Source organism: Hydra viridissima, unplaced genomic scaffold, assembly GCF_058129835.1.
Source record: "Hydra viridissima isolate aposymbiotic clone 2 unplaced genomic scaffold, HvirCarnegie_v1 scaffold_3, whole genome shotgun sequence".
In the NCBI taxonomy this organism is placed as follows: domain Eukaryota; kingdom Metazoa; phylum Cnidaria; class Hydrozoa; order Anthoathecata; family Hydridae; genus Hydra; species Hydra viridissima.
The window spans coordinates 17,825,015-17,959,074 of NW_028324302.1; the positions used below are offsets into that span (position 1 = coordinate 17,825,015).

General features: G+C 30.0%; 7 protein-coding genes, 1 long non-coding RNA gene, 2 other non-coding genes and 4 pseudogenes across 21 annotated transcripts; 7 read left to right on the plus strand and 7 right to left on the minus strand.

Moving 5' to 3' along the window:
* Positions 1-2,792: 2,792 nt before the first annotated feature.
* On the plus strand, positions 2,793-2,864 carry Trnae-cuc (transfer RNA glutamic acid (anticodon CUC)). Its single transcript has one exon. It is a non-coding gene; the product is annotated as a tRNA-Glu (tRNA).
* Positions 2,865-6,476: 3,612 nt separating this feature from the next.
* Positions 6,477-15,338, plus strand: LOC145202451 (uncharacterized). Its single transcript, XM_090081478.1, has 32 exons — positions 6,477-6,643; positions 6,781-6,829; positions 7,510-7,562; positions 7,761-7,834; positions 8,225-8,294; positions 8,698-8,781; positions 8,884-8,931; positions 9,075-9,135; positions 9,271-9,323; positions 9,485-9,558; positions 9,644-9,713; positions 10,150-10,236; positions 10,453-10,515; positions 10,699-10,759; positions 10,922-10,974; positions 11,090-11,163; positions 11,251-11,320; positions 11,459-11,545; positions 11,899-12,025; positions 12,168-12,220; positions 12,302-12,375; positions 12,540-12,612; positions 12,735-13,063; positions 13,216-13,285; positions 13,373-13,459; positions 13,534-13,602; positions 13,762-13,879; positions 14,002-14,054; positions 14,394-14,467; positions 14,559-14,631; positions 14,759-14,845; positions 15,060-15,338. The coding sequence occupies exons 1-32, from the start codon at positions 6,580-6,582 to the stop codon at positions 15,170-15,172; spliced, it is 2,595 nt and encodes an 864-aa protein (XP_089937604.1). The 5' UTR covers positions 6,477-6,579; the 3' UTR covers positions 15,173-15,338.
* On the minus strand, positions 7,398-7,479 carry Trnas-uga (transfer RNA serine (anticodon UGA)). The gene has a single exon. It is a non-coding gene; the product is annotated as a tRNA-Ser (tRNA).
* Positions 15,339-18,674: 3,336 nt separating the features above from the next.
* LOC145202455 (uncharacterized) lies at positions 18,675-40,643 on the minus strand. The gene is made up of 11 exons (XM_090082059.1): positions 40,533-40,643; positions 33,566-33,617; positions 33,354-33,464; positions 33,015-33,158; positions 30,392-30,613; positions 29,020-29,043; positions 28,715-28,872; positions 26,776-26,837; positions 19,390-19,580; positions 19,165-19,299; positions 18,675-18,781 (listed from the first exon to the last, which is right to left on the minus strand). Exons 2-11 carry the CDS (start codon positions 33,609-33,611, stop codon positions 18,675-18,677), a joined length of 1,200 nt encoding a protein of 399 aa, XP_089938185.1. The 5' UTR covers positions 33,612-33,617; positions 40,533-40,643.
* LOC149891254 (uncharacterized) lies at positions 21,244-23,603 on the plus strand. 7 transcript variants are annotated; one of them, XM_090083057.1, is made up of 6 exons: positions 21,244-21,701; positions 21,983-22,147; positions 22,297-22,545; positions 22,703-22,780; positions 23,010-23,311; positions 23,438-23,603. In XM_090083057.1, exons 1-6 carry the CDS (start codon positions 21,626-21,628, stop codon positions 23,456-23,458), a joined length of 891 nt encoding a protein of 296 aa, XP_089939183.1. In that variant the 5' UTR covers positions 21,244-21,625; the 3' UTR covers positions 23,459-23,603. The 7 variants fall into 7 exon arrangements, 6 of the variants coding, with proteins under 6 accessions (XP_089939183.1, XP_089939186.1, XP_089939184.1 ...); XM_090083058.1 differs by having other exon boundaries at positions 21,245-21,701; positions 22,739-22,780; XM_090083059.1 differs by having other exon boundaries at positions 21,245-21,701; positions 22,297-22,479.
* An 8,922-nt stretch (positions 40,644-49,565) lies between the features above and the next one.
* Positions 49,566-53,846, minus strand: LOC149891255 (52 kDa repressor of the inhibitor of the protein kinase-like). The gene has a single exon (XM_090082983.1). The coding sequence runs from the start codon at positions 52,489-52,491 to the stop codon at positions 49,891-49,893; it is 2,601 nt and encodes an 866-aa protein (XP_089939109.1). The 5' UTR covers positions 52,492-53,846; the 3' UTR covers positions 49,566-49,890.
* A 3,462-nt stretch (positions 53,847-57,308) lies between these two features.
* Positions 57,309-64,015, minus strand: LOC145199773 (uncharacterized; annotated as a pseudogene).
* On the plus strand, positions 58,769-63,018 carry LOC149891256 (uncharacterized; annotated as a pseudogene).
* A 394-nt stretch (positions 64,016-64,409) lies between the features above and the next one.
* Positions 64,410-67,144, minus strand: LOC149891257 (uncharacterized; annotated as a pseudogene).
* Positions 67,145-67,783: 639 nt separating this feature from the next.
* On the plus strand, positions 67,784-68,555 carry LOC149891258 (uncharacterized). Its single transcript, XM_090082060.1, has 2 exons — positions 67,784-67,996; positions 68,139-68,555. Exons 1-2 carry the CDS (start codon positions 67,784-67,786, stop codon positions 68,553-68,555), a joined length of 630 nt encoding a protein of 209 aa, XP_089938186.1.
* Positions 68,556-74,500: 5,945 nt separating this feature from the next.
* Positions 74,501-80,277, minus strand: LOC145202506 (cap-specific mRNA (nucleoside-2'-O-)-methyltransferase 1-like). Of its 2 annotated transcripts, none has more exons than XM_090082966.1 (5): positions 79,768-80,277; positions 79,377-79,532; positions 78,910-79,010; positions 78,655-78,709; positions 74,501-76,975 (listed from the first exon to the last, which is right to left on the minus strand). In XM_090082966.1, the coding sequence occupies exon 5, from the start codon at positions 76,849-76,851 to the stop codon at positions 74,581-74,583; it is 2,271 nt and encodes a 756-aa protein (XP_089939092.1). In that variant the 5' UTR covers positions 76,852-76,975; positions 78,655-78,709; positions 78,910-79,010; positions 79,377-79,532; positions 79,768-80,277; the 3' UTR covers positions 74,501-74,580. The 2 variants fall into 2 exon arrangements, 1 of the variants encoding a protein (XP_089939092.1); XR_016451077.1 differs by lacking the exon at positions 74,501-76,975 and adding an exon at positions 78,179-78,499 and having other exon boundaries at positions 79,768-80,271.
* A 14,625-nt stretch (positions 80,278-94,902) lies between these two features.
* LOC149891259 (uncharacterized) lies at positions 94,903-99,040 on the plus strand. Its single transcript, XR_016450833.1, has 3 exons — positions 94,903-94,959; positions 98,750-98,815; positions 98,899-99,040. It is a non-coding gene; the product is annotated as an uncharacterized LOC149891259 (long non-coding RNA).
* An 822-nt stretch (positions 99,041-99,862) lies between these two features.
* Positions 99,863-123,051, minus strand: LOC145202450 (prominin-1-A-like). Of its 5 annotated transcripts, none has more exons than XR_016450831.1 (22): positions 122,213-123,051; positions 120,983-121,023; positions 119,285-119,493; positions 117,434-117,554; positions 117,117-117,279; positions 114,892-115,178; positions 114,738-114,801; positions 110,807-110,883; positions 110,630-110,718; positions 110,403-110,555; positions 110,047-110,314; positions 109,748-109,894; positions 108,284-108,370; positions 105,824-105,907; positions 105,610-105,663; positions 104,810-104,890; positions 104,565-104,633; positions 104,337-104,429; positions 102,090-102,184; positions 100,662-100,731; positions 100,325-100,372; positions 99,863-100,153 (listed from the first exon to the last, which is right to left on the minus strand). XR_016450831.1 is itself a non-coding variant. In XM_090082281.1 (22 exons), exons 1-22 carry the CDS (start codon positions 122,457-122,459, stop codon positions 100,066-100,068), a joined length of 2,613 nt encoding a protein of 870 aa, XP_089938407.1. In that variant the 5' UTR covers positions 122,460-123,051; the 3' UTR covers positions 99,863-100,065. The 5 variants fall into 5 exon arrangements, 2 of the variants coding, with proteins under 2 accessions (XP_089938407.1, XP_089938406.1); XR_016450830.1 differs by having other exon boundaries at positions 102,078-102,184; XR_016450832.1 differs by having other exon boundaries at positions 100,684-100,731; positions 102,078-102,184; positions 108,284-108,918.
* Positions 123,052-129,794: 6,743 nt separating this feature from the next.
* On the plus strand, positions 129,795-131,357 carry LOC149891260 (uncharacterized; annotated as a pseudogene).
* The last annotated feature ends 2,703 nt before the right edge of the window (positions 131,358-134,060 follow it).

The following is a 134,060-nucleotide window of genomic DNA, read 5'->3' on the forward strand; positions in this document are numbered from 1 at the left end:
GTCTTAACGTCCTTTCCAGCAATCATTAAAATATTCATTCAACCAGTTCCTTGTGATGTTGGTATAATGAGGATGGGCTGAATCTTGCTGGAAATGTAGTTTCTCACTTGTTGAACAAATTGTCAATAGTTCTTCTTGTTGGGGCAGGCAAATTAAAGTCTCTCTTCCATTGACGCTGGATTGAAACTGGATATTTCAACAAATATTTGTATTTTATTATCTCTTGTTACACATTGTATCTCAGTTCACTCATTTTACAAAAAAAGAATTATATTAAAATAAACTTCATTTATATACCAACACATTGACAAAATTTCATTGGTCAATTCAATTCGCCAATGGTTTTTTTTTTTTTAACAATTCATATCGTATGACAACTTTTGGCGCACTCTATATTTAGTAGTTCATTAGTGCTTAGCTTAACAAATGTTTTACGATGTTTTTGAACCACTTGCAATACATACTGTTTTCTTCATTGGCAAAATTATTTCAATTCTCAATCAGGGCAACGTCACTCTTAGGCACCACTGTTGGTCTGGGACAGACAGAAAACTATCATCAAGGCCAATTATATTGAGGAACATGCAAGAGAAATGTAAATCAACAATGCCAGAGGGCAGCTCTGTTAGCAGGTGTTCCTCACGTTCTATTGTCATGTTTTGAAGTATCTGCTTTTAATTGCATGATAGTTGTGTAGAGAATATGGCAAGAGTTTTTATTTCTGGTCTAATATACCAGGATTATATTTCGACAACTTGAACAAGTTGAAAGTGAACCAGGCATGTAGATGAGTTTGAATAAAAAATCTATAGAATTAATTAGTTATTTAATGGTTAGGAGCCAAAAAATTAGGAAAATTATTTTTTTGGGACACTCTAATAACCATTTTCAGTCCTGTCTATCGTCATATTCGTAACTGTTTATGACGCAAGAAAAAAGTGAATATAGGTATAATAAAGGTTTATCAAAGAAAATTTATTTTGCTTTTATATTAAAATTTTTTTTTTTTCGTCATAATCTAATTAGTATACTAGAATTCATTAAACACTTTGGGTTTAGTAAAAAACAAAATTATTCAGTTACTAAAAAATGTCCCGCATCAAAAAATTTTAAAGTTTACAAAAGTTGCTAAAATCAATATAAAAATAGTAAATAATAATATATTTATTATCAATTAACTACATTAAGCAAAATCAAAGTGTTTTATTTGGAAAACATTTAAGATGTTAATTTCAATTAATTGCAAAACTGATGAAGTTCACTCATTAAATGGAGCACATTTTCGGTACAAGTGTTCTTAGGATATCTGGAATGGATTTGTCCATATTTTAATACGTTGTAAAGCAACTTCAACTTCGTAGCTCCAAAGAAAATTGACTTTTGGTTAAGCTCTTGAAACGTTTGGTTTGAAAACCAGGCCGACCTGCCATGCAATTGAGATAAAAAAAAACAAAAAAACATGATGATTCCAATCACATTCTTCATTTAAAAACTATGAAGTTAGAAATAACAGCATATATTACCTGTAAATACCATCTAGCATTGGAGATGGTAACTTTCTCCATTTACTAAGTATATATGTTGCATTTCCTTTAAAAAAATAAATTGTTCAACATAATTCAAGAAGAAATTAAATTTTTTTTTTCACCAACCTGGATTTTCAACAATTTTCATTTTAGTTTCAGGTTTTTTAAGACTGGAAATTAATAGTTGAAATTATACTTGGGAGTGGGTTTTGTTGAGGAGATTGGATTGAAAAAATCCAATAAAAAATGCTTTATAATTCTATCAAGAGTATAATTCTACCGAGAGTATGATTCTATCAAGAGTATGATTTTGAGAGCCAATATTTATCGAAACCCCGGCTGTTGTATCAAATATGATAATTTTAAAATTTTCCCAAACATCACATTTGTTCAACGAGCTTTCTAGTTCATTGAAAATATCATGTGCTGAGCTGCTTTTACATTTTAATGTACCCAATTCAAATTCTCTTTATGAAATCTTAAAGCTCGAATTCTCTCTGTGAACTCTTCAAACTTAAAACTGACGATCGGCATTTTTTTACCATTAAAACTATGGTAGAAAATTTTGAAGAATTAAATATGATTGTTCTTCTTATAATTGTTCTTCTTATAATTGTTCATCAAACACCTGAATGTGATGGTTTTGGAACATTGATCCTATTTTAGGTACACACAAAATGCAGCTTTGTTAGTTGAAAGAGACTTTTTTATAACAACCTTTTGTTGCATGCGATGTAAAAAAAAAAAAACGCAATACTGATTTTTGTTTTGTAGTGCCAATATATTCACAGACTTTGCGCCAATATCTGTTGTATATCTGATGTTATCTGTTGTATATCTGTTGGTATCTGTTGTATATCTGATGATGATGTGCCATTCTCCAGGTTAGGAATGATACTGTATGAAGCCCCATCTGCTCACGAAGTACATGACTTTCGCACTCTCTTTGAGGACTGATTGAGGATTATGGAGCAATTTTATTGTCTACATAGCCGATTTTACCCTGGAATTCAACTTGTACATTATAAAGTTTTTTGCCTTCTTGGCTCAGTCCTCTGTATTGGTTATCTAAAATAGGTTTTCTATTTCAACTTCTTTCTTATCCTATGTGTGTTTGTGTGTTCCAAAGGTGTATGATATTGGTCAATAGTATCTTCTTTTCGGGGAAATCGAGTATAATTGGCAAGTGTTTCAATTATCAGAACATTTTCACTTTTTATTGTATAATTATTTTTAATATAAAACGTATAAAAGGAAATCAATATGTCCCGTGTGGTCTAGTGGCTAGGATCCGGCGCTCTCACCGCCGTGGCCGGGGTTCGATTCCCCGCACGGGAGCATAAACAAATCTTTTGTCCTATCATAATAACTTTTCACATAATTTATTGCTGATGCTGCGGTATTTTTTTCTGCGTTGGGTAAAAAATTATTATCGAAAACCAATTTTCATAAGGACCATCTTTTTAGATTACCCATATTTTCCAAAAAAATATTTTTAAGGAGAGTTAGTACAAATTATGAAGAAAGACCAAAACACTTTAAGATTTCGATACCAGAATACCAAAAAGTTGTTAATCGTTAACATGAAAATTGTAAACGGTCAACACTCTTACTGGGCACATGAAGAACATTATAGTTGAAAAGAAAAAATATTTATTTGGTATTTAATATTATTAGAAAGATTATTTGCAAGGTACAAGGAAAAAATCCCAGAAGGAAACGTCAAGACGACTGTGCCTTCCAAATCAAAACTTTAATCTTAATGGGCAGACTTTAAGAAGTGTGTGAATGTAAGGACATAAAAAATAATCCAAAAGAAAAAAACAGAAATTTTTTTATGGTGAATTTTCACCCTATGCATGGGGTGAAAATTCACCATAAAATAATTTTTTCACGAAAGTAGACTTTTTTATCATATATGATGTCTACTTTCATGCAAAAAACGTTGGAAATAGAAAAAAAAATTTTTTGGGCTCATATTTAGACCACTCCAGGATACCATCAGAGTCCATAACAACCTTTTTTTGGTTACCATAAACTGAAGTTTATTCCTTACTTACTTCTCATCGTGTGCTTTATTTTTACTCTTTTTATTAAATTATTTATCTAGATATACCCATCTGCACCGGTCTAAATATCAAATTTTAAAGCCAAAAACGTAACTCGAAAAGATAAATTAGCTAATAAGTTGTTATGGTGCTGATATGGTGTTGTATCGTTGAACTTGCAAAAGACGTTATTCCTAAATTTTCAAAAATTGTTTTTTGAAAACATCATTGGTTAATCCTATAAAGTTGAAAATGCGTTACTTACGCAAAAAAAAAAAACAAAAACAGATTGCAGTTTACAAAAATTGTAAACTGCAATCTGGTGTCATTTGTGTATGCATCTTTTGGCGCTTACATAAATTGATTATTAATTTAATACTAATTTTCTATCCGAAATCGAATTTCCCAATAAGTTTTTAACATTTTGAGTACATCAATATTTTTGCTCTCCAGTAAAATTTACTCAATTGAAATTCCGTCTTTTGCAAGTTAAGCCGACGAATGTAATTTTTATTATTTACTAAACTGTATTCTGCAGAGAATTAGTCTTTGAAGGTTATAATTGTTGCAATAATTCAATTGAAGCTCATGAAGATGATAGTAAAAAAAAAGAAGGCAAAGAAAAATTCAAAAAGTAACAAAAAAAACCAAAAACCTTTCCTCTTGTGCGATGATGTCTTCTCGAGCTGTTCAAATTTTCAACCGGATTGTTAATTGCAATCTTATTTACAAAAAATATCTTGGAGACGCCGATACTTCAACTTTTAATGATGTTGTCATGTCTGAACGTAAAACACTGCGTAACGCCAATAAAGTTCGAACGCACTAAACATGTGCAGAAACGCTATGGAACCCGATTATGCAACCTTCTTAAGAAAACTCTTAAGAAACCAACAGTTGGTGCAAGATCCAAGGGCCTAAAGGATTACAAATTCTCCAACACAAATCCACTTTGGCAAAAGAGTCTACTTCAACCCATTTCCAAGGATTTAATAGCTTAGGCTTTATTAAATAAATGTTGAAAAACCAAGAACGCAAATGAGACTCATCATCAATGTTACTAAAAACCGTACGAACTTAATGAATTCATATGATCAAGGTTATTAAAAACTTTATCGTCAAGGAAACCCTAGAAGCGGGTGTTAATTCGGATATTCTTTTTAATGATGAGAATGGAAAAGAAGTCCGCAGATGCAGAGAAAAAGCGTAGAAAAGAATCTCGCGAGTGAGAAAAAAAAAAAAAAGATTTTGTGATAAATTGAAAGAAAAAGAAATTGTAGATTCGTATCAAACGATAACTTATTTTTTGACCTTTTTATTTTTGTTTTTCATTTCTCTGTTTTCATTTTGGACAATCCCTCAAAAGTCAGAGTAACTCGAGAGTTGAGCAATTATCTTAAAACTTTAAAACTGTGTTTATGCTAATGTAATCATTATTATACATCAGTATACATCGGATGACCGATAATTTTACTTAAAACACTGAATACTTGATGAAAATCCATTTGGGGTGTAAATATCACTGTTTATTGAAAAAAATAATGATTTTGTAAAAATTGCTTTAACTCTTCGGGTAAAACGGATTAATGCTAATCCCATCGATCAAAAGAAACATTTCCCATCCTTCAAAAATATCCTACACATTCGTGCTAAAATATCATACACATACGTGCTAAAATATCATACACATACGTGCTAAAATATCATACACATACGTGCTTAAAGCATTTTTAATTTTGCTTTTGTATCAAATATTATTTGTACCGGTCAAAATTCACACAATTTCCACCATTATGGCTTTTATGTTCAAAAAAGAAAAAAATGTTTTTTTTTTTTTTTAAAGAATTTGCGTCATTTATTTTAAAAAACAGTTTTGATAAACTACCAAGGATTACAATTAACATTTTCAGAGAATAATTCTTTTATACCCCTTAAGTCCAATCCAAACATACCTCGTTGAGATAATAATTTTTTTCTGAATTTCACATTTACCATGTTATTGGTTTTTAACTAAAAATATAAAAAATAATAACATGCTAATCTTTTACACAAAAAGATGTTTCTAGTTTTTATCTTTAACTATATTTTATATAAAAGATTTAATGCAAAATTAAGTTTTGCACGAAGCATTTAATGCAAAATTATGACTTGTATGAAGATACAAAAATATGACTTCTATGAAGCATCAAAAATTAAGTTTGTATGAAAAAGTCTTTTATGCAAAATTTAGTTCTTCCAGAGGCTAAACAAATACCTTTTTGATTTATTCTTGCTTTAAAACATGAGGAAACATTGAAATTAAAACCATGATATTTTAAAAAAGCTTTTTATTGGAAAAGGCATTTTAGCTAAAATCAGTTACCTAGCGTTAATGTTGTAAAACATACGCTTTCGTAACACTACGAATTTTGTGAAAACGTAAAAATTATGATGCTACGAAGATGCCTCCGTGATTAAATAAACTAAGATTTTACAGAAACTGATGAATCTAAAACGATATCATTATTAATCAGTATGAATCTAAAACGATATCGTCGGCGATCAGTATAAATTTATAATGATTAATCGGTAATCAACATCTTTGTTTAGCGTCTTAGCCCATAATTCTGTTTAATTTTAAAAATATACTACAATCTTCATTATAAGCTGAACGTTTTTTCAATGATAGTTACTTTCGACTAATCGAATTCTAAGCTTAATGGTATCGTTAGGGTTACGACAGAAGAGTAACCATAATTTTAATAGTTACAAACAAATTTGAAACATTGTGGTTCAGTTGAACCATTGTTTAAACGATCGTTTGTTTACATGATCGATAGAAAGTTCTGTCCAGAACGATGAATAAAAAGCGATCAAAAGAGCGGTTGTAATACCAGAGTGCGCATTTATGCTTCGTCTCTTCTTTTGTTCGTTTCATTTACCGCATAAAACGACGACCCACTTCAGCGGGTACTTTTTCACTTTTAAAGGATTTTCTTTTCAGTCTTTGTAAATCTTCCTGACGAATGGAGACACTGCGATTCACGATGAAAATCTTCTTCTTCGTAACATCTTTACTCGCTGTCAACGGTGAATTATTTTTAAGCCAACGTTTTGATTTTAAATGATAATTATGCAAATTCGTGTTTTTTCTAAAAATGTACATTTCCTTGTAGTTAAAAATTTTAATAATTTTTATGTTTAAAATTTTATGATAATTTTTTTAGCAATTCAATGGCTGAATATTGAAGATGCTATTAAAGTCGCAAAACAAGAGTAAGTTGTTAGTTTAGTTAGATTTTTATTTAAGCTACGTCTAAACGGAAACTGTTAGCAATTTAACATCTTTCAACAGTTGGGTTGAACACCGTTGCTAGTTTGGGCATAGTACACTTTGATATTACATGATGTTTGATGTAGCTGCACAAAATTTACAACCGTTCAGTTCGACAAACTCCTTAAAATGAGTTTGTGACGACTTACGCAAATTCTTTGTTTCACTAAAACATGTTTAAGTCTAGCGGCAAATAAATTAATAATGTTAATAAAAAGATTTGAATAAACTTCTGGTCAACTACGCTGCTCTTATCAATTATACGACTGAACAGCGTTTGGCTGTTTAAAGTATTATGAAGCACCGTACAATAACTTCGCATAATTATTTTTAAATTTTCATTTGAAGAATGTTTTTGACAAAAGATCTATGCTGTTTAATTGAAAAGAGATATTTCTTTCCATTACAAATTTGATAAATAGGTATAGGAAGAAAATGATTTTTCATTAGAGAGATTTCTTACAGTATTACAATAACTACTTTGTGAGGCTTGAAAAAATGGATTGACCTCGCTGCTAGTAGGGTTCGAACTTACGCGGGAAGATCCCATTAGATTTCAAGTCTAACGCCTTAACCACTCGGCCATCGCAGCTTGTTAGAATTCTAATTTATTATTTTATAGACAAAAACTGGTACTATTCTACATGCATAAAGATGCTTGCAAACCCTGTAAAAGTAAGATTTGTATTTTTTAAAGCGAAATATGTAATAAATACAACTAATATTGCGGATGTCTCTGTTATTTTTTAGTCATACCATGTAACAATTCAAATCATTTACGATTACAAACGATATTCCACCAGCTTTTTAAGTTTGTCGAATATTTATGTATTTTTTTAAAACTCTAAAAAAAAAACCCATTTTATTTTATAGAATTAAGTGATTCTCTTGAAAGTTCAAATGAGTTTTCTGAACTTAGTTCCAAATTTGTTCTCGCTTCAGCTGTTGTAAGTTCATTTTCTTTTAAAATGCTTTTTTTAAACCTCTTTTCCTGGTATGAATTCTTTACCCATTTAATAGATTAGTTGAAACGAAGTGCATTTAATTGTGGTATTTATGTTTAAGCATGTTTCGTTAAGGTTTTAGTTGCTACTATGAAAATCTGTTTCTTGGAATATTCAAAATGTTTACTTTTATTCTAATTTATGAGCATTAGGCTGTTATTCATCAATCAATCCTTAACTTACCTTAGCAACAATAATTTGTTTAGTGCTGCTAGTGTATCTACGGTATTGTTTGCGCATTTTTGCGGAGTGATTTATTTGCAAGTGATGTTTTTCGTGTCAAAATTTTAAAAATATTCTAGTTTAATCTGTAAGATTTTTTTAAATAAATAGGATGGCGAGCTTCCAAAAGACCAGAAGTATGATTTGGATGGAAAATATGTTCCAAAAGTAATTTTTCTAAGTAAGTATTCAGCATAGCATCTTGTTAACTTATCAGGCTAGAGCTTGTTTTGTATGTATGTATGTATGTATGTATGTATGTATGTATGTATGTATGTATGTATGTATGTATGTATGTATGTATGTATGTATGTATGTATGTATGTATGTATGTATGTATGTATGTATGTATGTATGTATGTATGTATGTATGTATGTATGTATGTATGTATGTATGTATGTATGTATGTATGTATGTATGTATGTATGTATGTATGTATGTATGTATGTATGTATGTATGTATGTATGTATGTATGTATGTATGTATGTATGTATGTATGTATGTATGTATGTATGTATGTATGTATGTATGTATGTATGTATGTATGTATGTGTCACAATGTTACAATGTTACAATATTTAGATAATGGAGTGGTTTTAAGTGATATTGTTAACGAAGATGCCAAAAGTCAAAAAGCAAAATATTTCTACAAAAAAGCTGAACATGGTTTGTTGGTTTATTTTCCAGATTAAAAATTTCATTTTTAAAATTTTTGATTGTATAGTTTGCATGTTTTTGCTATGCTAACATGTAAATATTTAAATATAGTTATCAAGAGCATGAACAAAGCATTAGACAAAAGGGAATTAAGCAATGGTAAGATGGTTTTTCTTTTAAACTATATTAGGCATGGCAAAGTTTTTAAATATTAGCTGTAAATACTTTTGCTTTAAATATCTGTGGCTTTGTTCTACAAAATTACCAGTTATTTTTTTATAATAATTTTAATGAATTCACAGGTTTTGGAAATGATTATGTTTGGTATAATTGGGAGAGTGGTTTAAAAGCTGCAAAGGAATTGTAAGCTTTTCTTTATTAATTAATAAGAGTTTTATTGATAAACTATAAACTTGTATTTATCTTTTTGTCTGATAAAATTAAAGAAAGTAAAAACCTCATCAATCTGTTTTTGATATACTTTGCCTATCATTTTAGCTCCAAGCCTATACTTGTCATTTTTCATCAAGACTGGTGCAGCTCATGCCAGCGTAAGTGCTTTTAATGTTTTTTCAGCATAGTACAAGATTGAAAAGTCATTGCTTGTTCACCTCTTCTCTTGTGTGCATCATGATCTTCAACATTTTATGTAGACAGATTTTTTAAATTTGAATGTAATTTGTGAAGTAAAAAGATATCCATAAACTTTTAGGCCTGAAACCAAAGTTTGCAGAATCTGCAGAAATCAAACAGTTGGCTGGAGAATTTATAATGATAAACACTGATGTAAGTTGTGGTGGAGTTTATCCTAGAAAATTTTTTTAATTTCTTAAAAATCTTTTACATGCAATTAAAATAATGAATGTTTTAGGCAGAAGAAATAGTAAAAGGAGAAAAATATAAAGCTGATGGCGAATATTATCCAAAAATTCTTTTTTTAGGTAAGCACATTTTGTTGGAAATAATATGCTAGTGTAAAAAATTTTTTTTGGTTAAAGAAGAATCTGGTTTGAATAAATTTGAGTTAGTCTACTTTGTCTTTTAATAGAAAGTCAAGATTTTTTTAAACTAAAAAGAAAACGATAAACTGAAAAAGAAAAAAAAAAAAATTTCAATCGAGCTACTAAAAACTTAAAAATAAAAAAAATTAAAGAACAATTCCTTCTTATTAATTATTAACTAATCAACAGGTAATGCATGAATCCTAGTAATAATGAACTTAAATCAATCTTATATAACTTTTTGCTAATGATACTGTAAAAAGTTTTTATCTTTAGATTAAAATATTTTTAGATTGAAGTACTAATATGTTAGATAAACTAGTTCAAGAATGTTACAAGTATGCATAATTATTTTTTAAGCTATTTTTATTTTTAGATGAAGAAGGAGAACATTATAGTCAGGAAATTAATCATGGAACAAAGCATACCCATGTTTTGCACTACTATGGAGAAGGTGTTGAGGGTAAGTAAGTTTATTAATAATGATTTATCTTGAAGTGCATTTCATAAAAATTTTTGGTTGAAAGTTTGTAAGAGAAATTTTGGAGATTTTGAAATTTAGGAAAAATGTTAGTTTCAGACAAAGCTTTGAGCATGCATGAAAGAATTTTAAGGTGTATATGTTTTAAAAAGTTTGATGTCTAGTTTTAAATTTTAATTAACTATTAAAATTTTTTAGTTGCTGCTTCAATGTCACGTGTTTTGGCAAATCGATCGGAGCTTAACAAAATTGAAGATCATGGTAATTTTTTAAAATCATTTTTGCTATATCCTGAATTTAAAAATTTTTTGTGCTACACTTAACATTAATTTATGAAAAATTCTAAATAATGTCTTTAAAAAGTTATATATTCATAGTTAGCAAGGAGATGAAACAAATAGCTTTTTTGTGCAGGGATCATTCCTATAAATTTATATTTTTTAGGTTTTGGTAAACACTTAAGGTTTGTGAAGTATGAAGAGGGAAAAAAAATTGCAAAAGAGCAGTAAGATGTTGTTTTTTTCTCTAAATTTATACTTAAATGTTTAAACATTTTTAAATTTATTTTTCTGAAATATTTAAATATCTATTTAAATTATAGTTTTGTTAGAATTTTTTTTTACAGAAGAAAGAACTCAATTAAAATATAGTTCATAAATTTCTTTAGGGGCAAACCAATAATGCTAATAATTCATAAATCTTACTGTGGAGCTTGTCAAGGTAAATTAAATGTATTTTTTTGAAGAAGGCTTTAATTAATTTTTTTCTTTCTTCATTTTCTCCAAGCACTTTTTTTCTAGCAATTCTTTTTTTTCTAGCAATTCTTTTCTTTTAGCACTAAAACCAAAAATTCGAACTGATGCTGAAATTAAGGAACTTAGCAAACAATTTGTAATGATAAACTGCAATGTGAGTATTTCATATTTAAATAAGATTTGTGTTTAAATGTGAAAGTTATGTCAAATTATGCAATATAAAAATGCAATTTAAATGTAGGATGACGAAGAGCCAAATGAAGATCAGTTTGATTTGGATGGAGCTTACATTCCGCGAATATTCTTTCTTGGTTAGATTTTAGTTATCTCACTTTAAGCCTCTTTAAATATTTATTTAGTTTTAAATGATTATTAGAATTTTTAGTTTAGTTTATTTAATAGTTATTACAGTTTTATTAAATTTTAATGCACTTATCCATCGTTTTCAGATAATTTGGGTCATGTTGAACCTACCATTTTTAATGATGATCAAGAGTATCAGAAAGCAAAATATGCTTATGGTTCAGCTAGTGGAAGTATGTTTTCTTTTTTTTAAAATAAAAGTAAAAAATAAACCATTGCATAATATTAATTAAAGATTGATACATTCTTCTTACAGCAGACTGCTTTCACTATTTAGTAGTGACACATAATTAATCATAGTTGGTTAATTATGTGTCATGTTTTGCATTTTTCTGTATGCAAATGTTTAGCAATTTGAAACCATGACCTATTTTAGAATCTTTTATTGTTCTTTTAGACACCATGATCTTTACTTTTTATTCTTAGTACTCTTAAATATGTATTAAATCTTCTATTCTTTATCTCTTTACAGATTGGTGTAGTTTACATTACTAGAATTCAAATAACAAAAGTTTTTTTTCTTTAGTTGTTAAATCTATGAAAAAAGCACTAGAAATGAATATTGGTAAAAGGGAAGAGGTAGTAAAGAAGGGCTTTGGAACAAATATAAACTGGATGCCCTATGAGGAAGGTTTGATACAAGCTAAAAAAATGTATGTATCTTATTTTGTATTGTATAAGTACAAAGTTATTTTATATTTTTGAATTTTATCATATAAATTTTTGATATTTTAAACTTCTCAACTTTTTTTTATCTTACTTTATTATCAATAGTAAATTTTGTTCCTTTGTTAGGCACAAACCTGTTATGCTGGTGATGTATAATGATTATTGTGAATTTTCTGCCTGTGAGTTATTTCTCTTGATGGTTGTTTTTTTTTTCTTAAGTTCTGTTTAATAGATGAAATTATTACGTTTTTTTCTTTCAGTTATGATAAAGCAGTTTAGGGAGTCAAATGAAATTGCAGAAGTTTCAAAGAAGTTTGTTATGATTAATGTTGGAGTATGTAATAGTAAAACTTATTTATATTGGCTATCTGTTTTAATAAAAATCTTCTTTTGTAATGGATACTTCTTTTATACTGTGTTTTTAACAAAAATCTTTTTGCTTCTAGTGAATATTTAACATTTACTTTATATTCATTTAATATTTTTGTATTTTTTAAGGAAGAGGAAGGAAAAGCTTTGGGAGAAAAATTTGATGTTGATGGAACATACACACCTAGAATCTTTTTTATGGGTAAGTTTAAAATTTGTTTTATTTTTTCTTTTTTTTTTTTCTTTTTAAATTTCTTTGTCAATGTTTTAATTATGTAATGCTTTTGCAAGTAAAAAATAAAAAATTGAATGTGCATATTCTAGATCCTGATCAAAATTTACGCGCTGATATTAACAATACTGACTCTCCTTACAAATCAACCTTGTTTTATTATGGTAAAACAGAAGATATCTTGAATGCTATGAACCTGGCATTAGAGAAAATAAACTTAACTCTTGGGCGTGGTTTTGGTGAATATATTGAATGGAAAAGATTTGATAATGCATTAGAGCTTTCTAAAGAGTCAAAGATGCCAATCATGCTAATTATTCATAAGTCATGGTGTGGGGCATGTAGTGCTTTAAAACCAAAGATTGCTAATTCAAGACCTATTTGGAAACTGTCATACTATTTCAATATGGTCAATGTTGAGGTTTCTTTTTTCACCTTTTGTTGTAATAAAACGTTGTTTTTTTTTTAAGAAATTTTGGATTAGGTTTTGATGCATTCAAATGCAAAAATGGTTTAATTTTTTTTATTGAATAAATGTTGAAACCAGTTACAAGAAGCTGATATTCTTTATAGGATGAAGAAGAGCCATTAGACAATCAATTCTTTATTGATGGTGGTTATTACCCAAGAATCTACTTTTTAGGTAAATTAAGTAAGACTATAAAAAGATCAATTTTGAAAATGTACTTTATACAAACAATAACCATAATTTAATTTGTAAATATTTCAGACTATACTGGCAAGGTACATCACGATTTGCATAACAGAGATCCTGCATTTTTGAAATACAAATATTCTTATCAAGAAGAAGAGCAAAGTATTATTTTATTTTTATAATTTCTTTCAACTTTCATCTCCATAAAAAACCTAATTGTATTTATGTGTTTTTAGTTATAAACTCAATGCGATTTGCCATTGCAAAACTTTCAAGCTATTCTCTTCCAACTGAAGACCAAAAAGGTAAATATATTCTCATTGAATTTCTAAGTTTCTTTACCCTTCAAGATTTTTACTTACTTTTGATTTAATTGTCATTAGATATTAAATTACACAATTGGTCATGATAAGCAATATATTTAAAACAGGTATCTATTTTTGTGTTGTTTTCATTCCTTTCAGTTATAACTGAAGGTCATTCAATTGACACTACAAATTTAACAATGGGAAAAAGAATCTTGGTTGAAGGAGGATTAACTTCATTGACAATTGATGAAGCACTTGAGAAGTCAAAAGAAACGTCAGTTTCTCTTATAAAAAAATGTTTGAAGATTTGAAAAAAAACAACAGTTGTTTGAATAGTTTTGATTCAAACTGAAAATATAGTGCAAAACTAAAATAAATTCATTCTATTTAATTCAGGAAGAAGCCAATCATGTTTATTATACATAGAACTACATGTCCCTCATGCAAAGGTCTGATTGCTGTTTTTCAATTTTTAAGCATTTCTTGTTTATAGCATGCAGTTTGTATGTATGAAAGGTATTATATATATATATATATATATATATATATATATATATATATATATATATATATATATATATATATACATATATTTATATACACACACACACACACCTATGTATGTGTGTGTGTATTTATGTATGTATGTATGTATGTATGTATGTATGTATGTATGTATGTATGTATGTATGTATGTATGTATGTATGTATGTATGTATGTATGTATGTATGTATGTATGTATGTATGCATGTATGTATGTATGTAATGTATGAACTTAAAATTTTAGCTGTCTTGAAAATGATCACTCGAGATGAAGAATTTAAAGGAAAGTTAGAGAATTTTATCTTAGCTGATATTGAGGTAACTACAATTATCTTAAATATTTTAATGTAAATATAATTTGGAAGTTACAAACATGCAATAAGTTTTATAAATGCGAAACTTTTTAAAGGACGACATAGATGATGCAAAAGCTGACTCTTACGATGTTGATGGAGGTTATGTTCCAAGAATTTATTTTTTAGGTAAAATTTTCCCTTTTACAACAGTACGGTATTTGTTTTAAGTCCAAATTGTCAATTTTTTCTGATCTTTATTTAGATCTATAATTTAGATCTATATATTATATATCTATATATATCTATAATTTAGATCCACAGGGGAAAATATTTAAAGACATTTGGAATCTAGGAACAAATTATATGGAGAACAAGTTTTATTACTATGAAATGATTAGCAGTGAGTAATATGGCTTTCAGTTATTTTCAACTTGAAAAGTTAATATTAGAGCGAAAAGCTTTTTGAAACTTATGCAACGTTTTAAAAGTAAATACAGAATAATCAGAATACCACAGCAAAATTTTGTATGCAAAGACATACGTAATTTTTGTCATATTTTTTTCAACAAGTTAAACGTAGGATCTTTCTTATTCCATTTTTGTTATATTTTTAGTCAACCGTGCCATGGATAAGGCATTAAAAAAAATGGAAACCTGGGAACCAAGTACAGAAGAGACAGTATCACAATCAACGAAAGAACAATCTGAAAAGAAGGATGAATTGTAATGTTTGAACGTGTTTAATGTGTTATCGTAACTCCGTTTGTCTTATGTTTACAATTTATATTTACATTATTTAATAGGTATTATAATTTTATTTATATTTAATACAATTTAAAAACGCATTCTAATTTTTAATAAAATTCGTAGTTGTTAGCACTACTTTAATACAACTTTTCTTTTTTATTCCGTGAGAGGGTTTACATGGGGGTTTTTTCTTGAGAGGAATTTACATGGGTTTTTTTTTTCTTGAGAGAGTCTGCCAGTAGGATTGGAATTTAAAAATAACTGTTTTAAAACTCAAGTCTGCAAATCTTACATTTAAAATGGGTATCCTTACATTGAAGATGGTTACAACTTCAAGTAAATGTCGCATACGTTTAAATAACACCACTAACGCTTAGAGAAGGTATAACTCAGTAACCATAATGTCGTAACATACATACAGAATAAAAGATTCAAATAAAATAGTAGCCACACGAGATATAAATTAACAATTCGTTTCTAGAGCATAACAAGAACCTGAGATAAATAGCTATCTTATGCGGCTTTAATAAAATCATCTTCTTTTTAATCCTGCACTATTAAACATTTTAATATTTATTATCATCGCGTTTTGAAGAACTTTAATAGGCTGCGAATTTTTCTTTTTCTACAATTTACCGAAAAAGTCTTTGTTTTAGAAGTGATCTCAAGATAAATGATAAATCTCGAAATTTAATGATGGAGTGCTATGATTAAAGTAGAATATCTAGGCACAGCTTAGAGAATGACGCTTCCTATTATTTTTTGGAGTTTTTTTTATCAAAAAGTTTAACGAATGTGTTCAACATTGAATCCGAATTGTTTTTTATTAAGTTTTTTCTTGAAAAGCTTCGTTTCGGATCAATCAGATAGAATCCTAGTCTGTCCTTTGGAGAAATGATATTATGCACGTTTAGTTGGTTTTTATAAAATGATACTTTGCACGTTCATCTTGGTTTTTAAATTGTGCCGAAAATTGTGTGTGTTCACCTCTTGATCATTGGTCTTCTTGAGTATAACACTTTTACTCAAAAGCGAGATAAAGGTGCTGCATGAGGTGAAATGCTCTTTAGGGACAGTTACTTAACGATAGATAATAATAGTAGTGAAAACGACTAATATTACTTTGTTAGTTATCTTTTAAAAATTAACAAATAATTGTTAATTTTGGTTCAAATCATAGTTGCATTTATCGTAAAACTTATAGCAAATAATGCTGAATAGTATAAGTGCTTTTTTTCCGACTAATTCTTCTTTCATAATATGCTGACTTTTACTCATTTTATTCCTGACTCAGGAATTAATTCTCATTAAAAAAAAAACAATATTATATGCTTTTTAATTACTAATATTGTTTGTAATTATTGAGGTTTAATCTACAGGAAAATTGAAGACTTTGTTCTATATAAATTAAAAAAAAAATTTTCTTAACAATTTTAAGAGTTTAAAACAAAATTTTTTTTTAATAAAAAAAGTTTTGTACTTCAATTATCGGTCTTTGTTTGCGTTAAGAGTTCTTTATTTTTTGAACTAATCAAATTCATTAACAAGATTTGGTTTAATTTGTAAATACTTGTTTTTATTATAAATATTTGTTTTCTGATTAAATACCAAAGCACAGATATTTAATCTAAATTTACTGAATTTACAATGATTAATGCCTGATTAAAATAGTATCATGGTCAAGATTCTTTATCCACTACTTAACATCAGATTGCTTTTGTGTTTTTTTTTTACTCCGGTAATCCCTAACTGATTGCTTCGCTGGCAGTAGGTGGTAAAGTGTGGGTAGATGACTGGGTAAAAGGAGAGAATATTTAGAAATAGCACCTTTTAATGACGTAAATTTCGCTGTAAAATGGATGCAATCAATAAAGACCTGTGGAGTATTTTAATTTAACTTGAAATGAATGTATTTTTTGGATCAATGAAAAACTGGGGGTTTTTAAAACTTAAATTCGAGCTTTGAAGTAGTTTTTATTTTTTTCAAAGGACGTTTATTTGTAAAAGTTCAAGACTTTTTAATTTATGTGAAAGGTATGGAGAAGAAAACAAAAAGTCCTGCAAACCTTTACTTCTAAAATTCTGGACCCAAATATAACAAATATTGCAACCTAGTGTGGATGTTCGGCACTGTCGTGTTGTAAGCTCTGCATCCCCTAGGGAATAAAAACTATTTCCTTAAAAGTAACTTTAGAATAATAAATTTCAAATATAGAGTTGCCTAAGTTTTAAAAAACTACTATATCTTACGATGAATTTGTTAAATTCCTTTGGCGTATTGAGGAGTGATAAGGGTGTATCGCTTAGGATTTAATAAAAGTTTTTTTTTTCTATAAAATATGCATATTTAACTGAAAAACACCTCATTGGAAAAATACACCAACATCTTTCTAAATAAAATTAGCAATCATCTTTTGGCTGAGTTCCAGATCTTTGTTTTAACAAGATTATTAAGAAAAACAATTCATAAGAACAGATTTTAAACAAAACTTTATCATTCGTAAGATGTTCAGTATAAAGTTTTTTTTTTAGTTAAAAAGTTGAAAGATTTAACACTAAAATGTTGAAATCAAAGACAGTGGCATTGTGGGATTGTGGAATTTTCCCCTTTAATTTAATAGCATAAGGTTCAGTACAGTGCACATATCTGGTTATCAATTACATATTTAACACAGATTCCTCTGCGAGCGTAGAGTAACATTATAGACAATGTGATAGTCACTTTTGATCATTCTTGGTCATTTTTTGCGTGGTCATTTGTTCATATATTTTATAGTTAAAGATTATTCTAGTTCATACTTATATGCTGGTTTAGTAATAATTTCAGCATGATTTACCATCTTCGTTTTCCCTTTGTTCGTGTTCCAACATATAATCCCTCCATCATAGCATTGAACTTTTTTTAGTCGCTGCGTGTAGAAGTCACCGGCACATTTGTATTTTAATCGAAGTTTTGTCCGAATTCACCTCAATATCCATAATACCCACCCCCACCCCCCATCCCATTCGACGGTACTTTAAGTAGTGCTATTGAAAAAAAAAAGATTTCAAGAAAAACGGTTTTTTTTTCTCTAACAACGTCAACAAAAGGTAAAAAAATAAAATAAAAGATGAGGTACTTTTTTTACAAATCAGTTGCTAATATATTATTTACTGTAAATGCTATGCAATTCTTTTTGTACTTTTTAATTCAACGCAAGAAACTCACGAAAAGTCAAATATGCTTTTGATGAATCCAAATAAAGCTCTGGAAGACTTCATGAGGAAAATGTTCCTCGGTTGCTATTTCGTGGAAAGAACCAGCAATTGTTATCTGTAATTATCAAAACATGCTTATCTAAATTATTCTAGATGCTCTTAACTTTCGGGGAAACGGTGGCCAAGGAGAAGCTCGTAATTCCTGGAACAACAAATCCATTAAAAAAATTTTTTTATCCTTTTTTTTTCTTCTAATAGTTAAAAAATGGTTTCAGAACTTTTACTTACTTCTTATGAGGAACTCTGTGAGCAAGTATGAATAACAGACAATATACAAAAGCAACGAAAACCATGACACTAACAACAATGGGAACAGCAATTGATCCTCTGCCTAAATGATTTAAAATAAATTTTTATAGGACTTTAAAGGACCCTTTTATTGCTATTAACTTTATCTGGTGAGGTTATTGAGAATTGTAGTGGTGAAGGTAGTGGGTGGAAAAAGAGGCCAGATATTTCTTTAGTTTTTTTTTTTGTGTGTGAACACCCAAAAAGCGAATGTAAAATTTGTAATTATGTACTTAGTGTGAATCTCAGTTTAGAAACCAATAAAATTATGATTGGTGTTAACAATCTAAGGAACTTTTTTTCTGTTGATAGATTTTATATAGTAAAAAACCTCGTGTAAAGTACACAATTAGTAAGAAATGTAACACCACATAAGACCCATTTAAAACATACGCCTATGATACACCGAGAAAAATTGACACTTACTTGAAATATAGTAAGCGCAAGTGAACCCATCGCCTATGTAATTGGTTATACACTCACATGTGTAGCTGTTTAAAGTGTTGATACATATTGCTTTATCGTTACATTGATCAATTTGAAGCAAACATTCGTCTACATCTTTTAGTAAAGTAAGGTATTAGTTAAAAATTTGTTTGACAATTTAGAAACATTCATAGTTTTATTTAAAAGAAAAAATAAGATGCTGACCTTGCAAAACCTTTACCTCCAGCGGTTCAATGCTTACTTTAAAATCTGCATTTTCTGAAGTGTAGTTAGAAGATTGAAAAGATTGAGTAAGTCCATTTACAAGTTGATTATCATCAACTGTATAGGAGCTCCCAAAACTTATCAAATATTTTACCTTTGCAGCCTTAAGGGTGCCATTGGATGCAGATACGCTGTAAAAAGAAAAAAAAGAAAAAACTTAAAATTACTTCACTAAATAAGCATAAAATTCCCTTTATCTATGTCTCAGATAGATATTTTATGCTAAATCCTAAAAAGGAGGTCAACAACAACAGGACGACTACAGGACGACAACAGGACGACTACAGGATGTTATATGATTGACTAGTAAAGCTTAGGATTAAAATTTTAGTTAAGCTTCGAAAATCCTGAACGGAAACAAAAAAAGGCATGAAAAAATTTAGTTATCAAGAAGACATTTTAAAACAAAGAAATAAAGTTTAAATAACATTAAACTTTAAACTCTTTATATAAAATTAAACATTCCACTGTGGAAGTTTTAACCATTTACTTTCAATATGCTCCTAAGGTAAAAAAAAAAGAAGAAACAAGATTTAAACCTCCTCCGCCCGAGCTCCCTAGAAGAATTCCTTTAAAACTTTATTTAAATCTTTCGGGTTCATATAGGCAAAACTTCGTCAACAACTGAGAATTATAACTAACACGATCAAGTCATTGATTGAAACGTCACCGAAGGTAATGGTTTTCTTTTTTAAAAACAAATTGTGATAAAAAGGCACAAGAAATTTGTTTTAATAGTGTTTTTTGAACTAGTGACGCATTTTTCCGTTCACACTGCTTTTAAAAACCTTGTTTCAAATAAACGAGTTTAAAAAACGGTAGCTAAATAAGACATCGCGAGGTTATTTTATTAGTAAACTTTTGTTTGGAAGCCGAGAGAGTTTATAAATCTCCATGAAAAAAAAGATGTAATGAAAAATTGATGATTAATAGTAATAATAGTAATAATAATAGTAATAATAATAATAATAATAATAATAATAATAATAATAATAATAATAATAATAATAATAATAATAATAATAATAATAATAATAATAATAATAATAATAATAATAATAATAATAATAATAATAATAATAATAATAATAATAATAATAATAATAATAATAATAATAATAATAATAATAATAATAATAATAATAATAATAATAATAATAATAGTAATAATAATAATAATAATAATAATAATAATAATAATAATAATAATAATAATAATAATAATAATAGTAATAATATGATAATAATTATATATATACATATATATAAAATCGAAAGAAGTTATTTATATACGTATTATATTAATATTCTCTCCTTTTATCTCTCTTACGTCATATATGATACAACTAAGCATATATTTATGTGTATTATAAGTATGACTTGTGTTTAAGCAAAAACTTTTTCTTCGACATCTTTGAAAATCGATTTCTCTTCATTTCCTAAATTTTCCTTTTTTCTTTATTTTTCAAAAATATTTCAAAGTAGACGTGACCGAAGTATTACATAAAAGAATACTTACTTGAGTTAGCACATTTAAGTTTCATTCGGTTTCATAAAAATAAACCTGATTTATTCTGGGGCCAATGCTATAAACATAAAAAACGAAGTTTTTTCCGTAAAACACGAAGTTTTTACCGTAAAAAGCGAAGAAAAAAAAAGTCCATTGCTATAAACATTCAAAAAATTCCGTTTTTAAGATAAAAACTTCGTTTTTAAATCCAATGCTATAAACGAACTAGGGAATCGCCTTTTCAGATAAAAAATGCGTTTTTTCGAAAAAAAACTTCAGATAGATTTTTGATCTCAATTTTAGATATTTTCTTCGTGATTTTTGGCGGCCATTGCTGGAACAACGTTAGCGCTTCAAAATCATTGAACATTCTTTGTTTGTGTTTTTATGTAGATATTTTATAGATAAAACTGAAAAGGATTTTAGTAACTCCATAATAAACTAATTACTTAAAATATGCATTTAATCGATTATTCAGTTCCTTGTTGTGGTTCGTTAAAACGTATTTAACATTCCATTTCCTATTTATGTAGGTTTTCGATAGTAATTTTGGTTAAACAAATTTTTCATAATGTTTGACTAAAGAAAAGTATAAATAGTCAACAAATATGCCATATAATACACAAATACACAACAAAATAATACACAAATACACAACAAAATAAAATGCTGTCTAAAGAACTTAAAATGATACTAGCAATAAAGATTAGAGAAAACAAAGAGGTTCTTCTTGGGAAGCTTGGTATGTTTTAATTAGCAAACTATTTAAATAAAAATATGTATAATTGCATTATATTATATAAATATATATATATATATATATATATATATATATATATATATATATATATATATATATATATATATATATATATATATATATATATATATATATATATATAGGTAAGCTTTTTTAGGTATGATTCCTATTATAAAATAATATATTATTATAGAATATTTAGTATTTTACTATATAAGACTATATTATACTATATATTGATTATTTATTTCATCTACTTTTAGGTCCATCTATTACTATGAGGCATAGAAATAGAATTTGGGAAGACATAATGTCACATTTAAATAGTTTAGGGGCAAAAATTGAAGATATCAACCAGCTACGTAGTAGAGAGTGGGATTATTTGCGAAGAGCTACAATGCAAAATTTTGCTAAGAGTCTAAAAACAGGTATAGTTTTGTTATATATATATATATTTATATATGTCTGTGTGTGTGTATATGTATATATATATATATATATATATATATATATAATTAAATATTTTTGTATATATATATTATATATACAAATATATATATAATTTTTTTTTTTTAAGGTGCTGCAGGGAGACAACTAACAGAATTAGATAATGTTGTTTTAGACATTATTGACAGGAAGTCAATAAATGTATCTGGAATCGATGTTCCTGATTTTAATATCTCTTTTTGTACAACAGATGATGCATTGTCATCCACTCCCAACCAACTTTCCACTCCCACTGCCACCCTTTCTTCATCAAGTAAAGAAGTAGACTTTACTTTGAAACAATCTTCTGATACAGCTTCTTTTATTTCGTCTATGTCTGGTATATTTTTCTTTGTTGGTTAAGACTAGTTGTGTTATAAAATACATATATATATATATATATATATGTATTTTATAAAATACATATATATATATATATATATATATATATATTTCTATTTCTATAGTTTATAGAGTTAATTGATTGTTTATATTAGATGCAAGATTTGATTGTATGTCCTCCCCTAATTTAGACAATACCACTCTTGTTAGTGACAGTTGTCAGATACTTCAAGGTAATGCAATTTATAAATTAATTTTTTTTAAATCTCAGTTGTTTAATTTAGTTAATTGTAGGTTTTAGACTTATAATTATATAACAGACAACATCAATTTGTGCTTAATTTTTACACAACTAGTATTTCCAAAACCATTAAAAACTTCTTATTTTTAAAGGAATCTAAACCACCTTTCTTATTATTTTAGTTAACTGATCTTGTTTTGACTCCTAGAATTAAATTTTAGATTCAATTCAAAATAAACCATCAAGGGGGGCATTAAAAAAATTAAAAAGAAAACAAGCTAGAGAAAGTCTCCTGGTAGATGGAAGTTTTAAAAAATTGAAAGTAAGTGTTTTACGGTTAGAAAAAGAAAGATTAAAAAAAGAACAAGAATTAAGAGTAAAACTTCTGAAATTGGACGTTGCTCTCAGACAACAGCAAATTCGAAAAGAAAAGGCTTTAACAATATGTTACACAACAGCAACAAAGCTAATGAATGAGAAATTGCAACCTTCAAACCAGCAACATTTTGTAAATACAGAAACGGTATTTTAAAATTAATTTGTAATAATATTTAGTATGACTTTATCATTAACAAATTTTTTGTATTTAGTATAACTTGTAGCTTGTATTTAGTATAACTTTATCATTAACAAATTTTTTTTGTTTTAGGAGGAAATTCTTGAGCATTAAGAGAAGAGCTACATCATAATTTTATGTTAAATTTCGAAAAATGTTGTATAACTATATTTAAACATTCACCTTGAAGGTATTTAACTGTAAAGCCATGACCAATTACATTTTTTAGTAACAATAAAAATATAACTTCAACCTGAAATTGTTCTTGTTATTTCATTTTTTTTATCACCATTACCTTACAGTAATAAGTTCTGTAAAACTTCACACAAACATTAAGACCAATGCTGTTGCGATGTGAAATAGATACAAGCATCACAACTATATATAACTATATATAAGGTATTGCATTGGCTAGTGGTTGATTTTAAAATTTAAACAAAACAATATCTTTCATATTTTAAATTTATTTTGTAATCTAGTTTAATATTAATACGATCATATCTTAATTTTATGCTATTAAGCATTTTTTACCTTTTTAAAATACTCTTAATAAGAATTGCTCCTAACAACAAAAGCTAACAAATCTCCTAATTTTTTTTTAAGCGTGTTCTATAAAAAAACAAAATACACATACTATATAAAAACAGATATAAACATATATTTTTATGGTCTAATATTTTATAAAAATTTCTTGCATTTATTAAAAAGTCATTGTGTGAATTTTTTTCCAATTTTAATTCAACTAATTTAGGCACAAATCTATGATCCATGTCCAAACTATTTTGATAGATCCTATGCTCTAGAGCAAATTGTATATGAATTTTTAAACAATACTTTTAAGTAAAGTAGTTAAGTAGCTGTAATCGTCTATTCAAAGCTCCATCATTCTGATTTTCTTGAGCTAGATTTTCATCAGCTTGTTCTTCTTCGCGTTCTTCAAAGTCATTACCGTTGTCTTCATGTTGAATACAAAAGTTATGGATAACAAATCCACACATGATAAGCTTAGAGGCATCTTCGACCTTATGCAAACGAATTCCAGTTTTCAAAGCATAAAACCTGTTTTTGACAATGCCAAAACATCGCTCAATTATGTTTCTAGTTTTTCTCTGTGCTTTGTTGAAACGTTTTTGAGCTCCGTCTGGATCACCAGGAAAAGGTGGAATTAACCATTCTCGACATGGGTACGCAGAGTCAGCCAAAATTACAGCTCCATTAAATGGAAGCTCTCCAATTTCAAACTTGTTCCATAGGTTACAATTTCTTAGAACCTAATAGTAGTAAAATCACAATATTTAAATTTACTGTAAGTTACATTATAATACATTATATTAGTTAGTCTAAGTTACATTTTAATTAGCAATCATAATAGTTCAAATAGTATGTTCAATATGAACATACCGAAGAATGTCACGTACTAGTTGAATACCCAGCATTAGTGAACTAACAATTGTAAAATATAACTTAGTGACAGGCTTACATGTGCATCATGCCACCTTCCTGGACTGTTGGTCGATGCATAAAATATGGACGTGTCGGGTCCACATACTGCCATTGCATTTATGCTATGGACATGATGGCGATTGATTAGAGAATCTTCATCTGCTTGAGGAGGGTTAGAAAGGAGTATATGAGACCCATCCAGAACACCACATACGCACGGAAAACCTCCGATTTCCATAAACTTTTGTGGAAGAGTGGAGCAATCATTCGGCCATTTTATGATCTCTTGTCGAATCTAATCTTATAAGATAACAATTTTTCTCTTTACTAAACTTAGTTTTTAATTTTCACACTAAAATAAAAATAATAAGCAACTTTATATGACAACGTAAAACTTTCAATAGTTTTATTAACTTAATACACTAACATTGAAAATAGCTTCTCCTACACTGTGTATAATACGATAAATTGTGTTGGTAGAGATTCCATGACAGTCTCTGAGAACATGAAAAAAAACATTTGTGCCAATAAAATGAAGAAATACCATTATCTGGAAACGTACTGAAATGCTTTTATTTCGCTTAGTATAATGTTGCAAATCATCTTTAAGCCTAGTTTCTAAAAAATCTAATACAGCTCTTGGTACTCGATACTGTTCTCGAAAAACGTTGTCAGAAACATCTTCGTTAAAAAAGCGACCATTAAACTAAAATGAAATTGAAAAACAAAACAAAAATATAATTTCTGCGCCTATTTAGTATGATTTCTGATTTTGTTCGATAAAAAATCATTAAAAAAAAACATCAAAATTTATTAATTTTAAGTAATGTTTTAAACACCAACCTCTCGAGGCAATCGGTGGCGAAGCTCATTTTCTGCAACTTCGAAATCTAAGTCTTCATCCGAAAAAATTAAATCCATGTTCCTATTTTAATTTTACACAGTTTTTTAAACACCAAATAATAGAATGTAAAAATATTTATAAAAATAGAATAGACAGCACAGCCTACTTTATAACTAATAAAATTTGTTAAGTAGGCCTACTTAATAAAAATAAAAAAAAAAATTTTTGTTATCAATGACGTAAACGGATAAAAAAAATTCGTGAACTTTAGTGACGTATACGTTTTATGCTTTATAGCAATGGCCGAAAAAAATACAAACAGCGATAAATTCCTCGAGATTACGAACTTTTTTTCGTACGTGAAAAATTGCGTTTTTACGAAAGATTTTTTTTCTCGAAAAAAACTTCGAATTGTTTATAGCATTGGCCCCTGGTGTAATAAGGATAATAGTTTAAAAAGGTTTAAACTGAACACCGTTTTAAAAGCGAGTGTTATTAAAACTCGGTGTTGTTAGTGTGAATGGGGTATACTGGTCATTTTTTTGATGAATCCTTAACTAGGCAAAGCCAACTAGGATTTATGAATTATTGCAGAGAGCTGCGTCAAATTTATATTATTCAGGGATTTTAAAACCACAAATCAACTGTGGTGTATTTAAGCACCTGCGAAGTTTGTTTAACTTCGCTAATCGAATATGAACGAATACCGACTATGAAAGAATAACGACTATGAACGAATACCGAATATTGGTTAAACTTCGGTACGAAGTTGGTTGAATTATCGGACATAAAACTTCGGTCATCAAACTTACTATTCCCTATTCATTTAACAAAATTCAGATTTGATTACATATTACACAAATATTATACTAATGCTAACATTTAGTATTATTCATTAGATTTTAATAAATCGTAGTCCATCCATCTTCAGTATTTGGTTTGATGTAAATTATAACTTTATAACTGCACTAAGGTCGTTGATGTTATTATAAGTAACTTCGGGGCCACTCAAAGTGGCCCCGAAGTTATTTATAATAACATCAACGACCTTAGTGCAGTATTCTTTCTGGAACATAAAATACAAAATGTAGTTGTTTTTTTTTTTTTAGACATTTTTTATTTGCCCATTTAAAAATAAACTCACCTTATATTTAAAACTTTGATTGTCAAAGCAGATTTTTCAAAACTTTGGAAGCCTTTCAATAACTAAAGCATATTAAAAGAACATATTAAAAAATAATTAGACACTAAGGTGTTTATTATATTATATATATTATATTATAAATTATATAATTATTTAAAATTTCTGAATTAAACTGTCTTGAAATAAATTTATTAGTCGATTAGTGAAATATAAAAATATATTTTTTGTTCCTGAGTAGTTAATTACGCATAATTTATATGAGTCATGAATTGTGTGGAGTCGGTGTGAAGCTTGACAACCCTTTTTTTTTAATGATTTGATTTGCTTTGAAAAATAATTTTAATCAGTTATAACTATGATAGACACCTTGGCAACCGATTTGAGAGAACTTTAGTTTTCAAAAAAAAACCGCGTCATTATACAATAATTACACAAAAAATGAAAACAGGTCAGTAAGACGCTTTTAAATCACTAACTTAATTGGAAGTTAGGTGTTCAAACCAATGCTAGACAGAGACATGCATGCTTCATTTTCAGCAGGGATAATTTGAAAGGAGGGAGAGTAATGTTTAGTGAAAAGGAGAGCATTAAAGTTAAAAACCGAACCTAACGCAGATCGCCTGCTAAAAAAGATAAGACACGTAAATATTAGAGGAAAACACACGAAGTTTAGTGCGGCCGCTACAAGACATTCACCACCGAACACTTCCACTGTAGGCCACTGAAAAAACCAAGAATATTAAAGTTTTAATCATTTCTTCTAATTATTCTAAGACCATTGCGACATTTATCTGAACATAGCGACATTTGTCTGATCATAGCGACATTTGTCTGAATATAGCGACATTTGTCTGAACATGGCGACATTTATCTAAACATAGCGACATTTGTCTGAATAATGTACATTGAAATATAAATCTCTTCTAACTCCACCTCATCAAGAAAAATTGAAAATCTTTCTCCGTTTAACTTTTTTTGCGGAAGAACTTGACCAATTTTTGTTTTCATTTAGTTTGCATAGTTCATAACAATTGCTTTTACAGTATGTCGATCGCCAGAGATTTTAAGGGTACAATCTACAGCTGTTAAACAACTAAGACCTCTTCAGTTTTATTACTCACTTTATTAAAGTAAGCAGCAGTACTTAGCTGTACAATTTTTGCCTTTTTTGAAATAACTTTTTGTTGGCAAACTTATGTTTGTGCTCTAAATAATACAAGAAACTTAAATCTAATGGAATGGAATTTAAGTTGTACTGAACTTTTTTTGAGATGACATTTTATACAAATAAAATGTCATCTCAAAATTGCCGCAATGAAAATGTATTATTTGTTTACATTTCTATGGGAAACCTGTTAAAAGTAAATAAAATCCCTGTTTGTTGTCAAAAAACGAAAAGTTTTTTAAATTTTTAAAACGGCAATATTAATTGATTAATCGTTTAGAAGTTAGCCAATTAACAATTTTTTTTTTAAAATTGATTAACCGCTAATTATTTACCTAGTAAACTTGCAAGACAGGAACTAGTCCAGAATTAGATATTTAATAATAAAAATGCTCATATTTTTTAAAAATTTTGAACTGATGAATTTGAAGTTCAGAAAACTAAAATATTTTTGTGAACCTGACTTTCTAATAATACATAATTACAAGACAAATAAGAGAAGATTAGTTATAATTATTTATTTTGTAATTATTTTTTTGTGTGTTTTTATTATTATTGTTTTTTATCTAAAATTTTTATTTTAGCTTAAAAATAAAAAAATAAAAATTTTTAAAATTTGTACTGCCGAAAAGAAACTATATCAGGAAATGGTCGAAGTTAGCCTTCAAGACATTTACTTGATCTTAAACTTTATTGCAAATCTTTGTGAAGTTTATAAATTTGTTAACTACTCTTGTGTTACAATAATTAGAAAAAATAAGCCTAGAATCTTACCACACTTTCCATCTGCTTTACAAAATAATTATAAAACGTTGATGAAGTATTGCTCAATTCTGAAACTTGTTCTGAGTCTATTTGTCTTTCATTCACAAAAGGATTGCTTACAGTAACAGAACTTTCCACTCGCTTTATACCTGGAATAAATCTCATTCCTTAAAATATCACGATTCATTGAATGTTTCTAGAATAGGATATATTTTTGCAGGTGTTATGTTAGAAATTTCTTAAATAAATATAATCTTGCTTATGCAAGACTCAACATACAAATTAAATTCAGGAAACTTTATGCAAAAATTTACCAGGGGGTTCTTGTTTTGATTCATCTAAAAAAAAAAAAAAAAAAAAGATGAAATAGTTAACAAGGGGGTAATTTAAAGAAAATCACTGAATACGTTATGTCATAGTTTCTTAGATTTTTTTTCATTTTTCTACATCTAAAGTAAAAAAGAAAATTTTGCTTTACTATTCTTTCCCTTTAGGTACTCAATGAAATGTTAAAAATTAAAACGTCAAATTTCTAAATTTTGGTATTGGAATTCATACCTATGCAGAATTTCTTGAACTCGTTTTTTAAATTTTTTCAAAACCTAAAAAAGAATTTGTTTCCTAAAGTCAGTAGAAAGGAGCCCCTAATTATGACAATTCTTTTCAAAGAATGATCTTTAAAGTAGCTAAAGAGCAATTTTTGCTTGAAGAAGGAAAATCGACGATCAATTTGAAATTGAAACATACAACTGCTTCGATTATCCAACAATGAATGATGCGAATAGTCAGAAGCCATTCTACCTCTTCTTTCTGTTATTGCTTAAATTTACCTTTTCATTCTTGTGATCTGTTCATCTACTAAAGTTATTAGTGATGAATTCTAAATATTTTAAAAAAATTTCAAATTAGAAAACAATTAAAATCTTTGGCCTAGTTAATATTTCCATTCAACATTGTTATGTTCTTGTAAATATTTCCATTCAGCATCGTTATGTTCTTGTAAATATTTCCATTCAACATCGTTATGTTCTTGTAAATATTTCCATTCAACATTGTTATGTTCTTGTAAATATTTCCATTCAACATCGTTATGTTCTTGTAGATCACAAAGGTTTAATTACCTTGAGAAAAATCTTGGGAAATTTAAACTTTTTAAATATCGGATTATTTCCATTTCCATTTCCGTTTGGTTACTTGTTTCCTAGTTATAGTAGCGTGCATAAGTTTATAAACAGTAAATTATAATAAGTAGTCATATTAGAGAAACAGTTGTTAACTTTCATTCATTTTCAATGAAAAGCCAAAAAGTTGTGACAAAAAACTTGAAAAATTTAGCTGTTTATAAACTTTTGCACGCCACTGAACATCAAATCGTTGATTGACAACATTTTTACTTCTCAATTATTTTGCGGTCTTTTGTAAGCCGAACCAGTTGTTGTATGAGAATCAGATTGTTGATGGTTACAAAATTTCAAATTAGTTTATTGTCTAGCTGTTATAACCCGCATAAATCATTATATCCTACTTACAGCAAGCAGTTATCTCAACTTGAGTGAAAAAAAAAAAAAACTTTTCAAAACATATTTAACTTTCAATTATTATTGCATTGAAAACTCCAACAAAAGTCGTGAAAAAAATACTTGATTAAATAATAAAATTAAACAAAGAAATAAAATTGAAAGTTACCCAAGCAGAGTGAGTACGGATTCCCAATGAAGCCTTCTGGGCATTTACAAGTATAAGAACCTATTGAATTTAAACATATTGCTTGAGGTGCACAGGAATTCAGAAGATTACATTCGTTATTGTCCACGCAATCTTCTCCAGAAATCTCATACCCAGGACGGCAGTAACACTCATATGACGTTGTATTGCAATAATGTGCACATTTTTTGTGGGAACAAGTTTCTAAAAAATGTTCTTTGGTTATTTACCATTAAAAAAATAAATAGAAAAATATTGAAATAACTAAAGTATCACAAAAGATTTTTTGACTCCTCAATTTGAAATTTTGTTGTAAAGCTAATCAAAACTATACTCTGAGTGAGGCAACTTCTGGACAGAAAAGGTCTCAAATTTTTCTTCTTCACTGTGCTCACTGTGTTCTTCTGAAACCTCCAGGGTAAATTTTTGTTTTAATTTAGTTTAAATTTTAAACTTTTAAGATTTAGGTAACTAAAACATCTTTACCATACTACGTCATTTTATGGTTACATCATTTATGCAAAAAACATTAAAACAATTTTTTTTTAAAATAACCATTCAACTAAAATTATTTTCAAAATGGCCGAAGCAAATTTTTAATTTGTGTTTGTTGTTTCATTGCGTTTAAAAAAGGTTCTCATAATCTTATCAAAGTAATTTCCTGGACAACCCTACTTCACTACTTCTAAACAAACTTTAATACATGGAGCAGGAGGGAAACAGTATAATTAAATGATTTGATAAGAATCTTTTCAAATATTAATGGAACATCGTATTCCTCCCCCCCCCCCCCCCCCCCCCCATCGTTACACATTTTGATTGGTATTTTATATTGTAAAGCATTACTTTTCTCTATGATCTAATTTTGATCCAGATTTTAAGTCAAACTATATCATGCTTAAAGGTACAGATTTAGATGGTAGCAATTCAAATACTTTCGGATAAAAAATGAAAATTTTCATTTTTATTGTTACTTTTTATTATACTATTAACAAACTGCATTTATTGCATTTAAAGTTATGCTTTTAACTCTTTTTGGTCACAGCCCTTTTTGCTTATGAATTTTTTGAGTTGTATAAACATTTTTATATAAAAAAATATACCTTTGTGTTATATTTATAAAGTAAAATTTTGAATGAATACAGGCTATTAAATATTTTTTAAAAAATTATCGTTATGATTTAAAAATCCTGGAGAACGACGTTTACGATTATTGAGAGTGATCGATCCGAAATAGGGAATGTCATCAGGTCCCAGTCGGCCGCCGAATGGTTACTTGAAAAATTTTTTCGAGCCCCAAATCCGTTTAATATACCCTATAGCCCGAGCACCCAAAATAATGACCGAACGTTTTAACCAGCAAAAACAGTTGAGGAACTAAAAACGATAAATTATCGGGTACCCGTTTGGGCATTTAATTTTTTAATACCCAAAAACCAGTACCGTTTGGTTTTTGGCTTCATTACTGTTCAGGTTCCGAAAATTGTTAAAAGATTTCTATAAATTGAAAAAATTCCCCGACAGTTGGTGTCGTGCACCTCCTTTCTCACTTCCTTGAGTACGGAAACGCTTCAGTTTTGGGCGGCCATCTAAGATGATAAATTGAATAAAAATTAGGCTAGATAATTAAACTTAATTTTGAACAAAACTTTAAAAGCCTCTTATTGTTTCTTGATTTTTTGCAACTTTTTCGCCTTCGCTTTCATGAGAAAGCGGATCTGGATCCGCTTTCATGAGAAAGCGGATCTGGATCAGAAGATAGTGTTGAGAATATCTTTTTCACGTTCACTTTCTTCTTAATTTTCAGTATTAGCATCACCTTTGACTCTGTGATGACTAAGCACTTGACTGGCTAACAAAAACAATTTTGAAAACACACATTGATGTTTTACGATTGCTTTTGCTGGTTTTGGCTAACTTTAGAAGTTTTCGCAACAACCAATCTGAGTAATTTTTCCAATCAAATTTCACAAATAGCATGAAAAAATATGTTAAATTTTGTTTAAGTGCCAAAATGCCAAGTGAAATTGGGATTATTGCAATTATTTTCCTCTCTAGGTAATTTTTTTAGAAATATCTATTTTTGAACAAAGTTGAACTTTTTCAATAGAATACTCAACAGCAGAACCGTTCAGGTAGTATTTTTTAACGGCTAATCGAGTTCGGGTACCAATAGATTCAATAAGTTTTGGGTACTAATAATTTACATTACCCAAAAGATTGCGTCGGGTCATTTATAAAAAATTTCAATAACCCGATCTTATCGGCGTTATTGGGTAATTCTCGACACAATTCTGTCGGATTTCTTTTAAACTTTTTTTAAAGACACTGGGTTCTTGTAAAAACTGCTTCGTGGGGTCAAAATTATTCCTTTCTCTCTGGGTAATTTTAGAAACTGCATCTTGGGGTTGAGATTATTCCTTTCTCTACTGTCCCATAGGCTCAAAAGTACGGATTTGTTGGTTAACCCCAATTTAGCAAATGATAAACAACATTTATCGTAAGTACCTTTTAATTGGAAAATTTTCAATTGCACACATTTAATTGGAAAATTTAAGATAAAGAAAAGTTAGGCTAATGTTTTTAAGAAACTGGCTCTACATACCTATGCAGCCATCAGTTCCGTGGCCGTCACCAACGTAACCAGGAGGACAAATACAGTTATAAATGAACTTTTTGTTAATTATCATGTTTGTATTAGAGCAGATAGACTTTTCGCTACAATCATCAAGACCACTTGCGCAGAAATCTTAAAAAAAAAAAAGATATTGAAATAAAAATATTTCCAAAATCAAATACAATTTTTAATTTAAATTGAAGATGTAGCCCCCCACCCTGACTAAGTTGACGTAAGCGTTAATCAAAGGAATTTCTTTCAACTGAAATTGAATTTTCTGACTTTGAAAAATTAGTCAGAAAAAAATAACTTGAAAAGTGATCATACCTTCAAGATAATCAGAGCTAACGACTCTGCTCGAAAACGTGGAAAACTGTATTGTTGATGTAGAAAATCCTTCGGCAGACTGGCCATTTGCAGAGTAAAAATTTATCAAGGCTAAACAAAATATAAAAAAGAAAATTGTTGTACATTTTAAAAGTGGAGGTAACTGTTAGTTAAATATAGCTGGTCTTTAGAACATATTGTCTTTTTCTTACCAACTCCCGTCATGGTTTTGAATAATTCTGTCAGTATTGTGTTCATTTTTATCTAAATATCAATTCAAAAATTTTTTTACTTGAGTCATAAACTCTGTGTTCATTTCCAAAAGATGAATATAATTCAAAAATTTATAAATTGCTATAAAGTATTTTAAAAAGTATCCAAATATTTATGTGAAAAACTGCGGCTGATATATAATTTCAGAAGACAAAATAATATGTTAAGTAATACTCTTAAAAAGCTGTGAAACTGATCAAATAGAAAATTATTAGAAAATACGATAAATTCACCCGTACCAAAATGTTTAATGGTCCATTCAGTGCAGTTGATAGACCAGTCGTAAATTTTTTTCATGTATTGAATAAAAAGTGGAATTATGCCCAGCAATTATAATTTTGAAAGCGTTCTAACATTGAATGATTGTTTTGTCAATTTATAAAAAGCAACCAAAAATAAATCATGAAAAATTTTCTAACTTGGCCTTGCTTTTCTTAAACACATTTTGACACTTTTACATGTTTGAAAGCATTTTTTTCCTTTAAATATATTCTTGGGCTGAAGACCAGTAAAAAATATTTTTACATTGCAAGGGTCATGTATAAAGGTTTAAACACAAGAAAATCAGTATACTGAGATTTTTCAAACTACAAAAATAAATAATTTTAGTTAAAATAATTATAGCAATTTTATACGAAAGCCTCAATTAAGAAGTTTGATTACGTTGATTTAAAATATATTGAGCTGCATTATCGTTGCAACTCTTTATAGTTGCATTACTTGCTCATACTTGTATGTGCTCAACCACTTCTACAAAGGTAAAAGATCATTGTCTCAACTCATTCCCCAAAAATCACTAATTGATTTGTTTTCTCCATAAACATTTAAACAATCTTCATTAATATTGTTTCTTCTTTCAATGATATTTGCTTCTTTCAATGATACTTGCTTCTTTATTGATATATTGATATTATTAGTGTTAAGCACTTTATGATTTTAAAATTTTTTTCTCAGTTTATTCTTACAATCTTTCTGTTTTTTTAGAGAGGTAATAGTTTTTTAACTTTTGCTGAAGTTGTTGATTTTTTCCTCCTCGGTTAAAATATTAGTTAGAATGTAAGAAGATGGCTTTTTGCGAGCACTTTTGCAATAGGATAAGGTTGTAAACTTTCTTTTATGGAAATGTTTGTATTATCTCTGAGTTCACATTTTGCTTTTATATCTAATGAAGCTAAATTTATGTTGAGTGCTTCATGTTGAAACGGTTAGTAAAATCTTCATCCTTTAATAAATATGGTTGAAATGGATTTATGCCAGATACTGGCATTGATGCTTGCGCCCAAGCTTTTCCAGAAACTTCTGTTATATAAGTTCAGACAGATTTAATATTAACAAGCTATCAATTTCCCAAATATAATAACGTTTGAAAGTTTCATAAGTTCTAATATATGTTGTTACAACTTGATACTTTTCTTCCAACTAAAATATTTTCTGACACTAGAACGGTAATTCTATTTTTTTCAACATTCCGAAGATCACGTGAAATAAATTTATATTTGCACTAAGAAAATTCAAAAGATAACAGCATTTTTGATTGATTAGAATTGAAATAAAATATACTGATTTAAACCTGAATGATTTCTTAAGGTGCCGGTAATTGTACCTTTTACTCATCTTAAGATACTTTACGTCATTTATTTTGAGTTTGTTGAAATTGATGCATTAACATTTGTTTTACATTTGACATGATGCAAATTTGAAAAAAGTATCAAAACGAGAAATAGTATTTACGGGGAAAAATTTAATGATAATTATTGAAAAATTTCTCTTTTTGCAGCCCTAAAGACCTTAAGTCCATACACCACTGATATAAGGTAGGTTAGAACATTTACTGATCTTTTTCAAGAAAAATTTACAGAGTGAAGTTATAGCTAAATTATAGATATGTTCATTTAGAGTTACATTTTCAGCAATAAAAAAATTTCAATAAATTTTATTGGAAAGTCTTTTTTATCATTTAAATGAACTATTTTTAACCTTTATCTTTAAATATTATTTCTTCTAAGTGTTGGCCGTAACTGCGGCTCCCATGTTTCATTCTAAATTTCCAATTTTTGATAATGCATTCCAGCATTTCCAGTGGTAATTGGCAAACGAATAATTCTGGCTTCCAACTCCTCAATCGTAGCCGGTTTATCCACGTAGATTTTGGACTTTATATAGCCCAAAAAGAAAAAGACTGGAGGTGTGATATCACAAAATCTGGATTGCAAATTCACCGACCATGGTTCACTGCCAGTGTGACAAATAGCGCCATATTGTTGGATCAAAATGTCGTCTAGTTCACAAGCTTTAATTTTAGGCAGCAAATGGTTTTTTAACATGGTTCAATATTGGGGACTATTGACGTTATGGAAGGCCCCCTTTTCAAAGAAATATGGACCGATAATTCCACTAGTCTATAAATCTCACGAAACCGTTGGTTTTCTGGATGTAATGATAGCTCTTGAGCATCTCAGATTGATTTTCAGTCTTAATTCTGCAATATTGTTTATTAACCTGCCTATTAAGTCAGAAATGTGCTTTATCGCTAATCAAAAGTGTAGTAGAAAACAGAGTCTTCTTCAAGGTTCTTAAGAGCCCAAAGAATAAAGCGAAAACAATTAAGGAGGTCGGCAGAGTTAAGTTTTGTATGCTTTTATCCTTACTTAAAATACGTCAAGTTATCACATTCGACAAGAAAAACTGTTGAGGACGTTGTCGAATGGATTCACTACTGTTATCACGTAACATTTCCATCGTTATACTTTCTTCACTGGAATTGACAAAAATAAAACAAAAAAAATTGGTATCAAGTCTGCATAATAATCTTGGACCATCTAATTCTGTGGAGAACAATATAATTAGTATGATGACATCTTTACAAGAAGAAATTGAATCTAAACGTAAAACAGAACAAGATAGCTATATTTGGAATGATAAAACTGTAACAAGAGATGTATCATTAATCCATGATACTTCTGAATTTATTCTTTGTATTTTAATGGAAAAAGGATTGGATCCTCTCTTGTTCGTAAATTGACGGCAGTCAAGGATTTCTCAAAGTAATTTTAAAGATCTTTGATAAAACCATAAAAATAAGATTTACTTTGACAGTGGAGTTAAAAAATGTTTTATTCTTGCTATTATTGAAGATGTTTTTGTCTTGTTATTGTTGAAACGATTATAAAGACAATAGAAATTTGCAAAAAATCTTGAATGGATTAAATCTGGATAATGCTACATTTGCATTTGACAAATATGCCAACATTTTTGAATTATCTCCGGTAAATATTCAAAAATATTAGGTTCTTTTGATAATTGGTTCATTTCATCTGTTGAAAATAATATTTGTCCTTTACTCGTTTTAGATAAAAATGCTGAAGATGACATTAAACTCCTAGTTTTATTCCAGAACTGCATCTTCTTATGAGGATTGTGAACTACTTGGTAGATTACTTTTAGATCATCGGCCTCTTTTTAAAAATTGGCTCAAAGAATATTATATCTTACTTCGAGCTTATCATGGGATAAGCTTTGATGGGAACAATGCCATTATAATTTGAGAAAGATAGATGTTTTAGAGAGAAATATGTTACCGTTTCCAACTAATTTGATAATTATAGTTTATTGTCTCAGAAAATTTTCAAAGGTTAAAGAGTGCACCTTTGAACAAGAATTAGGCATCAATGTTTCTCCAGTTATTGAAGAGTCCAAAATATAATTTTCTGACCTACAGCAGTATGCAAAAATACATTTAAATCCAGAGATGAAGGAGGCTTAATTTTGAGGGTTTTCTATTATCATAAAAAATATATTTGTTTCTTGATAATAAAAAATGTATTTAATCAAAGAAATTTCCATCGTTTGCAACAACCTTCTCCCACCGTTTTCGCAACATGAATTCCTTCTTAAAAAAATTTTTCTGCTTTTGAGCTTTCTAGCATTCAAACCAATTTTTGACTGCTTCAAAGCAATTAAAATGCAGCTCTCCAAGTGAATGCTGCATTGACCGAAACAAATGATAATCTGATGGAGCAATGTCTGGTGAATATGGCGGGTGGGGTAAAACATCCTACCTTAATTCTTCAAGAGTTTCTTTTACGCATTTTGCTGAAAATTTACGTTTGAAAATTTTTGCTATGAATATTTTGCTTTGGTGTAGATGTTAATGCTTGACCAGGGTCAAACTACGATTTTTTTTTTGCATAGGAATGTCAAAATAGATCCATTTTTCATTAACTGTAACAACTCAATTACCAATCATTTCACTCAATACCAATCTTCTTTCTAAAATCTCTTTCTTTTAATGCTTATGGCATCCATTTACCTTCTTTTTGGATCTTTCCCATTAAATGTAAACGCTTACTAAGTGCAGCTTCAGTGACTCCTAACGCGTCGGATAACTGTTTTAGAGATTGAGCTGGAATTCGTTCAATAGTTCTTGCAATTCCAGATCTTCAAACTTTTTTGGCTGACCAGGGCACTTTTTATCATTTAGATCAAAATCACCATTTTTAAATTGTCTAAACCAGTATTCGCATGTTTTAACAGCTGCAAATGATCTTTTGAAGGCTCAAAACTAGTCACTTTTTATTAAAAAAAATTAACTTTTCGTTCAAATTTACTAAATAAATCATGCTAAATTTTCAAGATTAATTGCTAAGTTATAATTTAAAATGCTAAGATCATACTTAAATCTAAAATTTTTGCTTACTTTTAAAATTTGAAAAAAACACTCTTAAACTTAACTTAATCTCCTAATAGTTGTCTTTCATTTTTATCCATTTGGTGAAATTTAGTTGTTCTCAGGAATCGTTGACTGGAAAAACTATTCACAGTGCTTTTAAAACAAGTTGTAATAGTATAAGCAAAGGGTCAGCGATTTGAAATTTGCCACTTTTTGCTTAGATAAGATCCAAATGTTTAATATAGATGTAGTTATAAAAGGGGTAAATAGGGTAAAAAATATAAAAAGAGTATGGAGAGTAAAAAAATTAGTTTTTATGCTACGTTAGATTCGTCCATTATAAAAAAATAACATATCTAACCAGTATTTATTTAAATATGAAAAAAAATAAGAGGCAGGGAAAAGTTGAACCTGGTGGTCATTACACTGTATAAGACCACCAGATCTGTTGCTAAGAAGATGCAATATATTATGTTTTATCATTCGTTTCGCGTATTGTTTTCTTTATGTTTGTTACGCGAAGTAAATGATAATTTATAAGTTTGTTAAGCAAACTAAATGCTAATTTATACCTGATGTTACCTGATTTCATTATAAAGATTCAAAATATAAAAAATGATCGCGATTCTTCAGATTTATTTTTGACAAATTAATATCTTTAAAAATTTTTACTGATGGTTTTTTACATTTGATTTTTAAAATACTAACCACAAGCTAGAATCTCTGCGAATAAAACTCTGGTGTAGGGGTATTTTGCAAAAAAAAAATTAAGATGCAACCCAAGCCATCATTCAATATTAAATTAACAAAACGTCATTTAATGTTCATCATCTAAGATGAATGATCATCGAAGATGAAAATGAAAAACAACTTAATTTGTTCTAAGAACTTCTTTTGGATTGAACTTTTAAAGCAGTTCAACAAAGTAACTAAAATTGTCCTAATCAACATTCAATTCATTAATTTGCTTAGGTTTTTTAAAGGCCATTATTTAAGATTGCAATCAGAGTGAAGAAAATTAAGATGAGAACTAAGATTTTCTATCCTATATATTAACAGAAGATTCCGCTTACAATGAATTGCAAAAAACAATAATGAGTAATCTGGAAGCTCCAAATAAATAGTATTTCAAAATTGATGTTACGGGAGCAGGAGCATTACAGGAGCAGGAGCATTACACGACCAGGAGCGTTACAGATGCAATATAATAGCAATCGTGGTAAAAATTGAACATAACGAAAAATTAAACCAAGCTCTGAGCTTAACCCTTTTAATGGACATTTATTTCTTAAATATTATTTTATGAAATGATATAAACTTTTTACTTTTCTTTTAAATATATAAATTTTTTACTTTACTTGCTACTCATTTGACCAACCACGGACTGCATGTACAAAAACGAACATTCATAAATTGAAAACACATTTTAAAACGGAAGAAAAATGTGTCCTTCAGAACATTAGTTGGAGAGCTTTTAACTTTAAATAATTCCATTCACCGTATGTTTAAATAGATCTGGATTGTAAAACACTTTAAATGCTACAAGTATTCGGTGACATATAGACGTTGAGATGGTGTCATCGAGACGGTGCTCACATCCATCTCCTTTTCTCAAAAAAAAAAAAAAAAAAAAAGTACGGAAAATTTTCCGACTTTAATCAAAAACTATTTGCTACCAAACTCTCGGGACCTTAACAATTTAGATGACTTTATTTGGGACGAACTTGTTTACCAAACAAACTGGGCTAAAGAGTGATTGAAGAAAACGTTAATTGACGAATTGAAGCTTACAGTGAAACGATTAGAATAAGTGTCAAAAAGTTGTGCGTGTTGGACAAATGGATTATTTCATAGGTCTAAGAATAACAGAAACTGTTTGCATTAATGAAAGTGAAATTTCTTGAAATTAACCGATACCACTAAAGTTGAGTACATAAAAAATAAAAACGCGCTATTCTTTTTTCGACAACCATTATAAAACTATTCAAGTCATCCAAAAACTTAGCAAATTTAATGATCTTAATTTACCATAGTGATTGCGCCAAAATGAAGGAGAACCATTTTACCTTAAGGGAAATTTTTAAAATTGATATCTGTCATTTGAAAAAATGTTAAAATTGTTTGATATACCAGTTTGATTGCACCAAAATGAAGGAGAACCATTTTACCTCTAGGTAACTTTTAAAAACTGGTATCTGTCATATAAAAAAAGTTAAAATCTTTTAGATACCACCTACCTTATTATTGCATAAAAACCGAATCGTAAGTCGAATCGTAAATCGAATAATGTTAAGAACTCAACAACTTATCTGAAATACTTTATAACTTAATAAATGGATTATTTAGTTGAATTATTGAGTTCAATTGGTGAACCTTTTAAACTTTTCTTTAAAACTTTCTTTCAGAAAAAAACATATTCAAGGTTTAGCTTCCTTTTTGAAACTTTTAAATAGATTAAGAAAAGCTTACTTGTGACATCATTAAAAGATTTAAGGGGAGGGAGAGGTAGCTGAGGTGATAGGTTCACGTTAACAGAAACCGCTTTGGAGGTCTAAATATTCATTTTTAAGCATTACTAAATGGCATTCTCAAGGATAAACTATCTTTCTGAAATCAAATCCGATTCTTATTGATCATGACGCTGTAATTGACACTTTAACTAGACAGCATTTTTGAAAGGACTTTGTTTTTTTGATAAATTTTGATGATTGCATAGCTTTTTACACTTATATCTAACATGATTTTTCAACTTAAGTTGAACAACCAGTAAAGTTTGTTATCAGGCAAATGAGGTTACAAATAAGCAAATTTATTTACATTATGTCATTTGTATTATAACATATTTTTTAAAACCTTTTCAAATTTTCTTTTTAAAAATTTCTAAGGGTATTTTTTTTACGGGAAACGGATTCTGCAGAGCACATTAGTAAAGCAGTATGAGGTTATTAACTTACACATTACATTACAAATTACACAAGATTTGGGCGATTGAACTTAGCAACATCATCAAAGAAACATTCGGGGCTAGAAAACTAACATTTCTGTTTTTAGAAAAAATAAATTGTATTAGCAGTTTAGGCAAGCACTCTGTGCCGGTCTACTTCATAAAGCATATATTTTTATTGAATTTTCCACACATACAAGATGCAAGGTGCATTATATAAGCATTTTTAAATTATATAAGCATTTTTAATTTATTCGATTATTTTGCAATGTTTTGTATTCGGCGCCTTTACAAAAGAATAATCAAAAGATTTATCATTTTGTGTTGTGTTATTAAGACTTTTACGTCATTTTAAACAGTTTTAATGTTCTTTAAGACAATAATAATTTTGAAGTTTAATTTTAATGCCGCCCTATTACCTAGCATTTTATTAGGTAAAGAGAAGTAGTAACTTTTGTAGGCCCTTTTCACATATTTAAACCATTCTGGATTTTGTGTACCACCACTATGAGATAGACGGACTTTGTGGATGAAGCACGTGTTGTGAAAGATAAGGTTTTTAAAATTTTGAGAGTCAAACGAACTAAAGAAAAGATTACCAAAGATCTTTCTAATTAAGTACGCTCAGTTTTAGACACATCTTGTAAGTCTAAGGCCGAATCCACATCATTTTTAACGTTTCTGAATCAATTTCTGCAGAGTAAATAACCTAAGTATATTATTGACAAGTAAATTTAATAAGACGTATTAATATCTACATGCAGTAGAATATCAATATAAAAGAATTTTTTAAGAAATTTTTTTGTTGATCATATAACAGATCATATTTCATTTTCTACCACGCTTCGTTATATCAAGATTTCATAGTATCACTAAAGAAAAACATATCCTCTATGTGACAAGTAAATCTTTTTCATTTCTTCTCGAAAAACAGTCATTTCGGGAAAAATGTTAAGAAGCAGTTATTAAGAAACATTTGGTTTACCAACAAATTAAGAAACAATATACTATTAGTTATATCGCTAAATAAGTTACCAATTAAATTGAGAACACCTCCGCCTCCCCTCCTTTATTTGAAGCTTATTTCAGTAATTTTTTTGCAAAAATAAACTAATTTATGCCCCTAGCAAAAGTTCCATAGCAACGGTGAATTAGCTTGTACCCCCTAGGAAATTTCTTGCGAGTGCTTATGTAAAGACACAAAATAAAGCTAATATACCGAACTTTGAAAAAAAGGAAAAAAATCAGTGGGCATCTAACAGCAAATTCAAACCATTGGCAGTTAAAATAACGTAAATCATTTATGATTTATATGTCATCATTTATGATTTATATATTATCATTTAAATAACCAATGAGACGCGAATACAAAACAACTAAACAAACAATGCACCTAAAGCTTCTTTTAAACTTATGTATCACGAATATAACTGGGACTGCAATAACTTTTCTATATGGATGGCTGTTCAAGCAAAACGTGTGCTTCGTGCTACTATTGATTGATACCTGTTGGACTGTTTTGTGTTTATCTTCTGTGCTAGTAGTTTCAGAATGCCTCCTTAGTACTATGCAACAATATAAAAAGAGACCACTACAAGAAACTTTCATTAATTTAACATTGGTTTTAGTATGGGTTGGCGCAGGGATATTGGCCATGATAATGTTTATGCTATTACAGAAATCTACAGATCAAAACCTTTGCTATATGTATCAGCATTACCGCCATGATTTGTATTCTGCATTTCTGTATTGTTTTGTGATTGCTCCCATGTTATCGTTTCTCGTAATTGAGTTTTTAATATTTAAGGCCAAAAGAAAACACAAGAAATCAATTGAAGTGGAACAATCCCCCGAAAGTATACTGATAGATCTAAGAAATAGTACAGGCGCATTTCGTTTATCTAATTTATTGTTGTTGAACTGGCTACCCTATACTATTTATGTGATTTTGTTAATGAATTGGGGAGTTCAACAGATTTATTTTAAAGAAATAACATACAAAATGCTGAAAACGCTCACTTTCTTTAGATGCATGTCCTGTTTACTGCAACCCCTAGTTATCATTTATTGTAACCATAATATCAACGAGGTTGCCAAGAGACTATGTAAAAGTATCAAAGTTGAACTTTTAGGCGAAGAAATTAAAACAAATAAGAAAAGGAGGAAAAGACAAAGAAGAAACACAACATTATCAAACACTGAATACATAATACAATCCAAACCCTCGCCTACTATAAGCTCTGTAGAAATTGATTCAGAAACGTAAATGTACATTAAGCATGAACATATTTAGAACTCTCTTAAATTTTTTTAATTAAATTATAAGTATTTTGTTAGCTGTATATAAGTAATATATTTATTTGTATTAACTTCATATGCAAATGATTTATACCAAAATTATGCATAATATTATGCACAAATAAAAAAGATAAATTGATGCTCATAGTTAACTACACTAATATAAAAACTTTTATTGTAATTTTCAAAAGCTGAATAAAAATTAAAAACCATTAAGGATATAAAAAAAAACCATTGCAGTGTTTGCACAAAATATAAACTTAGGGCCTGTTTATATGAAAAGCACGCTGGCTCGTTTGCCGAGCCAGCCCGTTTTCCGAGATATTGACGTCATCAATATTTTAACTTAATTTTATTTTGCGTTTGTATGAATAAACGAGCTAGCCCGGATAGCGAGATCTCACTGTTTTTTGCCGAGATCTCGGCAAACGGGCTGGTTAATTTCTTATATAAATTTGTACGCGTGCGTATAAACTTTTACATTTTTTAAATTTAAAAGCTTCCGCGTAAAATAATAAATTTAATAAAAAAACTGACAACTTCCGTGTACTTAAAATTTCAGTTGTTTTGCTTTTATAATTTACCAAAGATCCAGTATCTTTTAAAGTAATATAAAGTAATAGCTACTTTTTTATCTGCTGATAGAGCTCTAGAGTTAGGCGAAAAAGGGTCAGGAGATAAATAAGGGCTTAACTCTGAAACCAAATTCATGAAAAGAAACCGTGAAAGGCTAAAATTTGTTTTCCATACATCAATGCGAGCTACACAAGTTATTATATTAGGCCACCATAAATCATTTCTGCCAGTTTTAAACCAGCAACTACGATTTTTTTTTTTTAAGGTGCCTCTCTCCTGCTTGTTTCATCTTTTGAAGTGATTGTGATCGTTTTCGTAAAAGAATAATACTTAAAAAATTATCAAATTAAAATTTTTAAAGCTTATATAATACAATTAGGCTTTTAAGAAGCATTATTTGCGTTATAATACCAGTTAAACATATTGTTAAAATGCAATGTATTTTTTTGTCGCTAGCCGCCATCTTTAAAGTTATTATTTTACCGATAAAGTGGCCAGCCCTGCTAGAAAAAGCCAGGCTGACCTCGATATCATTTTTTATTTTTTTGGTAAAAATACATATAAACCCAATTTGAAAACTGGCTAGTTTTCCGGGCTAGCTCGGCAAACGGGCTAGCCCTTGTCCATATAAACAGGTCCTTAAAAGAAAACTTAAAATGCTGTTTGTTTCATACCGCACAACTCCAAAAAATACGTCTTATTAAGTTTACTTCTCATTAAGGTTGGGAATTGAAATTGGATTTCAATTAAATTCTTAAAAATTTTTGGTGCTTAGTCGCATTTATTCAAGTTTCTGACAATTTTTATCTCGAATAGACGTTATCTGTTAGTGACTATTTTATAGTACAAGTTTTAATAAAAAATAAAATTGCTGGTTATTTGAACATAAAATTTTCTAAAATTATAATGGCTTCTTACATGGAATATGACAAAAAATAAAGTAATTCTGCTGTTTGGAAACATTTCTTAAGAGAAGAAAAAGGGAAAACAGCAATGTGTAAGCCTATTGCCTGCAAAAAGATTTTAAAAATTGGAGGTGGTTCAACGAAAGGTCTCCATACGCACTTACTTTCCGTCCATAAAATTAACCTCAGACCAACTACTATTTCAGCAAACACACAAGATGAACCACCAATAAAAACAAAACAAAATATTAACCAATTATTTTCCGATATTGGAGAGAGAAGAAAAATCAATTCCTGCTACACTTGCACGATTAACAGCCCTTGATGGGATTTCGTACAACGTGATATGCCGTTCTAGTGATATACGTGCAGGTCTCATAGCTACCGGATTCAAAAGTTTACCCACAACAGTCACCACTGTGCGTAAAATGGTTGTAGATTATAGCAAAAAAAAAAGGAGTTTTTTAATCACTGAAATAGCAAGCAAAAAAAAACCTGAATTCGGTGTAGGAGAAAGATTTTCTTTATCTTTTGATGAATGGACATCACTGCGTAACCGTTGCTACATGAATATTAATTTGCATGCACGAAATTGTCAGTTCTGGAGCTGAGGCTTAATTCGTATAACGGGATCAATGTCTGCAGATAAGTGTATTGAGCTATTAGAACAAAAGCTTGCACAACATGGGCTTGATTTGAGAAAAGATATTGTTGGTATTATGACTGACGGAGCAAGTGTGATGAAAAAAGTTGGGAGAATATTACCTGTAAATTAATAGTTATGTTTTGCCCATGGTGTGCAACTGGCCGTTATTGAAGTGCTATATCAAAAGCAGGATATAGAAAGGGAAATAGATCAGCAATTCGACGAAGACGAACAATCAGATATAGAAGACGAGTTTTCAGAGAGTAACTCTTGCGAGGATGATGATTTTTCTGATCACAATAAATTGGTTGATCTCGATGCTAGTCATAATTGGCATCAAGGAAACCAATGTGATGTTACTGAGGTAAATTGTGGTCCAGTGATCAAAAAGGTACGAAAAGTAATAGTAATGTTCAGACGATCACCAAAAAAAAACGATATCTTGCTGAAGTATGTTGCGGCTGAATTTGGGAAACAAAAAACTCTAATAAAAGACTGCAAGACAAGATCGAACAGTTTTTTATCGATGCTTCAACGCGTCTATTTATTTAAAAATTGAATACAAAGGCATTAATAGACATAAGTCTACCGGAAGGTGAATCTTTGGCTTTATCTAATATTGAAATTAAAACTGTATCTGCTATCATTAATGCGCTAGCCCCAGTAAAAGCAACAGTTGAGGCCCTTTGTTGTCGGGATGCTAATTTGTTTACAGCCGATCATGGACCTATAAGAGATGGACGTGTAACCTATTGTTTTACATCGAAGAGGCCGCAGAAATCAGCGAGCCATGCGAGTTTCCGACAAACTCTAAATTTTCACCTGTTAACAAAAAAATCTATCAAAATGGTTGCCCACAGTTTTAAAACAGAAACTCTGATCACGTGGTATTAGTTTACACTTTTATAGCATTTGTTTAATAAGACTGTTCAGAATAAAATAACTAATTCACGCGTTGACAAATTACTAAACAAATTACACCAAGGTAAAGGAAATTAGTTGTCGGCACGAACAGATTTTCATCATTTTTCCAAGATACGGTTTGCCATAAATTGGCTTTGCTAAATTCTTTAAAACTGTGACAAATTATTTTTTTCTTTATTGTATTTACATTCATTTATGTAGAAGTTATTTATCCTTAACTGTATATATTTCTGTTGTTAGACATAAAAATTGAAAATTCTATAATATTCATAAACTAGAAGTCTACAGCAATATAGTAGATGGAGTAGTTCCCTGGGCATTAAACCAATAAGCTCTAGGTAGCTACAAAACTAGTTGATATTTTGTATTGTTTACTATATCTCTCGTTATACATGTACTAAAGTAGTTAAGTAAATGATCTCAATTTATATATTATCATCAACGTTATTTCTAAAAGTATTAAAAATATCTAGCTATATAAAATTAAGCTTAAAACCTGATTTTATTGCTGTTATCTTGAATAACTAAAAGGAAGCTGATGTTGCCATAACTTTTATGTTAAAAAAAATTAGAGATGCTAACAACGTTATAAGTCAAAAGTTGCATTCATCTCTCGTTCTTCGAATGCAATAAAGGCGTACCAATGTAAGTGGGATCCTTCAGTATCTGCACAATGGTAGAAATAACATTCAGTCCGAATCTGAAATAGAGCTAGTAACAATTCCGACTTCAATAAAATATTGCAAGTTAATAGTTGAGTTACTTGAAAGACTAGACGCTACAAATCCAGCTACATCATTAACAGCTTATGAGTCTGAATCAGAAGTTGAACTTTCTGTTTCAAATGAGGCACTACTCGTAACTGTTTCTGATTCTTCTGACTCTTCATCTGAATCTATTGCTTTTGCTCTTAAAAAGAGCAAAGGAATAACAGACGAACTTAATAAAGCTAAAAAAAAAAAAAACACATTTGCCCAGCATACCAACTCGATGTGAGACGTTATCGATGTAAATTCAAAAGGAAATGGTGTTGTTTGAAAATGGAGGAACACGTGGTGATTTTTTGCCAAGAGCGTATAATTTTTTAATGACTATTAAGTTTACCAGTGTGGAATCAGAACGTACTTTTTCTGCGGCCGGACTTTTTGCAACAAAAATAGGAAGTCGTCTGGGCGATGAAACTTTGGATGCTTTCTGCTTCCTCAAAACGTATTTTAAAAATAATCAAAAATAATGATATATGTATATTATATCTACGAAACAACGAACTCTTTATAATTTGATAATTAAGTATGTGTAATATTAATAAACCAAAGAATTTCCTTGTAATTTGATAAATAGTTTTTTCTAAACAAGCTTTAAATGTCTTATTGATTTCCTTAAAAACTCTTAAAGGAAACGATACTGATCAATTCAATGCAATGTGTGAAAAACTCGATCATTGTTTTAATTAAAAAAAAAAAATCACGTATGAACGATATATTTTTAAGAACATAACACAAAGTGAAGAGGAGAGTACTGTGAGCTTTGTTACTCGGTTAAGAAAACAAGCCGAATGTTGCGCGTTTTCAGATGTCGCTGAGGCAGTAAAGGATCAATATATATCAGAATGTCATTCTGTGAAACTGAAACAAAAACTTCTCAAGGATAGAGAAATAAACATTGATAAATATGTTGATATTGGTCGCAACATGGAAATATCAAAACAGCAAGCAAAAGAAATGTCAAATAAGAAAACAAATCAATGCACAGAGGAGATTGATGTGGTAGATCATTTTAAAAAATTAACTATTTCCAGAAGACAAAAACAAGCAACAGATTTAAAATTAGGAAGTAATAAAAGTGAAAATATAGGTAAAAGAGAAAATGACTTGTTATGTTTTCGATGTGGGGAAAAATATTTTGTTGGACACCAGAAAGAGTGCAAAGCTAATGGAAAAACATGCTATTAATGTCAAAAGAAAAATTTAGCCATTTGTTGCAGAAGTTTTTCAAAAACGCCTTGCAGGACAATGCACCAAGTTAAAGAGATAAATAATAAAAACAAAAGTGAAATCAGCTCAGATAATGAATTAGAGGAAGCGCTTGCCCTAACATTTAGTTCAAAACAAAGAGGGCAATCCTATAAAACAAAATCAATAAATGTACTGGTAGAAAATGTTGTAATAAAAATGATTATTGACTCAGGTTCTAGTGTGAATTTGATTGACAAAAACACTTTTGAAAGGATTAAAAACCACAATCCAAACTTATTACTAAAAAAATCATCAGCAGTAATATTTCCCTATGCTTCAACGCCTCTAAAGTTGATAGGTTGTTTAAAGGCTGAAATTGAAACAAAAAACAAAATAACTACCAACAAAATCTATTTTGTAAATAAAAATAATGCTGGAAATATCATGGGAATTGAAACTGCAAAGGAGCTGAATATTTTAAAAATTGATGAAAATGGAAACTTTGTGCTCAACAAAGATAATGGTGTAAATTCAGTGGCTAAATCAAATGAAACCAAGCAGCACTTTAATGTATGTAAAAATATTGATGATGACAGGGGCGTGTACAGGAATTTTTTTGGGTAAGTCGCAATTTTAACCCCTCCCCAAAAATGTTAAATTTTAGCATCCCCCCCCACCCCCCACTTCCTCATTGACAAACGCATATGAAGTAAGACGGCTTGGCAATCGCCCGATATTTTATCGCACATGATACTAACCATTATCAAGCATCATCGCTTCGCACGCTATCTATTTTTAGAAGAAAATGATGATAACCATAGTCAGCACCAACGCTTAACAATTACACACGACCTATTCTTATATGAAGCAAAAATAATTCTTAAAAATCTCTGATATCGCACTTTTTTAGACTTAGGGAGAGCACGCATGAAGTAATACACGCATCGACTTATTTAGGGAGAGCACGCAAGGAGGAAATGAGTCAACTTAGTTGATTCGTATACTACTCTTGGTGTGGGATATTTGCGACACTGTTCCTTATCTACTGTTTGCGAAATTAGGCTTTTTTAATACATTTGACGTAATATGAACTTTATTTTTCGAAACTATAACTTCGGCCCCCCTCCAAAAAAAAAAGTTGAAAACCAAATAGTAAATAAACTGCGGGCTATACTTACTGTACTGTTCAATGCCAAATAATGTTTTTACAAAGATGTGTGGCTATGAAAATAGCCGTTAAACAAAGATTTTTTTCTTTTTAAGATAATACTTTTATATTTTTTATATATTATATTTTTGTTATATATTTTTTTAATTATTTTATTTTATTATATTTTTATTAAAATTTTATTTAAAACACAACCTACGATTATTTATAGCAAACTTATTTATGACTTTTTCAACATCTATAGGTATCTCTGTGTGAATATTCATTAAAGCTAAACCATTTAGGCGGTCCTCTACCATTGTGCTTCTTTTATAATCTTTTAGACGTCGAAGTGAAGAAAACGTTCGCTCACATTCACATGAAGTTAAGGGTAAGGTAGCGAGTAACTTAAGACAAATCTTAATGTTTTCAAAGCCAGGAAAATTTATTGCTTTTAATGTTTCGGTAATATTAGACGGAAGCTCATTTTTAAAATTTACCCAATATACTTCCCACAGTTTAAGCTCACCTAATAAAGCGAGTGGATTTGGTAAGTCTGTTATATAAAAGTCACTGAAAGATATGACATGATCTTTCCAATTAGTATCACTAGAACACTGAACTTCTGCAATCATTTTTGAAGGAACTAAGACAAGTGCTTTATAACACTTTAAAGTTGTATCATTAAACCTTGTGTTTAACTCAGTACTCAGATGGTCTAACAAAGGAATAGTGATAACCAATTTAAAATAATGAGAGACAGATTCAAAAGGAGTATCAGCTCTGTTTTTTGAAATAAATGAAGTTCTAGGCTTTTCTTCTATAACATTTATCTTGGATGCAATTTTTAATGCTTGTTCATAGCATATTTGATGGTGTTCATCAACTATATTTCTAAGAGAAGACACAGCATCTTTTAATGCCTGGATAAGATTCAAACCATTATAAATATCATTACTTTTTGCCTGCAACAATCGTGTAACTGGAAGAGTTACATCAAAAACATTTCTTGTTATACAAAGTGCAACAATAAAATCAAAACCTGTTATTAACTTCAGTAAAGAGGAAGCAGAAGTAGATGTTGTATGATTAAATGTTTTATTGATATTTAAGGACATTTCTTCAAGACAGGAGACCACAGGTGTAAAAAGCTCTTGAAAAGTATCCATGCCATGAACTTTATCAATCCAACGTGTTCTACAAACATCTTTTAACTTTTTTTTGGAAGCTAATGGGGTAATTTTATCAATATGCTCTTCTAATTTTTGTTGCCTGGTTGGAGAAAGATTAAAAAAGTATGATACCTCTTTTACATGAGCTAAAAGGTTCCTGATAGACTGCACATTGCATGATGCACAAATAGCTAAATTAAGTCTGTGGCTGTAACAATGAGTAAAAATAGCTTTTTCATTCAAATTTAAAATACGAGCAGACAACCCTTTAGTATGTCCAGCCATTGCTCCAGCACCATCATAAGATTGTCCTCTACAATTTATAATATCCAAGTAAAGAACAGACAAACTTTTTAGTAAAACACTAAATAAACCTTCGCCAGTAACACCATTTGAACAATGTATAAATTTAACAAATTCTTCCTTTATGTCTAAATTAGAATCAACAAATCTAATAACCAAAGAAAGTTGCTCTTTATTTGAACTGTCTGAAGCTTCATCAGCAATAATAGAAAAATATTGAGACTTTTTGATTTCTTCTATTATTTTGTCGGTAACTACTTCTCCGCAACATTTTATCAGCTCATTTTGAGATGTATTTGATATGTAAGATGCATTTTTTTGATGATATTTTAAATGATCTTCAAGAATTTTATCGCCAGCTTTGACACGAAAATGAAGTAGTTTGATGAAATTTCCTGCAGTAGGACTAGGAGATTTGCTTCTACCAGGATGAAATTTTGAATTATCTCGATGACCTCTTAAAGGAAGACCAAGGCGGCCACATAGAATAATTGTTTCAATAATTGGTAACAACAATCTACGATTTTCAGAAATCTGTGATTGAATTATTTTTTGAGAGGTTATATCAATTGGCTCTGCTTTAAAAGACCAAAATGATGATAAAGAAAACAAAACTTCAGCAGTTTTAACATGCAATCCTTTGTTTCTGCAGGTTAGATTATTATTATTTTTTCCAAATACATGTTTCTTAAAGTGAGCAGAAGCATCATTCCAGTAGTTGAATGGTTTACTGAATAGCCTTTCTACTATAGTACATTCTGAAGGAAAGCTGTGACCAAAAAGTACACATGGCAAACAGAAAGCACCATCAAATATCTTTGAATAAGTAAGCCATGGAAATTTATTTATCCATGCAAGTTGAAAGCTACGTCCATTTGAATTTTTAGGAAAAGTAAATGTTTTACAAGGTACAAACACAGATTGAACTAAATGTTGAACTTCAGAATTACTTAAAGTTTTAGCAACACTGGAATAACTAGCATAATTAGAAACCAAATAACCAATATCATAATTATAGGAAGGGATAGAAAATGGTATAGATTGAGTTACTTTACTAAAACTAGGTATTGGTATTTGGTTGCAAAGATGCAAAGATTTATTTTTTAAATTAGATTCCATAAGGTCATCATGATCTTTGGATTTGTTATGAAAAGTAATTTTAGCCTGTAACATCCTGTTACTTTCATTGGAAGCTTTACGTTTCAAATTGTTTTTTAGTACTAATGGAACATAATGATTGTGTTGAAAAGGGACAGAAAAATCATTTGAAAAACTTTCACAACAAAAAAGAAGATATAAAGACTTGTAATTTTCAAAAGAGGTCATACGGGGATAAATAATTTGGCCAAATAATAGTTTGTACTTAGTAAGGCCATTATCTGGGTAAAGACATTCTATTTTTTTTCCACATATGCTTGATAATCCAAGAACACAAAGGAAAGAGGACCAGTTTTTATCGTTGCAATTATGAACAGCTTCTTCTTGTACTAACTCTCTGCCTTCCTTTCTTGTATCTAAAGAATTTTTTGATACTGACAACGACAGAATGTTTTTTAAACAAGGAAAAACATTTCTATTGTTACAAAAAACAGATTGAAAAGATGGATGGTTTGAGTAGAAGTCTGCATTTAAGAAAAGCTCGATTGATGTCAATAATCTTAAATCATTTACTACAGAATTATTCCCAGTGATGACTAATGAGATAGAACTGTACAGACAGTTTCCAGTTGATTGAGACCTGATATGCACATAAAAACATAGTTATACAATTACATTTTTCAATTGCAATGTTTTCAATAAAAAATATTTTTGTAAGAAAACTAGTTCATTATTGTTATTTTTACATTGGATTTAATATAAAGATAAATTTATAAATGTTCAATAAAAAAAGCTTAACAATAAATATAAGAAAGCTTAAAAATAATAAAAGAAAGCTTTACAATAAAAAAAAAATCACTGAAACGAAATCAATATTTCTACCTTAAACAAATGAAATTGCCACTATGTTTTTCTGAAAAAGTCTTTGGTAAAAAGGTGTCTAAACCTCTAATGTTTTCTACAACATTCATATTTGGATGTTTGTCTTTAAAACAAGAAATATTTTTTTCCAATCTTTCTTTCCAATGGACTAACTCCGATTGGCATTTTGTTTGGAGAGCTATTTGAACTTGAGAATTAGTCAACATTTTAAGCAAATAATTAAACTGTTTAAATTTTAAGTTTAAGAAATGTTTTATAAACACATACCAAACAGGGTGTATGTATCAAGGGAAGTCCGAATTTAATTTATAATGTTTAAAACCCTTTCTATCTTTTTATATTGATCAAAATGCAATTAATTAAAAAGATACACAGCTTTGTATAAAATAATTGGGGATGTCGATTGATATATTTTAATATATGCTTGTTGTTAATTATAGTATTCTCCTCCTAATAATAAATATCAATAGAATTTGATCAAAACTTTACTCAGGGTGTGATAGGAAGGGGAAGTCCAAAATTTGTTTTCTAAGAAATAATAACTTTTATTTTTTTTTAATTAATAAAAGAAAATATTTAAAAAATGAAGTACTTTGTAACTTAATAAAAAAAGGTATGTCCATTCAAGTTTCTTATTCATTTGTTTAACTCAAAAATTAAAATAACCTCCGTTTAAATATATAAATCGTTTTTTTTTAATAAACTTTAGACTGTTCTCGATTTGACAAGCACTATAATAAAATACCAAACCGTAAATCTAACTGTTATCCCGGATTAATAACTTCTTACCATCCGCTCGAACAATTTACCTTGTATAGTTTGCTTAATTATTGCTTTAGTTTGCTATAATTATTCGCTCTGTTTGCTTTTATCTACCGACGCATCATATTTATTCAACAAAATATTGAAGTTGTGAAAAAATATATATATATTCATATTTTGGGTATGTCCAGCGACGTAGCAGACATCCCCTAGACACGCCCCTGGATGAAACTAAATCTCCACTAAATCAAAAAGATAATAGCTTGCATTATTTTGATGCAAATTGTAAAGTGACTTTGAAATTCATTAATGATTTATTAAAATTGATTGAAGATTATGAAGATATATTCAAAGGACATGGTAAGCTAAAAAACTTTCAATGCAAACTGCATGAAGATGAAAACATACAACCAATTGCACAAATTTTACGCCGCTATCCTTCGAAAAGATATTCGAGCAGAACTAAGACATCTTGAAGAAGCTGACAATATTGAAAAGGTTGAAGGACCGCAAGAATGGATTAGTAAATTTGTAATTGTACCAAAAGCGAATAAAACAGTACGATTATGTCTTGATGCTAGAACCATCAACAAAGCAATTAAACGCGAAAGATACCCAATATCTACATTGGATTCCGTAATAGATAAAATGTACGGCTCAAAAATATTTGCTAAGTTAGACATGAAAGAAGCTTATACTTAGAGCTAGATGTTGAGTCCAGAAAGATCAAAAATTTTCAAACAGATGAGGGAGTTTATCGACACAAAAGATTAGTAGGGGAGAGCGGGGAGAAGTGGGACACGATTTTTTTTTTTCATTATAATTGCAATATCTTTTTTATTTGATGTATGAACTGAACCAAACTAGTCTTAACAAATAAAGCAATATTTGTGGCACCAAATGCATCCCCTAAGATTGACAGAATGTTTTAATAAAGTATATATTTTTTTAGTTTAAGAGGAACCCTGAGTAGATGATAAATGCGGGTTCTGGCTCATTGATAGTTTTCCCATACTTAAGGATGATACCTTTGCTGTGATGAGATAGCTTTCTGATACGGGTTTTAGCTCATTGATAGCGTTATATATTGTTGATTATCGAAGAAGTCGGGTTTTAAAAAATGATAAGAAGTATAAAAATAATCATGTTATTTCTGTACCCTTGAAGATGGCTAAAAATTCCATTGTTTCAAATAAATTTTTAAGAAGTTCAATTTTCTTACCTTGTTTTGTAGTGACCGATGGTTCTTATATGGGATGATAAAAATGAATTAAAATAAATTTCTTATTGAAAAAAAAAATGGATGAAATAAATGAGTTTAGTATTTATGAGATTCTTAGTGGTGAAGATTTAGGTTTTTGTTATGAAAAATCTTCAAAATTTCTTAAACTAGAGAAGAACATTCGAAAGCTTCCAAGATCTGTTAAAGATGCCTTTATGGAGATGATTCATATGTTACCATTCGAAAACGTTTTTAAAGAAAATACACCTTTATCATTCCTATTTCTCCTTCAGACGAAATCATTAACGTCTCTCCCACATACACATCCAACACGCTCGAAAAAGAAACGATTTTTGAAACACGATACAACTGATCAGACTTACGCACCAAATCCAATTTATTATCGTCGCTCTCTTCTCCAAACTTAAAACTCTCACTAATAACACCGCTTGTCTCCATTGAAAATATCAACACACCTTTCTCTAAACACACTCTAAATTCCGATGTCGGCTTTACCATCTTACACATTTCACTAAACCTACTAGCCGAAACTCTTCTCTTTGACCAAAAAGAATAGCGCTCACTCAAACTCACGTTTTGAACGCTTTCCGTCGCCACCTTAATATTATACGCAAACTGGTCTAAAGTTCTCACGGAGATTTCTAAACTTCCCGCACTCAAAATCGACAAAGTCAACTCGCTTCCATTTTTCACCGTTTTAAACACCTTGCTCACATAACTCTCAACACCTATTTGCAACGGTTCCTCAAATTCAAACACGTACTCATCAAAACGATCTGCAAAAAGATCCACTTCAAACATTAAATTTATCGTTGTTTTTGTTCTCACACTTATAACTTCTTTACTTATTCGCAAACACACCATCCTCATATTTTTGAACAAAAGATCAAACAACGCTTTCACTTCACCTGCATTCTTTGTTCTCGCTATAAACATTTTTTAAATAAGAAGAAATTTTTAAATCATTCTTCTTTTATTTTACTCATTTTGTAACATGCTCTCGTATTCTTAACAATATCCTCATTATATTCACGATAAATTCCCTTTACTGAACGAGGCTTTATCCTCCCACTATTATAACACTTTCGAATTTCAATAGATTGATGAGAAGCAATAGCAGATTTTAATCTTTCAAAAACTTCTTCAAATGGTAACATATGAATCATCTCCATAAAGGCATCTTTAACAGATCTTGGAAGCTTTCGAATGTTCTTCTCTAGTTTAAGAAATTTTGAAGATTTTTCATAACAAAAACCTAAATCTTCACCACTAAGAATCTCATAAATACTAAACTCATTTATTTCATCCATTTTTTTTTTCAATAAGAAATTTATTTTAATTCATTTTTATCATCCCATATAAGAACCATCGGTCACTACAAAACAAGGTAAGAAAATTGAACTTCTTAAAAATTTATTTGAAACAATGGAATTTTTAGCCATCTTCAAGGGTACAGAAATAACATGATTATTTTTATACTTCTTATCATTTTTTAAAACCCGACTTCTTCGATAATCAACAATATATAACGCTATCAATGAGCTAAAACCCGTATCAGAAAGCTATCTCATCACAGCAAAGGTATCATCCTTAAGTATGGGAAAACTATCAATGAGCCAGAACCCGCATTTATCATCTACTACCCTGCTATTGGGGTAAAGTGGGACAAGTATGGGAGAAGTGGGACAAGTGTGCGGGAGAAGCGGGACATTTGAGGGAGATGTGGGACTATGTAAAAACGAATCCAAATCTAGTTAAACATTAATTTGAGCGAATTTCGATTTTAAAGTTACGTTTACTTTAAATAAAACACGGGAGTGGTGTAGTGGTAGAGCACTTGGCTTATAAGCTAGAGGTTATGGAGTTCGACTCCCACCACGCCCCTGGAAGTGCCACGCTCAACTTAGTTTCTTCGCGCAGCGGGCCTTGTTTGTAAAGGTTCGTGTTTCCGAGCTAAAGGATTGAGAGAGGGTTGTAACCACAATAAAAAAAATATTTAAAAATGGAAAAAAAATGCGTAGCCTCCTCGCCTGAAGTGGCCCCCTTGGAGAGATAATTAATAGAAAGAAAAAAAGTAATCAAATTATAAATGTCTTTTTCAATCAAATTAAGACTACATTTTAAGAAATAAAATTTCTTTGTTAAAAAAAGAAAAAAGTTATTTTACATTTAAGATTCCAAAGTTCACTTGGAAAATAGTTTCAGCTTTTGTTCTTAATGTTGTTCCAGCAAGCGGTTGAGGCAGGACTGCTTTTATATTATTAATATTCACACTACGAATGTCATTAATTCTAGGTTTGACAAATTTAGAAGTTTCTTTATTCTGGCATTTCAGGAAGCTGGCCTCTACTTCAAAATTGTGTCTATTTCTTTCTGCACTATGCCTACATAATAAAAAATGGTGTTTTTACTACAAACCTTGCAAAGAACATAATCACTAACACTCACATTTTGAATAACGCTAAAAGAAACAGTTTCCAATTCTTTTTCAAACTCTAGTGAGTAACAATCAGCAGAAACATCATTTGTTATTTTCTTGAAATCTTCATCAAGGTCACTGTTTGATTTGCCTAATATGTTTTTCCTCACATTTTTGGATTTTAGAATGACAATTTTTTTACCTTTTATTTTGTTTAATACTTCATCTTTTATTCTTAAAATGTCTGGTGTTGATGTGGCTATCATACACTTTCCCTTTTTACGTCCACGTCTTAAAATCTTACGAGAAGGTGCCTGCAAAATATATATTATAGTATTATCGAATTATAGAATTTAAAGAAAACCTAAACTAAGAATATTTAGTTTAAATTACCTTTGGATAACCTCGTACAATCTCAGGAGAAAATACAGTTAAGTTTTTTTTACTGCTTCATGTTGCACACTCAAACCTGAGATATCTGAAAGAATAGCACTTATATTAGATTTCTCGCATGAGCCTTCGTTGCATGGTTTTTGAGACACATCTCTATCTATAATAACTGCTTCATTTTGCTCATGCAAATCTGAGATATCTGAAGGAGTAGCAGTTGTAATCGATTTCTCACATGAGCCTTCACTGCATGGTTTTTGAGGCACATCTCTATCTGTCACAACTGATGGTAAAAAAATATCATCCCCATATACATGTGTAGAAATATGACATTAACCATTTCTTGTTATAATCTTTATTATATTGTTGTTGTTTATATTTACTGTTATTTCATCTTTAGAAACTAACGTTGTTTAAGATAATATATATGATCTGGAACAACGACTAACTTTTGTTTATGTTAGTTTCTTCAGTATCCAAGTATCCAGTATTAACGTATGAACAAAAAAGCAGGACTTTGCTAACCTTTTCTCTTTCATAATTTGTCCACAATACGCTTACCTTGCCAGGCTCCAGGATGAAAAGTCATCATTGAAGGCCCTAGCGAAGCAATTGCTATTGCACTATTTAACAGCCACCAACTTCACCATCCTCCAAACTCAATTGACATTCATTCAGCCTTCTCAAAGCACAAGGCACCGAAAATGGATCGTCCTCACATTGGCCAGGACATATCTGAAGAAGAGTGGGCAAATTTTATTAGCCGCTAGACATTGTTCAAGAGATGTACAGACATTAGACAAGAGGAGATGACAGCACAGCTGTTTCAGTGCTGTGAAGACGACCTCGGCAACCAACTCCTGAAAAAAAATCCTAAGATAATCAACGAAAACGATGAGACATTTCTTAAAGCAATGAAGAGACTGGCTGTTATCCCAGTAGCCATTAGTGTCAGAAGGGCAGAACTCCTCCAAATGAGACAGGGACACAACGAAAATATTCGGTCATTCTACGCAAAAATGAAGGGTAAGGCTGCTACTTGCAACTACATTGTACAATGCCACTGCCACCCACAAACAACAGTTGATTTTACCGATGCTATTATACGAGATATTGTTGTTGCCGGACTATCAGATGTTGACATCCGTAAAGATGTACTTGGATGGGTCTCCCTTGACACAGCCTCAATCGCAGATATCATTGCTTTTATCGAGGGTAAGGAGATGGCACGAAATGCACTAGGCTGTAGTTCAACAACAGCAAGTGTATCAACTTTCAGGAAACAAAACAAGAGCAATACACACGGTATTAAAGATACTAATGTCACAGCCATATGCCCAGATTGCTCAAAATCTTATAGAATATTTACCGAATCATCTAGAGGATGGAATACAAAACCTCACAAGTTATGTCTAGACTGCTGGAAGAAGCTTAGATCTCGCAATTCTAAAATGAACAACAGAATCATCCCAAACGATATGAAATTAAATGCCTCTAAAGATGCTGAGGCCAGCGGACTTGTGTTAAAGTTGAGTGCAATGAAGCATTCAAAAACAAAATCTCTATTGATGCCCAACGTAATGCCACACTCCACAGAAATAACTCATCACATATTTACCCACGATGGATGGGCCGCAGCTCAATCATTGGTTCATCCTACAATTCAGCTGCGTATGACCACCAACAAATCAGACTATGATGCATTTGGTATCCCATTCCCTTCCATCACACCGAAATATCTACAAGTTATCACAGTACCGATGCACAGTCCTGCTTATGGTCCAGGAAAGGGTTTGAGAGTACAGGTTTTAAAGCACAAAATTTAATACCTGTGAAATATAGCATGTCTGCTGCTAACAAAACCCAATTCCGTATTGACGGTGCAATTCTTGTACGTCTTGAAGGACAACGACCTAATGGCAACAAAATCGAATGCGCTGTAATGGTTTATATCAGTCCAGATGCAAGCGGATTCTACTTATCTAAAGAGGCAATGACCCAACTGGGTATCATCTCTAAAGACTTTCCAGAGATTGGTAGTGCCCTCCATGGAGCTATTTACTCAGACCCTCAGACTAAAGTAACTAAAACATTGAGCGAAAACAGCCCAAACCATGCATGCGATTGCCCCAAAAGAAGCCTTCCACCAAGTGCACCCACTAAACTCCCTTTTGATTGCTCTCCGGGAAACAACGAACGGATGAAAACTTGGCTTCTTGAAAGATATGCTGCCTCAACATTTAACACATGCCCACACCAGATCTTACCTGACATGGAGGGACCTCCAATTAGTATTCTAATTCAGAAAAATGTCAAACCAGTTGCAGCATTCACTCCAGCCACCATACCAATTCATTGGCAAGATATCAGGTCGAGAAAGATTTACTTCGTGATGAATCTCTTGGTGTCATTGAAAAGGTACCCCTAGGAGAACCTACCACATGGTGCCACAGAATGGTCATCACACGAAAACTTGACGGCGGGCCTCGTCGCACTGTTGACCTATCCCCATTAAATAAATATTGCCACAGAGAAAACCAAGCAATGAAATCACCATTCCAACTAGCTCGTTCAGTACCAAGAAATTCATGGAAAACTGTAACCGATGCATGGAATGGTTATCATAGCGTCCCGATACGCATCGAAGATAGACATCTTACCACCTTCATTACACCTTATGGACTCTATAGATACATTCGAGCTCCTCAAGGTTTCGTCTCCAGCGGGGACGGCTACAACAGGCGTTTTGACGAAATCGTAGCAGGCTTTAATTGCAAACAAAGATGTGTAGATGACACCATCCATTACGACGATGAACTAGTTAAACATTGGTGGCGATCAATCGAATTCCTTGAGCTCGTTTGTAAAGCTGGAATTATTTTAAACCCCCAAAAATTCCAATTTGCTCAAAGAGTAGTGGACTTTGCATGTTTTAGAATATCTGAAGATGGAAATGAACCACTGCCTAAATATATTGACGCAATCAGATCATTCCCAACACCATCCTCAATAACTGATATCCGATCTTGGTTCGGTTTAGTTAACCAAGTATCACATAGGTTATTACCTGAGCCAAAAACATTGTAAATGTGAATTAGATTCGCCAGACTGCTGTATAGACGGATGGAAAATTACTCTTGCCGGGTCCAGATTCTTGTCATCTACGGAAAAACGATACGCACCAGTTGAAGGCGAAATGTTAGGCGTGGCTTGGAGTCTAGAGCAGACTAAATATTTCACACAAGGATGTGATAACCTCTTGGTAGTAACTGACCATAAACCGCTTGTTAAATTATTAGGAGATAGGACCCTAGATGAAATCGCTAACACACGACTCTTCCGACTAAAACAGAGAACCTTGCCATGGAAATTTATCATTCAGCACCAGCCAGGAAAAACAAATCTGGTAGCGGATGCTACTTCTCGTTACCCGACAGAGAACATGAATGAAGTTAATAATTCAGCCACCTGCGATCAAAATACCGATTTTGACAACATGGAATCTCTAATAATAGCCTCAATACAAAACAACATAGATAAAATGATTGCAGTGTCTTGGGAAAGCGTCAAAGTTGAAACAGAAAAGGACACTGACTTTAAAGCATTAGTATTAGCAATAGAAAATGGTTTCCCAGATGATAAAAAGAATATTGAAAAAAGCCTTTTACCATTCTGGGAATACCGCAAAGACTTAATGGTGTCAGATGGAGTTATAATATACAACGACAGAATTGTAATCCCACCAGCCTTACGAAATGATATTTTGGATGTACTGCATTCAGCCCACCAAGGAGTGTCAGGAATGATAGCCAGAGCTCAAGCTACCGTTTTCTGGCCGGGTATCACTTACAGCATACAAAGTAAACGCGACGGCTGTTGCAGCTGTAATCGAAATGCACCGTCTAATGCACGACTACCACCTATCCAACCTCACATCCCCGTGACGCCATTTGAATGCATATTCGCTGACTATTTTGAATTTCGTGGCTGGAATTATCTGATTATTGGGGATAGACTCTCCGGGTGGACCGAAGCCTACAGAATAAAATCAGGAACATCAGAAATAAGCGCAAAAGGACTAATCATGTGCCTTCGTAAACTATTTACAACGTTTGGAGTCCCAGAAGAATTATCTACCGATGGTGGTCCTCAATTTACTTCTGGTGAAACAAAAGAGTTTTTGCAACAATGGGGTATAACTCATCGCATTTCATCAGCCCATCACCCACAATCTAATGGAAGAGCGGAACTCGCAGTAAAATCGACGAAACGTCTCCTGGAAAACAATGTGGGACCGAATGGCGATCTCAATAATAACGCTTTTGTAAGGGCAATCCTCACAATTAGAAACACGCCGGACCCTATTTGTCAGTTGTCCCCTCCTCAAGTATTATTTGGCCATCCCATTCGCGATGCAATGCCCAGGATAAAAAACAGAATCCCTATATTTGATAATGATCAATTCCTAAAAACATGGAGACACGCATGGTCAGCAAAAGAAAAAGCATTACGAACAAGATATGCAAGGACCCTTGAATCACTTCAAGAACATACACGTTCCCTTGCACCACTACATGATGGAGATAGTGTTTTCATACAAAATCAAGTAGGGAACCACCCTAAAAAATGGGATTGCAGTGGGAAAGTTGTCGAGTGTAGAGAAAATGACCAATATGTCATTAAAGTTGAAGGAACAGGTAGACTATCTGTAAGAAACAGAAAATTTTTGCGAAAGTTTCTGAACCCACTAAAGTCACACGAAACTGAAGTCGCATTGACCAAACCACTAAAAACCAGCTTTCGCCAAGAAAATCCTACCGATTCACCACAAATCACAGAATGTGTCTCAGAATCTAACAAAGTTATACCACCTGAACCGATATCAGCACCATCCGTAGTACTGTCACCACCCCCGACATCCGCACAAACAGTAACTCCATCGCCTCTACCAATTGCATCAGTGCCCCAGCCGCCATCTACACCAACGTCTCCATCAACAAACACATCGCAATTAGCAATGCCACCTCTTGTGGATACCAAGGTCGGAGATCATAAATGAAAGCGTTCAACCAGAGTACGTATCCCGAGAAAATTATACCAACCTGAATCCGGTAAATCTCTGACGTTGGACGACTTCAAGAAATGAACCTGAAAACTATGTTTATATCGATTGACATTTAAAAACATGGAAGGGGATGTGGAAATATGACATTAACCATTTCTTGTTATAATCTTTATTATATTGTTGTTGTTTATATTTACTGTTATTTCATCTTTAGAAACTAACGTTGTTTAAGATAATATATATGATCTGGAACAACGACTAACTTTTGTTTAACATGTCTATCATAAGGCAAAATTCCTGTCACGCGAAATCCTGACATAATATTTGTTGGTGTGAAAGATTTTTCCCATGCTTGTCGAATGAGACTGGCCATTTCATAAATTGTAATGGCTTGTCCTGGATTGCTAAGCATCCAGCTATTGGCAGCTGTATTTTAAATATGTTTTCATTGGACCAAAAACAGACCTATCTAGAGGTTGTGTCTTATGTGAAGTATGTGATGGCAAAGTCATCATACAAACATGGTTCTCTTTAGCATATTCAAGTGACTGTAGTGAAAGGTGGCTTTCATGATTATCCATAATCAATAAAACTTTGTGATCGGCTGTTGGGCAAGCAAACTTAACAAAATGCTTTAAAACATCTAAAAATATTTCAGCATTCATCCATCCAGATTGATTGGCTAATCCAATAGAACCTTCTGGTGCTCCTCTCATTAGTGGGTTTCTAAATAATTTTCTTGGAAAAACAATAACAGGGGGTATTGCTACACCAGCTGCAGAGACAATGCAACACACTGTTACTAATTCACCTCTTTCTCTAGATGTTATTTGCCCAACTTGCTTTGTTCCCTTTGATGCAATGACACGAGGAGTTTTTTGCACAGTAGTAAAACCTGTCTCATCAAGATTAAAAATTTTAAATGATGTTGGTTTAGACTCTGATATACCTTCTTGTAATTTGTTAAAGAAAATATCAATAGTATACCGATTAAATGCTGATGCTCTCGCAATTGAAGTTGCCTCTGGTTTTCTAACAGATAATTTTGGGTTTCTTTTAAAAAATCCTGTTAACCAGCCTTTTTTTGCTCTATCCAACGCAAAGAACATTTTATTTTGTTTGCTTGAGTAATTTCAAAGGCTAGAGCTCTTACTTGAACTGGTGTAAGGCCATATAACATATCAGAACATGACTTTAAATAAGTGCTCAGTGTTTGTTCTTGTGCAATAGAGAAAATCATAGAATGTTGATAATTTGGTTGAAGATTAGCAGCTGGGTATTGACACTTTTTTTTTATAAACCTATGAAGTGCAGACTTAGAAATGCATTTTCCACTTCAGCTACATCCCATTAGCAACAGCATTATAATGCTGCTGCTTTTTCACTTAAGTGTATACACTATATGTGTCTAAAAGTTGATAATCACAAACTTCTGTTGGCAAGCATATTGACAAATTTTCATCTTCTATAACTCTGAATGCATGCAAGTGGTCATTATATTTGTCACAAATCAGCAACTTACCGCAAAATACCCAGTGTTGACGAAATTGAATAATGTGATAAATTTTGAAAAATAAAGGAATTTCTTCTGCATGTAGTAAAGCTAAAATAACTGTATCATGCACATGAAATTGAATTCTGTTTATAGTAATGGTATTACACTTCCAAACTGTTTCCTTTTTATCAATAATATCATTAAAAAAAAAAGACAACAATTTTTCCTGAAGATTTGTTGCTAAACTATCAAACGTAATTGAACATAGATTTGATGTTTCATACTTTTCATTGAAAAAATCAGAAGATGCCATCTCCCAACACTGTCTCAGCTGATGCCGCTTTGCAAGAGAATAACCTATATTTTTAAAACTTCTAATGGAAGAAGCTAACTTTTTGAAATATAGACGTTTAGCTTCAAAACGCATGCACCATAAATATCTTAGTGGTCCATTATCATTAACTAGACGAGCATAATGGAACATGAAATGAAACTTGGGTGTTAAATTATTGGGGAAAAGTTCAATAAAATTTTGCAGAAACTGTTCTATTAAAAATTGAAGATATGTCAAAACATTTTTTGAAATTTTTGGAGCAAATACATAATCTGCAATATCTCGCAGCTGTAAATAGAGTAACCAATACACATTAGATATTGGTATGCGATTGCCAATCATAAACGGTAGTAACCGAAACAAACAAAACTTCTGTGATGCAGAACCAGCAAAGTTAATAGATGCACCAGAACAGATAACAAATGGTACTGGTTTGCTTTTCCTGTCATTTCTGCCAATTTCAAAAATGTCAAGCTCTGCATTTATCTGTTCTACTGTAATTATATTTTGTGCATTGAATTTTAACAACATTAAACTTACTAATTGTGGAACTGTTCCTTCTAACATATCATGCATGATGTCTGGTGGAAAAGACTGTCAAACATTAAAGTATGGTAAATCCAATAAAGGACATCGTTTTTCAGCACCATACACACTAGAAGAAATGTGACCTGGACCCGAAATAGCAGCTAAATGATAATAATGCATTTCATAGGTACGAATTGTTGTATCACATTCAACCAAAATTTTATTTTTATCAACATAAGAAGTCATGCACTGACGACAAAAACGACCAGAATTAAAAAACGCGTTGAAAACCAGCTAGTGCATGGGAGGAAAGATTATCAGCAGATATAGTTGCAACCCCACCATACAATCGAACCATCATATTATCAACTGTAACTAAAATACCCTCATTCTGCAACGTCAGCAAATCCTGAGTTAAAGGTCTTAGCACTTGCTTATATGTTTTATATTTCTTAATGAACTTTTCTTTTACAAGAATACATAAATTTAAATTCTGAAGTTGTGAAATATATTGTTCTTCAATGTTTCCCAAGAAGAAATAAAATGCACAGAGTTTATGTACTGAACGATGAGCTCCAATTGGATTACACACTTCAAATTCATCACAATATAAATGGATTCTTAATGCATTCTTGTCTTTAAAAATGACATGTTGTTTACAATTTAAACCATCTGAATATGAATATAATAATTCATTATTAATAGACTCATCTTTTTCAAGTTTTCTTTTTATTGAATTCCAGATAAACTCATTTTCAACTAACTTTTTTAGTAATAGTAAAACTGGTACATACTGAAAAGTTTCACAGCTTGGTGTTTTTAAACCATATTCACATTGATTTTCATTCATGGAGTATAATTTTATTTCAACTGGCAAAATAAGACCTAAGTTTGACTTACAAAATGAAACAACCTTTTAGCAAGAGTTGACCCACAGATAAAAATTCATCTAAAAGTAAATCACTATTTAAAAGTTGATTCAAACCACAAAATTATATACAAAATTTTCCCCAAGTTGCTGCTTTATTAGATCACAAAAAATATGACTAAAATAAGTCAACAAAGATTGAACTTTGTTTGCTAAATCAATTTGAACAACAGACGGAATTAAATGTTTTTCTGCTATTGAAATTACAAACATAGCATAATGTTTCTGCAAACAACTGAGTGTCTAGTGAGGATAAAGATATGGTGCCTAAATGAGAATCCAAACTACTGGTTTCTAGACTACAGTTGTAATTGATAGAATCAATAAAAAAAACTCCGTTGTGGTGTTATTACCAACACTGTCTGCTAAAATTTGGTTTTCCATTGTTTCACTCATAAAATTATCAGACTCATTTGTTAATACTTGAGGTGTGCTAAAAATGAAACTATGCTTTTTGCGCATATGGTGACCTTCAAGTTTTTACAGATTTATATTTGGCAGGACAACCATCAATATTACACACTGAGAAAAAACCAGGGGTATGTTCATGCATGATATACAAATGTTTTAAATATTTTTGCACCGAATACTTCTGCATACCACATATACAACAAGTAAAACACAAGTTATTATTAGATGCAGCCATTTCCAAAAAAAAATTGTTTGCTAAATACAAAAATAAATTTAAATTTAACATCAGCATAACTATTACAAAACAATCAAACATTTAAAAACTCAAGATCTAACCAACAATTTTTTGTCTTAAATCACCAAGACCTTTCTGCTCTAAATGCAAACAAACTTCTTCAGTTGACCAATTTAAGTACTCTTCCATTCCAAACTTTAACTGAAAATTAAAAAATAATTGTAGTTTTGATCTAACTTATACGACAATATGATGCAAATGATTACTATTATTCTAAATTACGTTTTAAATATAATATTGGGATCATTGTGTAGAATCTGAAATTCATATTGTATCCTAAATTAATTTTACTCATTGATAAAATAAAATTGTATGGTAGCTATTAACCATTGGCAGTATATCACTTTTTTTTTTTCAAAATTCATGTTTAGTTAAGTTTATCAGATTCCACGTTATAATCAACTAACACGCTAAGTAAAAAAACAAAATGGCGTCTTAAAAAAGATGAGAAAAGTTTCTGAAGAACCTTTAGAAGAAACTTAAGATATTTACTCTAACAATTAATGCGAAGAACCTTAAAGGTTCTTCAAACTTGCATTATAATGCAAGTTTGAAGAACTTTTTTTATAAAAAAGTAGCCGGTTCTACAAAGAACCATTTAGGTACGTGAAGAACCCACGGGTTCTTTAAGTCGATTCTAAGAACCTTTAGGTTCTTTGAAGAACAGCCGTAGAACCTTCAAGAACCCTTTAGATTTGCAGTGTGCGTGAACTATTTTAAAAAAATACAAAAGTTTAGTGGGTCAAAAAACATAATGATGCTTTCAATATGCTTAAACATGAGTTATCAAGTGAATCGGTTTTGGCTTTTTATGATCCGCACAAAGAAGTACAGTTAATTACTGATGCAAGTAATCATGCTATAGGAGGAATACTCTTACAAAAAGTAGGTATTGGAATCAAACCAATCTGCTACATAAGTAGGTCACTGACAGCAGCTGAGTTAAAATATAGCATTACAGAAAAGGAAACTCTTGCTTTGGTATGGGGCAATTGAAAAATTACATTTGTATCTGTATGGAAAACACTTTAAAGTCGTAGTGGACCAAAAATCGCTTAAGTTTTTTTTTTCATCCAGTTCTAAAATAAATCCATTCATTGCAATATGGCAAATCAAATTGCAGGCATATGATTTTGACATAATATATAAGAAGGGAGAAGAGAACATTGCACAATTTATATCCAGAAACTGTATCCCAAATGAGGTACCCAATGAATCAGATCAAAATGAAGTGGCGGCTTATGTAAACTTTTTAGTGACAAAAATGGCACCTAAATCAATATCACTTGAAGATATAAAAATGGAGACAGCAATAGACATCAGTTTAATTGCAGTAAAGAATGCATTAGTGTCTTGTAAATGGCAAGACAACCTAATACTGGAACCATATCGTAGATTTCAAAATGAGTTAACTGATTATGAGGGGATTATATTAAGAGAAACAAGAATTGTCTTACCAAAGTCTCTTCAAAAAAGAGCTTTACAAATTGCACATGAAGGACATTTAAGTGTTGAAAAATGCAAAGGATTATTGCGTTAAAAAGTGTATTGGATCACGTATTGAAAAATGTCTTGGATGTCAGGCCAATTCACCCATGCCAGATCATGAACCAATTAAAATGTCAATTTTACCAGAACATGTTTGGGATGAATTAGCGATGGATTTATTTGGACCATTACCATCAGGAGAGTATTTATTTGTTATAGAAGATACATATTCCAGATACCCATTTATTGACATAATGAAAATCACAACAGCACTAAGTATTATAAATAAACTAGAAAGACTGTTTGCTATATTTGGTTATCCTAACAAAATAAGAAGTGACAACGGTCCACCATTTCAAAGTGAGGCTTTAAAATTGTATTTTTCTACTATAGCCACAAGCAAACGGTATAGTAGAAAGATTCATGCAAGTAATAGCAAAAACATTTAAAACAACTCACATTATGGGCAGAAACTGGAGAGTGGAACTTCAATGTATGCTTCGAAATTATAGATGTGCTCCTCATGCTATAACCGGAAAACCACCAGCCACATTGTTATTCAATAGAAACATCAAAAATAAACTTTCTTCAATAATAGTTGAGAAATCACCATACGATAAAGAAGTGAGAGAGAAAGTCAAAATAAAAAGTATGCAAAAGTAAAAAAGTACTTTGATGAGAAACACAACGCAAAGGAGAGATATGATGTTAAAGTAGGAGACCAGGTTCTCGTAAAACGTCATGAACGTGGAGGAAAACTAGATTCAAAATGTCTAAACAAGAAATACATAGTTAAAGAAAGAAGGCAAAGTTTAGTTATTGTAGTAGATGAAGAAGGAAACGAGTTGGCGCGTAATATATAATTTATAAAAAAGATTTTAAAACCTGATTAGTTTATACAAAAGGAAATACAAGTTAATGATAACGAAAGAGCAAAAGCTGATAGAAAATCGTATCCCAAGCGAAATCATAGACCTGTGAATATTTATCATTAAGAATCAAGATCTATTAATCTGATAAGAAAAGTTTTTCCCAAACATGGGGAACTGTTGAGAATGATAACTACGTAATTATGTAATACAAATTACGTAAGTGCGTTCATGTGGAATGCATTATAAAAATGTGCATAAAAATAGGAAATAGAGACATTAAAAGAGATTAGAATTCGCGTTACTTTAAAAGTTGTATAAAAATATCTTTATTGACTGATCTTAAAATAATATATATAATCAAACATATAAAAGGCTTAGGCGGATCACAACACTTGTCAATATTATACTTTGGTTATTTACCCTACAAACTTAACGTTACTTACAAGAGCACTTTTAAACGATGGCGCAAGTTTGGGTAAAAGAGGTAATAGCTGATCATAAGCATTTTCTACCATCAGCAATTGCATAAATTCATAAGCCAAAAAAGAGTAAGGGTGAGACGTTTCTTTTCAGCCCTGGAAAACAATCATTTTGGAATACTACAAGCAGTCAGAACAGAAAAATGTAAAATGAAAAGACATTAGAACGTAGAATAACTCAGATTGTGGTAAAAACTCAGAACAGAAATAAGTAAGAACACAAGTAAGTCATAATGTAAAAAATACATGAAAGGGAAAAAGTCAGAAAGGAATTATGTCAGAACAGACATAGCAATATAATAATAAAATCCGGAATTATGTGAGAATGGACATAAATCCAGTTGATTTAATGCAATCATGGTTACAACTTTACTTCGTAAAATCTTATCGATATTTAAAAAAATGTAAAAGTAACATTCATTACAATTTGTGAGAAACTTGTTGTTTTTGAAGAACGAAAATATTTAAGAACATGTTTGTCTAATGAAAGGTAAACTAGAATATCCATTAAAATTAATCATATGTTCAGCATTCATTCACAAGTTTCAATAAATTTGCAAATAGCAGACCAATTTTAAACCTTTATGTATTATTTGATAGAGCATGAAATGAAGTACAGAATTTGTTTTAATTGATAATTAAAATATTGTTGCAAAATTTCCGCACAGGATTTGGAAATAAAATCATGTGATTCATTGTTAAAAATTAATTATACAATTAAATTTGTGTGAAAAAATTTAAGATAAATGTACAGAATTTGTTTTGATTGATAACTGAAACATTTTTGCGAAATTTCCAAAAAAAATAGCGAAATCAACCAGCTTAATACTTATTTAAACAATAATCCTAAAACAACCATTAGAAAAGGAGCCGAAAACTTAAAGTTTTGACCACACTCACTTCTCATAGATTGTAGAAAAAATCAAACACCATCGTCCAGAATCATAAGTAAAACGGTCTGACCAGCAAATAGCTGTCACTCGCCTAAAATGCAAGCGCTTGTATAAAAAGTTAACAAAAGTTTTATTTGGATGATGGATCTTATTTTTGTTTGTCAAACTCCACAGTTGTTGGGGATGGTGAGTGCTACTTCAATGACCCCAAGAATGCTTCTGCAGACCTCAAGCTCACAATAAAAGTTAAATTTGAAAGAAAAATATTGGTGTAGCTTGCAATTAGTCCCAAAGCTATGACTTGATCATTAATCTGGGTATTCAGTTAACAAAAATACATATAAAAAAAATTACATTGAAAATATTTTGATTCTGTTCATGCTTTAACAATATCCTGATGACATTAACATCTTTTGGCCTGGCTGAGCTTTGGCTCATTATGCTAAAAATGCAATTTCTTTTCTGGACAGTAAAAGAATCCATTATGTTCTTAAGAAACATAACCCTAACAACTTTACTGAGATAAGGTCAATCAAAGACCTTTGGGGCTGTTTGAAAGGTTTAGTCTACAAGGGAAAGCGGGAAGCTAAAAATGTTAAGAAATTAATTGGAAGAATCAAGTGTTGTTTGAAAAATGTCACTCCAGAGGAAGTACAGCAGTTTATAAGTTTAACTAAAGGAAGAAAAAAAAGAATGCAGTTTTTTTTTAAAAAGAATCAATAGCAAAGAATTGATTAACATTATTAAATGTACAGCGAAAACAAACTCAATTTAATTAAAAATATATATATATATTTATGCTTGTTCTTTAATGTTTTTCCATTAACATTATTAAATGTACAGCGAAAACAAACTCAATTTAATTAAAAATATATATATATATATTTATGCTTGTTCTTTAATGTTTTTCCATTTCCATGAGGAAGCACTCGTTAATGTAAAACTGTAAAATGTTTTTTAAAATTACTTTTATTCTACTTTTTTTGAAAATTCTTATTGTTTATTTTTTAACTCTTTAATGCTATTTGTCAGTATTATTTGTCAATATTAGATAAAGTTATTTTCTAATAACACTGAAAAATTTTAATAACTTTTGTTTTTAATTTAATAAATGGTTTAATGACAAAATTAACTTAACATACTTTTAGAAATTGCACACTAAAGTTACAACTTTCTATTCTGACATTTTTTCCTTTTATCTTACCATACACAAGGTACAACTTTCCGTATTGTCATTTTCCATTTGAGTTATTTCTATTTTGACATTTTCTGTTCTGTGAATTTGCTATCCTTTAATTAGTAAAAGAATTGTCCAAATTAAGACCAGAAAAAATCTGCGCTGACATCATAAAGGATATTTATTTAACTATTGTATTTCGATATTGAATGTTATATATATTTTGAAAGTACATAAATTTCACTTAAGAAAGTTTGTGAAAGTTTGTGCGTGAGAAAGCGTGCACTTTGCGTTTTACACTCGACATCAGCTTTTGTACAATCTTCGACTGGATTTTCTTGGTAGCTCTAATCCATTTATTTTTGAAGCCTTTAATGTTTTTGGTTTCTTTTACACTGAATCTTAGCTTTCTTTTGACAAGAGCCCAATATCTTTCGATAGGACGTATTCGGGACGATTTGGTGGATTGCAGTGTTTTTCAACGAAATCTACTTTATGTTCTCTAAGCCAATTTCAAGTTGTCCCATAATATGCTAAATCGAGTCAAAAAACGGGTTACCCGTGTGTGTTCTTAAAAATGGCAAAAGACGTTTCTTGAGGCATTCTTTTATGTATATTTTGGTGTTAATTGTTTCCGTAGTCACAAAACAAGAGCTTTTTTCATCACATTCACAAATTGCTTTCCAAACTAAGAATTTTTTAACGAATTTTTGCATTCCAATGCATTTATATTTGGAATTCAGTTTCTTGAAATTAGTTGCTGAATAATATTGGTGTCCTGGAAGAGATAGGAAATATGCAGCACAATAAGTTTCATCGTCAATAATCAAACAAGATTTTTTAGCACATAATTTTTTATAGAGCAGCTTTGAACATTGAATTGCGACATTTTCTTGCTTTTCTTCACAAAGAGGAACTTTTTTCTTTTTATAAGATTTCTAGCCACAATTTCTCTTTACTCTTTGTATAGTGGAAGCACTTGTCTTAAATTTATTCGCTAAAGTTCGAACAGAAATCTCCGGTTTTCTGTCTAACGCATCTTCCACTTTTTTACCAAGATCTCGTCTAACAAAACATTTTTTTCTTCCACTTCCTGATTTTCTTATGATTGTACCAGTGTCCTTAAATCGTTTCACACAACGCTCTGCACTGTTCTCAAAGCAATCTGCAGCTCTTTAGAAATTGTTTTGTTTGATACACCAGGATTTTCAACGAGAAAATGCAAAATTTTTTCCCTCTTCTTTTTTTGATTTGACGACATTTCAATTAAAACTAATTGATTTAATAACAGAGTTGTTTAAACTTTGAATAACATTAATACAACGACATTTTAAAACGAAGAGCTATTTAAAATGATACGCGGTTTCCGTAAACACCGCATCAGAACACGCGCAGATTTTTTCTGGTACATGTCTTACATTATGTTAAAATTTTACTGACTTCTTGCCACACCCCAAATATCATAACGCTCAATTTTTTGTAAAACTTTATGAAAATTTATTCATCAATGAATCGTCAAACATTTTGGTTTTAAACAAACTATAAACAAAGCATAAATATTAAATTTGAATGGTGTTACAAAAATTTGCTAAAGGAAAGCCTTTAGAGATAAATACAACATTATTCTTTTCTTAAAACTTTTAGCAATTAAAATTTAATGACTTGGATCAGTAATCATTATTTAAAATTTGTAATTTAGAAAAGATAAACATAAATAAAACAACATAAATAAAACATCTTTTAAAATTATATTAACATCTTTTAAAATTATAATACAAATCCTAACTTTATTACCGGCAATGAAATAGCACCTCTAGCATAAGCTGAAGCGAATACTGAATTTATCTCCTCCTTATTAAACTGTAAAATAAAAAGAACTGTTTTAACAATTTATGGTGCTAGAAATTAAATTGTCTAAAAATGAGCAAACTTAAAATGATTAATGAAGCCAATATTAATATTCACAAATAAAATCTTACAGGGTCAACAGTTTTTGGATTCAAGTGATCAGAAATTTTTTGGGGCTGGTCACACTTTCCTAGCACTGGTTGTTTTGCTGAACATTTTTTTCTATTGGGTGATGCAAGCACAGTATTTGATGCCATTAACTATATTTCTATATAATACAGTTGACTGATACTCATCTATAAATCATCATCAATCACCATCAATCATCATCAATCATCATCAATGATAATAAACTCTCATCTTCAGAGAAAATCTAATATCTTAGATTGAGCTTCTACATTAATTTATGAATATTATTATCTACAAACTTTGCAATATTTATAGGACCACGATTATCAGAAGCTACTTCACAGGTTTTTTAAAAAAGTATATAAAAAACCATTTGCACCAACAAATGGAAGCATTTAGTTTTTGTGAAACAGACATTTTACTTCTTTTAAAAAAAGGATCATAATGTTTTTTTGTTTTTTTTTAATTAAAACAAATATTTGTGGAACAAAAATTAGCTATTTTATATAAATCAACAAAGGAAAACGTAAACAACATAACATGTAAACAGCAAATAATGAGTCGAAAAGCTTTTGTTTTATGCTAAAACACTAGGAGAACACATTTATATCATTTATATCATATTTATTACACATTTGTTACACTTATACCTGCAGTACATATTGTTTTAATTTTTTTGTTAAACAAAAAAAATTAAAAATGTTTTGTTTGATTTTTCTTTTATTTGATTTTTTTTTTTTTCATTAATAAAAGCAATAAAAGCTGCAATGGAAACTTCATCACCTTTAGTAGAAAGTAGATCTAAACCCATGTGAGTTTCCCACTTCCAAAACATTCTTTTAGAGATGCTATACATCACATCAGCAATAGAATCTTTTGTACCTTCAAAAACAGCTTCCTTTGTTTCCTCATTGTAAAAATATAACTTTTTTGAAGAATAACTGTATTGCAAATGCCAAGGTTGACGGACACGTTCAACTATATACAGACCTGTTGGAACAAAATACTTTTCTGAAAAAATGTCAGAAGAAAAAGTAATTCTTTTCTCATTGTGAGATTTCATTTGTTTAAGGTTCATACCTTTAAAAACATTTTCCAGTTCTGTTAGTTCGTAATATGATTTTACCTGGATAGTAACAATATTTCGACAAGGTTTGGAAAGTGCTTTTACAAATGCTTTACAAAGCTTCATTCTATCACTAAAAGACTTATCTCCAACATACTCATCACCAAGATAAATAGCATCTAAAATATGAACTGCAAACATCTTACGTTGTCCTTTCCCACTACCTTTTAGCTCATTCACAATTTCAGCATCAAGCAAAGTAAACCGTGGTAACTCAAAGTTCATTTTTTCTATTCTTTGCCAATTAGGATGGTGGTGAACAGCTGGATCCCACTTGAAAATAAAATGCCTGCCTAAACTAAATAGAAAAACACGCTCTCCTCCAGAAACAGCAAACTTGTAATCATAAATACTTTTTATCTTTTTTAACAACTTTAAATCAAAAACTTCACTTTTTTTGCTCATCCAATCTACTGAAGGAGACTTCTTAAGTTTATCAAACTGAACATCAGGATCATTTTTAGGTGGATTCAGCCGAGCATCAAGTGGAACTTTCCAAGCTTCTAAACATTGCTTTCTAACTTCTGCTTGATCAGGTCCTACTAAACTTGGATTTTGGACAAACCTGGCTAACTTTTGTAATCCAAGAATCTGTCTTGCACCAATTGAATTGTTGGAAGTAAACATATACTCAAAAAATGCTGCACTTTTTTTAATAATAGGTATTGGAACAACTTCTTGAACATCCTTCTTAGTACCTTTTAAATTGTTAATTTGATTATTGATATCAAACATATAATCATGAATGAAGTTAGAATTTTCACGTAAACCTTTACAAATTAAATAACGCTCTGATTTTTTAGGACAACTGGTAACAGGTTTGAAGATACAAATCTGATCAAAAGCTCTGTACATTAGATAAACAAGTCCAATACTAAATGGAGTAAACAAGTCAAGCAACTTGCAAATAAAATGGCCATCTATTCTCAAAACTGATAAAGCACATAAAAACTGACATAAGTAAAGCTGTTTTGATATTATCTCTTGAATGTTATCCTGACCTTCAACTGAAAAACCACCATCAGCCATAACAAAGTGTAATCCTTTGTTATCAGAATTTTCTAGAACATATTTTCTGAAAGCTGTGAGATTTTCTTCTTTGAAGATATCTCCGTCACCTTCATATCCACCTTTTCCATAATAACAGTCAAATGTTTCTGGTGTTCCTGCAATATAATCAGCAAGATTAAAATCATTTGCCCATTCAGCTTTAATGGTCATTCCAAAACCTTTTGCTCGCCATTTTGATCTCCAAAAAACATATTCTGAAAAACCCCCAGGACCAGCACAAATATCAGCAAAGTAAAGCAGATCTAAAGGATTATTTAAGTCTCTCTTATTGTGGTTGGTAAACATAAAATCAAATGAAGCATCAATCTCTGCCATTTTCATTGCAGCACGATTTTGGAAGATAGCACCTCTTATAGTTTCATATGGATTAGCTCGTGTATGAGCATGAAGAAATTCTTTTTGACCCAGTTTATCAAATACATTTTTACTTTTAATGATAGCATCTAAAATTTCTGGTTCACAAAAGTTATATTCATCTGCAATAAATTCTTTCCTATCAGATATAACAATCCAGTTCTTCATTTCAGAATAATAAGGCATATCTAATTCACAACTTGTCATCCAATCTGGATCTTGTCGGACCATAATTTTTTCCTCAATATCCGATGAAGCATTTGCTTTTGCTTCAAGCCCATCCAATTTAAGACCAAGACCTCTTCTACCTCGTTGATTTGAAGCCTCTACAATATCTACACGCCCAGTTTCATTTTTACCCAAACCTTTGCCTTTTGCATAACCCATTTTCGACATCATGTGTTGGGCAGCTGAGCTGTAATTTTGAGTAAAACTATCTTCAATTGATGAATCCTTTTTACTTGAATTATTATCTGAATCATCAGTATCAAATGCATGTTTTGTTTGCTGTCTAATAGGGAACCTTTAATAAGAAAAAAATTGGTATAAGTATACATAGAAACAAAATAATGACAAAGTGCGTCAAGAAAAAGAAATGACTAGAAAAAATTATTTTGGTATATGAAAACTGGATCACAACTACAGATTTAACTTTAAAATATTTTTTCTTTGTTGAAAAAATTTTATATAAAAAAAATCTTTAAATCTATTAAAGAATATAATCTTGATGGAAAGCTAATTGCAACAAAAGATTTTATTCTAAGTAAAAGCAAGTAAACATAATTCTTAAAAAGCCAATAAAAATAAAATGAACTAACCATGCATTTCAGATGATTATCACTCTGATAATTTCTCTCATGGGAGTTTTTTGCAAAACCCCCATGAGAGAAATTATCAGAGTGATAATCATCTGAACCATCGCTATAAAGGTATGTTTTCGTTTATAATCCATTTTTGTAATTTTTATATGAATCTTTAATGTGAAAATAAACAAACGGTATTTTTATTACATATAAACAAACAATAATAAAAATAATGATTTACATCTCAATTAAAATGAATTACATCTCAATTAAAATGAATTACATCTCAATTAAAATGAATTACATCTCAATTAAAAAAATACAAATTCAGTGCTACAAAACAAATACATTAAGTGTAAGCAAGGGAAGATAATGTAAATTTCTTTCAATTTTTATTAAACTTCAATTTTTATTAAACTTCAATTTTTATTAAACTTCAATTTTTATTAAACTTCAATTTTTCAGCTGAAACTATAACAAATGAGCAATTTTCCTAATATTGACTATAAATGTTTTATATATTTATAGTCAATATTAGGAAAATTGCTTAAATATAATATTGTCTTAATAATTAATAGTATTGTTTGAAAAAAGATTTGTTAAATATGATTGTCACATGAATTAAGCAGTTAAAAAATATGCCTAGTTTAAGAAATAATTACAAAAAAGTAACTGCAGCATTTTAAAAACTAAGAGAGAAAAACAAAACACAAAAAGAAAAAATAAGGATTTAATAGTAAATACTAAAAGTATTAGTGAATGAAAAAGACAAAAAAACCCAAGAAATCTTCGTGTTATTTCTTGAGCATTTAATTGGGATATAATACAATTTATATAAATGCTATTTATATAAATGGTTTGCAAATTTAAAAATTCAAATTCAAGTTTATAAATAATTAGACAAACAAGAATATCTGTAAAAATAATTAAACAAACCAACAAAAATATCAATAAAAATAAAATGAACCACAATACATTCTTGCGATAAATATAATTTTCTTTAACAGTGTTACATAGTGATTTGTTATTAGTAACATAACCACCATTTACAATTATAATAAAGAATAATTTAAGATATGAAAATATGCAAAAAAAATTGAATCTTTTAGTTTAAAAATAAAAAAAAGCAATATTATGCTTGGCTTATTGTTTCAATTCCAAATAAATTTAAAACTTTAAAATTATTCAGATGAGTTGAAAGAATAGTCCACTGTAGCTTTAACAAATGCTATAGCTGCTAATTCCTATAAAAATTTTTAATATAACAGTTGCTATAAAAAAATTAATAAAAAAGAAGCAATTAAAATTTATATGTATTAAAAAAGTATGTACATATTTAAAATAAATTTATAAAAAAGCAAAAAAAAAAAAAGATACTACTAACAAGTATAAATTATACCTTGCAGAATTCTTTAAAAACAATTACTCCTTCAAGAAAAAAATTTTCTGGAATACTAAAGAAAATTTATTTTTAATAATAGAAATCTACTGAAACATTAGCTATTCTACAATCCAATCTTAATCATATAGCTATAATTAAACAAAGACATTTACTGAAAATAAATAAAATTATTCACTTTTAATTTATTTTCTTGATCAAAATGGAAAAATGATGGCTCAGAAAAATGACAGATTCACCAATCATATCACTCACCTATCATATTCAAAATTTCCAGTTAATTTTCTGCGTATTGCAATTAAAGAGGCAGAAAGAATAGGTACGGACTGAGCTCGAGTTTTAAAATCTTGACAAACCTATAGAAAGAAAATGTTTTTATAAAGTTTACTTCTATATATTGATATATTGATATATTGATTTAATTTATTTATATTTCAATATTATTTATTTTAGTTTCTTTTCCAAATAGGGAGATTTTATAAAATTACAAAATGCTATGAAGGTGAGGAACCTCCCATGATCTTTCCTCATTAACTCAAACCAACTATTAGATTAAAAGTTTTGAATAGCAAAAAAAAAAAACGCCAACGCTTGTTTATATTGAACTTATAGCTTGTTTAGTGATACACATAATTATTTTATGACAATTATTGTTTAAAACTTTGTTTAGACAAGAATGAGTTTAAGTTTAGTTTATCTTTCTAATTTTTGTGATCTAATACCTATTTCCAAACAGATTTGTTAATCCATCCAGTGGATCTTTGACTGCTACTAAATTTTTTTCTTCATGCTACACTCTTTTGGCATGCTGTCAAGTTTTTTCTCCAAATACCAGTATTTTTTTCAACATTTTCCCTGCTCTTCATGCATGACATTTTCTATAAATATTTGTAAACATTGTACATATATATGGAATCTTGAATATTATTATAGAGTGAGCCAAATAATTTAAAGCTTAATTTATTGGTAGAAAAATATAATTATCAGGTATGTCAGTGCCAACTAATATGTGTGACAACATATTTGAATTTGTGTGAGAATATTCTTTGTTTTACTATGTAAAAACAAAAAAAATAATTCAATCTAACAAAAACAAAATAAATCATGACTTACTTTGTTTATGTTGAATTATAATGATAAGTAATTAATTTAGTCCGAAAATCATTTACTTTGAGTATACAATAACAGTTTACACATTTCTTGACTAGCGCTTCTATTGAAATATTTCTATCTGTGTCCTAGGGGTGCTTTTAAGTGTGTGTGTGTGTGTGTGTGTGTGTGTGTGTGTGTGTGTGTGTGTGTGTGTGTAATGTGTGTGTGTAATGTGTGTGTGCTGTTTTCTGGTATTGCTTGATTTAAATCATGTCTTTTGTAAAGTTATATTGTTTTAGGCTTTCTCAGCAAATGAAAATAAGATCAGAAATTCAGCTAAAGCCATAGAACCTTTGTCTTCATTTTGTAAAATGATTCAAAAGATAACTATATATTTCGCTTTTATCACTTTAAATAGACCTTAAACAAAATATTTATGGCGTTGGTTCAGTACTAATGCTTAGTTAATTTCAGCATTGGTTGGTTAATCTCTATGAAATCACTGCTAAAATAACGTTTGTTTACATTTTTACTTCCATTTCTGCGCGCGCATAAATTTTATCTCGGAACTGTGAAAAGTAAGGGTCTTCGTATCGTTATCGGTATATCGGTATGAACCGATATTTTGAACCGATAACGATAAGAAATGATAACGATATCAAACGATATGAGTTTGTCTATGAAACGATAACTTATCGTTTGAACCGATAAGTAAACGATATTTTATCGGTTGAAACGATAATATCGGTTTTTTTTATCGGTTTATCGGAATACATAAAAATAACGAGAATACCGATATTTATCGGTATAATAACGATATTTTTTACAATATTCAAATTTTTTTTTTTTAAAATGCCACATTTTAGTTCAAATATATTATAAATCTTCAAGTAGAGTCAAGATGTCGTTTCGCCTTTTTGATTAACGTTAATATCATTTGTGATACAAATGTATTTATATTATGGTTTTTTTGTAAATGAAATAAATAAATATAAATGGTTCATTTTGATTACCATAATGGCTGACTGTTAAAACTTTGGAAGAAAAAAAGCCAAAAATTATGCGTTTTAATTTTGAAAATATACATATTTAGCACTTAGTTCAGATTTTTCTGACAACATATATTGTGTTTACTAATGCATATGATTGATTAAATGTAAAAAAATCAGGAGTGGGGAGAGTTTCAACCTGGCGGTCTATTTGGAGAACAGTGTTGCTTCACTTTTTCAAGCGAGAGTAACCAATAAATACCGATATGAAACGATATGAAACAATACATTGTTCTATTTCATAATTTATTTAAATTAAGGAAATATAAATTCATAATAAATTTCTGAATTTTTGCTTCTGTTTAAAGTTCCAAACTAATAATTGTCTTCAACTGTCAGATCAACCACATTTGGAGTACTGGCACGAGAGGCAGCAGGAGACGGAGAGGCAGGTCCTTCAACGGCAGCAGCTTCATCGGCTTGTTCTTCAGCAGAAGTGAGCAACGATTTCTTGATCTTAACTTTGACATAGTTTTGCTGGATATACAGGAGTTTCTCTACTTGTTCTGGTTGCAACTTGGTGCGTTTGTAGGAGACAATAGCACCTCCAGCACTAAAAGCTCTCTCTGACGAAGCACTAGATGCAGGCACACAAAGCCATTTTCTTGCAGATTCTGCCAACAATGGAAACTTGTGTTTGTTGGTCCTCCAGAAGTCCAAGACATCCAATCCAGTTACTGCAGGTACCTTGAGGTACATTTCCCATTCAATAGTAATGGAAGACTGATCAGCTAGGGCGGAGGTAACTCTAACTAGGACGTCACTAGCCAAATCAAAGAAAGGGTTGTCATCAGGTTGGGAACCTTGAGATCTTGCCTCTTCTAGCTGCCTGGCTTCCATCTCTTGTGATGCCTGGATCCATTCTTGATGGTTCTGAGATTTTGTAATAAGAGCATCATAGGCCTCATCAAATCCACCAATCTTTTTCAAAGCCTGGCCCTTGTACAGAGGATTCAGTAAGTTGGCGACTGAATAGTGCAAGTTGGTTGCTCCAGATTCTGGAAACCGGAAATCAATGGCTTTAACTAGTTTTCGGTAAAACATCTCAGCAGTAGGAGACAGGCCACCACGAATAGCTTGCAGAAGTCGGTATTTCAATCCATACAGATGAGAGATAACTCTGTGAATGGAGACTTTCTTGTCAGCAGAGAAGCTTTCCGAAATGTCCGAGATTTTCCTTAAAATTGGCAAAATTTCGTCAAAGAGGTCAAACTCACCCTCACTGGGAATAGCGGGTGCAAATTTGTTAGGGTCAGAACCTGGATTATCCCTGATTGAGCTCAAAGGTCTTCTCATCCTTACAATACTGTCAATCATCATTAATGTGGAGTTCCAGCGGGTTTTGACAGGCGAGATAATTTTCACATACTTTAATTCCTTCTTGTCGACTGTGTCGTTGTCATCCAGCATGTTTCGAATCTCCTTCTTGATTCGCTGTTCTGACAAAAAGGGCTTGTGGCATAGAGAGGACAGTTCTGTGGCTTTTTTAATGGCTGACTCCAGATCCAAACCTTCAACTGACTTGGCTTCTTTAATTGCACCTTCCACAACTAAGTTCAAAAGGTGATCAGCACAGAGCAGAGACTCGTCAACAAACTTGCATTTAGGGATGGCTGCCCTCAGGTTGGAAGCTGAGTCATGAACACAAACAACATTTCTAAAAATAAAAAAAAAATTAATAAGTATAAATATTATGTAAATTAAAATTTACATATAACAATTTAATACCTTTAGTTATAATATTATATTATAAAATTATAGTTAAAGATATAAAAAAATATTACATGTAACGGGTAATATCGCTAATATGTTAAATTGTATAAAAATTTGTACAACAACAAATCAACAAGTACTACGTAATTAGCTTACTTAGTAATAGTAAGTTAAAGTATTAGTATAAGTACTACTATACTAAGTTAAAAAAACTTCTATAAAAAGTTATTTACTGATCCAGTCTGTTTGCAATAGCTTCTGCAGTATGGCGTCCAGAAAAGGGTGACACACCAATTACAAACATCCGGTGGTTGAAGTCTTCATTGATGAAGTGGAGGGTGATGGCTTGATAGGCGTCATTATTCCGATTTTGCCACATGTCAGAAGAAATGGCGAATCCAGGACTTTTTGGCAAATCTTTTTCCAGAACTTGATCCACTGCTGCTTTCACGTTTTTGTAAACTAATGGCAACCTAAAAGAAGAAAAAACAAATAAAAAAACTGTTGTTTATACTAATTTATGGTTATTTAAAAAAACAATAATGTAATAATGGCGTCATGGGACTTACGGCGTTATTTTCATTGCAATTAAGATTAAGGGGTTTGGAATTTTAAGTTTGATTTAAAACTCATACAAATTCTTTAAATTTGTTTCCCTCTTAAACCCAATGAAACCATCCCAAAATTATTTATTTAACCAAAAGTACAATAAACTATATATCTTACTTATAACGTGAGTATGTTGTGGCAGATTTGATCAGCATCTTTGGGTTGAAATAAGCAATCAGGTCCTGGAAGCCTTTATGCCCAACAAGACTAAATGCTAAGTTGCATCTGGCTAAGAACTTTGCAATTTCCAAATCACCTCGGAGTTGATCTCTATCTTGTGGTTTGTATTTTAACCAAGCATCAATCTTTTTGTTCTGATTGCCCTTTGATGGACTGCCCAGTTTTCTTGACTTAACTCTTCTGTCCATGACCAGAGGAACTTTGTCTCCATGATCCTTTTCATAGGACTCATCCTCGTCGTATATCTGTAAAATTAAAAAAAAGTTGTAAAATTTTTACATTACAATGTACACACTGTAAAGCGGCTAAAGCCTGCAATACATTGTAGTATTTCAACTTTGAACATTATAAATATAGAAACACTCAATTGAAAACTTTTTTTTCACAACTGTCATATAATACCTGTTCAAACTCATTAAAAGCAACATCAGCCTTCCTCTTCTTCTCTGACTTGTCAAGTTCAATCTGGGCAAATTTAAATGGATGCTTTCTAAAAAGATGGGACCTCATCCCAGAAGTGTTATGATCTGCAACCTTGACAACTGCCGGACAGAGCTTGCACTTTGCTTGGACGACTCTTTCACCAGCCTCACTTTGAGTCACCTCTTCTTCAAAGAAGTTCCAGATTTCCGTTCTTGGACGCGGCATGATGCTGGCAACTGACTTATAAGTTCAAACTTCTAAACTAAATAAGAAAAAGAATCTTTTACTTCACAAAAAAAACAATTTTATGTGGACAATAATGCTGTCCAACTAGTCACTTTGACTCCCTCTCGAAAACTAGCCTTTTCCCAAAAAATAGGAAAGCTTTTAACAATAAAATTTCTATCGGACATTTTAAATAACTGTTATTTCAAATTTTACAACAATATCAAGTTATTAAAATAATATTTCAAAAATTTATCTTTTCTTTTACTACTTTGAACAACCTGTAGCGATGATAATTTTTGTTATCTAAGTTTAACCATATTTCACTTAAAAAGTTTAATAACAAAGTAAAAATAGACATTTCATACATACTGCTATATTGTAACAAATAAAATAAAACAAAATTTATCATATCACCTTCAAAATTGATTAAGTTTCAATATTTTTTGTGACTTCCCTGAGACACTTTCGAGTCTCTGTTTTCTTTTTGAACTTGATATTATTTTCCCCATCTGACTGCGAATCATACAGTTTATAAACTACAATCCGTTTTTATTCAGTCTTTCAACCGCGCCATTTCGACACATTAAATACATTAAGACATTACATGCGTTTCGACACATTAAATACATTAAGACATTACATGCGACACACTTTGTTACCTTAAATACATTAACACCTTAATTGCATCTTGAAGACGATATTCCCGACATTTTTGACTTTAGTTGATCAACAAAGTTTTTACCTGACATCCTACTTAATTGGTCTGGAAGGATCAATGATATCTATTAACTAGATGTCTAACTTGCGCTTCCGCAGTGAAGCAAATTTTTTGCCAACCAGATTTGTTTTGCCAGACTGAAATGACCCAATGATAAATCAAAGCAAAACAAAACTGAAGTATTGCCAGTTTAAATAAAATGGATACTGGCGTTAAAAACTTTAAAAACTTGCTTCACTTTTTCTTACGGAATTTATGTGAAGTTAGACATCCAGATAATATATGCAATTGGGAAGGATTAACTTGTAAAACCGGTAAAGATAGGCAAAACGACATCTTGACTCGACTTGAAGATTTATAATATATTTGAACTAAAATGTGGCATTTTAAAAAAAAATAATTGAATATTGTAAAAAATATCGTTATTATACCGATAAATATCGGTATTCTCGTTACTTTTATGTATTCCGATAAACCGATAAAAAAAGCCGATATTATCGTTTCAACCGATAAAATATCGTTTATTTATCGGTTCAAACGATAACTAAACCGATATTATCGTTTCATTGACAAACTCATATCGTTTGATATCGTTATCGGTTCAAAATAATAACGATACGCAGACCCTTAGTGAAAAGGTGTATTATTGTTTAAAACTTTGTTTAGACAAGAATGAGTTTCATAGTTCAGTTTTAAATTTAGTTTATCTTTCTGATTTAACTTTTAAGATAAACTTATATAATGCACTCAAAGTTACAAAAAATACTGATTTCCAAATAGGTTAAGGCTGCTACCGCAAAACCTCATACAGGAAATTTTTTAATTCCTTCTGCTACCACTCAAGTAACCTACTGAAAGTTCAAAAAAAGAAACTGCTGACATGCAAAACTTACTACAAAATTGTATTATATCCATTTTAAAAGACATTAATAGACAAAACAATCAATTGAATACTATTTATGCTATTTATTGTCATTCAGCAAACCAACAATGATTAAGTCAACAAACAAGTTGTCAAGTGCCAGCGTTAACATTTATATCTTTTGGGAAAAAGTTAACATTTATATCTTTTGGGAAAAGTTGGTAAGAAAGTGAGTAGTAGCAAGTATTCTTCAATAGACACAAAACAATTTCATAAAATCTAACTTTACAATGTAATATAAAAAATATAGAAATTAACATGTAATATAAATAACAGAAATTTAATGCTATGTGAATTTCTATGTACATATTTACAGCCTCTATGAAGTTGTATATTCCAAGAACTCTTTATAAAAAGGTCTGCTCCAAAAATGAATAAACACATTTTCTAATAATTGTAAATTGGAAATCATACTTTTGTATCATGATTTCCTTCTTTTTTCTCCAGACTTCCCTTATCAGACCTGATATTCACAATGAAGTTAGTCAAAAAAACTGATACTTCTTGAAAAAGTAATCTTCAAGAGTGGTGTCTGGACAAGTATAGTAAACAACCTCTATCAATGTCTTACTTAACATTATATAAGATTTAATTGAGAAAACTCAGTTTGGGTAATCAATTAACTGAAGACACACTTTAGTTGACTGCTGGAAAATTGCATTAGCATCATTAACTGTATCCAGCTTTGGTAGCAGTGAGAGACAAATTAATCGGTAATGATCCATCTACTAATGCGACATTTTACAATTTTAACCAGGTATTTAAATGACTTCAAACACTTAGCTAGTAGGTGCCACAGGTCACCAACTTAATGTTAAAAAATTAGGAGCATAAAATAAGAAATGTGAAAACATGTGAAACTAACTCTATTTAAAAAGTAATGAAGGTGCCACTGCCTTTTAGAGCAAATAGGGATAGAGGGGAAACTGAATTTGCCAAACTTATACCTTTTTGATTTTGATATTTAATATTAAACTGTATTTTGAATTTATCATATGATTAGTTTAACATTAAAGCAACTATCAAAACTATTTACTAAAGCTCACTTCTTACAGCAATTAAACTTGAAAACCTTATAAAGTTGAAAAAAACAGGAGGACATATTACATTTATTAGACCTTCTCAGCAATAAGAAAAAAAATCAATTTTAATAAAACCACTATTGTATATTAAAAAGAATTTTTTTTTATAAAAATAATTTTTTTAATAAGAATTTTTTTAATTAGAATGTGTCTTGCTCACTTAAATGTTTTTTTTTTTCCAACAAAAATCTTAGCAAATTGTATACTATGGTGAGTTCAAAGAAATGGATCGAAATGCAGAAAGCCAAGCAACTAAGTAGCAGATAAAATGCAAAAATAACAATAGAAAGGTATAATTCTCATATATGTATAATTCTCTAACATCAATCAGTTGTTCAAGTTGTTAAAATAATGTAATCATTTTAAAAAATTAGGAAGCATGCTAAAATTCAGAAATGTTACCACCGTAACCTAAGTTACAATCGAAACATTTCCATTGTTATCGAAAATCTTGTTTATAATGTTAACTACAGTTTTTGTTTCCATATATTTTTTTACTTACAATCTCTGTAATAATCCTTTAGGAACATTACAGATTTATTAACTAAGCTCTCAGAGTAATCAAAAGTGTATTTAAATGTTATACTCAATGATATATATTAACTAGATGTCTAACATCACAAAAATTCCGTAAAAAAAAAGTGAAGCAAGTTTTTAAAGCTTTTAATGCCCGGTAGCCGCTTTGTTTAAACTGACAATACTTTATTTTAATTTTGCTTTGATTTGATTTTGCTTTGATTTGATTTTGCTTTGATTTGCTTTAATTGCGTCATTTTAGGCTGGCAAAACAAACTTGACTGGCGAAAAATTTGCTTCACTGCGGAATCGCGAGTTAGATATCTAGTTAATGTATATCATTGGTTATACTTAGAGTTTTTATTTGTCCAATATGTCTGAGACATTAAGTATAACCAGAGTTGTTACGGCATAATATGCTGGCAGATCTGTCGACATATTTTCAGACATATTTTACATCAAAATAAAGTATGTCGAAAACATTTTTCTGTCCACTTACTTTGACATAACTTTATGTCTGAGACATTTGCTGTTTCTTATTTTAGAAGAAAAAATCTTCCAACTTTATAGCGTATTTCAGATTTAACGAGTAAAATAAAAGTTTCGATTTCCCCTCGTAAAAACAACTGACAATTTCAAGCAGCGCACAGTGGGACGAAATCCCGATTTCGTGGCCAAAATTCCCAAATTACCTACACGAGGGTTTTCGAGGTCGCTGATTACGAATCTGAGGTCAGATTTAAGAAATTCAAAATGGAGGCTCCAATATGGAGGTCAAAACTGTTCATACGTTGAAAATATGAAATCTAATGTAGTTTGGTTTTCGAGGTCATTGCTTATGATTCAGGAGTTAAATTAGAGCAAAAACATTGTAAAATTATTTCCAAAATTACGCTATTGATAAAAAAACAGAAATTTGTAATTTTAGTTTTATTATTTTTTTTAAACTGGTAAAAGATGAAATCACATATATGTAAAAAAATTGTTTATTTTATCCTAGTAACAAAAACACGTATGTCATATTCATCAATGTTTGAATCATTCAATTCGGAATCTGATGTTGAACCACTTGTATCTAAATCGGAATCGTTCCTTGTCTCTTGTCTGGTGACTTCAGGTTTTTTTAACATTTGTAAAGTTTCTTGATGTAGAGATTTCACCGGTCTCTGGGGCAATTTCCTGATGCTCGAGAGGGGTTGTTAACGTGACATCTTTAACAACTTGAGCAAAATGTACTTGACCAGAAGTCCTTAAACTCATTTGAGCAGCATATGCCAATTCTTCTGTAGAAAAAGTAGAACGTAGTTCTTGAGTCTTTCGCCTCTTTGATCTATCACTAGATGAAGCAAAGAGTTGCGAAGGTCGCCCACATGTTCCTTTTTTATTATCATTTTTCACAATCTTCTAATTTGTTGGGCATTCAGTATTGGATAATTTTGAATATTGTACGGTGCCCTTCAATCATTCTTCATTTTTTTCAAAAAAAAAATCTTCCCATCTTCCTGCTGCTCTCCATCTCGATCGAAAATTTGCAAATAACCGTGATAATGACATTTCATCCTCGCCTACTTGTATCACATGTTCCGTTTTTTTGAAAATTGCATCTGTCAAAACATCAATGATGAATTAATATTCATTTTTTAAACTGTCTTTCACCTTAAAGAATATATCTTTTCTTGACAATTCCGTATTTGAAGATTTGGAAGACTCAGACAGTTATAACGGCTGAGAGTTCTTTGAGGACTATTTTATAAAATTTTGAGATTATCATAAAACAGAACGAGAAGTAACTTGTAAAGCATATATTTAAAATAATAAATTATTGTATTAAAATGCAATTAGTGCCATTAAATAATGTTAATTCACTAATTTCCATGTCCATTTTCAGATATTAATCTATTAACAAATTAATGTCGCACCACGCATTCCTCCATAAAAACTAGTCTCACTATTAAAATGGCACTCAATGGCAGCCAGTTTTTTTATATGTTATATTTAACACTATACGCTATCAATTCCTTGTCGAAAGAAGGTGGATAACCGCGGTTAAATTTTTAAAACGACATTAGAAAATCGATTTCAGATAAAAAAAAATTTACAGTTTTTTATGTTTACTTGTCGCGCGATTTAAATATTAAAAAAGTTACAATTAGCAATAACAGTGCATAACGATATATTCTACATGCCTCCAGAAAGTGATTCCATTTTGCCGAATTCTTGGAATGCCCGCTTCCACGTTTGAGAGATTAGCCCGGGTGAATAAAAATGAGCAACTGCTTTTACTCAGTAATTGGTCAGCTTTGCGTAAATAAAAACTAAATCAAAGTTGTTGAAGTTTTTATTCATGTAAAGCTGAACAGTTACTGAGTAAAAGCAATTGCTCATTTTTATTCACCCAGCCAATTAAGGGCCTGTTTACATGGACAAGGGCTAGCCCATTTGCCGAGCTAGCCCGGAAAACGAGCCAGTTTTCAAATTATTTTTATATGAATTTTTAAAATTTAAATTAAAAAAATAAAAAATGATATCGAGGTCAGCCTGGCTTTTTCTAGCAGGGCTAGCCTCTTTATCGGTAAAGTGACAACCACATTTCTTGACTCTTTATTCCCAGCATGCCAAGCAGCAATACTCAATTCAAGCTTTTCTACCAACGCATTAGGATCACCTGGAAGAATAATGACACCACGACCTTTTTTACCTTTTTCAATACGCATCATTTTTTCCCAAATAGGAGCAATAAGTTGCTGATACTTTGGCCTTCTTGATGATTTCGGTTTATGCGGTTGTGAATCAGATCTTATAGCATCACTATCCATTAAAATTTTTTCATAATTTTGCAAATCTTCATCGGTATAGCTCTTTGGTATTGTTAATTCAGTCATCAGTTCCCAAAGACCTTTTGTTCCATTATACTTTTCTTCACCGACAATGATATCATTTCCATCTATTTCAACCTCCATTTTTCCAATGTACATTTCATCTCCAACTTTGTTCACTTCGAAAGGTCTTTTCTTTTTTTGATCGACTGACAGGCTTTTGATCATCTTTTCATTGCTCTCGATGATCGGCTTGAACAGCTTGCTCACATCAGCTTGAAAATTCGTATCTGAAATTTTGTCGTTGATGCTGTTCTGATAAATCCTCTTTCGTCTATCATTAATTTCTTTCACAATTTCATCCCTTTTATTCAGGTCTTTTATTTTAAAGAAAAACATCTTTTTAAAATACGTGGAAAAAAAACATAAATTGGTTTTTACGACTACGTTGATCTGTGGAAAAAATACATAAATTGGTTTTACGACTACGTTGATCCTTTTTTAAACAAATTGTTAAACGTTTGAATCGCGTCTTCTCGTCCTTTTTGGATCAAGTTTTCTTTAGTAACTTCATCTATTCCCTTTTTGATTTTGGTTCGTATTTCATCCATCAAGGATTTAAATTTTTGAAGCTCATCAAGAATCAATTGAAACTCTGAATCGTTTATTTTTCCGTCTATCAACGCTTTGGAAATGTGCTCGCTAATCGTGTTCAATTTTGACTCGGCCAACACTTTGATCTTTTCATGCTTCTCCGCTTTTAATGCTAGTTTTTTGTTGACTTGTCCTCCTACAATGGATAAAAACCCCATTCCAATAGCCGCACCTTCACACGCAATTGCTATAGGACTAGCAATAATGGTTGAAAAAAGCCCAATTCCAGTCACACCCAAAGCAATGCATAAGGTTTGCATTGTATTATCCACATTTGAAATGATTCTAAACACGCGATGGTACTTTTTGCTTAGATGAACTCGCTTTGCTTTTTCACTCTCTATCTCTTTCTGAATCTCGCTTATTTTCTGAAGCCTATAAACATGCCCTCCTTCATCTGCAGGAGCTGATGGGAGAACTGGATAAAGTTTTTCATTCAATATTTCCATTTTTTATTAATAAAAATTATTTTAAATTAATGTAATTAATCTTACAAAGTTTTTCTCCTTTTTTAACAACCACGTCCTGTTTGCTGTTACTATTCACATCCATAATAACATCATCTACAGACTCTGAAATAATAACTTCGTTTTTTCTATAATTCAATTGATCAGTAATTTTATTCATTAATGTTATCACTGCAATACCTTTCTCCAAATTCAACCCAATGGATAAAGCTATCATTGTATGTGAGAGAGCAGCAAATTTAATGTCTTTCTGGGCAAAAATCTCATATTGTTCGTTAACGTTGAAATAAGGTGGATGATCTAACGTTTTCGTAGACACAATAATGTTGTTTGGTCTTCTTTCCTCCAACTCTCTAACTCTCTCTTCCAAAATTTTTAATTGCAAATCCAAACTGTGGACTTCTCCTGAGGTAACATTTCTAAAAAACTTGTGAGGAGCATGCATTTTACATATTAAAAATAAATTTTTAGATCATTTTTGCAAACTTAACAATTCTTTATTGTTCACCCAAGAGTTGAAAGTATCAGGATATCCTAACCATTTGACTAAGGATTTAACATTATCATCATTTGAATTATTTTACTAATTTTATTACAGTGTCTATGCAAATTATTCATGTATGTTTCCAATTTCATATTTCTACTATCCCATCGAAATTTCTGTTCCACTTCTAAAAAATCATCAACCAATTCACTTTCAAAATAAAACATCTTTTCAAGGATATCATTCATATTATCTAAATTCACTGCTTCATAACTTTAAAGATGGCGGCTAGCGACAAAAAAATACATTGCATTTTAACAATATGTTTAACTGGTATTATAACGCAAATAATGCTTCTTAAAAGCCTAATTGTATTATATAAGCTTTAAAAATTTAAATTTGATAATTTTTTAAGTATTATTCTTTTACGAAAACGATCACAATCACTTCAAAAGATGAAACAAGCAGGAGAGAGGCACCTTAAAAGAAAAAATCGTAGTTGCTGGTTTAAAACTGGCAGAACTGATTTATGGTGGCCTAATATAATAACTGGTGAAGCTCCCATTGATGTATGGAAAACAAATTTTAGCCTTTCACGGTTTCTTTTCATGAATTTGGTTTCAGAGTTAAGCCCTTATTTATCTCCTGACCCTTTTTCGCCTAACTCTAGAGCTCTACCAGCAGATAAAAAAGTAGCTATTACTTTATATTACTTAAAAGATACTGGATCTTTGGCAAATTATAAAAGCAAAACAACTGAAATTTTAAGTACACGGAAGTTGTCAGTTTTATTATTACATTTATTATTTTACTCGGAAGCTTTCAAGTTTAAAAAATGTAAAAGTTTATACGCATGCGTACAAATTTATATAAGAAATTAACCAGCCCGTTTGCCGAGATCTCGGCAAAAAACAGTGAGATCTCGCTATCCGGGCTAGCTCGTTTATTCATGTAAACGCGAAATAAAACTAAGTTAAAATATTGATGACCTCGATATCTCGGTAAACGGGCTGGCTCGTTTGCCGAGCCAGCCCGCTTTCCATATAAACAGGCCCTAAAACGATTTTCCTCGCCATATTAAAAAAACTCTCGATGCTGGAGCCTTTTGATCCAAATGCTTTTCAGTTGTAGATTTTTATTTCACAGCCATATTAATCATAGTTCTATTCTCTAAATTAACTTTGACTTTTTGTGCTAGAATTCTGTCAAATACTTACCTAACACAAAATCTAAAAGAATTTTACGACCTTATAAAAATTTTTTTTTATGTTTCAACTCTAAAAAGGTTTTCAGAATTCGATTCTTGCGCATTGGGCGCCAAAAAAAGTTGTTTGACTAAGAGAAAATGTGAAATATTCAGCTTTTTAAACAAATTTTATTTTATCAATTAAATCTGCATTATTTTTTACTACCATGGTAGAGTTTAAGAAATCATTTGAAATGCGAGTACGTAGATGGTTATAAACCAAAGCGAATCCAGAGAAATCACGTTCAACTTTTACGCTGGAGAACGCTGCACCGTAAACTACTTGCGAGATTTCATAGAGCCGATTCCATTTCGTTTTCTAGTTTTTCTTCCAGTACGCAAGAATATTGAATTTAACGTCTAATGAGATTCGTAGTTCATTAAAAGTCCATTTTAAAATAAATTGAAGAAAATTGACAATTAAACGGCGTACTTTTTCAGCATCAACTTCTTCTGAGTTCATCGGAATCATCTCTTCAGAAGTATTTGAGGAATATGACGCATTATTTGTATGGATTCTTCTGTTGATGAAGAACTTGATTGTTCTCGTTAAGTACAAAGTTTTGGATTTTGATCAGCTGAATAATTCCTTTATTCAAAATTTCTGTATTAAACAGTTGATGACCCGATGTAAAGCAAAATCTAGGATCCAGAACTAAAGCAGCAATAAATGCTTCACATTTAAAAAAAACTTGTTCTCGTGTAGAGATTGCGTTGGTCAGTAGTATTTTTAATCCCAAATCACCTGCTGGAACGTCCTCAATTTCTATTTTCATTTGAATCCATTGAACGTAGAATTCACTCATTGATAATTTTGTGGATTGAAAATCCATTATGGCCGAATGTATTGGTAAAAATGCATTGAAATATTCATCTATTAAACTTTAATTGGTAGTGTCTTAGCCTTTGATATGCTTCTGCGCTGGTATGGAAATTTTCAAAAACGTGGAATCCCAGCGTGGTTCAATCGTCAGGTTAGAATTATTTTGTTCTATCTCCCATTTTAAACGTTGAAAGAAAGTTTTTGATTTTTTTCTATAAGTAAAGATTACTTAAAATTTTAGAATTACTTTTTTAAAAAATAACTTATTTTTAAAATAACTTATGTTTAAAGAAACTATTTAGAAAAAAAAAATTTAAAAATAAAATGTATTTTAAAAGTAATCATTACTTAGTAAAATTAACAATTCATTTTCTCCCAACGTTTAAAATGGGAGATAGAACAGAATAATTCTAACCTGACGCAATGTCTATACGAGGTTTTCTTAGATCCTTAAATGTTTGAATATATGCTACTTTTTTGAATTCGATAGCAACTTTTCTGATGTTATCCATCTTCAAAAATTGAAGTTACGTCATGTTGGCAGCTGACACATGTGCGCCACAAAACATGTCTGAACAAAACGATCCAACTGATTTTTCAACGCAAACAGTTCATTTTCTAATGCACCAATATCAGTTTCCTTGTCTTCGAAATCTATAAATTCTTCACCATAAATTTCAAGGATCACTTTCATTTGATCTTGTGCTTTTTGAAGAATATTTGAAACCTTCGTCATGTTTTTTCCTTGATCTGTGCAAGTTGCGTAGATATCTTTTTCCAATATTTCCAATCACATTTTCTAACTGAGCAGCCAAAATTTCGTCAAACTGTCGACCTTCTTGAGTAATTATGCCTAAGGTTCTGTCAGCTATTTGCCCGTCCTTTACACATCTAGAGCTAACTCCGAAAACGTATCTTCCATATCGCGACGCACTATCAAACATTAACGAGACAAGAACGTTTTCAGTTTCTTCTCTTCTGAGCGAAAAAATATTTTCACCACGCAAGTTGAATGTAGCGTTTCATGCTGTGACTATTTATAACAATTTTGAATTCTTTGAGTGCATTTTTCTTTGAAGACATTTTGTCCGATTTCATCAGCTAACTCGAAAGACAAGTTACGGTTCATCATTAATTTAATCATTTCTCTAATTAATTGATTTATATCAATATCCAGCTTGATTCGTTTAATTAGTTGAATCTCATCGTCATTTCGATTCCTTGTAGCCGAAGTAGCTTCAACTAATTCGATTTCGCCTACTTTTTCTTTGTTTTCGAAGAAGGTGATCTTTTATTTATTTTTTATTCATTTTACACTTTCCTCCTTTATTGTGCTTAAACTTACTAATTTTAAGTGTTTATGTAAGTTTGAGATCAGTAATTAGGTATTACTGGCCTCAAACTTACATAAATAAGTTTGTTTTTTTAATTGCTTATTTTAACTTGATATATAGCGTTTCATTACTCTTAAGAGTTTGGTCTTGTTAAAGTTATTTATTTGTTGAAACATGAAGTAAATATTTATAATATAATGATATCCGACTAAAATGATTAAGAATATTTAGTTTTGTTTAGTTTTCATTTGGTATTAATGACGGTTGCATTAAAAAATCTTCAAAAAAATTTTAAAATTTTATAATTCGACTATTTAATTAAAAATATGGGTAAAAAACCTTCTTTAACGGTTGCAAAACGTTCTGAAATAATTACATTTCATAAAGAAAGTTATTCAGTTCGTAAAATTTGCAAAAAATTACAAGTTGCCAGAAGTACTGTACAAGATACCATCAAACGATGGAAAGAAACAGGCATTTTTGAAGACAAAAAAAGATCTGGTAGACCACGGAAGACAACAAAAGCTGAAGATAATAGTATAATATTGATGAGTAAAAGAAATCGAAGACTTACGGCCCCAGAAATAACTTCAGGCTTTAATAGGAGTCATTCAAAATCTATTTCATTAACCACTACGAAACGACTTCTTAGACAAGCAGGACTTTCTGGCCGTATAGCGGTCAGGAAATCGTTGCTACGGATTGGATATAAAAAGAAAAGGTTACAATGGGCTATAGACCACCAAAATTGGACAGAAGAAGACTGCGGAAAAGTAATATGGACCGACGAGTCCAAATTTGAACTGTTTGGGCAAAGACGTAGAATTTACATCAGAAGAACAATAAAAGAAAAAATGATCCCAGAGTGTTCAGTGCCGACAATCAAGCATGGTGGTGGGTCAGTTATGGTATAGGGATGTTTTTCTTCAGCTGGTGTAGGTGACCTAGTTAAAATTGAGGGTATTATGAAAAAAGAACAATATAAAATAATTCTAGAAAACAATGCTATACCTTCTGGCTTAAGAACTATTGGTCGTGGTTTTGTTTTTATGCAGGACAAACACACCTCAAAATTATGTAAGAACTATATAAAGGAACAAGAGGATAATGGTGTCCTCAAAATCATGACCTGGCCAGCCCAATTACCAGATTTGAACCCAATAGAGCTACTGTGGGAAGAATTGGACAGAAAGGTCAGACAAAAATGCCCAACATCCTAAGAGCACCAGTGGCAAATATTAGAAGAATCCTGGTTATCAATTACACCCGAAATAATAAATAAATTAATAAATAGGATGCCACGGATCGCAAAAAAAGGGATAAAAACTCGTGGGTTATTTTTTGACGAAAAGAGAGTTTAATAATAATAGTGTTGTTAGTATTTTTTTTATTTCATTTTTTGTCTTTTTTTTTTTCTTAAATAGTAACTATATGTATCTTTTAAAACATAAATACGATATTTGAATTTTATTGAAATAATTATGGGAGTTTGAATTAAAAAATTAAACAAAATCCAAGTGTCCGGAAACTTTTGGCCTGCAGTGTAGATATCTAACTCGCGCTTCCGCAGTGAAGCAAATTTTTTGCCAGCCCAAGTTTATTTGTCAGCCTGAAATGACGCAATGATAAATCAAAGTAAACCAAAATGAATTAATGTCAGTTTAAATAAAATGGCTACCGGCATTAAAAACATAAAAAACTTGCTTCACTTTTTCTTACGGAACTTTTGTGAAGTTAGACATCTAGTTAATATGAGTCGCTCAGAAGCCAATGCGGTTAAGTCCGAAACACAAAAAATTGTAAAATTGTATTCGAACCGCTGCTCGAAATTGTCAGTTGTTTTTACGAGGGGAAATCGAAACTTTTATTTTACTCGTCAAATCTGAAATACGCTATAAAGTTGGAAGATTTTTTCTTCTAAAATAAGAAACAGCAATTGTCTCAGACATAAAGTTATGTTAAAGTAAGTGGACAGAAAAATGTTTTCGACATACTTTATTTTGATGTAATATATGTCTGAAAATATGTCGACAGATCTGCCACACATATTATGCCGTAACAACTCTGATTATACTTAACGTCGATTAATATTACTGTTAAATACGGTAGCCGGCAAAAATGAACTTCCCCCTCTTTTTCACTTTGGTTGGTATTTTCGTTAATTTTAGGATGCTGAATCCAAATCTGAAAACCAAATTGCTCTATTGCTTCCTAATTTTTCAGGAAAGGTGTTTAAAAAAAAAGAAGCACTATCGACCAGGTTTGCGGCATTGTAGGCTAGCCTTGTCGTTCGAACTTTTCTGAATCCAAATATGAGAGCTAATTTTTTTCTAACAAGCGTGAATTTTTAACTACAGTATTGATACTATAGATCGTCATCATTTATTAAGTTAAACGATTATCATTCAAGTAAATAAATTTGACTTAAGGTTGAAGTGGGAGAATTAAGTAAAAAAACAACGATCAGAGAAGACATACACAAAATGACTCGTAAACTATTTATATAGACAAACGGTAAAGCGAAAAAAATTAAGTTAAAGACAACAATCAGAAAAGACGTTCCAAAGATGCCTCGTCAACCCTTCATATAAGTAATAAAGCAAAAAGAATTAAGTAAAAACAACAACCATGAAAAGACGTACATTCGGAGATTTATTCAACCTGTCATATAAATAAATGACAATGCGAAAAGAAGAAAAGTTCAATAACAATTGGGAAAAGACGTAAACACAAAGACTCATCAACCTGCCATATAAATAAATGATGAATAGGTATCGCCACCGAACCAAAAACTATAAAAGCTCAAAAAAAAAAAAGTTTTACAAGAGGGAGACGGATAAAAGGAGAGAAAAGGAGAGGAAGACATAGTTCTAAAAAGGAGAGGAAGACATACTTCTAAAAAGGAGGAGGAAGACATACTTCTAAAAAGGAGGAGGAAGACATACTTCTAAAAAGGAGGAGGAAGACATACTTCTAAAAAGGAGGAGGAAGACATACTTCTAAAAAGGAGGAGGAAGACATACTTCTAAAAAGGAGTAAAAGAGAGTTTTTAAGAAAGTTTTAAGAAGAACTTTAAAGAGAGAGAATTTTTGCGATTGAAAAATATTTGGATAAACAAGAAGTTTTATAATTGAACAAAAGAGAGAAAAAATTTTTTGATAATCAGAAGAAGTAAAGGATTAAACAGAAAAAGCATTAACTAAAGAAGAATAAACAGAAGTTTTGGCCGTTTCAAATAAAGAAGAGGTATTCGTGTAAAAAAGAAGAACAAAAGAGCAGTAATCGATAAAAACAATATGGAACACTACAAGTAGAGTTAAAGAAAATTATTTGTATTTTGTAAACGTAATGAATAAAAGAGTATTAACCATTAAACACTAATAAAACGCTTATTGAAATTTATTGTATAATAAAATATACTGAAGACGGTAAACACAACAATTTAACGATAAAAATTTAACGATTAGATCTTGCCCGTTCCTAACCAAACTATCCCCACACCATCAACCTCGATCCCAACCTCCACATTTACCTTCCACATAACCCTCATGTTTAGCCAAAATGAGGGTTCACTGCTACCCCTCTCCTGTTGATTACAGCTATGACTTTCCTCTGTCATTGAGTAATGTTTTGAATAGTATTTTGTAATTTTTGAAACATGGTATGTTTAATAAGTGTTCTATGTATGTTTAGTTATTTACTTACAGTTTATTAACATATTATACTATTCATATTTCAGTTAATCATTTACAGTTTAAAAAAAAACAAAACATAGATGGAGATATTACCTTTCACTTGTAAACCTGTAAGTATATTTAATATTTAAAAATATGTGGTGATGTTAATTTTATATAACATATTAGGAAAATAGTTTACAAAACATAACAGTTTTAACTTAGGATATTATAGGAAGAAAGTTGCATTGCATCTCGCTAAACGATTAGTAATTCAACGACCTAAAAACAGTGGAAAGTTATATAGAGAGATTTCAAGAATAACTGAGCGTTCTGTTGGAATGGTTCAATTCTGTTGGAATTGTTGCAAGACCACAAAAAAGTGTGTAGACTAAAGATAAATTAATTATTCGTGAAGCTAAAAAAGATACGTTTATCTACAGCAATACCATTTAAAAAAATTTAGAGCTAAATGTAACATCATGTACGATTAGAGGACGGTTACTTGAAGGAAATTTATTTTCAAGATCTTAGAAGCTTTAATACAAAAACGACGCGTAAAAGCCAGAAAAGAGTTCTGTCATAAACATTAGGCATGGACAAATAAAAAATGGGGCTCAGTTTTGCAGACAGACGAATCTAAAATTGATATTTTTTGATCAGATGGTAAGCAGTTTGTTCGCAGACCACCAAATAAAGTGTTTGACCCATATTACACTTTAAAAAAACTGTAAAATTTGGTGGTGGAAGCATTATGGTGTGGGGATGTTTCTCGTCATCTGGTCCAATTTATTTAATAACATATACTATGACAGCTCACATTCCTTAATCCCTATTTTGACAATTGTACTTTTTTGACAGAATCTGAGAGTCTACAGAATTTATATTATTTGTATTTAGAGATAATTTAATGACAATTAAAATATTAAAAATTGATACTATTATATACCATATATAAATGTTACTACACATTGGCAAGAACCTTATTTTAAAAACCATTGCAGTTAGAACACACTGAAGAGCAACTACAGAAGCCTCAGCGTAAGTCTAAATCTCCATACGCCTTCCATTTAACCCTCTTACCCATACCTCTTTAACCCTCAGTATAGATTGTTGTAATGAATGAAGTAATAAAATCCATTCACCCGAATTTTAGAGAGAAATAAAGAGCAGGAAAGTTTTCATCACATCGGAAGTATAACAATTATATACACACATACAGAATTATATACAAATAGACAAAACCCTGAGTTTCTAGGGTTAAACAGAATAAAACCAAATTATATAACCTTTACAAAATTGATGCCACAATATATTACATTCTTATTTTGTTTGTTTTTTTTTATTTAAAGTTAAATCTTAAAAAAATCTTTCAATAGTTCTAATAATGATAACCAGCATTTTGTTTTGAGTTGAATTGATAATTTGAATAATTTTGGTTGTAAGGTGGAGGAGCGTCTTTGGGAGTCCTAAAAAAAGAATAAAATTTCGGTGTAATTTAAAGTTTAATGTTAAGTATAGTGTTTCATTATTTTTAACATACATTGCAACTTTCATCAAAGTTAAGCATAAAGCTAAATGCAAGTTAATGAAATCTACATCTATAAGATCGACAGATCCAAGATCAATGTACTACTTACAAAGAGTTATCAATAAGACTTGACCGGTCATGCACTGAAGAACGCACCCTAATGGGAAAAAATAAATAAAACTGTTATTAAAATAAATATAAAACAACAAATATTTAAAAAAAAAAAAAAAAAAAAAAAAACATTTGGGACGAAAATTGCAGAAGTTTCTGGCAGCTGTTTTCTCTGACCAAATTGCAAACCTTTATTCGTAAAATCCTCCTTTATCTCTCTCTTAAATGAAGTATAATGCAGACCATATTTGAGATTTTAAAACAAAATTCTTTTTCAACAACTGCAATTCACGTTCCACACAAAAGTAAATATTAAAAAAAGAAAAAAATATTACCTAAGGAATAAACAGAACTTACTCAAGGGGATAGCTTTCGTTGTAGGGAGGTTGAACGACTTTATCGAAACTAATATAAATAATAATTATGGAATAAAATAAGAAAAAATGATAAAGAATAAAATACCAAACTTTAAATAATAAACTTTTTTTAAAGACACAAAGGGAAACTCTTTAAATTGAAAATTTAAAAAAATGTAACAAATCTTATCAGATCAGAAAAATATAAAATACAAAAATCTAAAGATAATCACTTTACAGAGTGTGGCAGCGATTCGCAGTCTTTTTCTTACTACTAGAAATTTTCAAGACGAGAATACTCATTTCTAACTAATATTTAGAAAAAGAAAATTCAAGATAAATGTATTGTATACCTTGATATTCGATTAGACCTTTCAATGACAGCTCCTAGACATGGACACAAGTCCTAACAAGTACTGATGAGGTATTCCCTTGACATAGAGTTCAAAGCTCTTGTAATGGATGACCTTGAGAGACCTGATACTTAAGTGGACCTTTTTGTATGATCTTTTTTTCTAGCTCTCTGCAACGCTCCATATTGAATAGTCAAATGGATTCTGGGTTGGAGGAAAGCCTAAATTCTTTTAGCCAAATATTGGGCATATTTAGGCTTAGAGATCCATCCTGTTGGAACACGATTTCTATTAGGGTCTTTTTGAATCATGATACCAAATACTTTCTCAAAAGACTGATGTAAGCCTTTGTATTTACTTTTTTTTTCTCTTTAACAAAGATGGTTGAACGTTTTTCACCATTTAAAACAACAACACCTAGCATCATTGTTGACTGAGGATCCATTATATGGCACACACAGGTGGAGCACTGTCAACTTTTTCTGTTAATGACACACAGTCAACGGTAAATACCTTCTCATCTAAGAAAAGTTTTTTCATTAATGAGGCATAGTTCTTTAACAGATTTGGCTTTTTTGATGGCTCTGATCTGAGAGCTTTGTCTTTCTGTCAAAAGTTGACTGGTGAGTTTGACAACACTGACTTTCCTAAGAGTCTTTAGAACCCTTCTCACGGCCTTTTCATCAACTTCAAACACTTTAGCAATCTTTTTTTTATTTTATATACTGTACTTTTAGAGACTCCAGATAATCTGATCACATCTTTTGTAGGTAAACCTACCAAATTTAATACTTCGGCTTTTTTGTTTGCTTCCAGTTTTAAACTTTTTAAATCAAAACTATTTTTATTCACTTTGTTGTTAAAACGTTGTTAGGCATCAACAAAACGCAAAAAACACAAAAACTCCGATCAATTTAAGTTATGAAACCTTTCTAAAAAATTAGTCCACAAATCGCTACCGTATTCTGTGCAACTTGTCTATAAGACAAGTTGCACAAACACTGTAAACCTTAAGAAACTTTAAAAAAAAAAAAAAAGATACCTGTCGCCATACTTCATTTTCCTGAAAAACTTTGCTAGCCTCACACATAACACAATACAAGGAACAAAAAAGAGCAGACACCATCCTAAAGCTAGCCAAAAACCATTCTAAAAGTGAGAAAAAAAAACATTTAGCCTAATAGCTAGGGCAGGATTATGCCTAAATCCAACTAACTCATGGCATTTTTTACCACCAAACAGTTAAGAGGTTTTAAATAGGAAAAAGAAGTCACAATAGAGAAAATCTTCCAAATGAAGTGTGAATTATCTTTGCAATTACTGCAAAATTATTTTTTTTAAAAAGCAGAGGTCAATCATTTGATAAAGCCTCTAACATATTAGGCCCTTAAAACAACATAAAATTTAAATTTTTTGAAATACAGCAAGTATGCATTTTATGTACCTTATATAGATTATTAAATATGGTTAGCCGTTCTGAAACTGATAGTTTTCTAGACACTATTAATTTTTTTAATGTAATTTAACAAGTATACACTTTTTTTTTGTTAACCCCAAAATGCTGCTTAATTTTGATTTTGCTTAATATACATATTTGTTAATAAAAATTATATTTATATACTGTTTCTATGCAGGGTGTTTGTAAAGCCGGTTTAAGTCTTTGAGTAAAAATTTCTCCTTATTATAATAATTTTTCCATTTAAATAGTAATATGTTTTAAAGCTTGATTCTAGGAAATTTAATTTCAGAAAAAAAAAAAGCTACCAATTATCTCTTGAAGAGAGAATTAAAGTTATTCTTCTCTAAATTTGAGAGTTCTGAGCAAGTTCAACGAGAGTGGAGAAAATAGCTCGACACACAGCGACTCTACTTTCAACAGGATGGAGCACCTTCCCACTATTCACTTGTAGTGAGAGAGTGGCTCAATCAAAAGTTCCCTGGTCATTGGATCGGTAGACGAGGTCCTATCGAGTGGCCTGCGCATTCTTCAGACCTAACTCCACCAGACTTTTTCCTTTGGGGCTACTTAAAGCTACGCAGCCGAATCGAGCAAGCCTGTGCAGAGCTACAGCCATTGATGTGCGAAAAAGTAATTTCATCCTACTTGGTGTAAGACTTTTTTTTTGGAATTGATTAACCCATTGACACACAAAGCCGGTGAATTGCCAGTCTACTACATTATGGTATTGAAACACTAAACCAGCGTTTCGCCGGTCTGTCTTTACGTGGTCATTTTATGCATAAAAAATTATTGTCCTATGTTTTACCATTTTAATTTTATGTGTAATTTAGTGTTAAGGTTTCTTTGAAATAAAAACTTGTAAAAATTAAATAGTGTTTTAATTAATAAAATATGTAAAAAAAATTGTGGTGGAATGGGTTAATATAAATTTACTTTACTGAATCCATATCAAAAAGTTCTTTAATTTCTACTTCATAAAGCTTGTGCACAACCTTAGCCAATAAGAGTTACAAGTCTGAACTTGCTTAGCAAAGAATTAAGAAAGTGCTTTCCAAAAAGATGAGCACCTTGGTAAAAATCGTTTTTGATAAACAAGATCTATGCATCAAAATAGTCACTCCGGTCCCAACATGTTGGATTTTGCACAATGATAATTTGAAGTGTGTTGCAAATGTGCTAAATATTTAAGCTGGTGATTCAAGAGTTTTAGAGACAAATTTCTGAGTATGACAGAAAGTACCAGGAGATGGTTATATGTCCCAGCTTCCTCATTGAGCTCTAAGCTTTTTCAATATTGTTTCTTTTACTAGTCTTTTAGTAAACTTCAACCAGAAAATGTTGAACAAAATTTGTTCATTAAAAAATTGAAAAAGTTGAAATTCTCTGATGGGAACTTGACTCAACTAATAATTAAGTGACCCTTTACTACCTAATACTAATAACTTTTATATTAGGATAAGAACCCTAATTAAGATAATTTTGATAAAGTTTTTTAGAATTTTTCCTTTTCATTATGCTACACGATCATTAAAACAGCTGTTTAAAAATGCTGCTGCTTTTGCACTGTTTTTTCATGTCTAAAAATTTTTCTCAACTTGTCTTGAAAGATAAATATATACCAAGGTGGATACTAATTTATTGGATACTAATGATAATGGTTTTTGACTTTGTTAAAAACTTAGTTTAGCTCAGCAAAGAAAACAATTTTCAAAATCATTTTGAAAACATTTTTTGATCAAACTACTAAAACTGATTTTTTTTAATGAGAACTTTAAAAAAATAACAATTTCAAAAATGTTTTTATTAAACTGGAGCAAGGGTCTAGAAAATTAAACTTACCGCATTTTGAACTAAATCACTGCACATGTAGTTATTAAATATACCATCATATAAATTTGCAACAGGCTTACATTTCAACATATTTGTTGTAAACTATAAAAAAGATAAATAAGAGAATAAACATGTAAACATTATAAAAACATTTCTTATAAAAAGTTAAAATGTGTGCATGTATTCTTTTAATACTAATAATATTTCTTTAAAAAAAATCAAAACAAACCTTCTTACCTGCAATTTAAGATGATTAAAACCCTGATCAAGCCACCCAATTAATCGATTTGCATAATCATTTATTAACTAAACCAATAATTTTTAAAAATTTTTATAATCATGTTTATTTATAATGTGAGAAATATTGAATTTGGTGTGTAAATATTTAAAAATTAGATAGAAATAAGGAAACTAAAATATCTTCGTTCTAAAAATCTTTGAAAGTTTTTTAAAAAAACAGAAACAAGTGTAAAATGTTTTACATTTTCAAAGATTTTTCCTGCTTCATTCTTGATAAAGTTATCTGATTGAGTGAATTTCATAAGCAAGTCTGATGCTACTAACTGTAAAAAAAAAAGAACCATGATACTTTCTATATATAACATATCTTTAACGTAAAGTTTAGTACTTTATACATATACATAAACATATCGGCTTATAATGTAGGTAGAGAAAAGATTACATATACATGCATACATGTTAATGCATCATCTATATGCATACTGCTCTTTTCAAATTACTTAGCAACCTAATGGTATAGATATGGAGAATTCAGTTGTCAAAACAAAAACTTTTATGGGATTTCATATGTACAAAATGTCTGCAATTAAAGTTGAAGAATTTCTTTTTTTTTTTTTGATATTAGCAACCCCATTTAAGTAGCAATCAAAGTATTATGACAAACTCCTTCATATAATTATTACTTAATATAACACCAAAATATAAAAAGCCAAAAAAAAATATTTTTTTCTCTTGGTACCAAGAATATTTAAAACTGTTTCTTGGTAATTTTAGGAGGCTGAATCCAAAAGTGGCATCTTTTTTTTACCATTAGCTCTAACTTTCATTCTATAAAACTCATTATTTTGGTGTTAAATAGCATTTATAACAAACAAACAGCATAACAACAACAAAGTGAAAAACTGCTTAGAAATGTCTATAACTTTTTTTTTTTGACATTAAAAAACATCAAATTAACTTAAATATCAACAATTATCAAATATTAATTTACAATTTCATAAAGAATTTACAACAAAAGGAAATTTTAAATGAAGAATTATACCTTGAAACTTTGTGCCATATTTTGCAATATGTTCACATTATTCTCAAGGTCTACCTATAAAAAGGCAAGCAAAGATTTTATTTAATTAAACAAAGTATTTTTTGAGTAAATAAAATATGAAGTAACAAACTGATAGTTTTACTTTAAAAGTTTATTTCTTTTTATTTTTTATGAAATTTTTTAACAAAAACCTAGAAATAAAAAAATAAAAAACCAAATTTCTTGTGATGTTTGCCACAACAGTATTCTCTAATTTAGTTAAACGTGATGAGATATTTCGAAGTTTTTCAGCAATATCCTAAAAATAAGTAAATTTTTATAGAAAAGTTAAACTAAACAATACACCTTTTCACAGTTTCTATATAAAATTTATGCGCATGTAGAAATGAAAGTAAAAATGTAAACAAACATTATTTAAGCAAAATAATAAAACGAAACAAAATAAGTCATGGCTTTTTTTGTCTATGTTAATTTTAACAAGTCATGCTTATTTTGAAGAAAGATTGGAATAAGGACAATACAGCAATTCAAACGCAAAGAAGTAACATAATACTGAACAAGTAATTAAAATCATGCAAAATATACTGTGTAAAAGTGCTGAAAAAATCAATTTGAATTTCATTTTATCAAACAAGTGATTGCATTAGATTACATTATTCATTTACTAGGAGTGACATGTGTTACATATTAGGATTTTCTCATAAGTTTAATCTTATCCACTTATACTTTATCACGAAATTTTTAATATGTAATTTATATTTCCTGGAGTAGTCTTTTGACAAAATATCATCAATGAATGTCTATTTCAGTGTTTTTATACTAAGACTCATCTTGTAAGACCATGGCTATATGAGGTTGTAACTAATTTGTTAAATTATATTAATAATAAAAGTAATTAATTTATTTCAAAAATAATTTACTTTGAGTATACAATAAATATTTATACATTTCTTTATAAGCGCTTCTCTTGAAATATTTCTATCTGTGTCCTAGGGGTACTTTTAATCAAGACAAAGCAAAAGAGTGCTATATATCATATATTTGCATTATTTCTCAACACCCAGGAGTGTGTGTATATGCAGTTTTCTGGTATTATTTGATTTAAATCATGCCTTTTGTAAATTTATATTGTTTTAGGCTTTCTCAGAAAATGAAGATAATATTCAAAAATCCACATTTGAAATTCAGCTGAAGTCATAGAACTTTTTGTCTCCATTTTGTAAAATAATTCAAAAGAAAACAATATATTTTGCTTTTCTCACTTTAAATAGATATTAAACAAAATACTTATGGAATTGGTTCAGTAATATTGCTTAATAAATATCAACATTGCTTGGTAAATCTCTATGAAAACACTGCTAAAACAATGTTTGTTTACTTTTTTACTTCTGTTTCTGAGTGCGCATAAATTTTATATCGGAGCTGTGAAAAGGTATTGTGTATTGTTTACTCAAATCTTTTTCGTATTTGTCTGAAAAACTGCTACATTAGGAGCAAATTTCAGAATTTGGGACTGGCTAGTTTGCAGATCATTGCCTGCAGCAAGTTAAATCAAACTCTTGAGGACAGTCTTTGTTTTAGTTAAATTTACATGAAAATACTGTGTATTACAACAAATCTAGTTGCTGTCATGAAAAAAAGGGGAAAATTGCTATCTTGCAAACAACAACTTTGTTTTACATATGCAACTCAATCATGGTTGTATCTCTATACCTGAAATTAGAAACTACAATCTACACTAAAGGATGTGACTGGAAATTGGACTTTGACTCAGACAATTAAGTAAACAACAGTTAAGGATTAGATTCAGATAATGAAAGATTATTGGATTTTAAATTACCATATCGAAATTAAACTCTTTCAATTCATAATATTGGCCAAATCTGGCAAAAACTCAATCTTGGCTTTTTCCAACACAAAAATACTGATGCTAGGTAAGCTAGATAAATTACCAGGATTGGAAGCACTATTTGAACCAGTTAACCACTTAAAAAAGATTTTACTTTCATTACCATTACAACATTAGAAAACAAATGAAGTAAAGTATTCTAGTAAATATCATTTGTATTAGGTTCATTCCTGAACTTGTATATTTACTTTGTTTGCAGTAAATATATTTGAGTTGAGGAATATTTTCAAAAAGGGTAAAATACTGCTTTCGAATACTTTATTTTTATTAAGATGAAGGAATCGATAAATACTTAGAGTTTTAAACCATGCTTGATTCTGTTGTTTACAGTTTGCTTTTAAAAATAATGCTAAAAGGATAATTTTGTAAAAAATGTTGAATCAAAGAGAAAATAAGAAGAAGAATAAAAAGGTTTCACAGAGCATTAAACATTAGAGCTTCATTACTTGTAATAGCTCTGACAGGTTTTATAAAAGAACAAAAACAATAATTTCAATTTTGTATCAAAACCTGAACTGATCCTGGATAACAATTAAATGTAGTGTTGAACTGATTCTGAATAACAACTAAATGTAATGTTGCACTTGATAATAATTTGAAAAAAGACTAAATTACTTGATCATTAAGTAAATTAACAAGCATTAAAAAAATATATAATTGATATATACAGTTTGAAATTTAGCAACTCAAATTTTTAAATTAATGTAAGTTGTGATTAAATTAATGTGACGTGAATTCATCATATTTAAAAAGTTAACAACTCACATAATTTGAACTATTTAACAACCCAGCATAAGTTGTTAAATTAGAAGCTGTATTAGTAAGATTGGAATCAGTAATTGCTTCATTGATCTAAAAGTACATTTGAATTTAATAAAAGAAGCTTCATAAAAAATCATTTATATGATTTGCATTGATAAATGATAACTTTTATAAACAGAAAGTTAAGAGCCAGAAATCACCTATGATCTTTACTATAACTGCAGACAAAATGACCAGTAAATATATAAGTTTTTGTATTTTTTCTCAAAACTTTTTATAAATGAAAACTATGAAAAATTGTAAACTTAACATAAGAATAAAAAAAAATTATTTCAATCATTCAAACAAAGAAAATGAATTTTACAAATATAGGGTGTTTCAAAATTGCGCAGTTCTTATTAAGAATAAATAACATTATGGCATAATTATTAATGACACAAATAATTTCATCCTTAAGTTCAGGAATTGACTGTGGATTTGTGGCTTTTCACTTTACTCCAAAGAAAATGATCCAGTGGTAATAATTCACATGATCTTGGTAGCCAATTAATATCACCATTTCTGCTGATAACACATCCAGCAAAATTGGTATGCAATAAAATGAGGTGTTGTGCCATCCTGTTGAAACCAAATGTTCTCTAAATTAATATTCAATAATTCAGGCACAAAAATATTAATCACTATTGACAGTTAGGTCCAATTACATCACCTGACCATAATGCACACCAAACAGTGACTCATTTAGGAAGCATAGGTTTCTCATGAATAGTTCATGGATCTTTTCTTACCTCCGATACAACAATTTTGTTTACTAACATAGTCAGTAATGTACCTCATCAGAAAACATGATTTTGTGAGAAAAATCAGCTGTTTATTCATTGACAAAATTAACAAAATAACGACATTTCAAATGATTTAATTCCTGTCTTATTTGAGCCTTATGCCTTTAGAGCTAAATCCTTGTGTAAAATACACCATGTTGTTGATACATTAAGTGTATCAACAACATGGTGTATTTTACACAAGACATTTTCTTGTGATCAGGTGCTACAACTGTATTTTTCCATTTTTTGATCTTCCAACAGACAGCCTCTTGAGATTATTTAATAATTCCAAAAAGGGTGGTTTCAGACAATGATTATGTAAATCATAAAATTCACATAATTTTTTAAAAACACTTTTCACAGAACACTGGTTTATATAAAATAATTCAACAACTTGAATAGATTGTTAAATCATGTACAAAGCCATTTTTGTAAATATCATACATCCAATTCGTAAATGTAAAAAAACTCAGACAAATTCAGTGAGCCATCTATATTTTACTTATTCTTTAAAAACTGCACAATTTGAAACACCATTTATATAGACCCTTCTAAGTTTCATAAATTAGTTTGTGAAATATATTTGCATACTTATGAACACTGTAGAATTACATTATGAAAAGAAAAAAAAAACATAATTTACCATGGTGAAATAAGAAGCAAAATCAATTGAATCAATCTTGCTATTAACAAGATCATTCAAGATTTTCTTTAAGTCATCAGTTAATAAGACTTGATCTTTTAAATCAAATGATGTGCTCTCTATTTTAGAAGTAATATCATCTGCTTTCTATAACAAAATAAAGTCAATATACTAAAACGCTTTGAAAATATTAGCCAAAGAAAAATAAACAAATAATATCCAATTAAATTGCTTAAAGGAAAGTTATTTATCATCTAGTACATGTTTCCATATAAAATTGTGTAGTTTCATTTACTTACTTCTTTAACATTAAGTTCTTTTGAAATATTATAGTAATTTTCACCATTTAAGGCTACATATAAAGGGCTATTGGCACGACATTGTGAGAGAACATGTTCAACTGATATTTTTTTTCCATTAAACAGAAGTTGCTCAGATAAAAAATTATCAATAAGCTTTCCATCACGAACATCACGACATACAATATACAAATGTGTTCCAATGGCAAACCAAACAATACAAAATATCATCAAAATTGCGAAAAATATAAACATAAATCCCACAGAGCTGAAAAAGAAAAAGAATGCTAAAACAAAATATTTATGCAATCATCTTTGTTTTAAGAAAATAAAACCAGAGTTCTCTTTACACTTACGCCATTAAGAAATTGCCACCACAGGTCGAGGCTGATGATCGATGAGTTGGACTCACTTTTTTATCATAACCATAACTTCCAAATAATAACCCAAGTGCCATTAAAACAAAAATGAATGCAACTACTGAAGAAATCCCAATATAAATATACCACCTAAAATAATTAATTAATTGTCAATCATTAGATAAAACAAGATGTTAAAAATAGTAAAATACCTTAATACAAACCTGTAATTCTCATACTTCAACTCTTCAGAACTAGGTTCAAAAAGATTTTTTTTAAACCGTAACAAATTTGCTTCTGTAGTGGTAATTGTCTAAAAGAAGAAGGAAAAAAGACATTTCAGATAGCATTTTTACATTTCAGATAGCATTAAAGTTATAAAAAAAAGGTAACACCCTTACATTCTGTATATCTTCAGTAAGTTTCCTGAGTGTTTGTTGCAATTGGTTTTCTGCATTATTTATTATTTGAATTACATCTAAAAAATTAGACCGGTTCATTATATATATATATATATATATATATATATATATATATATATATATATATATATATATATATATATATATATATATATATATATATATATATATATATATATATATATATATATATATATATATATAATTAATAAGTTACGCGCATACACACACCTGGAAACTTTTAAATTAATTAGCTTTTGGCAACAGATTATCAAATTAATCAAAATCAAAATTTAAATTTTGACAATCAAAACTCAAAAATTACTAAAAACTCAAAAATGTACTGATGACAAATTTGATGACAAATTTCACAGTCAGTTAAAGTTAAACAAGTTTTGTATTTTCAAAAATAAATTAAATCCTTTGAATATATTTAGTTTGAACTTATTTTTAAAAACTTTATAAGTTAAGGTGAGCAAGTGGATGTACTTTCCATATCACTAAAAAAAAAAGTGATTTTTTTTACTGTAATTGCACAAATTAGAGAAACTTTTCTTTTGAGAATTTTGAAAATTATAATAATGAAAAACAGATAATTATTTTCATTTGTAAAATTTAGAAACCTTTAACTTCTAAAACTTCAATTTTTTCAAATTTAAAAAAGAATTATTCAAAACGATATTGTAATATCACTTTTTTAAATACATACACAAAATTTAATACTCAAAGTTATATTACATCAGTAACCATCATCTTCAAACCAAAAAAACCAGTCTAGTGAAATAGAATTTCATTAATAAATATATTGAGTCTTAAACAGTGTTAAAAAATTTAACGGAATTAAAGAATTTGTCAAAAAATATATCAGATGTAAAATATTGAAGTAAGCACAGCATCACAATTTGTAAAAGCAACAAAAAAACTAGGGATGTCAAGGTTTCATTCTGGTGAAATCTAAAAATTTTTTTTGATGAAATCTAAAAAATGCAAGATATTGGAGTGAAATGTATAATTTCTTTTTTAAAACCATTAGCAGCAATAAAAAAGCATCACTTTTGCAAGATTTAAAATATTACAAATAACAAGATAAATGTTGAGAAATTTGTGGGTTAAAAAATTGCTTCTAATTTGAATTAAAAGATCTAAAAAAGTTTCCTTAACAGAAATTTGAAACAAAAAAAAACTTTGATTTAAACAATTTATAAAAATGACATCTAGCATATTTTGAGTTTTTTTTAAAAAAGCAATTTAGAAAAGGTTTAGAGAGGTATTTATACATTGCAACCATAACAGAAATTTACATGTAACATTAACCTTTTATCTATGTTAAATATAATATTCTCAGAAAAGAAAAAGAAATTTGTAATAAACCAATTTTTTATAAACAATTACGCTCTTTAAATCAGTGTTACATTAGGAATATAACATTAGTCAGCAAAGAGCTTTAGGAAACTAGTTCCTGAAAAGGAACTAATGAATCTAAAAATTTAATATGTACACAAAAAAACTATAATTTGAAGAATTTTGGAACTTTAGAATTTTTGTACACTCAAAGAGAAAATCTGTATATATAATATTGAGTTGGTTAAAATGTTATTAAAACTTTAGAGGAAGTTCAGTAAGTTAGTAACCAAAGATGATTCATGTACAATGTGAATTGCAGAGTTTAACAGACAAATGTGCAGCAGTACAGGTACAAACGAAGATAGAAATGCATTGAAAGAAGGTTAGTTTGTATTTGATGTGATGTGCACATTTACTAGGAAATCTTTAATACATACAAAACTGCCTATTTGGGTGTAGTGATAGCAGCTGAAAAAATAGTAAAAACAAAGCTTAAATAAAAGACAATCTATTGTAAAGTGAATTATTGAAATCCATGAATTTCTTAACAGCAAACTAACAAAAACTGTGCATTATAATTATTGACAACAGGTGATCACTAACAATAGTGACTGTTACTGATTGATGGTTTCTATATATGAAAAAACTAACTTATTCCAGTCCATTGAGAAGTCTGAAGTTTTTAGCTTGCTCAATATTTTTATTTAACATCAATTAACAGAAATGAACTATTATATAGCTAAGAATATAATAGCTAAGTTAGTACAATGAAGTCAAGATTTTAAAATCAAAAAATGATATTAGTTTAGAGGAAAATTTATTGGTCAATTTTTTAAAATGAAAATATGGTAAGTTGATTTAAAATTGATTGAACTTGTCTTAATTTGTTTATACAACAGACTGCTGAATGATCATTGAAGTCATTTCTTGAAAAGATTAATTCATCAAAATGCAAAAAGCTTTCAAAATCTTTTTAGCTGGCTCAATACTGTATTTAATGTGAAAAAATCAAAATTCTTCTAAATATCAATTATTTACTTTTATTCTATATTTAATGAAATTTACAGAACTGTACAGACAACTCCAAAAAGTCAGTTCAAGATTTATTAACAAGTATACAAACAATTCATTTCCCTAAAAGCTAAAAGATATATTAGGGAAATTAGATAGAGTTCATTTCTCAAGCCATTTTTATTTAAGACTTTATAAGATCAAAATTAATTCAAACAGAAATTGATAAAACTGCCTACAAAAATTCTTTATGATGACTATATCTGCAACTTTAAGTGATTATGGTACTTTACTTGACATTAATGGCATTGAAATCTTTATTATAATTATATTAAAGGTTGTGAATATTTTCAGTTGACATTTTAATGTACTTGTAATCATGATTTATTTCACCAGAGTTTTTAAGGAAAAATTGTTCAAAACCACTGTTTTTCATCTCAGTTAGCCACAAGGATTTAACATTTAAAGAGACATTTCTGGAATAAAGCAAGCATTACTGTGTAAACCACTACTATAATTGCATGAAATTATTATTTTTTATTTTACATTCAATATATTTATTACAATGTTAGAACAAATTTTATCAACATTAGTAATGATTCGATATTTGTTAATTTATATTCAAAATTTTAGTCTATGGAAAGAAAAAAGCTTCAACTAATACCAGAATTTTATCTGGATATTTTCTAGTTTACAAGGAACTTTAGGTACTCTGCTAAGTAAAGAAAAAAAAAGCACAGGAGCAGCAAGAACCAATCATTCTTTATCATTATTACTTTAGTAGTTGTTAAGTTATCAAAATAATACAATTTTCCAAATCTCTACCAATCGTGTAGATTTAGATAAAACTAAAGGGGTTGGGTTGGTTAGATGATTGTCTCTTATTTACATGAAATTACCCATCTTTTAATCTATGAGACAGCAGCTGTTACCAATTATAAACATAATTAAATAGGAATTATTAGTATTGAGTGATTTTTAACAGTAAATATATCATAAAAACTGCAATATTTGTACAATAAATTCATAACAAGATTCTCAAAAAATAGAGGCTTTGATGATTGTCTTTCAGTTTCCACTAAGCATTTTTGGCTTTCAACATGCAAATTATTGTGACTTTAGGCATGCTTTCACAAATAAATTTTTCTTTTGTAATATTTTTAGAATTTATAAAATTCTGTAAATTTCTTTATTAATGAATTTTTGAATTTTTTTATATGAAAAGTATTTTCCAAACTACAACACAGTATCATGCTTTCAGAGCTTATTAACTCACATAGATTTTTTTTGTTCATAGATTATTGAGTCTATCATTTATCAAAAGTAACTTCCAAATCACAGAATATGGATCCTCTTAAATCCAACACTGACAATTTAGGAACTTTTTAATTTAAGGAAAAGGTCCTAAGGGAAATTTATTTAAATGCTATTACTATTACAACTTATAAAGAATTATAAAAACGCAGAAAACTGTTTAAAACAAAACTTTATACAAAAATATTTATCATACCGACACACAAAAAAGCATACTATGTAATTGTACATAACTCAATACCTGTTCTTGTAGCATTAGATTTATTTAGTACAGTGTTTGGAATATCTTCTATCATTTTCCTACCCTAAATAAGCAAACAAAAAAATTAATACTAAGAATAACAATCAAACTAAAAGTATATCAACTAAAAAAAATCATTCAGAGCTCATCATACATTAGAAATCTTAGCACTTATGTCTTTTTCTAATACATCTTTAAATGTCTTCAACTCATTTGATGTATCAGGAAAAATTGTGAAATTAACTTGAGTTGTAACTTCTACAGATTTTAACTTAGAACAGACAGATTTATCAGTTGAAGAACTATTTTCACATTCTTTTACTATACTCTTTAAATCTTCACTAATCTGCTTCATTTTTTCCTTCAGACTATTTGCATCATCATTTAATGATATATTCAACACAGCAATTCTTTGTAAGATTTCATAAATTCTTGTCACATCTAAAAATTATTATAATTTATTATCAAAAACCATGAGCGTTTTATTAAGAAATAACTTTACAAATAACTTAAAATCAATAGAACACAACTTCAACTTCAAAAAGATACACAGCAAAAGACAAATGACTTGAACATTTTTCTTATGTTTAATTTCAAGCAAAGTATTTAACACCATAAAGTTAATTGTAGCAATATAATATTCTGATAGCTTATTTACTAAATACTTTCAAAGAAGATTTGACTTAAAAAAAAGATAATATAAAAACAGTTGAAAAAAAAATATAAAGGGTGATCAGTCTAGAGGTTTTTTTTTTTTTTTTTTTTAATTAAAAAAAAAAAAAATTCAAATTAAATGGGCAATCTTTATTATGATTGTGAAGAACAACTCTTAGCACTTATTTTTTAAAGATGATCCCTTTCAAATGTTGGCCGTAACTTTGTTTTAGTTCATTCATTCTGAAGGTCCAAGTTTCAATGACTTATTCAAGCACTTGCGCCAGTATCTCACAAACAACTAGTAATATTGGCTTAAAATGCTTCAATCATAGTTGGCTTATCAGCAAATACTTTAGACTTTACATATTTACAAGGAAATAAGTCTAAAGGTTTGATATCACACAATCTTGGTGGCTAACTCACCAGTCTGAGATAAGAAACTAATTAGTCATTAAAATAACTAAACAATAGTGCCATCATGTTGAAACCAAATGGAATTGAGATCTCAGGCAGCAAACAGTCTGCTATCAATGCACAATAATAGACATCATTCAGTTATATTGGTGCCATTCTTATTTTTGAAGAAGTATGGATCAATGATTCCACCAGCCCATAAGGCACACCAAATGGCTGTTTTCAATAAACTGCAGTGGATTGCTCTTAACTCCAAATATGGCAATTTTGCTTATTGACACTCACCCAGAAATGAGCCTCATTGCTGAACACAATTTTGGTTGGAAGCCCAGATACTGAAATTCTGCCGCTGGGGAAGATGCATTGGCTTCAGTTTTTTTACAAGTTGAATTTTATGTCTTCAAATCAAGATCTATGCATAAAATCCCCTAAGCTGTTTCATGCAACAAGGTATTGAGAACAGTTCCAAAACGACTCTTCAGGGTCATCATGAAAACTCTCAGCTACAGCTGGTATATTTTTCTGCACTACATGCCAGACATGGTCTATTAGGTCAAGTACCAACTAATAATGTAAAGCAATTTTCAGTGTTGTTGATGTTATGCGGAGTAATATAAAATGATTTTCAATTTTTTTGATGATAAATGGAATTTTGTTAATGGGTTTTGTATGTAAATTATGTTGACCATAAATTGGTTTAAGCAGATGTAAAACACTCTTCACAATGATTTTTGTAATACAAAAGTACGATTTGTAAACGTTGTTGCGGCACAAGTCTATCCATGATGAAATGCCAATGAATACTGAATAAAAACATGTAAACAGTTTGACAGTTCTCATGTATGATCTATCAAAATGTTCATACTGAAAAAAAAGCCTCTAGATTGATCATCCTTTACAATTCTGTGTTTCATCATTTTTTAAAGAAAATCAACAAAACATTAAATTTTATCAGCATTCCTTAATTATTTATAATAATTGATTCTTTTTCTGAGTGAAATGAACAAGTGCTGCATAAAAAAACTGCATTAAAAATATTAGAAAGAATTTTGATATTCCACTGATAATAGATTTTAAGCTGAAAAACATAAGTTAGATAAAAAAAACACTTTTCAGAATCACTTTTGAGCTTAACTGTAAATGCAATAACAACTTGTTTGCTGTCTCAAGGAAAATATCAAAAGTATAAAACTTACTAATAAAAAAAAAAAAAAAAAAAAAAAAAAAAAAGATTCAAATGTAAAGATGAAAATATACTAAACAAGATAGAAAAATAAAAAAGATGAATATAATAGAGAGAATACTTACTCTGACTAGCATTTAGAGCAACTTCAATGATATTACTGACATTCTGTTTTACACTTTTATACAAAGGATCTCCAATAAGTTTTTTAACATTTATATCTCCTAGATCTTCTTTCTCCAGAAGTATTATACATGGAATTTGGTTTTCATAAATTTGCTTTACTTGCTAAAATTTAAAAAAAAATTTCTTTTAAAAACTAAAAATGTATTATACATTGTTTGAAGGTACTTAATTACAATCTCTTTCATGAAAAAAACTTAAAAGCATGTTGCATGTTGTGAGAGGTGCTTACAAATAATCTCTTATATAAATAACTTACTCCAATAGTGTTATTGGCAAAACCCACAGCATCATGAACAGCATCAACATATGTGGTTGAAGATTTTTTTACAGTTTCATGGAGTCTGTTGTTTGTTACGAACATGAAAAGTACACCACATCTAATTTCAAATGAAATATATAACACTTATGTTTAATATATATTAGTAAATAGCTGCAGTTGCAAAAATAGTGACTTTAGCTCAGACCAAACTAGAGATTTAGCACTTTGCCAAATCAAGACTTTAATTTTTCTATTTTTCTAAAACATATCTCAAATAAACTCCACAAATAAGCTAGAAAGTTAACATAGCAAACAAAATATTATTATGCTAGAATATTGTTTATTAAATACAGAAAAACTTAGGTATGAGAAAAGTACAAGAGATCAATAAAATATAAAAAAAGCTTGTTAATTTTTTAAAAAAATAAATTAAATACAGTGAGTCCAAAAATTATTGACCCACCTTTGCATAACTATTTATCTTTGCTGTCATATAAAAATTACAGAGAAAAATACTGAGTGTTAGTATCAGTGTGGTCTGTTATTTATACAAGTTTCAGCTTTTCGATTACTTTGTTCTTGTTTTGACAAAACAGTATGTGTTTGTTCAAATATCACATACAAAAATTATTGGCTCAGAGGAAAGAAAAAATTTTTTTTCCATCAAAAAATAGGTATTTCATTGAATCTACTATTGTGTCAGATAACCTCTGATTTTGATACATTCTTGTAATCTACTTGGTACTGAATCGACAAGTTTCTGAAGAACAGACAACTTGAAGTTATGTTGCTTGTTCGTCAAGGGGTTCCCAAGCTCATGGATATTTTTTAGCTTGTGTTTCTTTATCCTGTGTTCGATCTCATCCCATAGATGTTCTATAAGATTGAGATTGGGCAAGAATAAAAGCCAAGCTAATGTTTAAATATTATTTTGCTTGAGCTAATCCTTGACTAGATCTGATGTATGTTTGGAACGATTGTTGTGGACAAAGAAAAATTCTTACCCAAATTAAATTTTTGGATTGAGGCTGCTCTAAGATATCACAATAATAAAATCAATACATTGTCCAAAATATATAAGTCACCAATTCCATTTTTTGTGAAATAACCCTAAACAGTAACAGAACCCCCACCATGCTTGACCATACAATGTGGATCGAATTTTTCCTTGGGTGTTCTCCATACCATTACCTTCCCATCAGACCCGAACAGATTAAATTTCAATTCATCAGACTAAATGACAGTTTCTCAAAAACTTTTTAGATTTATGTCAATCAGATTTATTTTTGCGTACTATCAATGGATCCAATCTTTAGGTTCTTTTTCTTTTTTGACCATGCCTGAACAAATTGTCAACACATTTTGTCTGTTTGTATTTCTTTTTCATCCAATGTACTGTCTCTTGAGGAAGTCATGTCTTAGCAGCAATTTTCCATTGAGAATCACCATTCTGATGGTGCTGAATTACTAAAATTTAAAGATCATTGCTATATTCTTTCTTTTTAGGCCTCATTTTATTTAATTGTCATCTAGCCAGGAAATCCATGAGTATTTATACTATGATTAGTGTTTCTAGATATAGCGTCTGCACATTTTTGTAACATTCTGAAAAAATCTAGAACTTTTCAGGAAAATTCTTTTTCTTTTTTTTTTCCTCAGGGAAAGAAACTTTTAAACCAATAACTTTTGCATGTTGCAATTTTTTCCTATAATTCTTATATGACAGCAAAGATAAAGTAGTCATGCAAGGGTGGGTCAATAATTTTTGGACTCACTGTATATCTTTTTCACTTTATATTTTACTAAATATTTCTTTCTTTTTGTTATTTTACTCAAAGGAAAACTTACAGTAGTAGGATTGCCATAATAAGTAATAATAACGACATAATGATACATTTCCCATGTTTTTTAGAGTTTTTTTCTGAGTGAAACATTTGGCCTCCACACTTGTTACAGCATCGACAACAACAAAAACAGAGCCCAGTAATTGACATCAATATCATAAACAGGACACCAAACGCAGCTGCAACAATGATTGGGGTTTCATATTTAATTATCTAAAAAATACACACAAGGTCAATTTTAAGAAATAAGAAAACACTCATTCAAAACTATTATGGTTGTTTTTTTTATATGATCTCAGCACCCAGATATTGATTGACTTAGTATGTGATAAGCTTTAGTAGTTTTCGAATTTGAACTTTTATTTTTTCAAGCATCAAGACATAAAAAATGTAAAATAAAATCCTAAGTAATTTTTATTAAAAATATTAACTAATTTATTTCCTACAAAATACTTTTTTTCTTCCACATACTCATTATGTAAACTAACTCAACTAGGGTCAGGGCTTAGGGTAACAAGAACATACCTACAGTTATCTAATATTTCAATATAATATAATTTAATTTGATTAAAATAGTCACTAAATATTGTTTACACTTTGTTATAACTGGTGTTGTTATCGACTTCGACTAAATTGACTAAAAGTCAACTTGTCGAAAGGCGAAATTCGTCAACTTTGAAAAATCGATTAGTTGATTTAATAGAGTATGGATTTCCTACTAATCGACTAACAGTCGATTTAGTCAAGTTATCATCCTAGCATCCTTATTTCTAATTTTTCAAATGATTTAATATTATCAATCTTTAATATTGTTATGATGCTGACCAATTAGTAAATAGATATCTTTGTAAGTAGTTTATCTTGTAAATTATTTATAAAGATTAAGCCAAGTGTAAGAATATCATTCATAGCGACTTTAACTCAATAAAAATCTGAACATTGAACCTAATTTTGCTGCATCACAAAAACTTAACTCTTAGCTTACTGCATGCACCACTTTATCAATATGTTTCCATTTTCTCATTATAGTTACAAGTTGATGCTTTTTTAAAACAAAATGTAAAGTAATGTGTTATGGTACTCAGTTAAGGATGTGAAAAAGCTTTCTAAATCTACCAACCTAACAAACTGCCACCTCTAACAGATTAGATGAATTAAAATGGAACAAAGAAAATGCTCTTGATGTAACAACAGCATATGTTATTACAACAGTATTGTATACCACCTAGTTTTTTTATTTACTCTTTCAAATTTCTACTTGTTTTATAGCTCCTAAAAAACAAATGGTCAAGCAACGTTAAAGTGTGATTATTATAAATTTTTTTATTCAAATATTTTGACTAAATCGACTTTGGTCAACTTTGAAAAATCCATCAATTGATTTAGTCGACAGTTGAATAATTTCAAAGTCGTAACAACATTAGTTATAACTTTGATTGAATTTATAAAGTTATCTCTTTTGACACTTGATAAACTATGTTAATATGTAAATTAATGAAGAGTTTTAACAAAATGTAAGTAAATTTTATTAACCTTAACATCTATTGTAGATTTTTTAGAAGATTCTTTTATTTATAGTAATAATAATAAAAATAATATTACCAATAAAAGAAATCAAAATAAGAAGAATAAGAATATCAATGTAAAGAAATAAAAAAGATAAACAATAGTAGTTTTATTACAATATAAGCAAATAACTAACCTTGCGAGTATTTTCATCTCTTGATAAGTCTTTAAATTTAACTAAAACATATGTTTATTTCTTTAAAGAACTCTATTCATCCTAAGTAAAACGAATCTTATAAATCTGGTAAGAAAAATATGAAAGTATTGGTAAAGTACAGTTTTTTTTGCAACTTCCTAAGATACAGTTGTTTTAATATTAGCATTTAAAGATTAAGCGTGATCAGAAGGCAGCTTGGATTGATTTAGATGATAAGTCTTTAATTTATTGTCAAATCTACTTTTGAGAACCTCCATTAACATAAATTTACAGCCATAAGATGAATGTAATGCTTTGTTAAAGTGTAAAACTGGAAAATATTTTTATGGAAGATTTTTTATTAAGAAATAGCTAATATTCATCAAGCAATAATATCTTTGTTAAAGTTTCTTAATTGAAAGACAGCATGGATTTTTTGTTTTAGTTTAATTTTATCTTAAAAAAGGACATTTTAATATAACCTATATAATATAGTCTCAAAAGATTTACTTAAATTACTATAAATCATTTCTCTATGTTTTTATGCCAATTCAAAAGTGAGAAAGAAGCAGTTTTTTTTCTAAAGGTACCAAGCTGCATTTCAAATATTTTTAATTCTATAAAAAGTGATTGTAAGTGATTAAAATACACACTAAAAACAATATTTTATCGTTTGACTACAAATTTATAATAAATCATAGAAATAGTATTAAAAAGTATTTTAACCCCAGTATAGGTATTTATTTATTTTTTTTTTTTTTGTGTAATTTACTTAAGAGGTTGTGTATAACCAGCCAACAAGCTGAGAGAATTTTTGTTGCTGTTAAACATTTTTAGGCAACAACAAGTGGTCAAATATTTTAATTACCATGAGTAAAATCATTAAAGAGTTCCATAAATTTTTTTCTGTCTTATATTTTGTTCTTAACTTATTTGGTAATTTTTATTAATTTCACCATAAAAATAACTTTGATGATGGGTCAGTCTTAGCAAACTCTTTATTCAAAATTTACTAATCATTCCTCAAACTTAATCAAATAGTAGCTCCATATGAAAGGTTTTCTAAATTTATTTCTGTTAGTTTTTAAGTGTAGCATAGGCTTTCAATAAATAATTACTAATGTAACTTTCCGTCTTAGTTTTTACAGTTGGTTAAAATTAAAATCATAGCAAATTCTTAAAAAAAAAAAACATACAGTTAAACTGTTATACAAAAAGAAGCAAGCTCACCTCCTTGAAACTCTCCACTTAGTGATTTAGGCTGAACTGTATTTATAAAGGAATTTGCCAAATTAAAAAAAGCTTGCAGACCTTTGGCATCATATGAAATTGAAATTCTTGAACTTGGTAACTCTGAATTAATGTTTTCAAATGAAGCTTTGTTGGTATTTGAATCTATCACAGGTAATTTGGGACAAGAACTAGCAACAGATTTAAAAAACAACAAATAAAAAAACCAACTATAAACTAATTTCATATTGGCTAAACTGATTTGTCTCGTTAGATATGGTTATAAATGTTTCCAGTTTTTGTAGGTAAAATGATTTGCACTTGAAAATGGTTTTCTCTCTCACAGTTTTTTTCTTGATGCCTTTATATAGTCATCTGCCGTCGTTAGTGTCATTCGAACATGCCGAGATTATTTATTTAAACATTTTTTGCCTTATCCATTCAAATTTCTACTTTAATTGTTGCGGAAAAGAGTAACTTTTGATAAGGATATTGCGGTTGTGAAGGCAAAACATGATGCGTAAATTTTTTTCCACTAAACCCACTCAACTAAGAACACCGCGCTAATTACTTTTTATTTTTAAGATTTTAAAGATTTTAAACTGCTTTAAAAGTTATTCTGAAATTAATATCATTTGACGGAATCTTTTGCAACGTGTATTTCGGCCTGTAGAAGTAAACGATTAAAACGGAACGGAAGTCTGACATTCTTCACAACGGTGTATCCACAGCGACTTAAGAATTTTTTTTTGTTTTTTTTTGTTTTTTTTTTTGTTTTTTTTACATAAGAACGTAATTCATTTTTTAAAAAATTTATCGCCAAGAAAATATTTTTTACTGACAACGGATTTTAAGTTCTTAAAAGTTATTTCCACAACAAACTTTTTTTTAACACTTATTACTTATTTATATTAAGAACAACACACCCACATTTAAATGATTTATCCCTTGTATTTATCTCTATTAAGCATCGTAGAAAAGACCAGACTAAATAATTACATAAAATGTTTAATTATTAAAAAATTCATCAGGTGCCTCTAATATAAATCAAATAATAAATTTTTCTCGCATTACAACAGCTATCAAAGTTATTTGAAGGAGCTATATATATATATATATATATATATATATATATATATATATATATATATATATATATATATATATATATATATATATATATATATATATATATATATATATATATATATATATATATATATATATATATATATATATATATATATATATATATATATATGCATATATAATTGAGGAAGGGAAGTACAATATTTGTGGTTCACTGTGTTTACTAACTTAATTTACTTCCGTTTCCTTTTCTTACAATCTCAGGTGTTTTTTTTTTTAATTTGAAGCTGTTGTTTCTGATTGGATATTTTTTTATAATTTTCAGGTAAAAATGCTACTTTGGAATTAACATAACCTTAAATGGGTTCATCAATTTAATAATGTGAAACAACACTCGTTGTACCCATTCACTTTCTTAACTGAAATCTTTATTTTTTATCCTAGTTGTAACTATCATCGCTATAAAGAACAAGGTGCTTATGCAAACTCATTTTTTACTCCCTTCCAAAAAAAATTGTTTTCTAAAAAAAGATTTTCTCTTGAAACCAGATGAACATTATCAGCAAAAAATTTTTTTAAATTTTGCATCAAGATAAGAAATTATGCTTGTATGTGACTACTTCCTTTTCTATTTATCACCATGTTTTTGTATAAAAATAACATCCCTCTACAAATTTTGATTTGATATCTGTTTGATTGTAGTCTAGGTGAAAAGTTTTTGAGTTGACAACCTTTATCGTTAAAAAAATATTTTAGTCAGAAAAAACATTTTTTATGCTAGTTAAATTGTATACAACTAATTTCATTGAATTGCTCGTCTTGATTGTGTAAAGAAATTTTCCAGGCTGGTTCCCATTGCATTCTGGGTCTTCAGGTGCGGAAAAAGAGGACAGGAATGTTTTTTTTAAAGCCAATAATGCACCTGCTAGGTATTAAATGTGTGTGTACTAACACTGAATCATTACTATGAATATCTGCAATTTCTATTGTTCCAGCAACTCTGTCGCGGCATCTGAGAGCATATTTAGGGAGTGGCCCTGCTTCCTCTTCCCAGCAAGCTACTTCCCATGTAGTTTTTTTGTTATTAACTAAACTTTAAGAAATCAGTTTTGAACAGAAAATTATCTCTCTGATAACTAAAAACTCTAAGCTCTACACTTTTGCTATAAACGCAAAGCCGCACAAAATTCATTGAGATGAGTTTTTAAATAGAACCATTCAATAGAAAGTCTGTTTTCTTAGTTTCTTTGCTCTTACATAGTTTTGGCTTTAATAAAAACTCTTTCACTTTTTGTTTACTGATTTTGCTATTGAATTGAAAGTGGAGGTTGCTCGGTTCTGTTAAAGTGGACTGTTTTTATTTGTTAGTGTAAATGTGAGTCTGTTCGTGAATTTGTATATTTAATCTCAATTAATCCTAACCTCTCCATTAAAATTACATGGTTTATCCCCACCCCTATTCCCCGCTCCTTTCTAAAAATAAAACATAAATATGCCCCTGGCAATACCAATAAACTCAAGCCCGAAATCAAGGAGGTACTTTGGCCATCTCAGCTGACTACCAAGAGAAAAAGCCATTTTGCTTTTCATAGTGCCTCCAATGTGGCAATTCTGGTAGACTTTAAATTGAAAGGGAACAAAATAAATTTATTTAAACCAAATATGCTCCATTTTAAAACAGCCCAAATTGCGAAGCTTGTTTCACAATTTTTTAGGTAGAGCTATGATGCCAGGGGCGTGTACAGGAATTTTTTTGGGTAAGTCGCAGTTTTAACCCCCCCCCCCCCCCAAAAAAAAAAAAAAAAAGTTAAATTTTAGCATCCCCCTCCCCCCCCCCCCCCCTTCCTCATTCACAAACGCATATATGAGGTAAGACGGCTTAGCAATCGCCCGATATTTTATCGCACATGATGCTAACCATTATCAAACATCATCGCTTCGCACGCTATCTATTTTTAGAAGAAAATGATGATAACCATAGTCAGCACCAACGCTTAACAATTACACACGACCTATTCTTATATGAAGCAAAAAAAAATTGTTGAAAAACTGTCTAAACTTTATGTTTAAGAAATGTTTAATAAATACTCACTAAACAGGGTTATGAACCAAGGGAAGTCCAAATTTTATTTTTAATGTTTAAAACCCTTTCTTTCTTTTTATATTTTTTAAAATGCAAGTAATTAAAAAGATACACAGCTTTGTATAAAATAGTTGGGGATGTCCATTGATATATTTTAATATATGCTTGTTGTTAATTACAGTCTTCTCCTCCTGATGATAAATATCAATAGAATTTGACTAAAACTTTACTCAGGGTGTAATTGAAAAGGGAAGTCCGGAATTTGTTCTCTAAGAAATAATTACTTTTATTTTTTTTAAATTAACAAAAGAAAATATTTAAAAAATGAAGTACCTTATAACTTAATAAAAAAAGGTATGTCCATTCAAGTTTCTTATTAATTTGTTTAAGTCAAAAATTAAAACAACCTCCGTTTAAATATATAAATCGTTTTTTTTTTTTTTTAATAAACTTTAGACCGTTCTCGATTTGACAAGCACTATGCGCGAGGTTAGAATTATTTAATTCTATCTCCTATTTTAAAAGTTGGGAGAAAATGAGTTATTAATTTTAGTAAGTAATGATTACTTCTAAAATGCGCTCTATTTTACAAGTTTTTTTCTAATTTGTTTAAACATAAATTATTTAAAGCATAAGTTATTATTTCTTTAAAAATTAAGACTAAGTTTTTAAATAATTATTACTTTAAGAAAAAAATCAAAAACTTTCTCCCAACATTTAAACTTGGAGATAGAACAAAATAATTCTAACTTGGCGTATAATAAAATACTAAACCGTAAATCTAACTGTTATCCCGGATTAATAACTTCTTACCATCCGTTCGAACAGTTAACCTTGTATAGTTTGCTTAATTATTGCTTTAGTTTATTATAATTATTCGCTCTGTTTGCTTTTATCTACCGACGCATCATATTTACTTAACGAAATATTGAAGTTGTGAAAAAATATGTATATATACATATTTTGGGTATGTCCAGCGACGTAGCAGACATCCCCTAGACACGCCCCTGGATGCTATTGATGAAAAACTTTAGCGGTTTCTGGTTGAAAAACAAGATCAAGTGGTTTTTACAGCTTCTTTTGAAACCAGCGTAGTTCCTTTGAGAGTATTCTACAGAGATTGGAATAGGTGAAATTCAAAAAGAGGAAAGTCAAAAAGGGAAAGTAAAAACTATACCTGAACTATACGGCGGACGTAACAAAATTTCGAATCAAAGCTCTCGCAACTTTTGACGGGTTATCAAAGATTAAGTGATCGAGATTAATCATGATGAAAGATAACACCTTTCCTATTATTCAATTTGGGTCATTTTTTTCAATTACCTGGCTTAATCTCTCTAGTTGTCCACTGTAGATTTGAGAATAAATCTTTTGAAGATTTGGAAATAGCTCATGGTAGACTATTTCCTTTTAGTCCTATCATGCACACACAGCATCAAATTGTTCGGCGTCAATCCTTGTTTCACGAATGCTTGTTACGTCTCACCATCTCTTATTCACAATCTTCCAGTTGTTGTATTTGATCCATTTTTCATCACCGGGTATGGTATTTCTTAGAAATGGCTTGATTTGATTGTGTTTCAGCAGCGTATTGCATATTTTGTTCAGTTTATCATGTTTTTCACGCTCAGCTTATAAGGAACCCATAAATCAAGCTTCTTTTTGTGGCCAACTTTCTAGCAATGCTTCGAAACAGCTTTACAGTCATTGCCTAGCTCTATACCAGTATCGACACTACTGGTATACTTATCTTGCTGAACTTTTTCAAGAATTTCATCAGCTTTTTGCACTGATTGGACGACCAGAGTATGAGTCACCATTCACATTAAAATTAGTAGAACAAAAACGAGCAAACCATTTTCGTGCCACAGATTTGATAATTAACCTTCACCGTACACAGCACAAATTTTTTCACAAGCCTGCGCAGCGTTATTCTCTTTGTTGTAAAAATATCACAAAATACTTTTTCATTAATTTTCTCCATTTTTAAGCATCACAAACCTTTCCTACATCCTTTATTAGCGAAAGACAATTATGATATACCAACACTGGCAGAGCTTTAACTAAGGCAAGTAGAATTGTGTGGCCTGGTATGCTGCAATATCTAAAAGAACGATTGCAAGATCCCGTTTGTTACTTGACCACCACCCACAACTACAGCTGCTTAAGGAGCATCTGCTGCAAAAATCCATGGAGCACTTAAAAGCAGCACTAGTTAAATTTCTTTTTGAAACTTAGAAACAAACAGGTCGTGACTATGTGAACACGTGAATGACGGCACGTGTTCAATATAGAGCGCACAACTTTTTTCAAAATGGCTGGCGAAATCATGAGCGTCAGTCATTTATCTAAAATTATCAATATGTTAATTGATCATTTTAGATAATAGACTGACGCTTATGATTAAGTTTCAATGTAGAAGGATTGTCAAAAATAATGTCAATGCTAATGTCAATGCTCCGGAAGCCCCTACAATTATACTACTAAGTTCGATTTTAGCCCCCTCAAATTTAAAATACTTGTCTCTTTCATCCTTCGCCGATAGACATTTTATCATGCTGACTTCCCCCCGACCGTCGTCGACATCTTAAGAAAATCAAACAAGCTCCAGGAAAATTATTCTAAAATATCTGTATTAATGGTCAGGACTTTCTTAGATTTTGACTTACTCTTATGACTAAAAACGTTAACTGCATAAACATTTTGTTCAGTACAATTCTTTTATTACTGTTATAATAAATTATACATTATATTAGTCATTATCAAAAAAATGGCTAACATGGTGTATGGTATGATATATTAATGTATGCTAACATGGTGTATGGTATGATATATTAATTTATGAGTGAATACGTTATCAACTGCTACATTTAATAGCTGTTACAATATATTATTTGTTAGCTTAGTTCTACGGGTAGTTAATTATTTGTAAGACATTTAATTTGTCCAATTTGTGACTAATTTTTAATAAATTTTGAGGTGGACCCTATCCTACCATAAATCTTTATTTCGTGTTAAAATGTCATAAATATCAAAACATTGCCAAAAATCTATTCGATTACTGATCTAAGTAATCCATTTCGAGTCAGAATCTAAATCAATTACGTGAGTCGTACCAAATCAGTTACGTTGAGTCGTAACTAAATCAACGAATTAATTTTAGGATTTTTTTACAAGATGGATTTTTTTAGATTTAAATTAAACTTCATTTCGCTTCATTTTTTTGAGTCTTTTCGAAGTTTCTTTATTTATCAATTTCTGTTTTTTTTTAATTTATTTTTTGTTTGTTTTTTTTTTAATGAACTGACAATCAATCGGATTTTGTAAAACTTTTTTAAAAATTTTACAACATCATCATCATTATTATTTATTGCTGATATTATTACGTGTTTACTTTGTGATTGTTGATAAAAGCTTTAAAAAAAATTGCATAAAAGAAAAACGCATCGGATTGAGAATTTGTTTCAGGCATTTTTTTTTTTTTTGTCAATGATTTTGGTACTTCGCAGCCAAAAATTTCACATTTTTGAAAAACGGTTTTATTCTAACTTATATTTAAGCTATGTAAAAAAAGTAATAAATAGTTTTTTTTCAAACATCAAAGATAAAAGCGTTTACCTTAAAACATTCAATATTCAAAATCGACATTCAATGAAGCTTTTCCCACTCAAATGAAATCGACATTAAAAAAAAAAAACTTTTCCCACTCGAATGGAATATGAATGAGTGATTAAAACATAAAATATAAACTTGCGATTAAAACGATCTAAAATCCGATCCATTGAACACACGTTTAAATGCAATTTGTAAACTTTAATTGCTATCTAATGATTAAAAAATGTTTCAAAATTGGTCCCTCCGAAACCATTAAGGAACTTACAAAAAACTTCTATTTACTGCTACATTATACTTTACTACGCTTAAAACTTGAACGTTAAGTTTTAACTCTTGCATTAAAAGTAATAAAACATAACGTTTAAGTAAATTAACATTTAACCTGTCTTTGAATTGTCGAACTTAAAATAAGTTCTTTTAGAGTTTGCCTGGTGATGCAGCGCCAGAGTATTCAAAAAAAGGACATCAATGCATTGAGACTTAATGTTGTAAACTAAATACTCACGTTTACAAGATTCTTGGTGAAATTATTTAACCTAGAGTTAACCAGCGGCAATGTAAAGTTCCGCTAAAAAGCCAAAGAGGCGGACTCCCAAAAATATTTAGCGGCAGAATGGTTCGGCTTCCGTCCCCTAATTAGCCATTCCCTCTATAGCAGTGATATTTTCGTGAACAAGAACAAGCATAAAAAATAATAATCTTGCTTTTTTACTTTTTTTTATCTCGCAAGAAGCAGTTGGCAAACAAAAACCTTCATGATGAACTTGAGTAAACTTTGTGCTGGTAGAGAGAGAAATGGTAGAGTATGGAAAAATAGTATGGAAATGGTTTGATTACGATGCATCATTCCACAGATCACTATGCTTAACAATACTAGATATTGAAAAAGTATGAATTGCAAAGTTGTGTGGAAAGAACCTATCAAACAATAAAGTTTGTTTTATTCATCTGTTTGATGAATTGTTTTTACTTTAAAACAAACGAATCGTTTTATTATTTTAAAGTAAATACTCAATAACATATACGAACTAATTTACAGGTAGTAGGATAAATAGATAGATAGATAAAATATAAATATACAAACAGTTTATAAGAACTTTTTCTAGCCTTATTTAAGGAGAAACCATTCTTCGAAATTGAACAGATGTAATTTAAGAAATGAAACAAAGCACATGGGGATAAAAAGAAAAGTACCGCACGAAGGTGGATGCACTAAATTACATTCTTTATTAACTCAGAACCACACGTTGTGGCAGTTCATTAATCATAGGACTACCGCATCGTTTATTAATTCACATGAGCGAAAAAGCCGACTTAACTCCTTTTTTTACATGATAATTGCAACATGTAAGCCAGTTACATTGGTAAATAATTGCAACATGTAAGCCAGTTACATTGGTAAATAATCCAGGTTTAAGGAAATTTGTTAATAGTTTGGAACCTAAATTTACGACACCTGCTTCTGCCAAACTTAACAGCTTACTTAATGAAGAAGGTTACTGTTTCAATAAGAAAACTTCGTGACCCTCGTGACCTGAAGGCGGGCGTTTCAAAATATGCCTTAATTATCGGATTAAAAAAGGTTTTTTAGGAATTTCTGTTTGCTTTTTTCACAGCAAATTTAAAAAACCAAAACATGTTCTCCTTAAATTGTGTTTTGTGAAGCCTCCACATACAGGTGAAAAAATTTCTGATTGTCTTGAAAAATGCTTAAAAAATTGGAATATTTCCTGAGAAAAAATATTGCTTGTAATTTTGCATAATGAAGCAAATATGGTCAAATATGGTAAAAGGCATAAAATTATTGGGAATGAGAGCTAAAGCTGAACGTGATATAATTATTGAATTAGAAAAGGAGGTTAGTTAAGAGCAGATAACTGATTTAAAACTTGCATATAATGGTAAATATCATGGCTTACTTTTTAAGACACTAAGATTTGTGAGCAAAATTCGTTGGATGGATGATTTATTAGTTTTTGGTAACAAAAAAAACATGCTAAACACATGCTAAACACATACTAAAAATGGAGGTAACAATAATTTAGAAAAATGTATGTTCAACTAAATAAAGTCGCATAAAGGTCACTTAGGAATAGAGAAATGCAAATGTCGTGCTTGACCGAGTGTCTTCTGACCAAGTTTAAATAATCACATTGAACAGTTAGTCCAGAAGTGCAAGGAATGTATACTATATCTGCCCTATACGTAACTCAGGGTAATGCGACGACGATGTATAGGAGCTATAATGATCTTCCAGTGGAAGAGTACAATAGTGAAGCAAAGATTCCATATAAATTTGAGATTGAGAACGAGATGATTGCAGAAGAAAATAATATAGCTGAAGAGCAAATAGTATGAATATCAAGTCATGGATGAAAACTAAAGACTAAAAAACCATTTGATTATGATGGTTTATGAATGAACATTTGTTTATTTGGCCACTTAGTTGAAGACTTGACAATATACTTTGACATATCCTTAAGTCATGTTTTAGAATAATAGTGACATTAATTAAAAATGTTACTAATTTGGGCAACAAAATTAAACTGTACAAGAAACAATTCCAAAATGTTTTGAGGAAAAATATCCATCATCAAGGTTATTATTAGACTACAGTGAACTATTTATTGAAATTCCTACATATTTTTGAAATTCATGTGCAACTTTTTCAAATTTAAAATTTAATTATACAACCAAGAGATTAACTGGAATAGTACCAAAAAAGCCATAAGTTTTTTCTTATTTGGTTTATTTCATGAGTTGTTGCAAGAATGTTGCAAGTGACATATTTGCAACATTCTCCCATACCAGCCGAACAATTTCATTAAGTGTATTATACCTTCCCTTCTTTCTGACAAAAGTGTTCATAATGCACAAATTTTTTTCGTTGACGCTGAAAAACTGACTCAAACAAAAAAACGACTTTAGCTCATCCACATATGGCCCTAGAAGGCTATTTCCCCAACTTAATGTTCCGGATAAACCCTTTGGAGGTAAAGATATATACACCCCTTGTATCAAAAATGCAAAACCTAAAATGAAACTATTTTGTTCGAAAAAAAAATCATTTTTAAAAATCTCATTTTTTAACAGATTTTGTTTGAATGATAGCTTTATATATTTTGCATTTTTTACAGTATTAGTAATGCTTTTCTAAAAATAAATTCTGAAATCATCCTTTAATATGATAATAGACACAGTGAGAATGAAAGCTGTTATGCAGAGATTCAGTTGCTTGTTCACTGAACTTACCAAGAGGCTCTTTTTATTTTTCAACGAATTGTGCAATGTAATAGAACACAGCATGAACTCCGGGAGTCACACTTACCCTATCCAAGACTGTAAATGAGCTCTTAAATTCAGTAATTGTTTGGGCGTAGTTCTCATCAAGAAATGTTCCAAAACAGGAAGAAACAACTTTTCCGAATTTTCTTAGTGTGTCAATGATGGAATGAATGGAAAGCACAATTCTTTTCAGCAAGCTTTTAAAGCATATCGATGTTTTTCAGTAGTTTGTGGGAGTCATTTCCTGCAAAGCGACCTCCATGAAAAGGCTGGATTTTGATGTGAAGTGCAGTAGGTCATTCTTCTGCCTTTGACCACCTGTCTTTCAATGCTTTGTAGAAGAGGTTCACCACACCCAGAAGAAGATTCTATGAGTGGAATCAAGTCAAGTTCCATGGTGGAACCAAGTCAAGCAAAAGTTCACTATTTGACATAGAGATAAGGGTTTCATGGACTACATTTTTCGAAAATCATTCGCTTTTTTCAACTCTTTTCCAGCAGCTTTGAAGGCTTCAAAGCACTTTCGAAGTGATCCAGTGTACGAAGATTCCCACAATTTTCAAAATTTTGCCAATCAGTTTCACACCATGTGCATAGGTGAATACTTGCATGTAACTGCAAACCACAGATGTTTGCCGATTTCAAGTCACATGATACAACAAGTGGAACATTTTCAGGACAGATCAAGGTCAAAAGTTGCTTAACATTATCATAATTTTCTGGTACATCTTAAGCAACTACGACAAGAAGTTGTCGTTTTACACTGCTGTCTGCTGCAGTTTGGCAAGTCAAGGTCTTTTTGCTGGGTGGGCATGGAGTGGGACTATTTGTATTGAGCTCTTGAATGCCCAGACTGATTTTGAAAAATCTACCACCATTATCCAACCCCCTCTTGCATCATGAAAGTTAATTTGACATAAATGCTGCTCTTTGATTCTTTCAATTAGAAATGGTGTAAGACTGTGAGTATACCTTTTCATACAAAGCATAAACACAGTCTTCCTGCATCTTTATGTGATTTTGTTGTATTTGGCATTTTCAAACTAGTGAGTTTTTGTCACCTGATATGCAAACTAAAGGAGCAACAGCGGTTCCCAAAAATTCAATAAAAACACAATTTTGAAAATCGTACTAACCACCAACACAACAAAAATACTTATGGCTGTAATAAATTAAAGTTCTATTTGAAAGATTTGATGGAAATTTCTTATGCCATATAAATGCAAAAATAAGAAGTTGTAATTTATTCTATTTGTGTAATTAAATGAGAATTTAAAAAGATAAAAAAATTTTGCAGAAAAAAAGCTTTATAAGCCATATTTCTATTATCAAATCAAAGGTAAAATTTCATAATTCAATAGCAAGAATTACTTATACTGTAAAAAATACAAAATATATGAAGCTATCATTCAAATAATGTGTTAAAAAATGAGATTTTTGAAAACAATTCTTTTTTTTTTCGGACAAAATAGTTCCATTTCAGTTTTTGCATTTTTGATATCAGGGCTGTGTGTATATATCACCCACTCCAAAGAGTTTCTCCCGAACTTCAAGTTGGGGTTAAAGCCTCCTCGGGCCACTTGTGCATCGGTTTTAAAACTAACTTTTTAACAAAATTCTCTTTAAAAACCTGATAGCCATTTTGAAGTATAGAAGAATGTTTCGAATAAGGGTCTGCGTCTCGGAATCGTTTTCTCGAAATGAACCGGGAAAAGCGTAACGAGACGAGAAATTTCCCGGAAAAAAATAACGAGACAAAGGAAACGCTTATCCCGG

Excerpts from the sequence above, each read along its gene's own strand:
- LOC145202455 (XM_090082059.1), bottom strand. The coding sequence starts at position 33,611 with ATGAACACAATACTGACAGAATTATTCAAAACCATGACGGGAGTTG. Across the intron at positions 33,159-33,353 it reads TAGCTCTGATTATCTTGAAG|ATTTCTGCGCAAGTGGTCTT; the intron begins GTATGATCACTT and ends TTTTTTTTTAAG. Across the intron at positions 28,873-29,019 it reads ATCAAAACAAGAACCCCCTG|GAATGAGATTTATTCCAGGT; the intron begins GTAAATTTTTGC and ends TGATATTTTAAG.
- LOC145202451 (XM_090081478.1), top strand. The coding sequence starts at position 6,580 with ATGGAGACACTGCGATTCACGATGAAAATCTTCTTCTTCGTAACATCT. Across the intron at positions 7,563-7,760 it reads TGCTTGCAAACCCTGTAAAA|AATTAAGTGATTCTCTTGAA; the intron begins GTAAGATTTGTA and ends TTTATTTTATAG. Across the intron at positions 14,468-14,558 it reads TTATCTTAGCTGATATTGAG|GACGACATAGATGATGCAAA; the intron begins GTAACTACAATT and ends AACTTTTTAAAG.
- LOC149891255 (XM_090082983.1), bottom strand. The coding sequence starts at position 52,491 with ATGACCTCTTTTGAAAATTACAAGTCTTTATATCTTCTTTTTTGTTGT.
- LOC149891254 (XM_090083057.1), top strand. The coding sequence starts at position 21,626 with ATGCTGTCTAAAGAACTTAAAATGATACTAGCAATAAAGATTAGAGAA. Across the intron at positions 22,148-22,296 it reads TGCTAAGAGTCTAAAAACAG|GTGCTGCAGGGAGACAACTA; the intron begins GTATAGTTTTGT and ends TTTTTTTTTAAG. Across the intron at positions 22,546-22,702 it reads TTTTATTTCGTCTATGTCTG|ATGCAAGATTTGATTGTATG; the intron begins GTATATTTTTCT and ends TGTTTATATTAG.
- LOC149891258 (XM_090082060.1), top strand. The coding sequence starts at position 67,784 with ATGCTTAAACATGAGTTATCAAGTGAATCGGTTTTGGCTTTTTATGAT. Across the intron at positions 67,997-68,138 it reads AAAAGGAAACTCTTGCTTTG|GCATATGATTTTGACATAAT; the intron begins GTATGGGGCAAT and ends ATCAAATTGCAG.
- LOC145202506 (XM_090082966.1), bottom strand. The coding sequence starts at position 76,851 with ATGATGTCGAAAATGGGTTATGCAAAAGGCAAAGGTTTGGGTAAAAAT.
- LOC145202450 (XM_090082280.1), bottom strand. The coding sequence starts at position 122,459 with ATGAAATTAGTTTATAGTTGGTTTTTTTATTTGTTGTTTTTTAAATCT. Across the intron at positions 119,494-120,982 it reads GAGATGAAAATACTCGCAAG|ATAATTAAATATGAAACCCC; the intron begins GTTAGTTATTTG and ends TGTATTTTTTAG. Across the intron at positions 115,179-117,116 it reads TGCTCTAAATGCTAGTCAGA|ATGTGACAAGAATTTATGAA; the intron begins GTAAGTATTCTC and ends AATAATTTTTAG.